This window comes from Capra hircus, chromosome 1 (assembly GCF_001704415.2).
Source record: "Capra hircus breed San Clemente chromosome 1, ASM170441v1, whole genome shotgun sequence".
Lineage (NCBI taxonomy): Eukaryota > Metazoa > Chordata > Mammalia > Artiodactyla > Bovidae > Capra > Capra hircus.
In genome coordinates, this window is record NC_030808.1 from 125,675,424 (window position 1) to 125,787,025 (window position 111,602).

The 111,602-nt window shown below is 41.8% G+C and overlaps 1 protein-coding gene and 1 non-coding gene across 2 annotated transcripts; both read left to right on the forward strand.

Annotated features, from left to right (window-relative positions):
* PCOLCE2 (procollagen C-endopeptidase enhancer 2) lies at positions 13,838–98,640 on the forward strand. Its single transcript, XM_018049534.1, has 9 exons — positions 13,838–14,188; positions 15,188–15,296; positions 66,799–67,054; positions 73,062–73,186; positions 76,496–76,632; positions 84,891–85,045; positions 90,631–90,714; positions 94,960–95,127; positions 98,062–98,640. The coding sequence occupies exons 1-9, from the start codon at positions 14,106–14,108 to the stop codon at positions 98,190–98,192; spliced, it is 1,248 nt and encodes a 415-aa protein (XP_017905023.1). The 5' UTR covers positions 13,838–14,105; the 3' UTR covers positions 98,193–98,640.
* Positions 21,906–21,978, forward strand: TRNAG-CCC. The gene has a single exon. It is a non-coding gene; the product is annotated as a tRNA-Gly (tRNA).

Genomic DNA, 111,602 nt, shown 5'->3' on the forward strand with positions numbered 1-111,602 from the left:
TAGCGAGAATCTCCTAACCACCTTCTCATTGTGTCTAATGTTCTCATGTTTCCCTTTTTGGAAACCAAGACGCAAGTTTCTCCTGTTTCTTTAGTGCTTTTAGCAGAGATTAAAAAAAAAAAAAGTCCAACCACCATGTCTTCATCTGAAATACTACCCATCTGGACACTTAGTATTCAGTTATTTGTTCTTGCCCTGAAGAATTCAGTTAACTGCTGGTATTCAATTTTTTCTTGGTGATAATCATTTTGGAGATGGAGAGTTGTTGGCTTGCTATACTATCAGTTAAAATCCTTTGGGCTGCCTATGTTTTCAGACCCACTAGAACTACCTGATGAGAGGGCAAGCTGGAGGAGGGTCCAATGGAAATGCATTAGAGTACAATTATTCTGGAGATAATCACATGGTTTTATAGTTTTCATTTTTTAATCCATTTTTAAACTTTGTCTTTCTTTTCGTCAACTACAAGTCTTTTGGTGGTGATGGCGGCATGGGATGGTGTGGTTTTGGCTTTATTTTCTTCAAGAGAAGAGGAAAGGCAATCCAAGATGTCCTAGAACTGCAGGGCTGGACGTCCTAGACTTGTAGGTAACACAAGCAGTCTAGAAGAGACAGGCAATATAGGATGCCTGCTGTGTGCCTAATTTTATACCTTCCTGCTGGTAAGTGTCTATTGTGCAAGAGTGAAAAAAGGATTTGGAGCCTCAGACATCCAAAGAAATGCATCATTACAAATAGTCCTATATTGATGCTTTTGAACTGTGGTATTGGAGAAGACTCTTGAGAGTCCCTTGGACTGCAAGGAGATCCAGCCAATCCATTCTGAAGATAGCCCTGGGATTCCTTTGGAAGGACTGATGCTAAAGTTGAAACTCCAGTACTTTGGCCACCTCATGCGAAGAGTTGACTCATTGGAAAAGACTCTGATACTGGGAGGGATTGGGGGCAGGAGGAGAAGGGGATGACCGAGGATGAGATGGCTAGATAGCATCACTGACTCAATGGACGTGAATCTGAGTGAACTCCAGGAGTTGGTGATGGACAGGGAGGCCTGGCGTGCTGCGATTCATGGGGTCGCAGAGTCGGACACGACTGAGCGACTGAACTGAACTGAACTGAACACTTTCAGTGGAGTTGGACCATGGAGGGCGCTAGACCTCTCTCCTAAAACGGAAGAACACAGTAAAGTTTGGGTGTTACAAAATTAATTTTTTTTCACACAAAATTATTTTTGTTAAATTTGACCTTTCAAATTTTGTACCATCACTGTGAATTCATAGTATAAATTTTTATTCATATTATTTATTCTTTTTTAAAAATTTATTGACTATAGTTGATTTACAATATTGTGTTAATCTCTGCTGTGCAGAAAAGTGACTCAGTTATACATATATATATAGATACATAATCTTTTTCATATACTTTTCTATTATGGTTTAATCACAGGATATTGAATATAGTTCCCTGTGCTTGCTTGTGTCCCTTGTTGCCAGACAGTTAAATTCTTGATATAGCAGTCCTTACATGGGGGCAGCAGTGAAATATTTCTTCCACTCTCACTGTCCTCCTATGCCTTCCAAAAACTTGAAAATAAAGTTGCCTCTGAAGATCATCTCCCAGGTGGCGCAGTGGTGAAGAATCTGCCTGCCAACACAGGAGACACAGGTGACTCGGTTTTGATCCCTGGGTCAGGGAGATTCCCCCTGGAGAAGGAAATGGCAATCCACCCCATTATTCTTGCCTGGAAAATTCCATGGACAGAAGAGCCTGGAAAGCTACAGTCCATGGAGTCGCAAAGAGTTGGACACAACTGAGCATGCAGATATTGCACAATCTGTGGATAAAATCCTAAAACCTATCTACCTGGCAGTCATGGAGTATACCATGCAGATGTCCCTCAGGAGACAACCTGAGTTAAGAACTGTCATTAGCTGGTAGCCTCCAGGTGCCATGCTGCTACTGCTACTGCTGCTAAGTCACTTCAGTCGTGTCTGACTCTGTGCGACCCCATAGACGGCAGCCCACCAGGCTCCCCCGTCCCTGGGATTCTCCAGGCAAGAACACTGGAGTGGGTTGCCATTGCCTTCTCCAATGCATGACAGTGAAAAGTGAAAGGGAAGTCGCTCAGTCGTGTCCGATTTAGGAATCTACTAAGATGCATGCCAAGGCCACCAGGCTATTCCCAGTCAATGGCAGAAATACTAGAGCCAGGCCCTTCCCACCGAACCCAGGTCTCCTCTAACAGGCTCCTTGCGAGAGCTTCTTGATGCTGAGGCCCAGCTTTTACTCAGGACTGCACTGTTACCCAAAGTTCTTCCAACCCAACCCCACTTCTTTCTCTAACTCCTTTCACAGGTGCCAGTCTGCATTGCAGTCTGAGGCTCCCCATCTACTCTTGCCTTTATCTCCCACAGGCATTTCTTGGACACCTAAGTCTGTACTAGTGTTTGCCTCCCAGAGGACCAAACCAACACCATACAAAATGAAAGAGATTAGTTCCCTTGACTCACCAAGGAGAAGTAACCTTGAAGGGCATTCTCAATGGTGAGAATACAAGCTGGGTCTGCTCTATTCAACACTGTATATCCAGGACTTAGTATAGCAATTGATATAAAGGAGACTCTCAAAAACTTATGAAAGGAAGAGAGGGATGGAGGAAGGGAAGATTTTGGATTAGCTGAGATTTAAAATTCTAATTAAACTTTGTCGTTGTGTTGCTATTGGTCAGTCGCTAAGTCTTGTTTGACTCTGTGCAACTCCAGGGCGGCAGCACGCCAGGCTTCCCTGTCCTTCTCCATCTCCCAGAGTTTGCTCAAATTCATGCCCATTGAATCAGAACTGCAGCATTATAAGGAAAAACATGTAGTCAGAAGAGGCTGGTCAGTTTGGCATTTAGAAAAGGGAACTTCAAAGAGTAAAAATTTGTTATTGCATTCTCAGCACTGTCTAGGGACGATGTATATACACATTCAAAGCCGCATCCTTATCTACATATGCATAAACAGTACATGTGCAGAAAATGCTGGGCATATTATACATATATGTTCATATATTACTTTGTTCAGAATTCTCAATGTTTACCAAAAATAAAGCACAAAGTTCAAAGGAAAATGAAACAAATGAACAAAATCTCTCCACACTGCCAGTGGAAACATTACCAATTGAGAAAACAGACAATGCCAGCTCCAGACACAGACACAGCACTTCTGTTGGTACAACTTCTCATTTGGGCAATTAGCTCTATACAGAGAGCCAGGATACTCCTGTCATTAGCGTCTGGCAAACATCCCTCAGTTAGGATGTTGCAATTGCAGTGTCCCTGAGAAGAGGCTCTGGACTCTGTCAAGAGCTGTAATCCTATTAAATTCCATCAAACAAGTCTCATACAAATTTTTAAAATGAATAACCACTTAATATCCACAATAAATATATGTTGATGTGCAAACCTTTGGGGTTTATTTAAATTTATGCAAAGTGATATTTTCTTACATATATCTTCTTTTGCAATTATCTTAGTGGAAAAAAATATGTATTCAGAGTTCAACTCGTTTCTTAGGAAAAATGAAGTTTTCGTTGGGATTATTTCAAAAGCATTTACAAGACTATAAAATGTCTTTAGAACTCTGAAGTCAAAGGCCTTGGGACACATACTTGAAGCTAGTTTTATTAACAGCATGGATTTAGAACTGTGTTCATAGCCATAATTTATACATATTTATATATAAACATTCACGTACTATACTGCATATAAATTCTTACACATAATTTTATATTAATAAATTCTTTATATATAAAGTTTTCAGAGAAATTCTTCAATTTAATTTTGTTTAATTTTCATTCATTCTCAAATTGCAATATCTCTACAGAAATGCTTAAAAGAAAACAAACTGCATAATTCACAGCACTCTAAAAAATGTCTTAATGATTCAGTCTCATAGTTCTACAGTCTTTGTTTACATATAATATTTATTTAGATAATGGCTTTTAGCTAGTTACCTCACTTTTTCAAAAGCAATAACCCCTAAACAATCTTGCAACTCATAACAAACAAGGTTCAGATTGCAAACACAAATTCTTTTATTCCAGATGTTTAATGAGCAATGAATGTGAATCTTTTCCTTGAGGGACAAATAAAAGACAATTGAATGGACATAGATTTGCTAGTTCTGCCTGTGGTTAGAACTGGTTTCTCCCAACAGCAGTTTAGAAGAGCGATGAGTAAGCAGGAAGCGACTTGTGAATGGAGTTAAAACAGAAAAAGATAAGCCACCATTCCTCTTAGGAAGTCATGTTCAGCCTGTCATTGCAGTAATGTTGACACTCGAAATTTATCATTGATTTTCTCTATTAGTAACTTTCCCAAAATCAAAGAAGGACTTGGATTGAAAACACACTCTTCAAATCCCTGGATACAGTTTTATGATAGAAGAGGCACATCAGAAAGGACGGGGAACAAAATGGACACCAGTGTCATCTTCGGGTGGCAACATTAATGGGGATTTTTTTCTTTCTCTTTTTAAATGTGTTCCAGATTTTATATCATGAGCATGTATTTCCTTTTTACTCAGGAAAATTTTGACTTAAAAAATAAAAAGAAGAAGACATGGTGAGCGAAGATGAAAACCCACATAGCTTAAGAGATAGTTTCAGTTTTTGCTCCTTGGTGCTGGTTAGGATTGGGTCTGACACCCAACTCTTGAGCTTTGAGAATCAGTGAGGAGGGCATAGGACCTCAGGATGGTCTAGGGCAAAGGGATCTGAGCTAATACTCTGTGGTACTCTGGTATTTCTTGTTCCAGACTCCTGGTTCCTTGTTAGTGGGCCATCATGGTGGCATTCCTCTAATCTTTGGGGTCCCATCACTTTCCCCCAAGTGACTCCACTGCACTGCCTTCTTGAAGACAGCCGCCATCTTGGCATGACTTATGAGTAAAGTTGAGTCCTGGTGAGATAGCTGGATGAGTTAGCTACAAAAAGCATCCAAATGACTTTTTTTTACTTAATTATGGGATGTATATCTAATGAATAAAAAGAAACCTCTTACCTACAGTTAATAATAATCATTCTTTTAGGCAAACGTTTATCCCCAAAAGTCAACCTAATAAAATCATTCGGAGGTGTTTTGGTTTGATTTGGTCCTGTGGATAATTATACTCTTTACTTCATGGCCCTCAGTATCATTAATGTTCCACTCACTGAGGACTTTTTAGGATCGAGTTCGTTTTTTGATTAACACTGGTGCTTATATCTTTTCTCATGACCAAGTCTCCTTATTCTGTGGTAGAATCTTGGGTTTCCAACAGAATCTTTTCCAAATTCTTGGAGGTTCATCTTCATGTGGAAATCGAATATCTTGTTTCTCTGAAGCATTTACCTCAGGCTCACTCCTCTTTCCTATAACATCTGCTTACATGCTGCTTCCAGAGGGTAGAAGAAGCTTTTCGCAAGTACCTCCAGTAGAAGAGATGCAGGTTCGATCCCTGGGTCAGGAAGATCCCTTGGAGAAGGAAGTGGCATTCCACTCCACTATTCTTGGAGAACCCTGTGGACAGGGGAGCCTGGCGGGCTACAGTCTGCGGGGTTGCAAATAGTCTGAGGCAACTTAGCACTAAACAACAACAGAAGAGTCCTGGGAGAGCTGTCTGATTGGACAGTCCTTGGTCACACGCCCCAAGGCGGGCAGGTGAGGCAGAGGCTGGAGAAACACTGAAAATGGAATCAGTGTTCCTAGGCGCATATATACAGTGTATATCCATCAACTCCAGGCACCATCTCCATATACACTGAACTTAGAATCCCCTGCAAGGCTCTGTTGAATTGATGTGCAGTGTTGATCAAGAGCTTGGACTTTCTAGTTAACGTGAGTTCAAATTCTAGCACTTCTTTTATATATGGCAGGTTTTGGTTTATTGGTTAACCTCTATAAATCTCAGAATCTTCACCTGTAAAAATAGTGATAATCATTTTTACTATATAGGGTTTTTGAGATAATTAAACAAAATATTGTTGTAAAGCATTTATATCACAGTTTCTGGTGTATAATATTGAAAGTGAAAGTGAAAGTCACTCAGTCCAGTCGTGTATAGTCATGGACTATACAGTCCATGGAATTCTCCAGGCCAGAATACTGGAGTGGGTAGCCTTTCCCTTCTCCAGGGGATCTTCCCAACCCAGGGATCAAACCCAGGTCTCCCACATTGCAGGCGGATTCTTTACCAGCTGAGCCACAAGAGAAGGCCATAATATTAGTGCTCAGTAAAAGTTAGAGATGGTGACGATGATGATGGTGATGATGCCGATGGTGATGATTTATCATGGAGTGCTTCCACTGGACAGAGTTTCATTCCAAACCAGGAAAATGTTGCTGACCTCTTTGTCCAATATGGGCAGATGAGTGGAGTTGTTTTCATTCAACACACATTAGGTTTCTTCAGGACCTGATTACATAAAGACCACCTGGAAGCCAATTTCCTCAGTCAGTTCAGTTGCTCAGTCATGTCTGACTCTTTGCAACCCCACAGACTGTGGCATGCCAGGCTTCCCTGTCTATCACCAGCTCCCGGAGCTTGCTCAAACTCATGTCCATCGAGTCGGTGATGCCATCCAACCATTTCGTCCTCTGTTATCTCCTTCTCCTCCCACCTTCAATCTTTCCCAGCATCAGGGTCCTTTCCAATGAGTTTGTTCTCACATCAGCTTTCCTCCATAGAGACAGGTTAATGCAAATTGTATATTCTCCTGTCTTGGACATTAATCATATTTGTGCTAGTCATTATTTTTTGAGTTGCTTTTTAATATTGAGGGAAACTGATACAACATGCAATTCTTATCACCCACAAAGAGTTGAGCTCCTAGCTCTTCTTGCAGCTGAGATGCAGGCACGTGACATGAACATTACCATATGCACTTGCAAGAGACTCATTCAAGGGATCCAAGCCAAGAGGGTCTGTGATGAACTTTCATTCTGTAGGTGGCAGCAGAGCTGTCTGGCCTTTGAGGTAGGAGTGTTGGAGACTGAATTTCACTGGGCAGAAATCCATGTGCTATACTCACAGAGGTGGCAGTGGCAACAAGTTGAAGCACTTGCATTTAGTGCTTAGCCTTGGTGGCAGCAATGTCAACAGATTTCTCATGGGGCCATTTCTGAAGCAAGGTTTTGCCTATTATTCTGGGGAAAATAGCCTTGAAATAAGTTTCTCCAGTTCTCTTAATGGTAATATAAACTACCTTCTATTTTAAAATACATTCCTTATACTGCTTGAGCCAGCCAGAATAAACTCAGTTGTTTGAAGCTAAGAAGACTAACCAGTACAATTCCCTTCCAATGTTCTGTTCTTTAGGAGGAATAGTACGGCTACTATTCATTAAAAAGAAAAATAGAACTTTTAATTTCCAAAAGCCTTGGTCACAAGAACAGAGTATCTGTGCACAAGAATTCAAAGATTACAGACTGTTCCTAAATGTTGATAGTATCTACAAATCTGAATTCAGGAAAGGCATTTCATCACTTAAGTATTAATATCATAACTCTACACTATTATATTTTCCTAGATAAAAGAACACAGGGAGATTCCAGTGTGATAGTTTTGAAGAATGACACACGTTATGGAAACAAACATCCTGAACATTTTATTGTCATTAACTTGGGCTGCATAAAAAAACTTACACATTGCTTTCCATATACTTTTCATTTCTTTTATACATTTGGAGCACTTATAAATCCTGAGACTCGTGTGCTGCAGTTGGAGCAGTGTCGAGTTCAAGGGAGCACAGAGCACACCTGAGTTCCAGATATGGCTCGTCCTCTAAGAGAACAAATGGGAGGGATGTGAGGATAGAACCCAGCTCCCTATTATGTCCTCTCTCTGCCTCTCCTCCTCAATCTGATGCAGAGCCCTGGATTGTGGTTCAGGTGCCTTTCAGGGTAATTAGAGATGGTCATATCTGAGATTAAAAGGCCACTTAAAATGTACTGAAAACAAGCTCCAAATTTTCACAGCAGATAATGAAATAGTGCTTAGAATTTTACCTTCAAAAACAAAACTAAAAATTTTTAAATTAAATTTTGTATTTAACAAATTCCATCTATATTTGCAGCTATGTTCCAGTTCTCAAAATACTGAATCAAATGTGGGTTTTTCAGAATAATTTTCCCTATGAAAATGCATTTGAGCAAGATACAAACATTCTTCCCTCCACCTTTGACTTTCACAAAATCATAAAGTAGATTACTTTTGAAAAAAATAGCTTAGGGAGTTGTTTTTTTTGTTTGTTTGTTTTTTTATTTTATTTTTTATTTTTTTTAAATTTTAAAATCTTTAATTCTTACATGCGTTCCCAAACATGAAGCCCCCTCCCACCTCCCTCCCCACAACATCTCTCTGGGTCATCCCCATGCACCAGCCCTAAGCAAGCTGCACCCTACGTCAGACATGGACTGGCGATTCAATTCTTACATGACAGTATACATGTTAGAATTCCCATTCTCCCAAATCATCCCACCCTCTCCCTCTCCCTCTGAGTCCAAAAGTCCGTTATACACATCTGTGTCTTTTTTCCTAGCTTAGGGAGTTTTAATTGTTCACATGGTCATCTCTAATATTTTTGGCATTAAAAATCTTTTTTTTTTTTTTTCGGTCAGAGACCTTTAGCTTTTTTCCTTCAGTTGTTCACTGGAGTGATTCTTCTAGGTTTTCATTTGTCAAAGAAAGTCCATCATCCCTCTACTTCTTTCAGCCTCACTTGTTTCTATCTTGTGGATTCTGGACCTTTTACAAGATCAGTACTGCACCATGGATTAAATGTGCGATGTATTTATGTTGCATTTTCAGATGTTTGCAAGGTTGATGAACTGACCAGGCACTAACTAACTGATGTTGACATATTGGGCCTAGCTAAGGAGTTTCCCTGGAGGAGGCAATGGCACCCCATTCCAGTACTCTTGCCTGGAAAATCCCATGGATGGAGGAGCCTGGTAGGCTGCAGTCCATGGGGTCTCAAAGAGTCAGACACGACTGAGTGACTTCACTTTGACTTTTCACTTTCATGCACTGGAGAAGGAAATGGCAACCCACTCCAGTATTCTTGCCTAGAGAATCCCAGGGATGGGGGAGCCTGGTGGGCTTCCGTCTGTGGGGTCGCACAGAGTCAGACACGACTGAAGCGACTTAGCAGTAGCAGTAGCAGCAAGGAGTTTCCCAGGTGGCTCACTGGTAAAGATTCCACCAGTTATGCAGGAGACATAGGAGAAGTGTGTTTGATCCCCTGCTCCAGTATTCTTGCCTGGAAAATGCCATGGACAGAGGAAGGCTAAAGTCCACGGGGTTGCAAAGGGTCGGACACAACTGAGCGACTGAGTACAGACAGTTCAGTTCAGTTCAGTCACTCAGTTGTGTCCGACTCTTTGCAACCCCATGAACTGCAACACGTCAGGCCTCCCTATCCATCACCAACTCCCAGAGTGTACCCAAACCCATGTCCATCGAGTCAATGATGCCATCCAACCATCTCATCCTCTGTCGTCCCCTTCTCCTTCTGCCTTCAATCTTTCCCAGCATCAGGGTCTTTTCAAATTAGTCAGCTCTTTGCATCAGGTGGCCAAAAGATTGGAGTTTCAGCTTCAGCATCAGTCCTTCCAATGAACATTCAGGACTGATCTCCTTTAGGATGGACTGGTTGGATCTCCTTGCAGTCCAAGGGACTCTCAAGAATCTTCTCCAACACCACAGTTCAAAAGCATCAATTCTTCGGCACTCAGCTTTCTTTATAGTCCAACTCTCACATCCATATATAACCACTGGAAAAACCATAGCCTTGACTAGACGGACCTTTATTGGCAAAGTAATGTCTCTGCTTTTTCATATGCTGTCTAGGTTGGTCATAACTTTCCTTCCAAGGAGTAAGTGTCTTTTAATTTCATGGCTGCAGTCACCATCTGCAGTGATTTTGGAGCCCCCCAAAATAAAGTCAGCCCCTGTTTCCACTGTTTCCCCATCTATTTGCCATGAAGTGATGGGACTGGATGCCATGATCTTCATTTTCTGAATGTTGAGCTTTAAGTCAACTTTTTCACTCTCCTCCTTCACTTTCATCAGGAGGCTTTTTAGTTCTTCACTTTCTACCATAAGGGTGGTGTCATCTGCGTATCTGAGGTTATTGATATTTCTCCTAGCAATCTTGATTCCAGCTTGTGCTTCATCCAGCTCAGCATTTCTCATGATGTACTCTGCATAGAAGTTAAATAAGTAGGGTGACAATATACAGCCTTGACGTACTCCTTTCCCTATTTGGAACCATGGAACCAGTTGTTCCATGTCCAGTTCTAACTGTTGCTTCCTGACCTGCATACAGATTTCTCAAGAGGCAGGTCAAGTGGTCTGGTATTCCCATCTCTTGAAGAATTTTCCACAGTTTATTGTGATCCACACAGTCAAAGGCTTTGGCATAGTCAATAAAGCAGAAATAAATGTTTTTCTGGAACTCTCTGGCTTTTTTGATGATCCAGCGGATGTTGGCAATTTGGTCTCTGGTTCCTCTGCCTTTTCTAAAACCAGCTTGAACATCAGGAAATTCACGGTTCACGTACTGCTGAAGCCTGGCTTGGAGAATTTTGAGCATTACTTTACTAGCGTGTGAGATGAGTGCAATTGTGTGGTAGTTTGAGCATTCTTTGGCATTGCCTTTCTTTGGGATTGGAATGAAAACTGACCTTATCCAGTCCTGTGGCCACTGCTGAGCTTTCCAAATTTGTTCAAAGTGTATATTACCCAGCCTTTGCAGCACTTTCACAGCGTCATCCTTTGGGATTTGAAATAGCTCAACTGGAATTCCATCACCTCCCCTAGCTTTGTTTGTAGTGATGCTTCCTAAGGCCCACTTGACTTCACATTCCAGGATGTCTGGCTCTAGGTGAGTGATCACACCATCGTGATTATCTTGGTTGTGAAGATCCTTTTTGTACAGTTCTTCTGTATATTCTTGCCACCTCTTCTTAATATCTTCTGCTTCTGTTAGGTCCATACCATTTGTGTCCTTTATCGAGCCCATCTTTGCATGAAATGTTCCCTTGGTATCTCTAATTTTCTTGAAGAGATCTGTAGTCTTTCCCATTCTATTGTTTTCCTCTATTTCTTTGCATTGATTACTGAGGAAGGCTTTCTTATCTCTCCTTGCTGTTCTTTGGAACTCTGCATTCAAATGGGTTGTCTTTCCTTTTCTCCTTTATTTTTCGCTTCCCTTCTTTTTTTTTTTTTTTTTTTTTTCTTTTTTTTTTTCTTTTTTTTTTTTTTTTTTTTTTTTTTTCTTTTTTTTTTTTTTCGCTTCCCTTCTTTTCACAGCTATTTGTAAGGCCTCCTCAGATAGCCATTTTGCTTTTTAGCATTTCTTTTTCTTGGGGTGGTCTTGATTCGTGTCTCCTGTACGATGTCACGAACCTCCATCCATAGTTCTTCAGGCATTCTGTCTATCAGATCTAGTCCCTTAAATCTATTTCTCACTTCTACTGTATAGTCATAAGGGATTTGATTTAGGTCATACCTGAATGGTCTAGTGGTTTTCTCCACTTTCTTCAAAATGTACACACAGGTGTTGATATTATGTCCACACAGGTGCTGATATTATGCAGCAAAATACATTTGAGTGTGGTCTGATTTTGTTAGTGGTTAGTCCACTGGTGAATATCCTCATACTCTTACGACTTTGAGTCTGTGCAATTTGGTTTACTGCAAAGGCTGGGTAATATACACTTTGAACAACAAGCATCACCTCACCTACCACTCTGCATCCACAGGGTTTGGTCCCTTCCACCTTTCCCCTTTCCTAGTGCCTGGAATTCTGTGGCTACTTACCATTATACCAACACTGCATCTCTGAAGTCCAAAAATTGGTCTCACTGAAGGTTCTTACATGAACCTTCAGAGTCCACTCGGGTCTGTCTCAATTTTAACACATTAAACTTCTCGGGACATTAAAGGTTTATAATTTTGGTCAGAATTGTAGCTCCAAGTTAAATATGCATTTCTAACAGCAAATAATGAGGTCTTAGTAAATTTCTAAAATCATATGGTAACATCCATGTCTTTTTACATATCTCAACAATAATGGAACTATCAGTGCTGAAACTCTAACTTTTTTAGTGAGGATATAAACACAGTAATAAACACAGTCATTGTATAAACACATAAATTAAGAAAAGAGTTGTTGAGTACTTATGTTCAAACAGTTATCTATCCACTTAGTCATGTTTAATACTTTGTTTTTTAATTCAAAATTTTGAAAACTTAGCTTAGTCCTAAGAATGAAGTATTTTCTGGCTATGATCACTTCAAATCATTACCAGAAAGTGAGTTGAGCAATATTTTCACTCTATAATTTAAAACTCTGACTTTTCAATAAAATATCATCTAAAACACATATGCTATTGGGTAGCGTGCTCTTGAAAAATATGCAAAATAAACAATCATTTATTTTCCTATTTGCTGTTTTAAAACAATTTTATTGGGTTGACGGTGTCGGTTTCAGGATGCAATGTTGTTTTCCAAATTCTGTAATCCTTTTTTTTTTTAATGTCTCACAGGGTGTGGTGCCTTTAGAAAATTTTTTAAAAGTTGTAGTTCTTGGTGTATTTTTCCTTCACTTTTTCAAAAATAGTAAGAAAATCTAAACCCCACAGGGAAATTCTGGTTCCTACTATTGAATCCTGGAATCCACTTTTCTAAAAATAAGATTATTCTATGTAGCCAACTTGTTTATTTCCTTGCCAGGAGTAATTATGTTCTTAACACTGTAGGTTCATTATTAGGAATGAAGTCTTGGTAAGTACTATCTTAATGCTTATTATTATTATTTTGCTTAGAATGGTGAAAATAATGCAGGAGGAACATCTAAAAGGAGGCATCTAAATTCAGCTATATCCCTTTTGTGGGGACCTGGTCATTGAAAAACCTCGGTGAATCCATTCCATTCTTGTTTTTCTTTTACTAATCCATGGTTATTGAGAAGCACTTAGCAAAATAAATATTTAAAATTATTTTTAATTAAAACTAATTAAAAGAAATAAAGTCTTGACTCCATAAGACTGCAATTGTTCTTAGAAAAACAAATTCTCTATAAATCTTCAGTAATTAATACTACAGAAAAAGACATTGTTGGAAAATATCTTTTTAAAAAGAGAGAGATGCCAGCAAAGAAATACTATTTTCAAAACATAACAGGGGATAGTGAGAACTGATGATCCGGATTTTGTCTTATATTTGGCACAATAATGATAATTCAGTCACAAATCGCATGGCTGAAAACTCCTTTCTAACTTCTAATCCCCCTCCCAAATAGAAACTCTCTCCCTATTCTCACACACCAGTAAATACATAAAAGAATCTACTGACACTGTACGTGTGTATGGAGGGGTGTGTGTGTGTGTAGGTCCGTGTTTGCTTAAAGTAAGAGAATTAGGGTAGGAGTTAAAATATGATAGAATCCCTCTTTTATTTTCCCCTTTCTGTCCTTGGAGCTGGGTGTTTGAAGGAGGAACCCTACGTTTTCCAGCAACCAGCAAGCGTCAATACTTTTTATTTAAAAGCAACTAGAGAAAAACACCCCCTAAAGCAAACCAAGGCCACCCCACCCCCCATCATCTGTGGATCAAGGCACCAAGTTCCATTTGGGTACCACTTGGCAAGGGGTTCTCTTTCATCCTTCTCCTCACCGCCCCTGCCGGCGGGATGTGACCGGGACTGCGGGTCTCGGGGTGCCAGCGAGGAGCCGCCCGCCCGCCCCAAGAGAGGAGGAGGCTCCGGCCTGGGAGCCGCCCCCTCTCTCTGCTGGAGAACAAACGGGATATTCAGCAGTGGCCTGTGGCTGCCAGAGCAACTCCTCAGGGGACATCCAGCGGCGAAGCAGACTGCACCGTAATCGCCTCTAGAAAAGCGCCCCGGCCCCGCCTGCCGCGCACACCCAGCTACCTGGGCTGCCCTGCGGCGGCGCGTGCGAGCGAGCGGGAGAAGCCGCGGTGCGGGGCGCGCCGGGGCGGGAGCCCGGGCGGGTGCGGAGCGCGCAGTGCTCCGGTGTGCGCGCCGGGGTGGGGCGAGCCCCGAGCGTCTTCACCAGCCATGAGGGGCGCGGGCGCCTGGGCCCGGCTCTGCCTGCTGCTGGCCGCTGCCGCCCAGCACTCGCGGCCGCAGCTCTCGGAGAGGTAACGCGACCCCCATCCGCACCCCTCCCCTCCTCCCTTCCTTCCCCTCGCCCGCTGCTTTGCTTTACCCAGTCCACTTAGGGGCGCCGGGGGACCCACGCGCCACCGGGACGCGGGATGGCGCCCGTCGTCGGGGCTCCCTCCTGCGCCCCTAGTTTCGCCCGCTGGACGGCCCTGCAGCTGGCCAGCCACCACGTGGTAGGGGCTTAACCTGCCCTGGGTCTCCTCTGCCCGCAGCTTTATATGGGTGCAAAGAAGCACTGGGGCCCAAATATGTGAACTTTGGTTTACTTCTGTTTTCTTCCCTGGAGACGCTTTGCCCAGAGGCTTAAGCCTACGGAAAAGCCCGAGTTGCCCGGCGCCCGGGAGCAGCTCTCGGAAAGTTAACTCTTCGCCAACCTCTGAGCTGCTGGATGGCTCCGGGACCTGGGCTGGAGGACTCGTCCTATGGTCAACTTTGGCATCTCCTTTTCCACCTCCATCACCATCAACCTCCCTTTTCAGTGGGAGGCTCTGCCAATGGCCAACTATTTTCCAAAACGGGGAAATTAGGCATCTCTCTTAATCTAGGAAATTAAAACTTTTCCACATTAACTAATTAGTTGTCTATCTTTAAAACCATGCACTTCACAGAGCCTAGCTCTCACCCTTTCTCTCTCACTCCCCCGAGTTACATTTTCTATTTACCGTTTTCCAGTGACATCTTATCACTTGATAAGGACTTGATTGCATATTGATGGTGGATGGATGGATGGATAGATCAGTAAATTGATCTTGTTATTATAGTGTTACTATGGTGGAGATCATTGTAGCTGGACTGAATGTTTTATTAGGCATAATTTAAATATTCTAAGCGCTAATAAGTATTTCAAATTCCCTATATGATGCAGGCACTTAATAGTATTCATTTTATCCCTATTAATAAACTACATCTTTCTGAAACTGACAGTGAATTGTTAGGCTCTGTTTCAGATTTCTTTTCCTCTCTTATTTTCCCAGACCTGTTTTCACATGTGGCGGCATTCTTACCGGAGAGTCTGGGTTTATTGGCAGTGAAGGTTTTCCTGGAGTGTACCCTCCCAATAGCAAATGTACCTGGAAAATCACAGTAAGCAGTTTTTAAAAGATTATTCTCCAAAAATGAATACTGAAAACTTTAAAAGCTGCTGCTCTTTTTCTCTGGTGACAGAATTTGGGTTGGGGGTAAATGTCTGAAATAGTGAAATGTTGGCTTTGCCTCAACTATTTGGGAGATTTTTAATAGAACTGGTGGTGTCCTGTGTTAACAATTAGAAAGGGCTCGAGATAATGCTTGGAGGGATAAATTCTTAAAGCAGATGTGTTTTCTGAAAACCCAGTTGGACTCAGCTGAATTTTATGGATTCAGAATGAAGGCTATTTTCAGGCAAAGGCCTCTTGTAAAGACTTTTAGGAGCTATTTATTGCTTGTGCCTTTCATAAATGTCTCCAGTGGTGGATAGAAAATCAAAGGTAGTACTCACCTCTGACTACTTTATTTCCATTGGAGGGCAGTTAGGCAAAAGAAAAAGAAAAAAAAATCCTATTAATGTCTCTGACTTAAAACCACCCTAAAGGGACTTCCCTGGTGGTCTAGTGGCTAAGACTCTGAGCTTCCAATGCAGAGGGCAAGGGTTTGAGCCCTGGTGGGGGAAGTCCCACATGCTGCAACTAAAAGCATGTTGCAGCTAAAAAGGATCCCACAACACAAGATCCTGCATGCTGCAGCTAAGACCTAGCATAGACAAATAAATATTAAAAAAATTAAATGATTGTTCTCACAAATGCATTTGGGGGGGAAGGATATTTTTAAAAAACCACCACTAAAGGCAATCTAAAAATAGAGAATAATAATAACTTAGTGGGGAAAAGGGCTTCCCTTGTGGCTCAGCTGGTAAAGAATCTGCCTGCAATGTGGGAAGCCATGGTTCGATGCCGGGGTTGGGAAGATTCCCTGGAGAAGGGAACGGCACCCACTCCAGTATTCTGGCATGAAGGATTCCATAGTCCATGGGGTCGAAAAAAGTCAGACAGGACTGAGCAACTTTTACTTTCACTTTCAGAGGGAGAAATGCCTAAATATCAAACAAAAACTAACAGAATGCCCAGGCTGGTTAGTAATAGCACAGATTAAGTTAAGTCAAGATACGAAGTCAGATTTAGAGACAGCTAGCTTAAAAAAAATAAGTCTGGATTTAGTCAACTAGACTGAGTCATCTCTCCAGTTAGCACAGTAGTGACTGTTATCTTCTGTAATTTTTCATTTTAGGGAAGTTGTTTAATAATTGAACACATTAGTTCACTGAAAGCTTCATTCAATGTCAGCCATGAATTATGATTTTTTTAAGTAGATACCTCTTGTTGAGCACTTACTGTGTGCCAGAAGTTAACAGGCATAATTTTACCGAATCTTTGAGATCCTGTGAGAAAGTACTATTATTCCCATATTATAGATGAGGAAACTGAGGCCCAGAGCAGCGGTATAAATGTTCATGCTCAGTTGCTTAAGTTGTGTCCGACTCAGTTGTAGCCCTGCCAGGCTCCTCTGTCCATGGGGATTCTCCAGCAAGAATACTGGAGTGGATTGCCATGCCCTCCTCCAGGGGATCTTCCTGACCGAGGGATGAAACTCGGGTCTCTTGCATTGCAGGTAGATTCTTTACTGCTGAGCCACCAGGGAAGCCCCTCGAAATATTGATATTAGCATAAATGTAAAATAAGGCTCTGAAACAAACATGTAACTTGGTTTTCACATTATAGTTGTTTTTCAGTTGTAAGTAAATGGCTACGAGTTAAAAATGATCCAAGGAAATTAGGGACTGAGAGGCATCTTGTGCCTGACAAGTAGACTCCATGGTTAGCCCAGTGTTTTGGGTGTTAGGGGCATTGTTAGTGTTGGTGGGACAGAGGAGGGTGTCCAGTGAAAGTTCTCCTTGACAAACTAGAGTGCTCTAGAGAGCCCTGACTACCCATTCTTATGTATGGGGGAGGGAAGTATTAATGGATGCTGCCTATGGATACAATGCAAAGGTGAGGTAGGTGGGCCCACATTTCTTCACTCATAAGCTGTGTGATGGATTTATCTTCTTTAAACCTCAAGATTGTTGTAAAGACAACATGAGATGGTACATATAAAGCTCTTGGGCTGAGTGCCTGGGATATAATGAGTGCTCACTAAGTATTAGCCAACACTGTTACCCTTCTTTGCTGGTACTGACTCATCTTTCCTTCTGACCCACAGGCAACGTGGCAGATCACTGCCACCCACTTAGTATATTTGGCTGAGCTGGGCTTGGCATCAGCTATAAGCAGCTCATCTTTGATGTAACAATCAATGTTGTCATGTACCTTTAGGAAATTTTTGTACTTCAGTTCTCCTATAATCTTGTTGGGGAGATTCTATGTGAGTTAGGACTAGGTCAGCTCCCAGTTGAAGGGATCCAAAGTAACAGTAGCTCAACCAGAAGGTTGGGTTTCCCTGGTGGCTCAATGGTAAAGAATCCACCTGTCAATGCAGGAGACGCAGGTTCAATCCTTGGGTTGGGAAGATCCCCTGGAGAAGGGAATGGCGACTCATGCCAGTATTCTTGTCTGGGAAATCCTGTGGACAGGGGAGCCTGGCATGCCACAGTCCATGGGGTTGCAAAGAGTCGGACACAACTTAGCAACTAGAGCAACAAAAAACCAGAAGCTTGGTTCTCCCTTACGTGAAGGGGTCTGGAGGTAGACAATCCAGAATTGGTGTGGCTGCTTCAAATCATTAGGAACTCAGTATCCTGTCAGATGTGTGCTCAAGTTCTAGCCATCAGTTAGGTACATGGTCTAGCCAGCAAAAAGGAAGAGAAGAAGGGCACAGATCCTCCCTTTAAGGACATTGTGCAGAATTACATGCACCTCACTGTTCACATCACATTTGCCAGTTATTAATTACGTGGCCCCTACTAGCTGCAAGGAAACCCTGAAATGAAGGCTTCTTGTCAGGAATCTGTGAGCTCCGCTAAAATCCAGAAGTCTTCTTTTGAATAAACGTCTTCTATCAACTGTGGAAAGAAGGGAAAACAAGCAGACGACAGGCAGTCTCTGTGACATATTTATTTGTGGTTTGCCTAGGCTGCCCGAACTAATGTTCAAAAGTTGAGTAACAAATGCCAGCCTTTTTAGAAAAAAATATATTTTTAGAAAGCATAGGTAATGTACAAGAAAGGACGGCACAATTTGTTTTTCTAGTGAAAAGTTTTATAGTTTTCACTCTTAGCTGGTTGATTCTATTTCAAGCGGCTGCCACTTGTATGTTTGCATGTGAGTAGCACGAAGAGCTTCCAGAGGAGCCCAGAACATTCTCCTGGTTATAATTGTATCCTCAGCAGAATATTCACAAAGGCCGTGGATGCTCTCAAGGTTATAGTCTGGCGGTATATTCTTTTCTTCATATTTCACAAGGAAAAGAACTACATCATTGGTAAAAATCTTTACAGTTCTTCCTCATGGTCCTCTGGTGTGTCAGAGTAGCTAAAAGGAGTTCCCTAGCTTCTGTGTCAGAGAAGGCGATGGCACTCCACTCCAGTACTCTTGCCTGGAAAATCCCATGGACGGAGGAGCCTGGTAGGCTGCAGTCCACGGGGTCGCAAAGAGTCGGAGATGACTGAGCGACTTCACTTTCACTTTTCACTTTCATGCATTGGAGAAGGAAATGGTAACCCACTCCAGTATTCTTGCCTGGAGGATCCCAGGGACGGGGGAGCCTGGTGGGCTGCCGTCTATGGGGTCGCACAGAGTCGGACACGACTGAAGCAACTTAGCAGCTTCTGTGTATCCCTGGGTTGATAAAAGAAGGAGAAGGGTGGTTGGGCTACAGTCTGTAGAAGCTTGTAGCCCTAAGGTCTATTATTCATTCAACAAATGTATGTTGGGTCTTGGATACCACTGGAGTTATGGTGAACAAGCTCCTTGCCCTCATGCAGCTAGCATCCTAGTTTGGAGAGATGAGGCAATTAATGTTTAAACAAACAAGTAAATAAGAAAATATTCAAATATTTCTTATTTAAATAAGTAAATAAGTAGTGATGAATGAATTATAAAAATAAAGTGGATACTACTTCACACCCATTAGGATGGCTACTATAAAAAATAGAAAATAACAAGTGTTGATAAAGAAGTGGAGACACTGGAACCCTTGTGCATTGCTGATAGGAATGTAAAATTATGCAGCTGCTGTGGAAAACAATGGGACACTTTCTCAAGAAATTAAGCATAGAATTATATTATCCAGATATTCCACATCAGGGTGTATACCGAAAAGAAGTGAAAGCTGGAATTTGAACAGATATTTATATGTCCATGTTCTTGGCCACAATAGCCAAAAGGTAGAAGCAATCCAGGTATCTATCTACAGATTAATGGACAAACAAAATGTGGTATACAGAGGAATATTATTCAGCTTTAACTATTAAAGAAATTCTGACACGTGCTATAACATCGATAAACCTCAAAGACATTATGCTAAGTGAAATAAACCAGTCACAAAAGGACAAATATTGTATGATTCTTTTAACATGGGGGCACCAAGAGTAGTCAGAATCAGAGACAGGAAGTAGAATGGTAGTCTTCTCAGGCTGGGGAGTAGAGGAAAGGAGTTAGTATTTAATGGATATAGAGGTTCAGTTGGGAGGGATGAGAAGGTTCTGGAGATGGATGTTGGTGATGGGTGCACCACAATGTGAGTGTACTTTATGCTCCTGACCTATACACTTACAACAATGGTGAAAACGGGTGCATTTTATGTTACGTATATTTTACCAAGATAAAAAATATTTTCAAAATAAAACAAGGGAATTTCCTCATGGCTCAATGGTTAGAATGCTATACTTCCATTGCTGAGGGTGCAGGTTCAGTCCCTGGTCAGGGAAGTAAGATTCTGCAAGCTGCACGGCACAGTTAAAAAATAATAATAATAATAATTAAATAAAACAGAGCAGTGGAGTATTAGATGATAATTGTATGATTCACTTACATGAAATATTCAGAAAAGGCAAATCCGTAGAGACAGAGTATTATCGATTAGTGCTTGCCTGTGGCAGGGGACAGGTAGGTATGGGGATTAACAGTTAATGGTCATGAGGGATCTCAAGAAGGTGGAAATAGTCTAAAACTGACCTATGGTGGTGGTTGTACAACTTGGTATTTTCACTAAAAGTGCATTTAAAATGGGTGAGTTTTATAATATGTTAATATTCCTCAAGAAATTTGTGAAACAACTAAACAGACATAACCTAGTGGTGGAATAGCAGGAGCAATGAATGAGGTGATCAGGAAAGGCCACTCTGAGGAGGTGACATTTGAACTGAGGCCTGAATGATAAGGAGCCAGCCATGTGAAGGTCTGGGGAAGAGCATTTTAGGCAGAGGGAACAGCAAGCATTGGTACAAAGGCCCTGAGATTCAAAGAAGCTTGACTTGTCTGAAGAACAGCCAGGAGATCAGTGTGGCTGGGAACAGAATGAGCAAAGGGGGTGACTAGAGAAGAAGTCAAAAAGGTGAGCAGGGCCTTGCAGGCCATGGTGAAGAGGTTGAATTTTTTGAGTAGGAAGCTACTGGAGAATCTTGCAGAGGAGTGAGATGATCTGATTTTTTTTTTTTTAAGATTTTTTTTTCTTTGATGTGGACCATTTTTAAAGTCTTTATTGAATTTGTTATAATATCGTTTCTGTTTTATGTTTTGGTCTTTTACTCTCCCGGCATGTGGGATCTCAGCTCCCTAACCAGGGATTGAACTCGCACACTTGAATTGGAAGGCAAAATCTTAACCCCTGGACTGTCAGGGAAGTCCAGAGATGATTTGATTTGAAAAGATGATTCTGGCTGCTGTGTGGAAAATGAGTTGAAGGGAGCTAAGAGTAGAAGCCAAGAGACCAATTAGGAAGCTCTGTGGTCTCCAGGAGAGAGAAGGTGGTAGAATGGACAAGGGTAGTTACCAAGGAGATGAAGAAACATGGAGCCTTCTGCCTAATGCAGTTGTCTTAGAGGTTCTGAATGCAGCAAGGGCGGAGTGGTACCAGCCAAGAGGCCCGATGCTCCAGGCTCTCTCTGGACCCTTCCTTGTCACCTGCTCCAGACAGGGCTGTGTTCTGGTATAGCCTCAATCAAGGCAGTCTATTAAAGGCTTTCTGAAAGCCAGTGGATCCAGTTTACCTTCTAGCTCCTGCAGTCAGTAAATCCCACTAGAGATTCAATATCATAGAGACCTCTCAAGATGGAAGAGTCTCAGAGTAGCCCTCAAACTCAAGTTCCCATAGCTAGAAATATCCCGCCTCTCACCCCGCATCTGCCTCCCAGTCCATTCTTCTAGACTGAAGATGTGTCCCAGCAAGGTGGCTTTCGCCATCAAATCCTTGTCATCAAACTGTGTCTTATCAGTGGGGGGTTGGGGAAAGTCTGATGTTAATGTCTATATACTCTGAGAAAGGTGAAGGCTAGATAGTGGTCCCAAGCAAACTTTCTAGCCATTTGTATTGGACTTTCTGATATGGAAGTTCAATTTGCAGAGTGGAAATTTAGATTTATCTTTCAATTATAGTACTTAAAAGAATTCAGTGCTATTCTGTGGACAGCTGCACTGTCTAAATGCACAATCAACACTGGCTATTTAAATTTAAACTTAATTAAATTTAAGTTACAAATTTTAAATCCAGTTCCTTGGAACTTCTCTGGTGGTCCAGTGGCTAAGACTCTGCACTCCCAATGCAGGGGATCCAGGTTCGATACCTGGTCAGGGAACTAGGTTCCAGATGCCACAACTAAAGATTTGCATGCCACAACTAAGACCCAGCATGGCCAAATAAAACTTTTAAAAAATCCAGTTCCTCAGTCATATTTCAAATGCTCAGTGGCCACATGTAGATGGCAGTCACCATATTAGACAGTATTTAATATGAATATGTCCATCATCACAAAAAGTTCTTTTGGACGGTGCTGTTGTAGATAATGTTCAAGGTTGCTTTTTTTTTTTAATTGGAATATAGTTCCTTTACAACATTGTGTTCGTTTCTGCTGTATAGCAAGTGAATTAGCTATATCCCCACCCTCTTAGACCTCCCTTCCAGCTGCCCCGCACCGACTTTCCACCCCTCTAGGTCATCACAGAGCGCCAAGCTATGCTCCCTGTTCTGCACGGCAGCTCCTGCTAGATCCCTGTGTTACGCAGGGTAGCATATACATATCAGTGCTACTCTCTCAGTTTTCCCACTGTCTCCCTCCCTGCTGTGTTCACATGTCCGTTGTCTAAGTGGGCGTCTGCACTCCTGCCCTGCAGACAGGTTCATCCGTTCTGTTTTTCTAGATTTCATATATATGCAGTATGACCCTCATAACTCAAAACGACACGTGTGCTCTAATGTTCATTGCAGCACTACTTACAATATCCAGGACATGGAAGCAACCTAGGTGTCCACTGATGAATGGATAAAGAAGATGTAGTGTGTGTGTGTATATATATATATATACTGGAATATTACTCAGCCTTAAAAACGAAAGAAATTGAGTCAGTCGTAGTGTTGTGGATGAACCTAGAGCCTGGCGTATAGAGTGAAGTTAGTATTCAGTTCAGTTCAGTCACTCAGTCATGTCCGACTCTTCGTGACCCCATGAACTGCAGCATGCCAGGCCTCCCTATCCATCACCAACCCCTGGAGTCACCCAAACCCATGTCCATTGAGTCGGTGATGCCATCCAACCATCTTATCCTCTGTCGTCCACTTCTCCCCCTGCCCTCAATCTTTCCCAGCATCAGGGTCTTTTCAAATGAGTCAGCTCTTTGCATCAGGTGGCCAAAAGATTGGAGTTTCAGCTTCAACATCAGTCCTTCCAATGACCCCTCAGGACTGATTCCCTTTAGGATGGACTGGTTGGATCTCCTTGCAGTCCAAGGGACTCTCAAGAGTCTTCTCCAACACCACAGTCAAAAGCATCAATTCTTCGGCACTCAGCTTTCTTTATAGTCCAACTCTCACATCCATATATAACCACTGGAAAAACCATAGCCTTGACTAGACAAACCTTTGTTGACAAAGTAATGTCTCTGCTTTTTAATATGCTATCTAGGTTGGTCATAACTTTCCTTCCAGGGAGTAAGTGTCTTTTAATTTCATGGCTGCAATCACCATCTGCAGTGATTTTGGAGCCCCCCAAAATAAAGTCAGCCACTGTTTCCACTGTTTCCCCATCTATTTGCCATGAAGTGATAGGACCAGATGCAATGATCTTCGTTTTCTGAATGTTGAGCTTTAAGCCAACTTTTTCTCTCTCCTCTTTCACTTTCACCAAGAGGTTCTTTACTTTCTGCCATAAGGGTGGTGTCATCTGCATATCTGAGATTATGGATATTTCTCCCGGCAGTCTTGATTCCAGCTTGTGCTTCATCCAGCCCAAGCGTTTCTCATGATGTGCTCTGCATATAAGTTAAATAAGCAGGGTGACAATATACAGCCTTGACGTACTCCTTTTCCTATTTAGAACCAGTCTGTTGTTCTAGTTCTAACTGTTGCTTCCTGACCTGCATACAGGTTTCTCAAGAGACAGGTCAGATGGTCTCATATGCCCATCTCTTGAAGAATTTTCCGCAGTTTCTTGTGATCCACACAGTCAAAGGCTTTGGCATAGTCAATAAAGCAGAAATAGATGTTTTTCTGGAACTCTCTTGCTTTTTCCACGATCCAGCGCATGTTGGCAATTTAATCTCTGGTTGCTCTGCCTTTTCTAAAACCAGCTTGAACATCTGGAAGTTCACGGTTCACGTATTGCTGAACCCTGGCTTGGAGAGTTTTAAGCATCACTTTACTAGTGTGTGAGATGAGTTGGTATTAGGTTTTACTAATTAATTTTGCTGAGTGTGTTCTAAAAAATGTTCAAATCAATTTTCCTGAGTGTGTTCTAAAAAATGATCAAATCAGAGAATTTGAGGATTAATAAATTTTAAAATATTTTGTTATCAGTGATGGGGTTAAGGTTTTCTTAGTTTCCTTTATGAGATGATGTTCACTCCTGTGACCTAAGGAGCGTCTGCATAAAATACTAAGCCTGCATATATAGGGTGGTCAGGAGTTAAGTATGATTTGACAGCTGAAGGATGTCTGATTTTTAGAAAATGGTGGCTGGTCTTCTAAACAGGCTTGGAAGGACATGATTGGGTTGAGGCAAAAGTCATCCAAAGTGATTGAAGGATAAGAACTGTTAATAGTAACTGCACCTGTATCAAGCCTGGCAACACGAAGTGAAGCTCCACTTATTGACATATCACCACCTGGACCTCTCTATTACAGTGGTCCTTGTGGTGGGCACATATGCCCAGAGGGGCAGGACTGTGCTGGAGAACGTCCTGCCAGAGATCCCCCCCACCCCTGCCTAAAAGTCAGAAAGAGTAGACCATTGTCAACAAGAGCACAGCCAGTGGGATACAGCTTACTGCTACATTGGCAAGGCACATTTACAAAGACCCCCCCTAGCATGGTTCTAGGTGCTGGAGACACACAGATGAATATGTGGGATATGCGAGCATGGCGGGCTGGGCAGCCTGGGATGACGTGTTTCCCAGGCTCTGAGTGGGAAGGGAGGTAAAGCCCAACAGGCACCTTGACTTCTTGATCCCAGAGACACAAAGATCACCATTCTATTAGTGGTTTCCTGATAAATTCGTTGCTAACTTGGCACATCAGCAGTTCTTCTGAACCGTGATAGCCTCATCCATAACTTGTTCATTTTTCAATCTCATAGTAGAACTAGAAATTCATAGTGATTATTTGAAACAATTTTTTAAAATAAGAAGAGCATACATAGGTAGCAAAATCACACCTTGCGAAAGCAATTCTGTTCAGAGTCTGACTTGGGCTGCATGTGGCATGGCCAGCTAAGTGGAACCAGCTGAACCTTTGTTTATAGCCGCTATGCAAATTAGAGGAAACTTGAAGCCTAGAACCTTCTGGGAACTCTCCTCTACTAGGTATGTAGAAATCTTTATTTTAAATTGGTTCCTGACGTTAAAACTAAATATTGCATCTGAATTGCTGTTATTATCTAAAGAAATAGCAATTGGCAGGCAGATGTCAGTGAAAATTATTCTGTCCTTACATTTAAAAGTGGGCATCATTAACAGAAACAGTTTTTAAAAATGAGATAATTCATGTACGTGGTCCTATTGTTATAAATCATCATTGAAATTGCAAGGCATTTATTTATGATTTATGTCTCATCTTTATTTCCAGTTTTTTTAAAGGCACTGAAATTAGAGAGCAGATTATTGAAGGTTTCAGTTATTATTTTTGGCAGAAATCTGGCTTGGGAAAAAAACCAGCTAACATTTGAGCAGTTTAAAATTTGGTACTGGAGGTTCCTTTAGCTCTGAAGTAAGTAATGTGGAACGATCAAAAAGTCACAGACCTATGCCAGAAATGGGAGGAGAATTACAGCAATGAATAGAGTCAGTCCCATTTAAGCTGAAAGTATGTGGCAAAATTTTCCTTGTTTAGCTAATTCACACAAGAAAAAAGGCGTCAATTGTCATATGTAGATCTTCAGGTTCCCCAAGTAATATACGTACTGTCACTTTGATAACTACCTTTTTTCTTCTGTTCAACAGCAATTAAATATACTAGTTATTATGTAGGTCATGGATCTAAAATAATAACATGTAGTTATTTCATCTGCATCCTATTCCATGATGTCAGTGGATACATGTTATTATGTCCATTTCACAAATGGTGAAACTGAGGTCTAAAGCATTTGTATCTTTACAAATATCCCTGAAAATGGCATGAAAAGACTAGCACAATTCTAACTTGGCAATACAAATGCACTCTTATGCCCTTCTGTAATAAATAAACAGACATTCATTCAGTGCTTGTTGAGCATCTACTGTGTACTGAGCATTGGGTGGGGTCCTGGGAGTAAAAAGGGAATTTATATCCTTAGGGAGTTTATAATCTGGTAGGGAGTAGTTAGGGTTCCCTGGTGGCTCAGTGGTAAAGAATCCACCTGCCAATGCAGGAGACCTGGGTTCGATCCCTGGGTTGGGAAGATCTGGAGAAGGAAATGGCAACCCACTCCATTATTCTTCCCTGGGAAATCCCATGGGCAGAGGAGCCTGGTGGGCTGCAGTCCATGGAATTGCCAAAGAGTCAAACACGACTTAGCAACTAAACAACAACAAGGAGGAGTTAGATAGGAAAATCAAGAACTTCCCTGATGGTTCACTGGTCCACTTGCCAATGCAGGGAACACCAGTTCAATCCTTGATCCGGGAAGATCCCACATGCTGAGGGGCAACCAAGTCCATGCACCACCACAACTGAGCCCGAGCCCTAGAGCCTGTGAACTGCAACGACTGAAGCCCATGAGCCCTGGAACCGGTGCTTCACAACAAGAGGAGTCACCACAATGAGTAGCCTCTGCTTGCTGCAACTAGAGAAAGCCTCCGTGCAGCAACAAAGACCCAGTGCAGCCAAAAATAAATAAATGTATAACATTTTTTAAAAATAAACACCTTAAAAATAGAAAATCAATAGCAATTCTGTTGTGTAAATAATTATGCTGCTCACTGTAAGTATAGTTTTAAGTATTGATAATGTGGAATAAGGCTTATGAGATTTTAAAAATTATTGAAGGTTTTAGATGATTTAAATGAAAATAGTTCTTACCTCACGCAAAGTGTAAAAGATGCCATGACTCATTTTACCTCTATGCTGCTCTGAGACTTGAGAAATTGTTATATGCCCTTTGTTTGATAGCACAGGGCTATTTCACAATACATGCCTTGATATTTCTAAGTATGCCTGACAAACAATGATGTATAGGCATTCCTGTACCATGGGGGGATTTTGTTACTAATGTGTGTTAAAGTCATCATACGGAATACATCCTCCAAAAGCCTGATTAAATTTAAATGGCATTCACATTTAGTTTAAAGAAATGATAGACTGAAAATTTGATTGGGATGTACATCCTCCCAATAACCTTCGTATGGCTTCATGAAAGTAAAGCAGGGGTGGGACATGGAATATCATGAAAATTGATACATATAGTGATTATTTATTAAGATTAGCACTAGGTATATAATTTGAGAAAACAAATAGGGAATTTAGACAGGAACTCAACATTTAAGTCCCTTAATTATACTGAAGGCTATAGCAAGGAGTTCTAAAATTACTGTAATTATTATTTGCCTGGCATAACCACAGCAGGACAGATAGGGGAATGGAATTTTGGCCTTCAACAAATATTTCCTGGCTTTAAACTCCATGTAGGATTTAGAGTTAAATAGAGATTTAAATTCCAGTCTTAACTGTGGGGTTTGTCTTAATGTACATATACATTGGTTGGACTAGGCTTCATTATTTCAGCTGCCTGAGTAGTAATTTAACGCAGTGCTTGACTTAATATTATTTATATCAAATTCCTTAGTAAAGATGAGTACAGTTAACAGAAATGTCTCATACCCAAACTTGATTATATGAACAAGAGCGCCATAGCTGCTTGTTTCTTAGTTAGGAGAGTGTCATTCAGAAGCTTTGTGATTCTTACAACCCTTATGTGTGTGTGTGTGTGTGTGTGTGTGTGTGTGTGTGTGTGTGTGCGTGCGCGTGCTCAGTTGCTCAGTCGTGTCCAACTCAGTCGTGTCTTGGACTGTAACCTGCCAGGCTCCTCTGTCCATAAGATTTCCCAGGGAAGAATGCTGGAGTGGGTTCCCATGGCCTTCTCCAGGGGATCTTCCCAACCCAGGGATTGAACCTGCATCTCCTGCATTGCAGACGAATTCTTTACCCACTGAGCCATTTGGGAAGCCCCTTTATGACCCTTAAATTGTCCCAGTGAGGTTTCAGTTGATAAACACTGGAAGAATTAAAACGTTTTCCTTGCTGCCTTCCATCCTTGTGAGAAGGAGGGAAGAATACAGATCCTAAATAAATAAGCCAAGTAGATGACGTTTTCCCACTGAGGCCTCAGTCCAATTTTTCTGAATGTGTTTATTTTGCTGTTTGCTCTTAAGGGCTTCTGTTGCTTGTTTTTGTTTTGTTTTTCTTTGCTGTCTCACATGGAAATCAAATATGTTTTTGTTGATTGACAACATGATGTTTTATTAATGTGCTTGTTTGTACTGCCTGTATTTTTAGTGCTTGGTGAAGGCAGATATCTTAGAAAGGGCTTAATGAGCAGAGAAGGAAATGAGAGACCATGAAAATGAACTCTTCTTTGGGTATTTTTTCTAAAAAAGATTCTCTTTAATAATATATTAATGACAAAAGTCATTTTTTTCTGAAATATTGCTATAATAGAGCATAAATATAGCAGTCTAAAACTCTCTATTAAAAAGCTGTCTAATGAGAAAGCATTTAACAGAGGTAAAACACTCAGAAGTGATTCTAAATATTTTATTATTAAAAAGACTGGTGGAGTTACTTTCCAGAGTTCCCTTTCTCAGAGTTCAATTTATGATATGGAATTACAGGCAAATTTGAATTGTTCCAAGAATTTTGTGGATTCCTTGCAATTGGAATGGGTTGCCATGGAGTGGTGTTTCTCCTAGAGTGAGTTGTCTTGTCCTCCTCCAAGGGATCTTCCCGACCCAGAGACCGAACCTGAGTCTCCTGCACTGCAGGCGGATTCTTTACTGACTGAGCCCCCGGGGAAGCCCTTGAACTTACACACCCACCCCTTATAATTTAGCAATTTTATCAGCAGTGGCAATGGCAGTTTGGGGGTACTCTTGAATTTCTTATTCTAGGAACTTGGGAGAATAGAAGGGTTTTCTTCATTTACATTATTTCTTAGATCATAAGAGTCAGTGTGGCAGGTCTCTGCAAAACCAGTATGCTGCTGCTGCTGCTAAGTCACTTCAGTCGTGTCCGACTCTGTGCGACCCCATAGACGGCAGCCCACCAGGCTCCCCTGCCCCTGGGATTCTCCAGGCAAGAACACTGGAGTGGGTTGCCATTTCCTTCTCCAGTGCATGAAAGTGAAGAGTGAAAGTGAAGTCGCTCAGTCGTGTCTGACTCTTAGCAACCCCATGGACTGCAGCCCACCAGGCTCCTCCATCCATGGGATTTTCCAGGCAAGAGTACTGGAGTAAGGTGCCATTGCCTTCTGTGGGAAAACCAGTATAAATATCTGAAAATAAATGGGACACCCATAGAAATGTGGGGAGTTGCAGTTAAAGCAGGACAAGTCCTGCCCCTAAGTGTCGTCTCTCTCTCACCACCTCTCCAACACACTGCTGAGCATGACAAATAATAAAATAGTGTTTGCCAAAGTGTGAAGGGAGGGGAAGACCTTTTAGTCACAGACTGACTGTTCCGTAGACCAGGCTGAGAAGAAGCACGGGGAAGCCAATGGAGATTGGATTGCTGTTTACTGCTCCCAGAAAGGAGTTGATATTGTTACTGACCAGGGTTCTTGGCCCTTCTTAATCGATGGAGACTGATGAGAGGCCAGACAAGAAATTCAGGCAAGGCTTCACTGGGGCCCCTGCAGCAGCAGAGGGGAGTGAAAACAAGTAACACGCTCCCTTGCTCATTCCCTGCAGAGGGGTGAGCTGGTTCCTCATACGGGGTGAAGGTAGGGGTGTGTCCTGGGGTTGAGCCAGGGGGGTGGCTGAGGTGGCTGGCCCACCCCTGAGGTGGTGTTGAGTGCAGGGGCCATTCACAGTACCCTGTTTTTGCTCCTGGCTCTTCAGAAGTAGCAGTTGCATATTTGGTCTCTTTGTATCTTGTCCAGAATTTGCCCCAACTGCACATGCGCACGGCTCAACTGCACATGCGCACAGTTATTTTTAGTCCCTTAAAATTTCTTTGTATTTTGTTGATGGAGGTGATGTTTTTCCAGGTACAGGCACTGCAGCAAAAGGTCTGAAGTCTTGGCCTGTGTCAGTGGGGGTCTGATGGAGGTCTGATCCAGACTTCCTAAAAGCCTGGGCTGTGACTGATCTTATGTGAATAAATCATACTTCATGACAATTTAAAGTACCTACCAGAGATCAGATGCTGGGTTGGGCACAGAGACTGTAATGATTGGAAAAGCATGTCCCAGAACAGAGCTTGGGATAATAAGGAAGAGTCAGTCGTCTGGGAGATGTCCGGGAAATGAATCATGGTAGCACATTGTGACAGGGTTCATGGTGGAACTTTTTGGCTATGGCATTATCCAGTAACTAGAAGAAAGGGCATTGGCAAGTCATACTGAAATATCGTTCAGCCATTTGCTAGGAATGTGATGCAGTTTCCAGAACTTTCCAAAGTTGGTTATCATGGCCAGACCTGCCTCATAAGGGTAGTGTGAGGATTGAAGGAGGTAGTAGATGAAAGGCCCTTGGCACAGGGCTTGATGCAAGAAAGTACTCAATAAATGTGTTTTTTTTCAACCTCTCTTCCAGGGTTGTAATAAGGCATAAAAGTGTGGTGTTTGTGTAGAATTTGTCTGCAAGCCAATGCATTTCAAACTGGATGGTAATCCCTTTGGGGCATGGCTAGCTCCCACTGGAAATATCCATTCCTACTTACTATGTCCTTTCTTCACTTAAAATATGGTCTTTCATAAGACTTTGTCAACAGAAGCGCTTCCAAACCTTCCCTGGTTCTCCTCAAGCCATGGGCCCTCAACCAACCACCCCCATCCCACTCTACCTGAGAATGCCCTTTAACTTTTTTTTTTTAATTGAAGGATAATTACTTTACAGAATTTTGTTGTTTTCTGTCAAACATCAGCATGAATCCTCCATAGATATACATATATCCCCTCCCTCTTGAATCTTCCTCCCATCTCCCTTCCTATCCCACCCCTCTAGGTTGGTACAGAGCTGCTGTTTGGGTTTCCTGAGCCATAGAGCAAATTCCCATTGGCTATCTATTTTACACATGGTAATGTAGGTTTCGTGTTACTGTTTCCATACATCTCACTCTCTCCACGCCTCTCCTCAATGTCCATAAGTCTGTTTTCTATGTCTGTTTCTCCATTGCTGCCCTGCAAATAAATTCATCAGTACCATCTTTCTAGATTCCATATATATGCGTTAGTATATGATATTTATCTTTCTCTTTCTGACTTACTTCACTCTATATAGTAGGCTCTAGGGTCTTCCACCTCATTAGGACTGACTCAAATGTGTCCCTTTTATGGCTGAGTAATATTCCACTGGTTATGTGTACCAAAACTTCTTTATCCATCTGTCAATGGACAGGTTGCTTCCATGTTCTAGCTGTTGTAAATAGTGCTGCAGTGAACATTGGGGTACATGTGTCTTTTTCAATTTTGGTTTCCTCAGGGTACCTGCCTGGGAGTGGGATTTCTGGGTCATATGGAGGTTTTATTCCTAGTTTTTAAAGGAATCTCCATCCCATCTTCCATATGAAAATACCCTCTAACTTTTAAAACTAAGATGTTAGAGGCAGAGAAGTAATTGCCAGCTAAAAATTAGAAGTAATTTTCTGTCTTTAGAGATGGAGATTTTAATTCACTTTTGGAGCCTCAAATCATCAGAATAGTCCCCATTATTACAAATTAAGTAATGAATTTATTCATTATTCCTAATAGAGACACTTCCATGGGTATAGTTTCTGGAGCCAGACTGCATGGGTTCAAACACCAGCTCTACAGTTGTGATGGTGACTCTCCAATGATGACCTTTAAATAACCTTGCCTTCTGGTATTCACGCCTTTTCCTAGTCCCTCCAAATGTTGAATCTTGACTGACCTGATGAAAAAATAGAATGAGGCAAAAGTGACACTACATGACTTCTGGAGTTAGGGCATAAGAAATCTTAAAGCTTTTGTCTTAGTCTCTTAAAATATGAACTCTGGGGGAAAGCTAGTTGCCTAGTAAGGATGACCATGCTGTGAGGAAGCCCAAGCTAGCCCTGTAGCGAGGCTTCATGGAGAGAAAGAGAAACACGATCAGATAACTGCCAGCTGTTCCAGTATTCTGAGCTAGGGTGTCAGACATGTGAGTGGAAAAGCCATCTTGGAGGATCAGCCCACTTAAGCCTTCAGATGACTTAAGCCCTAACGCAGAACTGATAGTAATTGCATGAGATAATTCAAGCGAGAACCACCCAGCTGAGACCAGTGAATTCACAAAACCATAAGAATTGAGAGTACATGAAAGCATCCACCTGCCAATGCAGGAGATTCAGGTTTGATCCCTGGATTTGGAAAAACTTCTGGAGGAGGAAATGGCCACCCACTGCAGTATTCTTGCCTGGGAAATCCTATGGACAGAGGAGCCTGGAGGGCTATAGTCCATGTGGTTGCAAAGAGTCAGACACGACTTAGCAACTAAATGATAACAACACACTGGTTATATTTAAAATAGATAACCAACAAGGATCTACATTGTTGTTTCAAGTCATCAAATTTTAGGGTTGTAACTTACTAGCTGTATGAGGTTGAGTTTGGAATTTGTTAGTTTCCTCCATGCCCCAGTTTCCTTATCTATAAACTATGGCTACTAATATTCCCTACCTCGTAGGATCGCTTTGAACATTAAGTTAGCTATTGCACGTACAGTGTTAAGAACAGTGGTAAATACTGAAATACTGTTACCATGTGGTAAATACTAAAACAAAGATAATATTCAGTCAGGAAATAATTACTGAATGCTTAGTATGTGTCAAGCCTTGTTTTATATTCTGAAGATACAGTACTGAAGGTTCTTGCATTGATGGTGTTTCCTTTCTGGGGGGAAAGAGAGACAATAAAACAGATCACTGATTGTAGGATGGGAGTGGGTACCATGAAGACAGTAAAAGAATAGAGATTGATATCACTGATGACGTGACATTTGAACTGAAAACCTGAATGATGCAAAGCATTTCCCCACTGATGTTCCCTGAAGAAATGGTGAGGTCATCACTGTTCTGAATGCAGATGACTTGGCATGTGGCATTCAGCAACTTCTGAGGTTTCTTGTCCTTTGTGAATATGAAATATCTTCCAGATGATTATGAGTATAAAGGCCTTACTCACGAATTAAGGTTAGCTCCTATGGAGAGAGTAGTGGATTTGGTTTGCTTCTTTGTCTATTTATGTTTAAGTTGTTTGGTGTTTACTTTAGAAAGCTGCTTTAGAAGGTAGGGAGGGTGGAGCTTAAGGGTCGGTTTTTGTGAGTAGTGTTGCCTTGGGTCCCAGGTGACTCAGTGGGATGCAGAACGGGAGGTAGGTGTTCTCATCATCCCAGCTCACAAGTTTCTGCAACCTTTGGAGGTTGGGGGAGTGCAGAATCTTAGGAGCATCAGGAGATAGCACCCTTGAAATAGATAGAGGTTTCCTCTTTATCGGCCTGTTCAGGGAACTTGGATGGCACATCAGTCACCAGGAACGTTCTGTTTATCCATTTGTCTGTGAAGGGACACTTGGGTTACTTCCACCTTTTGGCAATTTTGAATAATGCTGCAGCGAAGATGGATGTACAAGTGCCTGTTTGAGTCCCTGCTTTTAATCCCTTTGGGCATACTCCTAGGAGTGGAATTGCAGGATCATGTGGTAATTCTCGGCTTTTTTAGGAGCCATCAGTTTTTTTTCCTGGAGAAGGAAATAGAAACTCACTTCAGTATTCTTGCCTGGAAAATCCTGCAGACAGAGGAGCCTGGCAGGCTACAGTTCATGGGATTATAGAGTCGGACACACTTGGTTACTGAGCACGCATGCACATACGCAACTTACTCTCCAGCAGTAAGAGAAGAAAGACCTGTGAATACTATCACTAGGGAGCCAGACTGCTTTGTGGGCCTGTGTAGATATCCCTTTGGGATACTCCAAAACAACTGAGATTTCGGGATTCTGGCACAGTCATCACATTAATATGAACCTGCACCATTGTTTTTAGGGATTACAGCTAAGCATGTATTGTTTGGGGAATGCATATATGTAGCTGAAAAAAAATTTTTAGAGCAAGAGGTTTATCAGAAGTCAGGCAGCTACCCTAAGAGCTGTCTGACATACTTGTTTTTATTATTATAATTGTGAGTTACAGTTTTAATGAACTTGCTTTATTATTCTCCATAAGTCTTATATGTATTTATCCATATAAATCTTAGCAATACATATATTATTTCATTACTTGCATCATTGTATTTAGGAATTACAGTGGTGTAGAGACAATTTATAGAGACAAATCTTAGCTATTTATATATCTGAAAATAATGAAGCTGTATTTCTTATTAGAGAAATGAATCATAGAATTACTAAGTCAGAAAGGAGTTCCCGGTTAACATTCCTGGCTGTCTCTCTATCCCGCAATGAAGACTGGAATCTACTTCCTCTGTGACCCCATAGCATCTGGGGAATATCTGTATTACAGAAGTGATCACTGATCATCTGTTTACTAATCTGTCTTCTGTACTAAACTGCAAAGCTCTTGAGGACGAGATCCTTGTTTTAGTTTCCTGCTCTCCTAGTAGTTACCATAGTGCTTGACACATGTAGCAGCAGCTGAGTGAAAGATTGAATGTATAAATGAGTGAATGAATGAGTGAACAGATTCAATGACCAAACCTGATTTTAGGCAGAACGGCACAGAAGCTACAGATCCCTGCCGAAGAGTATCTGTTTATTGCCAAAGATCTCCGGGGAAGGAGACAGTCTGAAGATGTTCATAATCTGCAGAATGCTGCTGCTGAACGAAATGTTCCCTTCCTCCAGCCTCCCTTGTGTCTAGTTGTGTTACACATGTGTGCTGTTTGCACTTCCCCTGGGGTTCGTGCATTATAAGTCACTGTATGATTGTACTGGGTGACTGCCAGTCAGTTTGCGTTATCAGTGACATGAGCGAACAATACACCCTGTGGATTGAATGTTGATTTCTGAATGTTTACTTTCCTTGCCAGCATGGGTGAACAGTCTTAGATGCATCATGGAGTGAAGCTCTTCTTTGCCTTCTGTTCCACTGCGCAGTGTTAGTATACGTGTACTCATGTACGTGTTCATTTTGTATAGGCGACAGTACAAAGTATAGGCTGCACTATTCGTGGTGACTTTCAAAGCTGCAGCTTTACACATGCAACCATTTGGGATTGGAATCTGTAAATAGTAAAACAGAGAAGTCGATGAACAGCTAATATAAGTTAAGAGTGTATTCTACTAGCTAGTTCACTTTGGGAAAAATGTTGTTGACTTTTCAAGCCAGCCAGTCTTACAAAAACGTGAGTGATACAGAGCTGAATGAAATGGATTAGATTATAGTATCATTTTTAACATTTGTAGAATTGTTTGGTGAATGAGTGTTTATAACATCCAGTCACAACACCTTAAGTGTTATATTTAAATTTACATATTTCATTCTATTTACGCCATACATCTTTTGGGGAAAAAAAACAAGTCATTTAAGGGGAATTCTTCGCGTCTTGTGAGGATGAATTTGCAGTTAAATTGTCATCTTGTTGATGATGATACTTCTTTCTGGGTGAATAGTGATTTCACACTTTCCTAAGATATGTATTTAGTGATCCTGGGGACCTTTATGAGGGGAACAGACATGGTGGCTTCTGTTAAAAATCCAGGCAACAAGAGACAAGATTTTTCTTTCCACTTGGTGTTATTTTGTGAGCTGTGATAAAGACACAAGACGCAGCATCTGTTAGGGACACAATAGGGAACAAGGCTAGTATGGAGACTGATGAAATGATTTTATTTGATTTATGCAAAAAATATTTACTGAGCACTGTGTTCCAGAGGGGCTTCTCTGGTGACTCAGTGATAAGAATCCACCTGCCAATGCAGGAGATGCTGGTTGGATCCCTGGGTCGGAAAGATCTCCTAGAGAAGGAAATGGCAACCCACTTCAGTACTCTTGCCTGGAAAATTCCATGGGCAGAGGAGCCTGGCAGGCTACAGTCCTTGGGGTTGCAGAGTCATATACAACTGAGCAACTAAACAACAACAACTGTGTTCCAGGCACTGTTTGGGCACCAGGGATATGTCAAGGAACCTTACAGACAGAGCTTCTTGCCCTCAAGGAGCTTTGCATGCCTGGCATGTGCTGGGAGCAGTGAAGAGGCCTGTGGTGTGAACCAAACGAAGAGAAGCAGATCCTGAGTTCAGACAAGGAAGTGAAAGTGTGGAAGTTGCTCAGTCGTGTCTGACTCTTTGTGATCCCATGGACTGTAGCCTGCCAGGCTCCTCTGTCCATGGAATTCTCCAGGCAAGAATACTGGCATGGATAACCCTTCCCTTCTCCAGGGGATCTTCCCAACCCAGGTCTCCCACAATGCAGGTGGATTCTTTACTATCTGAGCCACCAGGAGATCATATAAGGCCTGGAGACCAGTGTGAGCAAGGTAGTCTTATCAGTCAGAGTCTCCATAGAAAACAGCACATTCAAAAGATGATGATGATGGAAGGTGGGTGTTGTTTACAAAGAAGATGTTTAGAAAGCTAAGGGAAGCCTGGAGGAGGGAGACATTATTAGAACACAGGCGTCAACCCACGATGCCCTCACAAAGAACCAGGGAAGTTAACATCCCCATCTCACTCTTCCTATTTTCAGTTTCCTGTTGGGGCTTCCCATGGCTCCAGCACCCTGAAGACAATGGTTGATACACGGATCCAGATCAACCATCCAGGAAGGGGAGTAGGGTGGAGATGGGAAGAGAATGGATCGAGAGGGGCCAATGGAAGGCATTGGACATGGGGAACCTGTGTCAGCGGTCTCCAGGGAAACAGGACCAGTAGGAGCTAGATAAACATATACACACATACAAACATATGCATATGTGCATATAAATATGCAACATGTGTATGTATATACAGGCTTCCCAGGTGGCCCAGTGGGTAAGGAATCTGCAATGCAGGAGACACAGGAGACGAGGGTTCTATCCTTGGGTTGGAAAGATCCTCTGGAGAATTAAATACCAACCCACTCCAGTATTCTTGCCAGGAAAATCCCATGGAAAGAGGAGCCTGGTGGGCTACAGTCCATAGGGTTGCAAAGAGTTGGACATGACTGAAGTGACTTAGCACGCACACATACATATATACATCCATGTATACTTGTGCTGTGCTGTGCTTGGTAGCTCATTCGTCCATGCAACCCCCTGGACCACACACAGCCCGCCAGGCTCCTCTGTCCATGGGGATCCTCCAGGCAAGAATACTGGAGTCAGTTGCCATGCCCTCTTCCAGGAGATCTTCTCAACATTGCAGGTCTCCCACATTGCAGGCGGATTTTTTATCATCTGAGCCACCAGGGAAGCCCAAGAACACTGGAGTGGGTAGCCTGTCCCTTCTCCAGGGGACCTTCCCGACTCAGGAATCGAACTGGGATCTCCTGCATTGCAGGTGGATTCTTCACCAGCTGAGCTACCAGGGGAAGCCCTCATATATACATATGCACATATAAATATATACGCACATATACATACACACATATACCGACACATGCGTGTGCCTGCTCAGTCGCTCAGTCATGTCCAACTCTGCGATGTTATGGACTGTAGCCCGCCAGACTCCCTGTCCATGGAATTTTCCAGGCAAGAATCCTGAAATGGGTTGCCATTTCCTCCTTCAGGGGATCTCCCCATCCAGGGATCAAACCCGAGTCTCCTGCATTGGCAGGTGCCACAGAAGTACATATGTAAAGAGATTTGTTTCAAGGAATCAACTTATGCGATTGTGGAGGCTGGCCAATCTGAAATTTGTAATGCAGGTCAGCAGGTTAGCATTTGTCAGTTGAGGTCGAAGATGTTGCAGTCCTGAAGCAGAGTTCTCTCGTTACCTCAGGAAAACCTCAGTTTTGCTCTTAAGGCTCTTCAGCTGATTAGATGAGGCCCTTTCACATTATCAAGATAATCTTTATTTAAAATGAAGTGATTGTAGGAACTTCAGTGGTAAAGAATCCACTTTGCAGGGGACTCAAGTTCAATCCCTGGACTGGGAATTAAGATCTCACATGCTGCAAGGCAGCTCAGCCCTCATGCCACCACTACGGAACCTGAGCACCACAACTAGAGAATCTATTAGCTGCATGGAAAGATCCAGCATGCCACAACTAAGACCCAACACAGTCAGATAAATAAATAAAGAGATTAATTTTAAAAAATAAAACAAGGTGATTGTAGATGTGAACACATCTGTGAAATACCTTCACGGCAACACCTAGATTAATTGAATCTAATTAATTAGATTCAGTTAGAATCTAATTGTGTGAGATTGAATCACTGGGTGCTACAGGCCAGCCAAGCTGAAACTAACCATCCAGAGCCAGTGCCGAGCTCTGGGTGAGCAGTGACACAATATGACTGGTGTTTGTAATAGATCCCTGGATGCTGTGTTAAGAGCAGAGCATGTGGGGTGTGGCAGGGATGGAAGAGGGGAGGTTGGTTAGGTGGCTCTTTCTACAATTTAGGCAAGAAGTCATGATGCTTGGACCAGCATGAAAGCCACAGAGGGGTAGGGGAGAGCTGATTAGTTTCTGGATATACTTTAAAGTAGAGCCAATAAGAATTGTTGATGGACAGAATGTGGGGTGGAAGAGACAGGGAGGAGCCGAGGATGGCTTCAAAGTTGCTGGTCTGAGCGTACCAGAAGGGTGAGACCAAGTGTGGCAGGGAAGGTGGGATGGAGCAGATTTGCCGGGGTGATCAGGGGTGGTGTTTCAACATGTTAAGCTGGAGTGTACATCAGACCCCACACCAAAGTGTCCTTCCAATTACTGCTTAATTCGGAAAGAGAACAGGTGGCAGTTAACAGTTGGCTTCCTACTGAATCAGTGCTTTAGGAAAATAAGGAAAATACAAAAATTATCACATGACATCAGCGAGCCCCTGTCTTTAAAACTTGCAATTCAAGGGACTGGCTGCAGAAAAGAATATGCTTAGGTGTCTGGCAGCTGAAGCTAAGTGTGCTCATGCAAGTTTTTGAAATGAAGTGGCATATAGAGTTTAAAAAAATAGCTTTGCTTCACTGATAATGTTGATAAAGACATTCCTTTTACTTCAGATGACTTGCTCTGGTGTATGACTGCAATAAATCTTATTTCTTGCCTAGAGTAAACCTATTATTCAGATCCATAATGTCAGTATTTTACATTAAAAATTAGGAATTAGAACCTTTTGAGATTGAATTGGGGTACATAGGGTTTAGTTGCTGAGAATTTGGCATATTCCCAACACTGGATGTTTTTCTTCACTTTTCAGAGAAATAAATCAATAACTTAATAATAGACATATTTTCTAACCACACCCAAATGCTGCAGCAGAACATGAAAAAATACTTTCTAGAGCTAAATGTTATCATAGACAGAATCAGGAAACCATTCACTGCTCCTGCCCAAACTGAAACAGCTTTCTAGGCCTTGAGTGTGATAAACCCATCAATCTGACATTTTACAGAACGCTGTCATTTATAATGAGAAGTCACTCTGTTATTCTGGATCCTGATTTGATTTGACTCACCAGAACTTTCTGACAGAGCCAGGAAACACTCACTGCCTTTCTTGACATCCTATGATTCTTAGTATTTTCTAACTTTTAGAGACAAGAATAAAAAATAAAACTGACTGCCTCTGGGACTATTATAAAATGTATTGGTACACTTTTTTTGTGAAAGTGTAATTGATTTATAATGTTGTGTTAATTTTTGCTATACAGCAAAGTGAGTCATATATATATATATATATATATTATTTTTTTACATTCTTTTCCATTATGGCTTAATCACAGGATACTAAATATAGTTCCCTGTGCTATACAGTAGAACCTTGTTTTTATCATTGGCACAGTTTGTAATCACACCTCTTGTTTATGTGAAAATACTATTAATTATAAGATAGTTCAGTTCAGCTCAGTTGCTCAGTCGTGTCCGACTCTTTGAGACCCCATGAATCGCAGCACGCCAGGCCTCCCTGTCCATCACCAACTCCCGGAGTTCACTCAGACCCATGTCCATCAAGTCAGTGATGCCATCCAGCCATCTCATCCTCTGTCGTCCCCTTCTCCTCCTGCCCCTAATCCTTCCCAGCATCAGAGTCTTTTCCAATGAGTCAACTCTTCGCATGAGGTGGCCAAAGTATTGGAGTTTCAGCTTTAGCATCATTCCTTCCAAAGAAATCCCAGGGTTGATCTCCTTCAGAATGGACTGGTTGGATCTCCTTGTAGTCCAAGGGACTCTCAAGAGTCTTCTCCAACACCACAGTTCAAAAGCATCAATTCTTTGGTGCTCAGCCTTCTTCACAGTCCAACTCTCACATCCATGCATGACCACAGGGAAAACCATAGCCTTGACTAGACGGACCTTTGTTGGCAAAGTAATGTCTCTGCTCTTCAATATGCTGTCTAGGTTGGTCATAACTTTTCTTCCAAGGAGTAAGCGTCTTTTAATTTCATGGCTGCAGTCACCATCTGCAGTGATTTTGGAGCCCCAAAAAATAAAGTCTGACACTGTTTCCACTGTTTCCCCATCTATTTCCTATGGTAGGAGTTCCTTATTTATTCTGGATATAAGTTCTTTGTTAGATACATGTATTGCAAATATTTTCTTAGCATCTGTGGCTTATCTACTCATTTTATGACCAAAAACTGAAGATTTTTTGAAGTCCAGTTTATCAGTTTTTACTCTTATAGTTAGTGCTTTCTTGCTACCCAGAGTTGTAAAGATATTCTTCTATATTTTCTTTTAGAAGTATTATAGATTTAGCTCTCACGTTTATGTCTACGATCCATCTCAAATTAATTTTGTGAGATTGTGAGGTGGGAGTCAAGATTCGTATTTTTCTGTGTGGATTTCCAGTTCAGTTTTTCAACATGTTTTGTAGAAACTGTTGATGATTGAGAAATTAAAATGAGAATCCAGTGTTCCTAACAAACACATTCTTTAAAAGGTACTGTTGTCAACTCACTGTAATTTTCTGTGTGGTAACTTCATCAACCAAACTTGTTAGGGGTGCCTTGCACGTTCCTCTTATCATTAAATCGATGTGTGAAATCAGGTTTTGCAGTGTGACTCAGATGCTCATCTTTATTACACATTAAGTTTTGATGCTTTCTGTTTGAAATTTGAAACTATTTTAGAGTTAACAATTTAGAAAAACAGGCAAAACATTTGAATACACATTTCACCAAAGAAGATATATGAATGGTCAATAAATACATGAAGATATGTTCAGCATCATTAGTCACTAGGGAAATACAACCCTAAACCACAGTGAGCTATCACTTCACTTCCACTAGGATAACTATCATCAAAAAACAGATGATTTTAACAAATGTTGTTGAGGATGTGGAAGAATTGTAACTCTTATATACAGATGGTAGGAATGGAAAATACTACAGCCACTTTGCAAAACAGATTCTTTTAAAGTTAAACATTTACTTAATGACCCAGCAGTTGCACTCTTAGGTGTACACATCTACATAAACTTTGCACAAAGATGTTTATGAAAGCACTATGAACAATAGCCAAGAAGTAAATACCTCTCAAATATCCACCATCTGATGAATGGATAAATAATACATGCTATGTCACACAATGAAATATTACTTGCCCATAAAAGGGAATGAAGTGCTAATGAAGTTCATGCTACAACATGCATGCACTTCAAAGACACTATGCTAAGTGAAAGAAGCCAGATGCAAAAGACCACGTGTTATATAATTCCATTGATATGAAATATCCAAAAAAGCAAATTTATAGAGATAGGAAGTAGTTTAGTGGTTGTCCGAGGCTGGGCACGGGAATGAGGAATGACTGAACGGGCTTGAGGGATCTTTTTGAAGGGATGACAATGTTAGAAAATTGGATCAAGAGGGAGTTCCTGGGGTCTGGTGGTTAGCGTTCAGTGCTTTCACTGCCATGGCCTGTGTTCAGTGCCTGGTCTAGGAATTAAGATCCTGCACCAAGATGCATGGTGCAGCCAAAAAAATTTAATTTACAAGTAAAAATAAATTCACATATAAAAAATTGCATTGTGATGATGACTGCCCAACTCTAAATATTTCCTAAAAATCATTGACATGAATCAGTTGTATGGTTTGCAAGTTTTACCTCATGTATCCTTAAGAGGAATCAGTTGTATGGTTTGTAGGTTTTACCTCAGTGAAGTTTCTTGTTTTGTTTTTTTTTAAGTTTTCAGAATTGGAATGGGGTCTGAGATACTAAAGAAACACTAAAACCCTACCTGACACCTGTGTCCGAGTGGGGGCTAATAAAAGCAGAACTGCTGTCTGGCACTACAGGGCTCTAGTTTCAAGAATCATTTTCTTGAATTAAAAACCCGCACGATAACACCTCGCCTCGATATCAGCCATCCCTCTAGGCAGCCAAGAGCTTTGAGGAAAGGGTGAAATTTTTCTTTTTTCCATTTTATGAATAAGACCAAGGTTTGCAGTTGCAGAAACAAGGACAGACAGGGGACAGAGCAGAGGCGGGGCAGGACACCATGCCAGGCCGTGTTTGATGACCTCCGCCCTGCCGTGACTTTTCAAACCATCTGTGCCAATTACACGCCGTCTGGACTACTGAGTTCCTTCTCAGCTTCTCTCCAATTTTCTTCTTCCCATCCACGAGTGCCTTCTTTTTGTGATTTTCCCTAAATGTGCTGTTGTCACAGAACATTTAATTTAAATGTCACACCATCTGAGCAAAAGGATTCAGTGTCTTTTCTCCTGCTGACTAAACTCTCCTCTGAGAGTCCTGAGGTTTTTCTTAAAAAGCATGTTCGTCTATCCACTTGTGTTTGTAATTTCATTTATGTTTTTTGAAAAGCTTCCTTGGGGAGTGGGGCTCAGAGGGGAGGAGAATTTATGAGCAGAGTTAGCGAGGTTGTTGGTCTTGGGAAGACAGTAGTGGAAATAATGGAGAAGCTGCCTCTGTTTACGCTCCTAACCGCGTACCAAGGACATGGCCTTTGGGTTGTGGCTCCTGGCATCTGTCAGCCCCGCACACACCCTCCTCTCTTACCCTCGCCTTGTGGCTTCACATTTGGGAGACATGTGGCTAGAGTAAGAGTCATCTCTGGCCTCAGTCTGTGTTTTCTCTTGTAAAAAAGTTTTCCATGTCCTCTTTCCTGAGAGAACGACACCTTTAAAAATCATTCCCCTCCCTCCAACCATCATTCCAACTGCCTTTTGATACTGAAATTATACCTCTGATATATTATACTTGTCATGTTCAAAAGCAAACTTGTGACACCCTCTCTCCGTCCATCCTGCTTTCCTCTAAAACAAAACAAAAGCTTCCTCTCTTTCTCACTGTTCCAATGCGGATGGTACCTGTGGGCTTGAAACCTCGAGGTCATCTTTAGAGAAGTTTCTTTTCCCTGCCAGCCATTCTCCCTTTCATTTCTACCACCTTAAGTGAACCTAGGTGTCCCCTGCAGATGCCCATTGTAAAATTAATCAACAGTGGAGTGTCATTTTTTGCCTACCAGATTGGTATGTCTTGATTGCATCAGTGTAGCTGAGGGTGTGAAATATGAGACTATGCATTTTTGTTGGGTATATTTTGTAATCATCTAAAATGCCCATACTCCTTAACTTGACCGAGTCATTTCTAGGAATTCATCCTACAGAAATATTCCCTTAAACACAAGAAGACTTACATAGTTGTGATCATATAGTAATGAAAAATTAGAAACATATTGGCATGTGTTAATCACACAGTTGTGTCCGACCCTTTTCAACCCAGACTGTAGCCCTCCAGGCTCCTCTGTCCCTGGGATTCTCCAGGCAAGAATACTGGAGTGGGTTGCCATTTCCTTCTCCAGAGGATCTTCCTGACCCAGGGATCAAACCTGGGTCTCTTGCACTACAGGCAGATACTTTACTGCCTGAGCCACCAGGGAAGCCCCGTGAAACATACTAAAGGAAGAAAAAGATGTGATTGTTTCTATAAACTGTAGTATAGGCATACACTAGAATAAAGCCATTAAAAATGATAACATAGCTGTCTTTTAGTTCTTTTGAGTCCTCCATAGCATTTAGCATTGTTCTTGGTATTTAAGAATAATGCTTAACAGAATAGAAGAAGCATTATTCCAAGTGCTTAATAGAATCTGGCTTTTGTTTTTAAGCATATTCTTATACATAATTTTATAATGTTATACATAGCATAGTCTTACAAATAACCTAGAATACAGTGTCATCATTCTTATTATATTCTATCGAACATGCTTGAAACTTATCTTTATCTATGATACAGAGAAAGAAAGGAAGAAAGAAAGAAAAAGGAATGAGGGAAGGAAGGAGGAAGAGAGATATTTATCAGTAAGGAAAAGTGACAAAGTTAAAGTCGCTCAGTTGTATCCGACTCTTTGTGAACCCTTGGTCTATACAGTTCATGGAATTCTCCAGGCCAGAATACTGGAGTGGGTAGCCTTCCCCTTCTCCAGGGGATCTTCCTAACGCAGGGATCGAACCCAGGTCTCACGCATTGCAGGCAGATTTTTTACCAGCTGAGCCACCAGGGAAGCACTCAAAAAAGGAAAGGGATAAGATAAATGTTAGTCTTGATAAAAATCACCTTAGTGACTTTTGGTTAAGCATGATAGATTAAATGCTTGTGTTTATTTCTGACTTCTCTCAAGATCCCACAAAAATTACGGTAAGGAAATTTAAAAATTTAAACCCACAAGGGCAAAGGGCACTGGAATGGAACTAACAGTAGATGAGAGATACTGACAAAATTTTGGAGGGTAAGAAAGCAGATGATCAGTGGTAACTGAATTAGCAAAGGAGAGAGAATGAAAATTGTGTATCTGCCAGAGGGGAGGGGGACGGAGCCACAGCAGAGCAAGCTGATTTGTGCCACAGAATCCCTGAAAGGAACTGGAGGTGCCAGATTTCTTGGAAGGCAGCAGAGGAGGGGAGGTTAAAAACTGGAGTTATAGTTGAAAGCTTTTTAAAAGCGACTGGGCTTCTTGCCTGAAGAATCCCAGGGACAGGGGAGCCTGGGGGGCTGCCATCTATGGGGTTGCACAGTCAGACACGACTGAAGCGACTCAGCAGCAGCAGCAGTAGGTGGTGCTAATGGTACAGAACCCGCCTGCCAATGCAGGAGACATTAGAGACGCAGGTTCGATCCCTGGATTGGGAAGATCCCCTGGAGGTGGGCATGGCAACCCACTCCTGTATTCTTGTCTGGAGAATTCCATGGACAAAGGGGCCTGGGGGCTACAGTCCATGGGGTCACACAGAGTTGGACACGACTGAAGAAACTTAGCATGCACATGTAAGAGCAATTAACCACCTCAGTTCCCTCGCCACTCCCTGCAGATGGTCCGCCTCCCCTGCCTGTTGCCTCCATCATGGTAGGGCTGCTTCTTCAGGAAGCAGAGGGACTCTGGACCTGGGAACTGCAGGCCCAGCAGAAGGGGTCAGGCTGAGGTGTGGCACTGAAAACTGGGTAATTAAAGTCTGCGTATGGAAAGGGGGGGCCCTCCTGATCCCCTTACTCTCTGCTCTTTTCATGAAAGCTACAAGCAAGGTCCTTACCCTTTGGGCAAGGCATTGAAGAATCTCAGAGAAAATGAATGGCCCCAAAGGAAGGCCCTCCGGACACTGACTTTTGGGAGACTCAAGGAAAAAGCCAGTCTGTCCTCAGCCACACTGTAGTGATCTGTCCTGCCACAGGGCTTTCTGTCAGCCTGGCCCCAGTTCTGAATATGAATAGACAGCTGAAGCTCCCTAGATATTTGAGGAAAACCTCTTACCTGAAAGAGTGGAGCCCCAAACAGACAAAAACCAGAAACTCCAAAGAAACAGACAGAACAGAGGGCAGAAGAAAATTTCAAAATGAATATTGTTATCTCAGAGAGGTCAAAAAGATTATTGTAGAATAAGAATAGGATACTTAGAAAAAGAAACAAGAAGATAAGCAAAATGCTCTTGAAAATTAATAACTTGGTAGAAATGAAAAAAATCAATAGAGGAGCTGGAAGATAAACCTGAACACACTCAAAAAGTAGAACAAAAGGAGAAGAGGTAGGATATTGCAGAGAAAAGAAAATTAGGGAACCCCTGTATGACCAAGATGAGTTCTAGAAAAAAAAAAAAAAGGAATATGAAGCGGAGGAAACTATCAAAGAAATAATACTCAGCACAATGAATGGAAAAAGATAAACACCAAGGCATATCTTTGTTAAACACAGATGAGAAAATCCTTTCTGGAGGATGGGGAATCACGTAGAAAGAAAAAGGAACGTTAACTTATCAGAAACTAGAAGACAGTGGTGAACAGTGCCTTTAAAATTCTGATGAGAAGTATTTTAAGCTACAATTCTATACCCTGCCAAGCTGGCAGACAAATGTGAGCACAGAATTAAGGTGTTTTTAGAAATGCAAGATCTGAAACTTTTCATCTCTATGTACCCTTTGTAAGAGAAATAGGAGGGTGAGCTCCAGCACAATGAGGGAATAAGGTAAAAAAGAAAGGAGACATAGGAGCCCAGTGGGGATTTCCCGAGTTGATGATAAAAGGAAATCCCAGCCTCGCTGCTGTTCAGCAGCCAGTCCAGACTGGAAAGAGAGAGAGGACAGGAGGGTGGAAGCTTCCAGAATCATTGTTTCCAAGAGGAAAATGGAATTGATAGGACACCAGTGAAGTGAAGTGAAGTCACTCAGTCGTGTCTGACTCTTTGCGACCCCATGGACAGTAGCCTGCACCAGGCTCCTCTGTCCATGGGATTTTCTAGGCAAGAGTACTGGAGTGGGTTGCCATTTCCTTCTCCAGGGAATCTTCCTGACCCAGGGATCGAACCCAGGTCTCCCACATTGTAAACAGACGCTTTACCGTCTGAGCCACCAGGGAAGTGCCTGCCCATTATTGTGCGGGGTTTGAGTGACAGGCATGAGGCAAACAAAGGACGCTTAAGGAGCAAGGCAACTTATTAACCTAAGAAAAACAAAAAATTATACAAGAACTGTAACAACTTAGTTCAGCAGTGAGTAATATGTATGTGGTCATAATACTGAAAATTCTAAATATTGATTTAACCAGAATTTTGATGATTGGATTCTCTGGTGGCTCAGATGGTAAAGAATCTGCCTGCAGTGAGGGAAACCTGGGTTCATTCCCTGGGTTGGGAAGATCCCCTGGAGGAGGGAATGGCGACAGACTCCAGTATTCTGGCCTGGAGAATCCCGCGCACAGAGGAGCCTGGTGGGCTACAGTCCATGGGGTCACACAGAGTCAGACACAACTGATCTACTAACACTTTCACTTCCTGATGAAGGAATGGGGGCAAAGTAATGAGTAAAGAGATGAAGTTTTAAAAGGATAAGTCAAGAAATAGCAGCACAAGCATTTTGTTAAAAAGCAGGAGGTAAAGGCCAGATAAAACAGACAAAGAGTTAATTTGGTTGTCCCTGAGTAGTGGACATCAGGGATCGGAAGAGAGTCAGGGCTGTTATTTTCCATTAAAGTCTTGTTGTGCTATTTTAAATTATAAAAGAGCATGAATTTTTTTTGGATAAAGGAATCAGGTTTATTACTTTTTTATTTTTATTTTAAACTTTATTCATTTTTGGCTGCACTGGGTCTTCAGAAAGCTGCATGGGCTTTCTCCAGTAGTGGCGAGTAGGGGCTCCTCTCCAGCTGGGGTGTGGTGGCTTCTCTTGTTGTGGAGCGCGGGGCTCTAGAACTTGGTTGGGCTTGGTAGTTGTGGCTCATGGGCTTAGATGCCCTGAGGCATGTGGAATCTTCTGGGACCAGAGATCAAACTCATGTCCCCTGCATTGGCAGGTAGATTCTTAACCACTGGACCACTAGGGAAGTCCAGGAATTAGTTTTAAAAACAACTTGAGTTCTTTCTTGTAACAACCGAATGCGGCCACGTGAACCCTGTTTCTTACTCCTTGAGAACATTGGATGCTCACATTTGCATCTGTTCTGCTTGAAATGTGTTTATTACCTTCCTGTGACTTCTCTCATCCCAGAAGGGAAGGGCTTTCTGTTTCACTCCTAGTAAAATAGTAGAATTTTGTATTCCTGGGCCGTTACAGATTTCTCAGATGAAATCACAGATTACAAAATTATTTTCCTGAAAATATTTCAGATTTTTTTCCTTAGGTCACTGCATAAAAATCAATGCTGTCCTATAAAAGCGTTCAAAAAAATTTACACCCACATGTTCTTAAGGAGAAAACCCCAGGTACTGTATGACAGAAAGGCCCCTCACTAGCAAAGAACAACCCTGGCTTTTGTATCCTTCACCATTAAGCTTCGCTGTCAGAAAACATGAAACAGTGGCTTAGGGTAGAAACGATTTTCTCCAAGAATCTCCACCAATCATGTTTTTCCCATTCTGGATTAACTTGTGTTGACAGCTTCTAGAGAATTGAAAACATATCCTAAAATGACTTAAGTACCTTGTTCCATATTTTGAAGGCATGAAAAAATTGGCTAGCTTTAATCTCTGTGACCTACCTGCAGTCTGCTGAAACACAGCTAAGAAGAAGCAATGAATATCCTTACTGTAAAGAGTCATAATCCATTATATTCAGATTGAGACTGCGTGTGTGCTAAGGCATGTCCAACCCTTTGCGATCCCATGGACTGTAGATGAGGAAACTGAGGCCCAGAGCAGCAGTATAAATGTTTATGCTCAGTTGCTTCAATTGTGTCCGACTCTGCGATTGTAGCCGGGCCAGGGTCCTCTGTCCATGGGATTCTCCAGGCAAGAATACTGGAGTGATTGCTATGCCCTCCTCCAGGGGATCTTCCTGACCCCGGGATCGAACCCAAGTCTCTTGCATCTCTGGCACTGGCAGGCGGATTCTTCACTACTAGTGCCACCTGGGAATCCCATGCAGATTGAGAAAGTATAGCAAAACAGACAGCTTGGGATGGGTGCTCTTACAAATCAACTTCTCTCTCCTGAGGTCAAGGAAAACTTCTCTCACATGTCTTAGTGAAGCCCTAACTTACCCCAAGCAACTTCCCTGGTGGCTCAGACAGTAACAAACCCTGTGGACAGAGTAGCCTGGCAGGCGATAGTCCATGGGGTGGCAAAAAGTCTGACACGACTGAAGCGACTTAGCGTGCACAGCTTGCTCCAGGGAGGCACTCTCGGGTCACAGGGAACCTCGGAGTCTGTTTTCTCCAGCCTGATGTATGATGCTGTGCCAGCAACTGGTATTTAACAAATACTTGTTGATTTGCAGAACAAATAATCAAATGGCAAAGAAATTCCCCAAACTGTTCACAGATCTGAGACTGAAGTGAAGATTGGAAACTGTTCCCCATCTCCGTTCTAATGATCTTTGGAGAGAGCAGTGAGCTGTCCTGAAGAGAGATCATAGTTCTCTGCCCATGATTGAACCTGGGTGGCCTGGATGAAAACCAGGAGTTCTAACCACTAGATCACCCCGGGCTAGAGGCTAGAAGCAAAGGGGTCCTCCCTTTGAAAGCAGGAAATGTTTCAAGGAGGCAAAAGTTGTAAAAACAGGGTCAAAGTATATTATTGGAGACATAGTACAAGGTATGGGAGAGCACACAGAGAAGCAGTTTATTATTTAAGACAGAAGCTAGGCAGAAATACACACCCAGAGAGGTGTGTGTGTGCCCTGAAAGAGGAGCGCAGAAAAGAGGTGATTTAAATCACTTATATAGTTCTTCCAGGTCTTTGTTTGAAAGTGAAAGTCGCTCAGCTGTGTTAACTCTTTGAGACCCCCCGGACTATTCAGTCCATGGAATTCTCCAGGCCAGAATACTGGAGTGGATAGCTGTTCCCTTCTCCAGGGGTTCTTCCCAACCCAGGGATTGAACCCAGGTCTCCTGCTTTGCTGGCGGATTCTTTACCAGCTGAGCCACTAGGGAAGCCCAAGAATATTGGAGTGGGGTCTCCTATCCCTTCTCCAGCACATCTTCCCAACCCAGGAATCGAACCAGGGTCTCCTGCATTGCAGGCAGATTTTCTTTACCAACTGATCTATCAGGGAAGCCCGGGTCTTTGTTTACCTTGGCCAATTGTCTCATTTCTTTTCCCACACCTGACCTGTTCTAGGACCCTCCCCAACATGCACATGCAACATTTTGCTAAGATGGAGTCCATTATTGCAGAGGCCTGTGGGTGCAAGCCCACGCTTCTTACGGGGTGGTGCCCCCTCCCTTTTGACCCCCAAGGAACCTTCCTGCACGTGTGCAGACGGGGAAGTTTTCCTTGAGCCCAGGAGTGGTCATCTTATCTCTCTACTTCTGCAGAGCTCAGTTTCTGCCACTAGCTTTGTCCTTGGAGTGTCTGGGTGAAAACAAAGCTTCGGTTTTAATCCACTTGACAAACACCAGCTGTCCAACCCAGGAGCCATCTATCTCCTACCTAACTAACTTTCACTGCACTTTTTTTGATACCTGGCCTCCAGCTGCCTGTGGGTTCAGACTCAGACACAGATGAATCAAAATGAAACAGTCTTGTCTGTGGAAGGTTCGCAGTCCTTCTGGAGGCAGAGAACACCCCACACCCTGTGGGCCCCGTAGATGCTGAGGGATCTACCAAGAGAGCAGGGAGAACAGTAGATGAGTGGGCTCCTGGAGCAGAAAGAGGGAAGATAACGTCCCCCTGAGTGTGGGCATTGGTGGAGGACTGGGAGGCTGCTGCGTTCCTAGAAAGGTGCCGCTTGGCCCAGAATTTGGGATCAGGGTGGCAGTGGATAGTCTGAGACAGGAAGAAAGGATTCCGGGCAGGGGATGCACACATGGTTTCATAGAGGTGGAAGCGGAAAGGGGCTGGGTATGTTCGAGGATGGGTAGTGTCAGAAGGGTGGGCCTCACACACTATTATTCTAAGGAGTTTGGACTCCATTCTCCAGGTATCAGGAAGCCATTCTTTCACCCTTTTATCCATTCAGCAGCTCTTCATTTAGTCAACCTATGGTTTTTATTTTACTTATGTATTTTTTTATGTATGTATGTATTTATTTATGTGTGTTGGTATAAATCTATTTATGTAAGTACATAAATAAATAAAAACATACACACATAAATAAATACATAAATAAATAAATACATACATACATAAGTAAAATAAAAACCATAGGTTGACTAAATCAAGAGCTGCTGAATGGATAAAAGGGTGAAAGAATGGCTTCCTGATACCTATGGTGTTGGAGAAGACTCTTGAGAGTCCCTTGGACTGCAAGGAGATCGGCCCTGGGGTTTCTTTGGAAGGAATGATGCTAAAGCTGGAACTCCAGTACTCTGGCCACCTCATGCGAAGAGTTGACTCATTGGAAAAGACTCTGATGCTGGGAGGGATTGGGGGCAGGAGGAGAAGGGGACGACAAAGGATGAGATGGCAGGATGGCATCACGGACTCGATGGACGTGAGTCTGAGTGAACTCCGGGAGTTGGTGATGGACAGGGGGGCCTGGTGTGCTGCGATTCATGGGGTCGCAAAGAGTTGGACACGACTGAGCAACTGAACTGAACTTATACCATGGTGGCCTGTAGAACTTCCCCAACCAGGGGTCGAACCTGTGCTCCCTGCAATGTGGGAGTATGGAGTCTTAACCACTGGACCATCAGGGAAATCCTTTTTCTAAATTTTTAAATTTTTATTTTTATTTTGGCCATGCCATTTGGCCTGCAGGATCTTAGGTCCCCAAGCAGGAATTGAACCCAGGCCCCTATAGTGGAACTGTAGCATCCTAGCCACCAGATCATGAGGGGAGTCTCTCAACCTGTGGTTTTTAATGAGACGGCTTCAAACTTTAGAGGAAGGACCCAGGTGCCCTGAGGCCAGGGTAGCCAGATGTCCTCATTTGTCCTAGACCATTCTGATGTGTACCTGTCATTCAGGGCATCTCATGTAGTTTACTATTTGTTGTGGATTTTTCATTGTTTTAAAAGGCATATTACTCCTAAGAGTTGCTATAGTAATCCAAGATGGATTTGGTAGAGCTTCCCTTGGTGGTTCCATCTTCTGCCGAGATCTTGTCTAGAAGTACATATTATGCATATGTAGTGTGCAGAATTCTCTCTTAAACTTGTGGTTAGATGAGAAAGACAAATAGTGAGAACTTGTCTATTTTTTCCAACACAGCTAAGACCTCTCAAGGGCAGTATTCAGGATGTACAGTGATCACATCAGATAGCTTGGACTTCAGCCACTGTGTTCAGTCTTAGGTGGTGGAAGGATGAGTATTTTATGCTTCTGCTCCCTGCAGCAACATGGCACCAGTGACACATGAGGCCACCAGGCTTCCAGTGGGCTGGTCCCATGGACAACATGGGACGTATAGATTCATTGTCCATGAAATGTATGCTGGGAAACAAAGGCTGAGCTGTTCTGTTTAAAATAGTCTGAGTGCTCTTGCTAGAATGGTTTTCTTATTTATTGCTTGGTATAAATCTACAGCTCTTTGTTTTATAAATCTTTATTTTATTGTATGGTAGTGATTTTTTATTTTACTGTTGGGTAATGATTTTTTTTTTTTTTTTTTTGCAGTAAATCCTTTCAGGAACAAATAGCCAAAAAGGCAGCTTGTATTTAGTGAAAAATTAAGTAATGAATTTCCAGTTCTCAAGAAAGGTGATGATGAATCGCCTAACTTGCTCAGATTTGTCATCACTTACATCCACAGTAGGGTACTAGTGATGCCGTGAGCCACAGGAAAAGCAGACAAGGCCCCAGTGTGAAAAGATGTAAGCAGTAGGGAGTTTCCTTAAAAAACTGAAAATAGAGCTACCATGCTGCTGCTGCTGCCGCTAAGTCGCTTCAGTCGTGTCCGACTCTGTGCAACCCCATAGACAGCAGCCCACCAGGCTTCCCCGTCCCTGGGATTCTCCAGGCAAGAACACTGGAGTGGGTTGCCATTTCCTTCTCCAATGCATGAATGTGAAAAGTGAAAGTGAAGTCACTCAGTCGTGTCCGAGTCTTCACGACCCCATGGACTGCAGCCCACCAGGCTCCTCTGTCCATGGGATTTTCCAGGCAAGAGTGCTGGAGTGGGGTGCCATTCCTGGGTATATATTGGGAGAAACTGTAATTCGAAATGATACATGCACCCCAGTGTTCATTGCAGCGTTATTTACAACCACCAAGGTATGGAAGCAACCTCAGTGTCCATCGACAGATGAATCGATAAAGGACATGTGGTAGATATATAGTGAGATACTAGTGGAAGTGAAGTCGCTCAGTCATGTCTGACTCTTTGCAACCCCATGGACTGCAGCCTACCAGGCTCCTCCGTCCATGGGATTTTCCAGGCAAGAGTACTGGAGTGGATACTACTCAGACATAAAAAAGGGAGGAAATAGTGCCATTTGCAGCAACATGAATAGACCTTCAGATTATCACACTAAGTGAAGTAAATCAGACAAAATGTGGAATCTTAAAAAAAGAGATACAAATGAACTGACATGCAAAACAGAAATAGATCCACAGAGGTAGAAAACAAATTCTTTGTTATCAAAGGGGAAGGGGGAGAGGACTATAGGAATTTGGGATTAACATATACACTCTACTATATAGAGAGTAAACAATAAGAACCTACTGTATAGCACAGAGAACTACAGTCCATATTTTATAATAACCTATAATGGAAAAGAATCTGAAAGAGGATATGTATATATATGTCTCCCTGGAGGATGGAATGGCAAAACACTCTAGTATTCTTGCCTGGAGAATTCCATGGACAGAGGAGCCTGATGAGCTACAGTCTATAGCGTTGTAAAGAGTCAGACATGACTGAACGACTAACACACACACACAAACACACACACACACACGTGCACACATGCACACATATATATACCAGTTCAGTTCAGTTTGGTTGCTCAGTCATGTCCGGTTCTTTGTGACCCCATGGACTGCAGCACATCAGGCTTCCCTGTCCATCACCAACTCCCAGATACATATACACACACACATATATGTATATAAATAACTGTTTTATTTATATATATTTATATATAGTTATATTATATATATATACATATATATATATATATAACTGGATCACATTGCTGTATACCAGAAACTAACACAACTTTGTAAATCAATCATAATTCAATAAAAAAATAAAATAAAATAACTTCATTCAGAATTTTTAAAAAAGGAATACTCTACATTTATACCTGACTTTTTCTTCTATCCCAAGCAAAACCTAAACCAGCAGCTCGTTGCCCAGTTGCCTGTCTCCCCATCCTGACTGGAATTTCCTCAGATCCTGTGGCCCTGGGTTCTGCCTTATTGTTTCTTCAAGTTTTTCCCACCAGAATTTTCCCTTGCGGACTAAGCCAAGTCTTCAGTCATAAGATCCATTTCTTTTCCCAGCTGGAGCAGTCCCACTGGCTGCTGACCCTCTTCTCGCCTTCACTGCCCAGCCACAGGTAAAGGCATCGTGGGGTCACGATGGTGGTGCCAGTTAGACTTTGCAGGAGCCGTTGAATTTACAGCACATACCTACCTCAGTGACGCCTACTGAATTCTCTCACTTTCCTGATTGCTCCAAATTGTCTGTCACCTCTCTCACCAGTCATACAACCTGAGACTGTGCCCACTTTTTCGCTGGCCATGTTATAATGTTGATTTGTATAGAACTTCAGTTCAGGTCAGTCACTCAGTCATGTCTGACTCTTTGCGACCCCATGAATCACAGCATGCCAGGCCTCCCTGTCCATCATCAACTCCCGGAGTTCACTCAGACTCACGTCCATCGAGTCGGTGATGCCATCCAGCCATCTCATCCTCTGTTGTTCCCTTCTCCTCCTGCCCCCAATCCCTCCCAGCATCAGAGTCTTTTCCAATGAGTCAACTCTTCGCATGAGGTGGCCAGAGTACTGGAGTTCCAGCTTTAGCATCATTCCTTCCAAAGAAATCCCAGGGCTGATCTCCTTAAAGATGGACTGGTTGGATCTCCTTGCAGTCCAAGGGACTCTCAAGAGTCTTCTCCAACACCACAGTTCAAAAGCATCAATTCTTCGGTGCTCAGCTTTCTCTATAGTCCAACTCTCACATCCATACATGACTACTGGAAAAACCATAGCCTTGACTAGACGGACCTTTGTTGGCCAAGTAATGTCTCCACTTTTGAATATGCTATCTAGGTTGGTCATAACTTTCCTTCCAAGGAGTAAGCGTCTTTTAATTTCATGGCTGCAGTCACCATCTGCAGTGATTTTGGAGCCCCCAAAAATAAAGTCTCTCACTGTTTCCACTGTTTCGCCATCTATTTGCCATGAAGTGATAGGACCAGATGCCATGATCTTAGTTTTCTGAATGTTGAGCTTTAAGCCAGCTTTTTCACTCTCCTCTTTCACTTTCATCAAGAGCCTTTTTAGTTCCTCTTCACTTTCTGCCATAAGGGTGGTGTCATCTGCATATCTGAGGTTATTGATATTTCTCCCAGCAATCTTGATACCAGCTGTGCTTCATCCAGCCTAGCGTTGCTCATGATGTACTCTGCATATAAGTTAAATAAGCAGGGTGACAATATATACCCTTGACGTACTTCTTTCCCTATTTGGAACCAGTCTGTTGTTCCGTGTCCAGTTCTAATTGTTGCTTCCTGAACTGCATACAGATTTCTCAAGAGGCAGGTCAGGTGGTCTGGTATTCCCATCTCTTAAAGAATTTTCCACAGTTTATTGTGATCCGCATAGTCAAAGGCTTTGGCATAGTCAATAAAGTAGAAATAGATGTTTTTCTGGAACTCTCTTGCTTTTTCCATGATCCAGCAGATGTTGGCAATTTGATCTCTGGTTCCTCTGCCTTTTCTAAATCCAGCTTGAACATCTGGAAGTTCATGGTTCATGTATTCCTGAAGCCTGGCTTGGAGAATTTTGAGCATTACTTTACTAGTGTGTGAGATGACGGCAATTGTGTGGTAGTTTGAGAACTTTTTGGCATTGCCTGTCTTTGGGATTGGAATGAAAACTGAACTTTTCTAGTCTCGTGGCCACTGCTGAGTTTTCCAAATTTGCTGGCATATTGAGTGCAGCACTTTTACAGCATCATCTTTAGGATTTGAAATATATGGAATTCCATCACCTCCACTAGCTTTGTTCGTAGTGATGCTTCCTAAGGCCCACTTGACTTCACATTCCAGGATGTCTGGCTCTAGGTGAGTGATCACACCATCATGATTATCTGAGGTGTGACGACTCACTCACTCCTGTGAGTGTCCAGGAGTTTCCAGCGGAGGCGTGGGTTGGTGGTGGCCTGCTGCAGGGTTGGGGGCACTGAGGGTAGCAGTGCATGCATGGGACCTTTTGAGGGAGGTCACCATTATCTTCATTACCTCCACCATAGTTTGGCCCAGGTAAATAACAGGTATGCAATACAGTAGGACCATGTTATTTATCCATTCTATTTGGAAGAGTTTGCATCTGCTAGCCCCTAACTCCCAATCCTTCCTTCCCGCTGGCAGCCTCCTCTGGGTCTGTGTGTGCACGCTAAGTCACTTCAATCATGTCCGACTCTGTGTGACCATATGGACTGCAGGGCGCCAGGCTCCTCCATCCATGGGACTTCCAGGCAAGAATACTGGAGTGGGTTGCCATTTCCTCCTCCAGGGGATTTTCCTGACCCAGTGATCGAACCTGCATCTTTTGCATCTCCTGCATTGGCAGGTGGATTCTTTATCACCAGCGCCGTCGTGAAGCACTGTGTGTCTGTGAGTCTGAACAGATGGTGATTTCTCGCTTATGACACAGTCCAGTGCTGTTGGATGACTGTCCTGGACAGCTCTTTTGAGCATTAACTCCTGTGTGACTCTGCCTTCTCCTAGAACCTTCCTGTTTCCTCTGTTGAGTTTCCTCCTTAGAGCCAAAAGAGAACTCTGAAAGGATTGGGCAGAGACATTTATGGCTAGGCCTCGACGTGGGTACCTGACTTCCCTCACTACATCCCACTGATCAGGACCCAGGCATCTGGCCTTACCTAACCGCAGTGCAGGCTGGGACATGTCAGCTTCCTGTGGGGCTGGGGAGAGGACTTGAGATCGTAAGCACCTCCTCAGCCTCTACCTGTATCAGGCCACGGGAAACATAGTCGGGAAGGAGTCAGGAGACCTGGCCTCTGCTGCTGACTTGCTGGGTGCCTCTAAGTCATTACAACCACTCCAAGCAGTTTCTTCCTTTTCAGAAGCGTGCCACTGCCGCTTGCCTTGTACCTGTTTGTTGTTGATTTTTAGTCACCAAGTTGTGTCCAACTCTGTGCCACCCCGTGGACTGTAGCCTGCCAGACTCCTCTGTCCATGGGATTTCCCAGGCAAGAAGACTGGAGTGAGTTGCCATTTCCTCTTCCAGGGCATGTTCCTGACCCAGGGATTGAACTCACGTCTCCTGCGTTGGTAGATTCTTTACCACTGAGCCACCAAGGAAGCCCATTAGTTAATGCACATTGTTACATAAATTTAATGTCTAGTTATAGGAGCTGTGGTCTGCGCTGTTTTTTTAAAATTAAGATTAGGAGTGTTTGCGGACTTCCCTGGTAGCCCTGTGACTAAGACTCCACGCTTCTGATACAGGAGGCCTGACTTTGATCCCTGGTCAGGGAACTAGATCCCGCGTGTCCCAACTATGATCCAGCACAGCAAAATAAATAAATTAAATTTCTTTAAAAAAAGATTATAAGGATCTCAGTCATTTATTCAACAGTTACTTTTTGAACTCCTGTAATAGCCAGGTATTGGACTAGCTGTGGACAAGCTCTGGTCTCTTGATTGTACATTCTGGTGGAGAGACAGATGAAAATCTATAAAGAAATAGCATGGTTATGTGGATGACATGATCTAAAGCAACTGAAGGGCTCAGGAGAGGCCCCTCTGGAAAGATGACACTTGAGCTGTGTGTTAAATGACGAGGTAGGTAGAGGCAGATGTGTGAATATCAGGGAGGAGAGTGTGCTGAGCAGAGGGGCCTGACTGTGCAAAGGCCCTGAGGTGGAGAACCAGCTTGGGGGGTTCCTTGAACAGCCAGATTGTTGCATGACAGAGAAAGATGAGGCCGGAGAGTCAGGGATATTATACGTGGCCTTTCCCTCTCTGTGCCTCAGTTTCCTTACCTGTAAACTGTAAAATAGGGCCAACATCACCTTCATAGGTTTGCTGTTATGGAATAATATGGAATAATAAATAAATGGAATAATATGAGTAAAGTGCTTAGAAAAATACCTGGCACCTAATACACACTACCCAGGTGTGTGACCGTAGGTACAGTGAGGATTCTATTCCTACCTCGATGGGAAAGCTTTTGGACAGTTTTCAGAAAAGGCATATCATTCCATTTTGACTGATTCTCATGGCCTGGGCTTGAGGTAGTTGGGGGTTTCCACCATCCTTTTAAACATGCAGGTAAATAGAGTTTTTTTTTTTCAATCCCCAGCCAAAAAAATTTCTTTTCTAAACATCACATGTTGTTTCCATGAATCAAAATGTGTGTTCTGGTTTCCAAATGCTTATACAGTTCAATCTTTCAAAAGAGTATTTACATAGACACAGAATATACATGAATAAGATCTTGAAGCTTTGGATTTATCCCCTTCTTGAGGCATCGCCAAATATTTGTACATAATTTGTATGTACATTGCCCTGGATTACATTTGGGGATATAAATGAGTTGACAACAGAGCTGCTATGCCTCTTGAACTTTCCATAAATAAAATGTGGTCAGTGTTTTAGAACACACTTTCCCCAAGGTCTGTTTGTGGAACAGGAGAATCTTAGATTAAAACAAGGGCTTTTCTTTTTTTTTTTAATTAGAGTATGATTGCTTTACAATGTTTGGTTAGTTTCTGCTGTACAACGAAGTGAATCAGCTATATGTATACATATATCCCCTCCCACTTCAGCCTCCCTCCCACCCCTTCTAGGTCATCACAGAGCACCGAGCTAAGCAACCTATGCAAACCTTAATTCAGAAAGACACGTGTACCCCAGTGTTCTCACAGTTTGTTCGGTTCATTCAGTTACTAAGTTGTATCTGACTCTGCAACCCCATGGAGTATAGCCTGCCAGCACATGGAGCCAGGACGTTTGCGTGTGCTAGTCACTCAGTGACTAGAGTCCACCCATGGACTCTAGCCCTCCAGACTCCTCTGTCCATGGGATTCTCCAGGCAAGAACACTGGAGTGGGTTGCCAGTTCCTGCTCCAGGAGCTTGGACAGAGAGGCAACCTAATGTCCATGGAGAGATGAATGGATAAAGATAGATAGTACATATGTGCGTACATGCTCAGTCGTGTCTGACTCTTTGTCACCCTGTGGACTGTAGCCCACCAGGCTCCTCTGTCCTTCGAATTCCAGTACTGGAGTGGGTTGCCAGGGGTTCTTCCTGACCCAGGGATCAAACCCATGTCTCCTGCAGCTCCTGCATCAGCAGGCAGATTCTTTACCACTGAGCCACCTGGGAAGCTTGGTATTAGTTATAAAAAGGAATGAAAAACAAGGGCTTTTTAAAATCTCAGGCTTTAGAAACAGATTTTTTTTTTTTTTTTGCTTAAATTAGTAAATGGTGTTTTGGGGAAAGAAAAGCTGTAGATACAAAGGAGCGTTCCCATTTCTGCAGAAATCTACTCTTCCACACAAAAGAAGCTGACTTCTATTTGCACTTGCTTATAGTTTCCTGAAAATACAAACAACCAGCCTAGAATGCAATTCCCAGTTCATTTTTTGGCAGCAGCCCTGGCATTGGCATTGAGCGACTTGGCACTCTTGCCTGTGACCGTGAGGACATCCCAGGCGCTGCGGGGTGAGCTGAGGTCATTATTGCAGCGCCGGGCTTTGGCCGATGAAGGATTCAGCTGCTGATAGGGAAAAACATGAATACAGATTTATTTTTCTACAGGCAGATAATTTATCCCCTGGTCAATTTGATCTCACAAATCAGTGGCCTTGTCTAGTATGTTACCCCAAGAAAGTGTCTTAATTGAGTTTCTGCATTATGTTAGCATTTACAGGAGATTTGAAAGATAGTTTCCCCAAGGATATGTCGTCTTCTTTTTGTTTTTTTTAAGAATGACCTAGAAAAGAGAGAGGCCTTCTAGATTTTTGCTGCTGGATGGGGTATGAGGTGTTAAAACTCAAAGAGGCAGAGCCACCCAGGAGGTACCTTGTCCAGGATTTGTGCAAAGAACTTAATGTCCATTTAGCTCTTGATGGCTTCATTCATTAAGTAAATCTTTATGATACAACTGCTTGGGGCCATGGATTGTCCAGAAGCTGGGAATGCAACAGTGAACAAGGCAAGGGGATCCTTACCTTCTAGAACTCCATCTTTCAGGGAAAACAGACAGGGGCCAAGTAAGTGGGTTGAGCCTTCCAGGGCTCAGAGACCTGAGGGCCAGGCTGTTAACTGGGCAGAGCCCATCTTGAGAGGAGGACGTGGGAGGGGTCTGGATGTACCTCCAGGAAGAGGTGACCTTGAAACTGAGACCCTGAGCCTGAGTAAGAGAAGGGCAGAAGTGAAAAAGTGCTCTAGGCAGAAGAAATAGCTTACCAAGTCCCTGTTGTTTTAATTTCTCCTGCTTCTCTTCTTCCTCACCCTTGAGAAAATTCAAGGACTCCCAGGTTGGAAAGTGATATGTACAGCATTATCCCAGTTTCATTCATTTTTAAAACAGACATAAAAACACAATTATGGATTTTGCATGGATACATAACAGGTATATTAACTTAGCTTTTTGAATAGCATGGAAGGAAACTCACTAAATTTGTGAGTGTTTGCTTCTGAGAAAGGCAGAGGAATAAGGCTGTACATGAGGACAAAGAAAGCTATTTCATCTGAAATTATTTATTTACTTTATTGGAAGAGACTTTAAAGAATGTTAACAATAATCAATTCTGGCTTGTTGGTATCCAGGTGTATATTACTTTATGTATCTTTCAATATTTTTTTATACTCCTAACAAAGAAAAACCAAGGGTACAGACTATAGATTCTTGAAGTGGAAGGTCATCTTCAGAGAAGATGCTTTCCAAAATCCTTTCGAATGATAATCCAGGAACTCTTAGCAGAGTTCACATCACAGGGCATCAATCTTGGTTCCTCATATAAAGATGAACAGTGTTGTGCTATAGTGAGGGGCTCACTGCGGCGTGCATCTCACTTGCAACAGAATTTCTCTTGGCCTTCAGTGCAAGATGGCATTTATCTAGTTCCAGGAGACCCACAGTGAATACCAGTCTCCCCTGAAATCTTCCCTCCAAAGAATTTTTGTTAGGGTTGTTGGATTTTGTGTTCAGAGTTACACAATGTAGCCCATTTTCTATTACCAATATATTTGTGTCTCATTCTCAGAGAAGCTTCAACTTTTCATTGCATCCAGACCAAATAAAGAACGTTGGAGAAGAAATGATTTATCCCATAGGGAATTAATTTCCAAAGCTTGGGTTCCATTTCAACAGCCTCACTGCAGTCACAGTATTTTCTCAGTGACAGAGAACTGAGAAATCACCAGTGAAACAAGACTGAGGTGTCCCGGGTCCCTCCATGTTGCAGTCATTGGAAGACTTCAGGACAGCCTTCCTCATTTCTTATAAACTTTAGGCCCTGGCTTATGGTCACTGTTTTCAGCACCAGACTTGACATTATTGACAGTCATTTCAACATCTGTGTGGATGATCCCTTTGGGTCTTTTAGCTTCCCTCCTCCATCGCTTCTTAGTCACCCACATCCATTGTCATTATCCTTGCCTCCACCACAATCTACAGACTTTATTTTCTTGGGCTCCAAAATTACTGCAGATGGTGACTGCAGCTATGATATTAAAAGATGCTTGCTCCTAGGAAGAAAAGGTGTGACGACTTAGACAGCATATTAAAAAGCAGAGACATTACTTTGGCAACAAAGATCTGTCTAGTCAAAGCTATGGTTTTCCCAGTAGTCATGTATGGATGTGAGAGTTGGACCATAAAGAAGGCTGAGCACCAAAGAATTGATGCTTTTGAACTGTGGTGTTGGAGAAGACTCTTGAGAGTCCCTTGAACAGCAAGGTAATCAAACCAGTCAGTCCTAAAGGAAATCAGTCCTGAATATTCATTGGAAGGACTGATGCTGAAGCTGAAGTTCCAATACTTTGGCCAACTGATACAAAGAGCCAACTCATTAGAAAGACCCTGATGCTGGGAAAGATTGAAGGCAGGGGGAGAAGGGGACAACAGAGGATGAGATGGCTGGATGGCATCACTGACTCCATGGACATGAGTCTGAGCAAGCTCTGGGAGATGGTAAAGGACAGGGAAGCCTGGCGTGCTGCAGTCCATGGGGTCGCCAAGAGTTTGACATGACTGAGCCACTGAAAGAGCCACAACAAGAACAACTGTCCTCACCCCACTGAGTCCTGACTTGTGTCCTTATAACCCAGCGTGGATTCCGTAGCCCACCACTGTGGTCATTCCCCCGCCTATGTCCTCTCTCCCTTCATCGTCCTAACTTGGCAAATATCCCTCCACCTCCCCAACCTCCACCCACAACACTGCTTTACTTCAACTCTGCCTACTCTGGACCTCCACCTAGGGAGCTAAACATGGCTGGGGAGAAAGAGAATACAACCATGCAGAGGACTCACTTGTTTCCTTTTAAACGAGATATAGTTTATGTACAAGATTATGTAAGTTATTGGGATGCAACATAGTGATGCACAACTTTTAAAGGCTACACTCCATTTATAGTTATTAACATTATAAATTATTGACTATATCCCCTGTGTCGTACACTATATCCTTGTAGCTTATTTTGTGAAAGTGAAAGTCACTTAGTCGTGTCCAACTCTTTGCGACTCCATGGACTATGATGTTCATGGAATTCCCCAGGACAGAATAGTGGAGTGGGTAGCCTTTCCCTCCTCCAGGGGATCTTCCCAATCCAGGGATCTAACCCAGGTCTTGTTGATTTTGTACATAATAGTTTTTACCTTCCTACTCTGCTCCCTTTCCTCCCTGCCCTCTCCCTACTGACTCATTCTCTGTATCTGTTAACTGCTTCTTTTTTTATATTCACTAGTTTGTTGTACTTTACAGATTCCACACTTAAGTGATATCATACAGTATTTGTCTTTCTCTGTCTAAATTATTTCACTTAGCCTAATACTCTCCAACAAAGGTCCGTCTAGTCAAGGCTATGGTTTTTCCAGTGGTCATGTATGGCTGTGAGAGTTGGACTGTGAAGAAAGCTGAGTGCCGAAGAATTGATGCTTTTGAACTGTGGTGTTGGAGAAGACTCTTGAGAGCCCCTTGGACTGCAAGGAGATCCAACCAGTCCATCCTGAAGGAGATCAGTCCTGGGTGTTCATTGGAAGGACTGATGTTAAAGCTGAAACTCCAATACTTTGGCCACCTGATGCGAAGAGCTGACTCATTGGAAAAGACCCTGATGCTGGGAGGGATTGGGGGCAGGAGGAGAAGGAGGTGACAGAGGATGAGATGGCTGGATAACATTACCGACTTGATGGACATGAGTTTGAGTGAACTCCGGGAGTTGGTGATGGACAGGGAGGCCTGGCGAGCTGAGATTCATGGGGTCGCAAAGAGTCAGACACGACTGAGCCACTGAACTGACCTGAATACTCTTCAAGTCCATCCTGTGCTGTGCTTAGTCGCTCAGTCATGTCTGACTCTTTGTGACCCCATGGACTGTAGCCTGCCAGGCCTCTGTCCATGGGGATTCTCCAGGCAAGAATAGTGGAATGGGTTGCCGTGCCCTCCTCCAGGGGATCTTCCCCACGCAGGGATTGAACTGAGGTCTCCTACGTTGCAGGAGGATTCTTTACTGTCTGAGCCACCAGGGAATCCGAGTCCAAGTCCATCCATGTTGTTGCAAATGGCAAAATTGCATTCTTTTATGACTGAGTAATATTTCATTGTATATATGTACCACATCTTTATCCATTCATCTGTTGATGAACATGTAGGCTGCTTCAGTATCTTAACTTTTGTAAATAATGGTGTTATGAACACTGGGGTGCAGGTGTCTTTGAATTACTGTTTTTGTTTTTCTCAAATATGTACCCAGGAGTGGAACTGCTGGATCATACGGTAGAGAGGACTCACTTTTAATTCATTTATTTCCAATGGACCCTCAGCACTCATGACAGCCCTGTTACACTTCCCTAATCTGTTACACACCTATTCATCTGTTCTCAAACTCCCAGTAGCTCCTCCCATATCCACTCTTTTGCTGCTGATGACCTCATTCTCTATTTTACTGAGAAAAGCAAAGTGATCAGAAGAAAAGTTTCACATGCCACCACAACCTCGTGTACCAACCTCCCTGCATCTGCCTGCCTTCCTCTCACTGGGCAGACCATCCGTGCTCCACGGTATCTTAGATCAGCTCTCCCCGGCCTGCTAATGGCATTGCTCAATCAATTCTCCCTCTCTTTTAGTTCATCAGTTTTGCCCTCTCTACGGGATTATTCCCACTGGCAAGCAAGCATGCCTTAATTCAGCCTATTTAATATCCTGTCTTGACTGCACATCCCCTTCTAGTTACAGCCTTTTTACTCTGTTCATCTTTCCAGCTAAACTCCTTGAAAGACTTGTCTGTATTCATTTGCACCAATTTCTCTCACTCCATTTTCTCTTGATCCTTCTCTTCTCAGGCTTCATCCCTAATGCTCCAGCAAAACAGCCATGTCAGAGTCTCCAGTGACCTCTGGTTGCTAAACCTAGTGGTCTTATCTCAGTCATCATCTTACTGACTAAACAGCAGCGCCTGATTCAGCCAATCAGCCTTTCCTGCTAGACGACTCTCTTCGTCTGGCTTCTGGGCACCACATCCTCCTTCTGGTTGCCTCCTACTTACTGACTCAGTCCCTTTGGTGGTTTGGCTTCATCTTGGAGACACGATGACATTGGAATGCCCCAGGACTCCATCCTTAGACCTCTTTCCTTTTTAATCTACACTCACTCTGTGGGTGGATGAGTATCATAGCTTTGAATTGCCCTCCATAGGGTTTATACATTTACGCAAATAGTCATTATTCACTCAAGGACAATCCAAATTAATTTAGTTCCAAATGTTTTTCTTAACCGGGAATTTTTCCGTGATTCATGGAGAGCTTGCCTATAGTCAAGGTAGCAGATGTGGCATCACATTGTGATAATTTTCTGATCATGGGATAAAGAGAGATTGTATGCAACAAAACAAAACAAAACCAAGGACATTCTGCAACAAATATCTCAGTGAGAATGTATAAAAATTAAATTGTGTTTTCTGCTGTCAGCTTCTTAGACTGTGGCTTTAGAGCTTCTGATGTTCATACTTAAGATAAGCCTCCAGCAATTAGAATGCAACGATGATAAAGCTAAAATATCCCCCTTCTTGTGATTACTGGGTTATAGTTTCTCCATTGGGTGTTATGTGTTTGATTAAAAAAGGCAAGTGGCACTGACACACTTCTTATTATAGGAAAAAAAAATTCATGTCACTTACCAGTATGGGGAGCTTAGCAACATGGGGAAGCCACATTTATGTGATGGCGTCCTTTGATCCTTAAGTCTGAGATGGTTAATTAAGATGAAGCGAACAGTGTTGCTTGTGTATCTTTGCTGTTTTTAAATCACTGATCTTTGTCATCTGTAGGTTTTTACAGAATGAAATTCTTATGCTATCGAGTGTGAAACAAATCTTATCAAGACTTTATGACTAAACAGCTTGTATGAAGAAATTAAAAGATAGTGTGAAATAAATGGGGCTTTTGTAAGAATCCTGCCAAATGCTTTTGTAGCCATGTTTCTCTACTTAGTCAGGGAACAAGGAGGGAGGAGGAAATTATGGTGAAAAAGTCTTGTGAGAAAGTGGAGAAAGTAAAAACGCATCTTTTTCATCAGAGTATTATGTTTCAAGGCTGCCTAGTATATCGTTTTCACCTGGAAAACAAAAACTTAGTGACTTTGAGAAGAGCTGATTCAACAATTAATCAACATAATCAGTGTAGATAATTGATCTGGCCTCTTGAGGACCCAAAGTTAATTATCTATAAATTACCTACACAGTTGCCAAATCACCCTTTGAGTTTGAATTTCACAGAAACATTCTATGTCTTGAGATTGTCCTATTGTATTATTTGTAAGAATTGACATTTCAAATGTATCTTTGCTGAGCACTATGTGCCATGGTGCTTTAGAATGTGCAGATGTGAGATGTGTGCTAAGATCCAGTTGGGCCTGGTATTCTTTGTAAGCTATGATTTATAAATTAATAAGACTGATCCTGGAACTTCCCTCATGGTCTAGGGCTAAGACTCTGTGCTACCAATGCAGGGGGCCCAGGTTTGATCCCTGGGCAGGCAACTAGATCGCACATGCCTCAACTAAGAGTTTGCATGCTGCAACTAAAAAAAAAACCCCAAAACGCATGCTGCTACTAAGACCTAGTGCAGCCAAACAAATTAATAATTAATTTTCAAAAGTAAGACTGATCCAATAGTTTGCTACTTTGAGACAGACTCCCTAAGAATAAGCTCATGTACCCTAGAGAATTGTGGAATTTGTGAAAAGATAATAAATGCTCGTCTTTTATGGGGAACGCATTATGGTAGAATGCCTTTTGTGGCCTCATTTAGAGTTGAAGGGAAGAAGCATGATCTGGGGTATTAAACTTGTCTCTGCTCATTTCAGTAATTGGCTTAGACGTGAAGGCTTCAGACGCCACTTCCATGACACAGTTTTCCCCTTGGCCGTTTTCTTGGCAGGTTCCGGAGGGAAAAGTGGTAGTTCTCAATTTCCGATTCATAGACCTGGAGAGTGACAACCTGTGTCGTTATGACTTTGTGGATGTGTACAATGGCCACGCCAACGGCCAGCGCATCGGGCGCTTCTGCGGCACGTTCCGGCCTGGAGCCCTTGTGTCCAGCAGCAACAAGATGATGGTGCAGATGATTTCCGACGCCAACACAGCTGGGAATGGCTTCATGGCCATGTTCTCTGCTGCGGAACCAAATGAAAGAGGTATTGTTCCCACATTACAGCAATAATAAGGGCCCATAGTTACTGAATGCCTCCTTTATGTCAGGCACTGTTCTAGGCACTTAATCCAAAGTTTAAGAGCAATTCTTCTCAAACAGAGAGCTAATAAATACCACCAAATCATCAAAGTGTTAGTTACTCAGTCATATTCGACTCCTTGCGACCCCATGGACTATAGCCCACCATGCTTCTCTGTCCATGGAATTCCCCAGGCAAGAATACTGGAGTGGGTTGCCATTCCCTTCTCCAAAGGATCTTCCCTACCCAGGGATTGAACCTGGTCTCTGGCATTGCAGGCAGATTTTTTACCGCTGAGCCCACCAAACCATCAAGAGACCATTAAAAAAAATCAGTCTTGCCAATGGGCAGGGATGGACTGGGCGTTTGCGGTTAGCAGATGCAGACTGTTATATATAGAACGGTTAAACAACAAGTCCTACTGTATGGCACAGGGAATTATATTCATGTATTCTGAGATAAACCATATACAAAAATCAGTATTTGTTTAAAGCCCATATATATTCTTATAAAATTCAAATGTAGAAATTCATGGAGTAAAAAATGTGAAACCTTGCATACATATAGAGACTTTTCGCCCCATGGTAGTCCCCTCTTAGAAACAGCCATGCATGGCTGGTGGGTCCCATACATGGTTTGTGCACTTACTTATTAGTTTGTACTTTTGCAGTAACTTTTAAAATGTATAAGTGGGATCATGCTTTCATATTGTTTCACAGCTTTTTCTTTTTGCTTCGCCCTACAAGTTGGAGTAGTTTCACATCAGTACATGTGATCTCCCAAGGGTAGAAACCTCCGTCCTTGGAAGACAGCTGCAATGGCCAAGATCTGCAGCCTTCTGCCTAAAGGCACTGCCTAATCTTTTCTTGCCTTGGACTGTAGCTCAGTCTTGAGATATTAGAGTACAGAATCTGGGGCTGACAGAGCAGCCAGAACACTTGGAAGGAAATCCTGGCTGGGAGCTTCTGAAGAACTGAGGCACAAAATATACATATAAAATCCACCCAAATCTTTGGCTAACAGCTAAACTCTACATATATGGGGGAGAGCCCAGGTGGCCTGGCACAAAAGCATCATCTGGAATATGAAGAAACCGATCTAAGATACAGCTGCTGCCCATTAGCAGGGTGACAGACTTCGAGCTTGGATCTAGCCAAGTTGAATGCCTCCCAGAACAAAAATCACTTTTCATTGGAACACAGTAGAATCTAGAGACTTTATAGTGTATCATAATGTATACACATATACATAATGTATGCACATATACATATACACATGTATATACTTTATATTGTATTCATAATGTCCAGTATCTAATCATATGATGAAACCAGGAAAGTGTGTGTATAGAGATACAACAAAAAAAGCAGTCAATAAAAATTGACCCCCAGGGCTTCCCTGGTGGCTCAGTGATAAAGAATCAGCTTGCCAACGCAGGAGATACAGATTTAATCCCTGATCCGGGGAGATCCCACATGCTATAAAGCAACTAAGCCTGTGCACCACAACTGTTGAGCCTACGCTCTAGAGCCCAGGAGTTACAGTTACTGAGCCCACGTGCCATAACTACTGAAGCCCATGCACCCTACAGCCTGTGCTCAGCAACGAGAGAAGTTACCATAGTGAGAAGCCGGCACACTGCAACTAGAGAGTAGCCCCCGCTCATCACAACCCTGCTCACCACAACAAGAGCAAAGCCAGTGCAGCGACAAAGACCAGCACGGCCAAAGATAAGTAAATAAACTGACCTGCAGCTAGCCCAGGGGTTACCATTAGCAGACAGGCATTTTAAAGCGGCTATTATACATTTGTTTAAAGACTTAAAGGAAAATATATGTGTAAAAAAACAAACTGAGAGTCTCAGAAAAGAATACAATGGTAATGCTAGAGCTGAAAGATAGAGACTATGGAATTCTGAAATTTATCTGAGGGACTTACAAGTAGATTGGAAATGGTAGAAGAAAAATGCAGTGGTTTTGATTAGAACTGATTCAATCTGAAGACCCAGTAGGAAAAAGAGGAAAAAATGACAGCCTTGGAGACTAGTGAGACAATCTCAGGTGGTCTAACATATGTGTAATTTGTGTCCCAGAGGAAAAAGAGAGTGATAAAAGTGCAGAAAAAAGGAATCTCAAGAAATAATGGCTTGGAGCCACCCAAATTTAGTGAAGAATATCAATTTACAGAGCTAGGAAGGTCAACAAACCCCAAATGAGATGTGTAGAAAATGAAGCCACACCTGGCCACATCATGATTAAAGAAATCAGAAGATAAAGAGAAAATCTTAAAATCAATCAGATAAAACCCAAATTGCATATAGAAAAACAATGGTATGAAGGATGGCTTTCTTTTAATCAGAAACAGTGGAGGCCAGAAGGCAGTGGAACAGCATCAACCCAGAATTCTATAACCAGACTTCAAAAATGAAAGTGAAATAAAGACATTTTCAGATAAACAACCATGTCACAAGAAATATTGAAGGAAGTTTCTTAAATTGAAGGGAAGTGGCCCCACAGGGTAACTGAAAGGTAATACAAGGACTGAAGGCCACTGGAAATGGTAAACATAGCAGACTATGTATTATTTTATTTTTTTTCTCTTCATTTCTTTACCATCTGTCTGTTCAAAACAAAACAAAAAGCTTACGTGCGTATTGTGGCAAGTATAATATATGATATAATATATATGACAACAATGGAACAAAGGATGGAGAAGCAAGTGGAAATATACAACACATGAAGAAACATTCTGTCAACCCTAAAAGGCTGTGATAAGTTAGAGATGCATATTGCAGTCCCTAGAGAATCCATTAAAAATGCCTTTTTTGTTTTAACTAAAAGCCAAAAGATTAAAATAAATACCAGAATTATTTAACTGCCACAAAGAGGGCAGGAAAGGAAGAAGAGATGGAACAAGAGAAAGGTGTGACAAATAGAACAAAATAGTAATTGGCACACTCAATCCAAGCATATCAATAAATACATTAAATATAGAGGATTAAGTACTCCAATTAGAAGACAGTAAGTATTAGAATGGGTTAAAAAGCAAAGCCCAACCATAATTGTCTACAAAAAAGCACTTGAAATATGAAGACAAAACAGGCTAAACATAAAAGGATGGAAAAATATGTACCATGCAAACTTCATTAAAGTGAAAACTAATGCTTATAAAAAGATAATTTTACATAGATAGCCTAAAGAATAGGAAAAACATTTGCAAAAATACCTCATAACAGACTAGTATTCAGAATATATAAAGAACTTATATAACTCAACAGTAAAAAGATAAAGATCCCAATAAATATAAAAATGGGCAAACAGTTGAACTTTTACTTTCCAGAAGAAGATACACAAATGATTCATAAGTGCATGAAAAATTGTTCAGTGTCATTAGTTAACAGGGAAATGCAAATTAAAAACACAATGAGATACCGTTACATACCCACCAGGTTGGGTTAAAAAAAAACAAACTGACAACACTTAATGGTGGCAAAGATGTGATGCAGCCAAAGTTCTCATCCCTTGAGAGGCATAAAATAGTAAAACCACTTGGGGAAATATTTTGGTAGTTTCTTAAGAAGTTAAACATCTACATCTACTCTTGGCCCAGCAATTGCATTCCTGGGTATTTATATAAGAGAAATGAAAATACAAGTCCACCAAGAGATTTGTACAAAAATGTTCATAACATCTTCATTCACAGTAGCCCAGACTGGAAGCAACCCAAATGGATATCAACGGGAGAATGGGTGAACAAATTGTTGTTTCCACACCCCAGAATACTACTCAGCAATGTCAAGGCACAAGCTACCGATACACACAGCAATGCGTCTCAGACATTGTGCCAGGCAAGAGAAGTCAAACACAGAAAAGGAACACCATACGATTCCATTTATATGAAGCTCTAGAATAGAACTAATCTACAGTGGAATCTTTCAGAAAGGTGATGTGGAGATCCAGCAAATTGACTAGTGAAGGATACAGAAATTTTGGATACTTACATCGTAGGAGTGTGGCTCACACAGGTGTAACCATTTTTCAATTTTTTACAGCTAAGACTTGTGCATTTCAAAGTATCGAATTTACCTCCCTCAAACCTATAAAGTAATAATAATAATCATAGTGCAAGTGGTGGGCATTGGCTAGCTATATTGATAGAATAGTAGAATGATGGGATTTCCCTGGTGGTCCAGTGGTTAAGACTCCACACACTCCCAGTGCAGGGGCCTGGATTCAATCCCCGGTTGGGGAACCAAGGGTCCCCATGCCATACAGCATGGCCAAAAAGGATAAATAAAAATAAAAGGACATTAAAAAAAAGAATAGTAGAATGATGATACTTGTTGAAACTGGACGAATACATAGAGATTCATTATATTGTCTTTTGCTTTGCATATGCTTGAAGTTTTCCATAAACAAAAAGTTGTAGAAGTTACTCCAAACTCAATTTTTATAATACATTGTCTTCAATTTAAAGAATCTTTCTAAGAATGATTAGCTTCTGTGTCAAATATTTTGTTAAAGTATATGAATTAGTTTCAGTTTTTCTTTGTTGGTTAAATCCAAGTAAAATTAAATTAAAACTTGTATTGAAATATCTTTCTAAAATTATTTCAATTAACCCTTTGGTTCATATGCATAGAGATATCTGAAATGTGTTTGTCACATACTTATTGTGGTTAGTTTTAAGTGGTGGGATTTGAGGGAATCTTACCCCAAATTCAATACCTCCCCACCCCCCACAGGGAATAAGCAGCTTTGCTAAGAGTCTAGATGTGTCCAGGAAACCCAGTTCAGTCCCAGGGAAGTGAGGCTAATATTTGCACAGGCCAGGAAGCTAGCATTGCAGAATATTCTCTTGAAAACCAAGTTTGAAACCAAACCTTCATCCTTAGTATCCTCACTATCAGAACTACTGCTGAGTCTGGCTCTGGTGAAACTTCCGGAACCTCCTAGTGAAATAATGAGATTTGTGCCTAAAGGGAGACCCTTCAGCACGGCTGAGTCTGGGCTCTACGTTAGGTTAGGCTCTGGGGTGGGAGAGACAGAGGAATGGGTGGGGGATGGTCTCATCCCCCAACACAAGGCCATCTCAGTGTGCAGGCGAGGGAGGAACCGAGGGTTGGGGACAGAGGGCAGCAGAGGGACGCAGGGTGAAGAAGCACAGCCCCTGCCGAACCATGCAGGCCTGTGCTATGTGGTGTGAGGGCGCCGCCAACAGCCCCTTCTGAGGCTCCTGGGGGCTATCCATCCTGGTTCTGTTCTGACGTCATTCAGAGCAGAAGTGCGCATGCCCGGCACCAAGTACAGAGGCATGGTTAGCTGTGAGGCGCGAAGCCACCCCACGCGACACCTGTACCTGTTAATCCGGCAGACTTTTCTGAAGCAGTCACTTTTCTCAGACCAGGAGAGAGCTTGCCCGATATCAGGCCCATCTAGAAATCAATCCTACCTTTAATGCTCTTCTGTATCGCTGACAGTGTTATAAACATATATTGTTTTGACAAAATTATTCTTGAAAATTGTGAAAGATTTATAAACAGTTTACTCGTAATAAGAGTTGTCTATAATAACTCATTCAGACTTTGTCCATGGACCTGAATTTTAGCCTTATTAATAAATACCTCTGCCTTGAGTTCTTAAATGTATAGATTTGGTTGAGCCTTCATGGTGTTTGAATGAGTAACAGCCCAAATGTTTTGTCTCATCCAAAAAATGGGGAAAAGAAAAGAGTCTAAGCCCTCATTTCTCTCCTTCACTGTCTTATGCTGGTGTGATCTGTCAGGTAACCTCGAGATCATTCTGTGTGTGCGTATGTGTGTGTGTTTAAAGGAGACTGTACAACCATTTTTAAGGGAAGAACTAAGAGCATCTGCTACTGCCTTTGTTATACTATCAATATTCCAAGTTCCTATTTCCATATGGTTGCATTGCCATACATGTGGACTTTTTTTCATTTTTAATAACTTCAGGTGATCAGTATTGTGGAGGCCTCCTTGAAAGACCTTCCGGCTCTTTCAAAACCCCCAACTGGCCAGACCGTGATTACCCTGCAGGAGTCACTTGTGTGTGGCACATTGTAGCCCCGAAGAATCAGGTGAGGTTCCCTGAAAACATGAAGAAAGTATGCATGTGTGAATTGCCCAGTGTGGACTGTTAAAGATAACAGGCGAGGAAGGCCCTGCTGGACACAGCATTTCTTCACGCAGAGACCCAGGTTAAAGCTGCCTTTGTGCTCTTTGACTTGCAAAGTCATGGATTTAACTTCCCATTAGAGAATTACAATTTTCAACAGGTTTAAAATACAAACAGCCTGCAAATCCCACATGAGGTTGTTTAAACACTGTGGAAGGTGTTATAAGCACGGGTTTATGAGCAGCAGTGACCAACTGCGGGAGGACAACAAATCCCCAAGTTTACATACACCTCAGGTTACCATCTGCTCACAGAGCATCATGTCCTGGTAACAGCCCTCCAAATCGCCAAATCCAGAACAGCCAGAATGCTTCACTTCAGCCAAGCCAGTGCAAGCACATCACATCATCTTTTCTAAGAGCAAGGTCTCTGACATGAAAACTGCTGTGCTCCATGATGCTTTTTCTTTTTCTCCTTTTGGTTGTTGTTTAAAATTTGTACAGGTTCCCCACAAATAACTATTCATTGCTCTAAAACAATCAACAGAGATCTAGTTTTCCAGTGTTTACTACTTTGTGGTTATATAAATTTTTACTCTTTCTGGGGACCACTTTCAGATATTAATTTCAGGATAGAACTTAGCATGAGAATAAACCAACTCTTTGCTATAGAATTTTGAAAATAACTTTAAAAAATTATTATTATGGGAAATATTATAGACTTTAATCCAAACACGGTATGGTGAATATTACGATATTGTTAAAAAAATTTTTTTCTAACTTGATCTTTTGTTTACACAAATACTATTTGCCATATATTCATTTCCTTAGTGGAAATTATTCAGGCAAATATACTATGCAAGTCAGTGATTTGAGTGCACACACACACACACATACTTTGATCATAATCCTAAAACTCAGTTTTATGTTTAAATGAAAAATTTACTCATTTATTTGATAATAAAGGATTCTGTAAATCTATTGAACATTTTATAGTTTAATATAACATTTAAAAATTAAATTTATCCAACATTTAAGCTATTATGTAATTCTTGAGATTGTATTGATCATTTTTCCTCTTTGTGTCATTTGTAAATATGTTAGATTAAGTGACTTCCATTTAATTATACTTGCAGATTACAATTTAGCATCTTTCCCCCAAGTTTTTCTCTTTATTTAAATTACATTTAGATTTAATTTATTTAATTTTTGGCTGTAGCCAATTGAGTCTCTAGTCATAGTTGTAGTGTCTGAAATCAGTGGAAACTGTCCAAATGAGAAAAATAATATGAGAAAATTGAGTCAAGTAATTTCTATGTAAATCTTTGGGCATTTTCTTCTATTAAAAGACATCTTTTAAAAAAATCATAGCTTTCCACTTTAGCCTCCTTATTTTTATTTTCTCTCCCAAAATTTGTAACCAATTTCTAAGTAGAAAAAGTTCAGCCAATTTTTTAGTAACCTGGAATGCATTTTATTTCTGACCAATGAAAAGTTACAGGACCCAAAGGAGAAATATTTTAATGTAACTTAAAGCAGTGTTGAGTATGAATAAGCTATTATTCACCCTTTCCCGGTGCTTTTGAAAAGTGGATAAATATGTGGATATGTAGCAATCATGTTCAAAGCCAAACTTTCCTTTTATGTCTCTTTGTGATGTCACTGGTGTTACAACTTCACCCACATTACTGTCCAAGTCTTAGCTAGCTAACGGCTAATAGCATCGTGACTGTCCTAACATGAGTTAACACCTATTATCTTCCGTAAGCATTAGGGAGGGTTGCCTGCCCACCCTGGAAGAATAGGGACCAGTCTCTGGGTGCCATGGGTATTTATGAACCCAGTGAGATTTCCTTTGATTCATACGGTAGAGGTACTCTCGAAAGATCTGCTTTTATAAGGGGAATGATTGCTTTTAAATCAAAACTTCCTATTGACTTGAGTATTTTAGGACACTATTGTTGGTACCAGTGCCAAAAAAAGAAAAAAACTTCAGAAATCTAACACTGACTTTGTGCATTCATGCTTCTATGCAGCCTCTTCAGAAATCAACCAGATCACCAAGCACACTGTGCTTGGCAGACACAGTCTTAAAAACATACTTCCAGAAGACATCAGAGTCAATTCCCACCTCCCTGAACCTCTGGTCCTGAAGAATTTGAGTTCTTTGCATGACATGGGAATATTAGTCTCCTTCCCTTGAGGTAGAACTGCTGTGTCCACCCATCTCAGACAACCAAACATGAACACAAGCACCACATCCCAACATACACTACTTCGGGGGACATTGTAGGTAATACTTTTTATTTCTATTAGTTTTCCTCTAGAGAAGAATGAAGCTGGTATATAGTCCCAATTTCCACTCCAATACAAACCCAATTTAAGTCTTAATATAGATTGCTAGGATTATGTAGTGTTTCTGTACTTTCTTAGCTGTAAGTGAACAGAGTTCCCATGTTTAAGATCCTAAATCGGTAACCTTAAAAATGCATTCTAATATACAGTTGTTGTTTAATCACTGAGTCGTGTCTGGCTGTTTGCGACCCTGTGGTCTATAGCCCGCCAGGCTCTTCTGTCCATGGGATTCTATAAGTGCAGACAAATACTGTTTGACTCCACTTATACGAGGTACCTAGAATAATCAAATTATAGAGTCAGGAAGTATATTGGTAGATGCCAGGGGCTGGCGGTGGGGGAGGAAGAATGGGGACTTGGAGTTTAATGGGGACAGAGTTTCAATTTAGGAAGGTGAAATATTCAGGAGATGGATGACGGTGAGAGTTGAACAACAACGTGAATGTAAGTGCCACTATATCGTCCATGGAATTCTCCAGGCCAGAATACTGGAGTGGGTAGCCTTTCCCTTCTCCAGCAGATCGTCCCGAACCAGGAATCAAACCAGGGTCTCCTGCATTGCAGGTGGGTTCTTTACCAACTGAGCTATCAGGGAAGCGTGATTAAAATTGTACATTTTATATTATGTGACTTTTACCACAATTTAAAAAAAACAGTAAAAAAAAAAAGATCCTAACTAGGGTTGATCTGGGCTTAAAGTGATCTTTTGAAATAATTAAAAATGAAAGCAAGAGAATATGTTGTTAACTAAAGAAGAAGTTTGAAAACGATAAGAAAAAATTTAAACAAGGTAAATACATTTATTTTTTAGGAAGGAAAAACACAGTACCCTTACAAACCTGAGGAGAGGAAGAATTCTGTTTGAGGTTATTCTGCACTACCCCTTTGACCCTTCTAATGTTGTGCTTTCACTAAAGCTTATAGAATTAAAGTTTGAGAAATTTGATGTTGAGCGTGATAACTACTGCCGGTACGATTACGTGGCTGTGTTTAACGGTGGGGAGATCAACGACGCTGAAAGAATTGGAAAGTATTGTGGCGACAGTCCCCCTGCGTAAGTAGCACCTGTTTTAATTTAGGGGCTCTAAACTTGTTTCTTATAAAATTTCCTGATTATTTTTTAATGTATTTGTTAAGCATCTCTTTCTTTATCTGGCTACGTCAGGTCTTCGCTGCAGCACGCGGGATCTTTGTTATGTTGTGCACACGGACTCTCTAGTTGTGGCGTGTGCGCTTCAGTAGTTGTGGCACACAGACTCAGTAGTTGTGGCGTATGGGGTTAGTTGCTCTGCGGCTTGTGGGATCTTAGTCTCCCAACCAGAGATCGAACCCAAGTCCCCTGCATTGCAAGGGGGAGTCTTAATCATGGGACCGCCGGGGACGTACCCTAAAATTGCCCAATTATATTGTATTTTCTGGAAGATGTTGTGTTGTTTTGTTCACAGATTCTTGGGTTCCTTCCCAGTGGAGTCCCATACAGCAACAACACAAAGAATAGCCAACCCAGAGAGCAAGGCAGCGTTAACAAGAGAGAGGCTGCCATCTATGGGGTCGCATAGAGTCAGACACAACTGAAGCGACTTAGCAGCAGCAGCAGAGAGCCCTGGGCAGCTGAATAGATACACAGAAGCAGAGTTGGTGATGCCCCAGGCGCAGATGCTGAGCCAGAGACCTGGAAACCTCACTGCCCTGCGAGGGGAGCTCCAGTGTCATAGCAGAATGAGGAAAATTCGAAGGAAAAATTTGAGGGCTGTTTATTGAGAATCCAGATGAGGAAACCTGGAAGCTTAGGCTAGCTAGATGCAGATGATTTTACCTGATCAGAGGCCTGTCCTGGACCTTTGGGGGCTTTATGCTTCCTCACATGGTTGCCCAAATTCTCACTGAATAAGCCCTAGTAGCTCAGACTGTAAAAAATTCACATGCAATCCGGGAGACCTGGGTTTGATCCCTGGGTTGGGAAGATCCCCTGGAGGAGGGCATGGCAACCAACTCCAGTATTCTTACCTGGAGAATCCCATGGACAGAGGAGCCTGGTGGGCTGTAGTCCATGGGGTCACAAGAGTCGGACACGACTTAGCGACTAAACTACATGTCACGCCTTCGCATACAGTGCTGGTAAAGGTGGCAGTTTAAATGACTACTGCTTGCCTGCAAATCACCATTGTGCTAATTTAAATAGTCTTTCTAAAAAAAAAGTCTTTCTTAAAAAAAAGTCTTTCTTACCCTGTTCTTCAACCCAATGAGAGTATCTGCATCACTTGATCTTAGTGAATTTCTGTGATTTCCCGTAGGCACATTAGAATTAAAGCACAGCATTTTCTTTCTTTTTTTAAAATTTATCTTTATTTATTTCTTTGGCTGTGCCGGGTCTCAGTTGTGGCATTTGAACTCCTAGTTGCAGCCTGTGGAATCTAGTTCTCTGGCCATGGATCAAACCCGCCCCCTCTCCCTCGACCCCCCAGGTATTGGGAACATGGTGTCTTAGCCAGTGGACCACTAGGAAAGTCCCAAGTTACTTTCCAGTTTAGATTCATTTATATTTATTAAGTTTCGTAATATTAAGAATTTGAATACGTACAAGTTAGTAGTAATTTAAACGTGTATGTAATCAGTCACTCAGTCATGTCTGACTCTTTGTGACCCCATGGACTGTAGCACCCGCCAGGCTCCTCTGTCCATGGGATTTTCCAGGGAAGAATACTGCAGTGGGTTGCCATTACTTTCAAAATTACTATACACAGATTTGGCTTTGGAGATGGCTATGTGACACCAATGTGGTTGAATTAATTTTCTTTACCCCACCCCCCAAGGGAGATAATAAGGAAAATTGGCTGGTTTTGGCCTTGGCTTCTGGTGAAAGGAAGGAAAAATAGTCTCTGATGGGAATTCTTAACCAAAAACCAGTCCACATGTGGATTTGAGGTTATAATTTACACTACCTGACTATTCCCCAAAAAATGCAGTCAGAAACTTAAAGAATTTCCAAGTTGTGAGTGCCCACATGGTATGACAGAGGAAAACACAAATCCTCGCTGAAAGAATGCATCTTAACATAGGCTTTAAGAATTCCTATAAATAAAGTTTCAAGAAATACAAGTACTAATCAAAAAAATCATGAAACATGAAGAAAAAGCCAACATAAACCATCAGCAGCAGAAACAAGCTATAATCAGACCCACAGAGGCCTGATTATAGTAATCAGTAAAAATATAGTAAAATTAAAACATACATATTTTAGTTTTATATTAAATATAAATTAAATATATTAATTAAATATTAACTACATAATTACTATATATAGTAAAATATAGTAAAATTATGAGATACAGAATGTAAAATAAGTATGTGCAAAGAAATTCATGTAAAATATATTACTTAGAGCCTTTAAGGTACAGACTGTTGAAAATGAGTAAGAACCAAGAGACTTTTAGAAATGATCAAATAGATTTAACAAAGAGTCTAACAGAATTTCCAGAACTGAGATATATAATAATTTAAACAAGAACGTTAATACATATGTTAAATAGTTGATATGACATAGTTCCAGAAAGGATTTAAGGAACTGAGAAATAGGCATGAAGTGATTACCTGGAACATGGCTCAAAGAGACAGATGGAAAATATGAAAAAGAGGTTAAGATTTATAGAAGCTAGAGTGAAGGAACCTAATATACATTAATCAAGGTTCCATAAGAAAAAATACAGAACGTAGGAAATTTAATGTTTGAAGAAATACTAGCTGAGCAATTTCCAAAATGGAGGAGAGATATCAATGATCAAATATGAGAAGTCAATAAAGCCTAAGCAATATATATTTTAATAGGTCCATGCCTACATGTATTATAGTAAAACCACAAAAAAGCAAAGAAGAATGTTAAAAACATCCAGGAAGAAAAGACAGATTATCACAAAGAGCCTAACAACTGACTTCTCCGTAGCAACAATGAAAGTTAGATCTTAGAAAAATATTTTCAAAATGCTAACACAAAATAACTGTCACTCTAGAATTAGTCCAGTTCAGTCGCTCAGTCGTGTCTGACTCTTTGCGACCCCATGAATCGCAGCACGCCAGGCCTCCCTGTCCATCACCATCTCCCAGAGCTCACTCAGACTCACGTCCATCCAGTCCCTGATGCCATCCAGCCATCTCATCCTCGGTCGTCCCTTTCTCCTCCTGCCCCCAATCTCTCCCAGCAGCAGAGTCTTTTCCAATGAGTCAGCTCTTCGCATGAGGTGGCCAAAGTACTGGAGTTTTTCAGCTTCAGCATCATTCCTTCCAAAGAAATCTCAGAGCTGATCTCCTTCAGAATGGACTGGTTGGATCTCCTTGCAGTCCAAGGGACTCTCAAGGGTCTTCTCCAACACCACAGTTCAAAAGCATCAATTCTTCGGTGCTCAGCCTTCTTCACAGTCCAACTCTCACATTCATACATGACCACAGGAAAAACCATAGCCTGGCCTAGACGGACCTTAGTCGGCAAAGTAATGTCTCTGCTTTTGAATATACTATCTAAGTTGGTCATAACTTTTCTTCCAAGGAGTAAGCGTCTTTTAATTTCATGGCTGCAGTCACCATCTGCAGTGATTTTGGAGCCCCCCAAAATAAAGTCTGACACTCTAGAATTAATTACCCAGAAAACCTTCTCTTTTGTGAATGTGGGTGAAATACAGACATTTTTAGTTGAATAAGAGCTGAGACAGTTTACTACCAACAAATCCAAACTGAAGAAACTGCATTATGACTTTAAATCAGGCAGAATGGTAATGACCACAGAATAAAAGACTGAAATGCAGGAACCAGCACTGAGCAAAGATATTGGATATAGAGTTGAAGGATTCTCAGGTCTCTGTATTGTTTGAGAATCGGGTGAAGATACTGTGAAACTTTATAATATGCCAAAGTAAGTATGGATGGTAAATTGAGGTAACCTCTTAAAAAAAGTAGAAATGAAGGTTGTAAACCAACAGGCTTGGTCTAATGGATAAATAGAGAACACTTCAGGACTTCGCTGGTGGTCCAGTTGTTAAGACTCCACGGTCCCAATGCAGGCACCACAGCAGTTTGATCCCTGATCAGGGAACAGTTCTGAAGGAGAAGAACTGGCAGGAAGATTTAACCTACCACGATGGAACAAGGTCAGAAAGCTGTTGTAATTAAGCCAGTGTGGTTTTAACAGAGAGGTAGAAAAATTGACTAATGAAAACACCAGAGAAGCCAGAAACACACCCGCGTGTCTCTGCAGAGTGGGCACATTCCAGAGTCCCACAGGTCAGCAGCCAGAGGTTGGTCCTGTTGAGAATGGAGGCAGGGACCATTTTTGTTTCCATGGGGAAATGAATTGTGTTCATATCTACGTCACACAAAAGCCAATTACAGACGGGTTACAGGTGGAACTTAAATGAGAAGTTTAAATGAGAATTTCTGCTCATCAAAACACACCTTAAAGGGAGAGAAAGAGAAGGCACAAAACCGAAACAGATGTTTGTAAAATATTTGATATACTTGACAAAGACCTAGGTCTCGGTTCCAGAACATATCAAGAAATTCTTAAAAGTGAATAAGGAAAAAGTAACAACTCAATAGGAAAAATGGGCAAAGGACATGAAAAGGCATTCCCAGAAGAAGAAAGCTGCACTGTGAATACATCTTTGAGAAGAATGTAAATTGGTACAGTCACTTTGGAAATCAGTTTGGCAAGATCTACTAAAATTGAACACGAGCTTGTATCCTTTAACCTGGTGTAGAGTGTATACCCTAACCTTCTGGTGTGTCCACTAAGGACGCTTTTGTCCTCGTGCGTCACAGGACATAAAAGTGTTCTCTTTAATGTTGTTTGTTCCGGAGGGAGAGTAAACAGTTTATCAACAAGAGAATAGTCAGATTCTGTTGCAGTTCACACGCTATAGCTATGAACATAGTGGATAAATCTCACAGTTGTAATGTTGAGGGTGAGAAGAAAAAAAAACAGAAAAAGACACACTATACGCTTTCATTTGTATGAAGTTTAAAAGCATGCAAACCTGTAGGTTATATGGATTCATGATACAGACCATTGTTGTTCAGCCACTCAATCGTGTCCGACTCTGCAACCCCATGAACTGCAGCACACCAGGCTTCCATGTCCCTCACTATCATCCAGAGTTTTCTCAAACTCACATCCATTGAGTCAGTGATGCCATCCAACCATCTCCTCCTCTGTCACCCCCTTCTCCTCCTGCCCTCAGACTTTTCCAGCATCAGAGTCTGTTGCAACAAGTCGGCTCTTCACATCAGGGGGCCAAAGTATTGGAGCTTCAGCATCAGTCCTTCCAATGAATATCCAGGGTTGATTTCCTTTAGGATTGACTAGTTTGATCTCCTTGCTGTCCAAGGGACTCTCAAGAGTCTTCTCCAACATTGCAGTTCAAAAGCATCAATTCTTTGACACAGCCTTCTTTATGGTCCAGCTCTCACATCCATACATAACTACTGGACAAACCATAGCTTATATAAGTAAATCTGTAGATAAAGGAAGGGAAAGAAGGAGCACAAACTCAGGGTAGTGGTTGCCTCCACTGAGGGTGGGTGGAGGCGATGGGGGCGCTGTTGAGCATCCCTGGCCTCCTGAGAAGTTTGCCTGGAAGAGCTGGACTGCCTGCCCACCAACTAGCACGTGGACCAGAGGACTGTCTCCCCACAGTCAGAGTACTTCCGGGGTGGGGCAGTACAGAAAGTGAGAAAACCTATTTGGGGAACTTTTCCCCTGTTAGATGTGTGACTAGGAGGAGGGGTGTTGTGACTGGCAGGACATCACCAGCATCCCTGTGCCTGATTCAACACAGTATCAGTACCATTGGATTCAGTTCAGTTCAGATGGTACTATATATACCCCAGCCATGTGGTGGGCATGATGTTAGGGACCTGGAACTCCAAGATTAATAAAAGATACGGAGGTGAGTAGCAGGAGGGGTGGAAACAAGGCAGACAGGTAAATTGGCAATGAAAAGTCTTGGGTGGATTTCTGACAAGGAGTCCTTTGGTCCAGTAGGGACAAGTGGTGGGGAGATTGGGGGAAATTATGCTTCTTAAAGCTGAGTCTTGAAGGAAGAGTGGAAGTTAGATACAGAAAAGAGGATTCGTTCCAAGCAGAGTTTGGTTGTAAAGATACACAGAGGAGATGGGTGCTGTTCTGGAGCCTACACCTTGAGTGGGAGAGAGAGAGGAGGCTGAGAGTGGAGTTGGACTCCACATCGTGCAGACATGGGGGCCCTCCCCATGCGGGTGGGGAAAATGACCGGACTGGTGCCCCTAGAACCCCCTCCTAGACAAGAGCAAGGGGGAGGCTGTGGCAGTGGTCCAGGTCAAGACAAGGAGGTAGGGAAGGGTGGCAGAGATGAAGACGAGGAGGTGGGTCAAGAAATACGGTGGTTGGTTGGCTGCAGACAGTTCTCATAGCCAGTTCTGTAAGACAGCAGTCAGCATCCTTCATCCAGTCCTGGGATTTGCTAGTGGGGAGTGGGCACACATGAGATATCCCCTTGCCTTTCGAGTGATTCGCAACATTAATTTGCAAATGCAACGCTTGGCCCTCAGTACATTTATGGCACTGCAGTTCTGTCACATTCATACTAAAGCTCAGTAGCAGCATAGCTGAAATATGTCTTGGTGACAAAAATACTCTTCCTTGAGAAAATTCAGCTTCCAGTATAGTGCTTCCAAGATTAGTTCATACAAGAGGCAGTGAATGATCACTATAATTATAACATCGTGCCCATAAGGCTGGCTTGGTTGGATCTTCAGGTTTTCTTTGCTGCTTACAAGAAGTGTTTTTTGTAATTTTATCATCTAAACAAGGTTAGCATGTCTTATTTGTAATTGTAGTTGAGAACTGTGTTTCATGCACGCTGTGTTTATTTCATGGAATATTTTCAGAAGCAGGATTAAATATTCGCGTTTGTGGCTTGATGCTCAGAAGCATTATTTAAATGACCTTGGTCCCATTTTTGTGACTGGAAGGCAAAAGGGAGGTGTCAGAGCTCGTTCTTAGGTTTGGTTCTTCCCTTGGCCCGGAAGGCAATAACCTTCAGGACAGAGAAGACCCTGCACTGTTTCTCCCTGGTGGTCAAACCCAGACCTACCTTCCCCTCCACGCTTCCAACTCAAAGTAGCTGATAGGTGAAGGAAAACAAGAGTTGCCTCATTTATTTATTGTCCGAGATGCCTAAGAAGTGGTTCGGCTGAGAAGATGCCTCAAAAAAGGAGTTTAGACAAACCACCAATTAATTTGGTTAAATAACTTTAATTTTTTCCACTTCTGAATTAGTTTTAAAATGAAATTAGCCAAACAGCATTTTTAAACCATTGTTTAAATAACAATAGCAAAAGATCAGATGAAACTACCGGCTTTTATAACATAGTTATCCCCTAAGATTTAAGTAAGGGAGCTTCTGAGCCTCAATAATTATCGCCACTAAATCTTTAGTCCCAACTAACCAGCACGCCCCTAAGATTGCTTTAAAATTAGATTCTTAATGAGGTTGTTCATGACCACCAAAACAATCACTTTCTCTTTCTCCTTAAGAGCATTTTGCTACCCAGATTATAAACAGAAAGGTTTCCATTTCAGGCACACATGAGAACTCTTACTAACAATGAAATGAACGTCCCATTAAATTCTGTGTGGCTTTCTTATCCCTAGGTGACCACCTTGCTAAGATGATCCCTTTCATTGTGTCTTCACAAGGTGTGGAAATTTGTTCACCAGGTTTCTCCATCTGATTCCCCATGGCCAGCAATCCCTAGCTCCCCAGGCCAGCCGGAACTGAGTCTTAGTTCAAAGAGGCTGTGCGGTTGCTGAGTCAGACCAGACCCTAAAGCGCTTATGAAGCACCAGCTGCAGCTTCAGTGTTTACATTGTCCCCAGTGGCACCTGGTCCTGGGTTCAAATCCTGACTCTCCTACACACAAGCGGAGGGCCTTGGGCAAATCACTTGAACTCGCTGATCTTCAGTCACCTGTTCCATAAAAAGGGGATAATACATGGTTGTTGTGAAAGCACAATTCAACAGTTTGCAAAAAGCACAGTGCCTACCTGAGCAAACGTTCAGTAAATGTTAGCTATTTGCATGAATATTGAGCAGGTTAAGAATGTCATCTTTTTAAGTCTTTTAACTTTTCGGTTTAAACAGACAGTAATCTATTGTTGGAAATTAAAGGAAAGTTAGTTTTACATTTCAGAGGTGTCCCTTACACTTTTGAATCTATCTATCTATCTATCTATCTATATATATATATATATGCATTTTTAAAACATTTTTTTTTTCCTTTTAGGCCAATTGTATCTGAGAGAAACGAACTTCTCATTCAGTTTTTATCAGATTTAAGTTTGACTGCAGATGGATTTATCGGTCACTACAAATTCAGGCCCAAAAAATTGCCGACAACAACTGCACTGCCTGTAACCACCACCTTTCCAGCGACTACAAGTAAGCCTGCTTTGAAATTTCTACTCAGACTTGAGGAGTATAAGAAAAATTCTTCTGAAGTGGGGGAAAAAAAAACCTGATTAAGAGGAAAATAATTGAAACTAAAATAAGTTAAATAAGACAAAAACTTACATAAGAGAATAATATGATTCCATGAATGAAAGAAAAGTATAAGAATGCTTATAAGATAATAATTTTAAGATATTATCCAAGAAAATTATGGTCACTTAAAAATACTAGGAACAAAGTAGAGATCATAACAAGCCTAATTTTTCTTTCTTGGCATTTATAAAATCATATTTTTCTTTTTATTACATAGAACTGTAGTATTTTGGGTTAAAATTTCAGGGCTCTGATTCCTGCCTGTTTTCATTTCTGCCAGTATTTGGACTTTGTTGTAGGGAGGGGTATGATCCAAAATGTGCCATACAAAATATATTATTTTTTTCAAACTGGAGTAAATCAAACAAAAAATATTCTATGTATTGTAGACACCAGTTGGGGACCTCCAGTCTGGGTATGACCTCAGAAGTGCAAGGGCAACAGAGCGTTCCTGTTTCTTGTCTCTACACCCTGTCAGCACAGCCCTCCAGGATTTCAGGCCTCAGATCTCAAAAATCTAAAAGGGAGGAGAAAAAAGTGGGAAGGGGGAATTTAAGGTTAAGACATGAATTGGGCTGAAATTAGCCCAGCTTTATTGCCCACCATTTTCTGCCAGTTCGCAGAGAGGGCTGTCCTGAGTACAGGCACTTCCAGAAGGGCTGATTTTTCTGAGCACTCCACAAGTGTGCCACCGTGTGGCCCGGAAGTGTACTGCTGCACATCGCAGAAATATTTCTCCAGTTCTCTCAGCGGACCTTGGTGTCCTTATTCTTTCCAGTGAATCATCTGTCTACACCCATGTGGTTCTCCAATTTTATATCCAGTCCTAAACTTTCTCTGAAGTTGCAAACATGAATTTTTAATTATCTCCTACAGGTTTGCAACTGCTAGACATTGAAATGAAAATATATCAGATTTAACTCATTTCTGTCACAGTATATTCTGTCTCATTTCTGCTTCTCCACCTTTTTTCTCAAGCCTGGGCCACAGCATCTGTAGCCACACTCCTAGGGTTCCCTTGACTTCCTCTATCTTAACTCCCCACAGCATGCCCTGCCCCTTCCCCTGACCCCCAACATCGCAGACTGTGTCTTTCCCCCACAAAATTTGTTGTCTACGCCTATGCCTTCCAATACGGTGGCCACTTTTAGATGCTTGAAATGTGATTAGTGCAACTAAAGATCTGAATTTTTAACTTCATTAAATTTAAAAAGCCTCCTGTGGCCAGCGGCCAGACCAGAGGACAGCGCAGGGGCTAATCTTCACACTTTGTCCCTGGGGCCTCTCCTTCTAGCTTCATCTTTGGGCTCTACCACCTTGCTCCTTATGCTCTAAGTATTTGGGATTTTATCTTAAGTGTGGAGGAAGCTGTTGGTGGATTTAAGCAAAGTTCAGGATTAGATTCTCACTTAATGTTGAGAATTCACCTCACTCAGATGCTGATGAGACTTTAAACAAGAGCAGGGATAGAATGGTACCATCTGATTTCGTGATGTGGAGGCTGCCAGACACCCTGGCAGGGGTTGTGTGAGCCGAGTGGTTCAGGTAGAAGCTGGACAAGGGCGAGGGGGCGTGTGGAGCATGGCAAGGAAATGAGCACCACTTCCAGCAACTCAGTCTGAGGGTTCAGCCCTGAGGAAGGGAGGTAGAGAGCCTGAGTGTTTGAACGTGGTAAAAGCTAAGGGGAAGAAGCTTGCAAAGAGGGAAAACAGAAGGGCGGAGCAAGGGGATAAGTGAGGAGGAAATTTCCACAAAGATGGCAGGGGCTGGCCTCCAGAGGGCGTGCAGAAGGACAGACCTTAGGCCAGGGGTAGGCAGCCTCCTCTCTTAGGAGAGGAAGGAAGTGAGGGAACAGATGGAGACAGCTCGGAGGTCTGGTGGAGGACATTTTGTTCCGTGATTTTCGTTCTCACCAGAAAATAGGCAAGGTCCCCCGCTGAGAACAAGAAGGGAGGTGGGCGCCCTGGGGGTTGTGGGGCAGTTTGTCACTTGGATGAGGGTCTGTCTGTGTTCTCAGCTGTCTGTGAGCAGACACAGAAAGAGAAAAGAGTCTCCTACCGGACTCCTAAAGGGCCGAGGGCAGAGCGGAACAGGAGTGTAAGTATTGTTAAGAAAGTGATTGAACTAATGGACCATGAAAACTACATGGAGAAGCTAAGGAATTAAGATGGGCCAGGGCGATGGAGTGGGAAATAGGAGAGGGGTCAGTGTATTGAACCTCTAAAGACAGAAAGACTGAGCGACTGAACTGAACTGAAAGGAGAGGAGGTTCTGTTGGATGAAGGATGAGAGATTGGTGATGAGACTTCAGCAGAAGGACACGTGAGCTTGGGGCTGAGGGGCGAAGATGGACCAGAGGGAACATCTGAGAGGCAGGGGGTGTTGAGGCTACAGCCAGAGAGCGATCATCCCCAAGGAGGGAGGACCCACCACGATGCTTGAGGGAGCACGTGAAGAGGAAAGCTGAAAACCCCGTGCCACGCTTGAGTGTGCAGGGCAGCAGAGAGCAGATAGGAAGATGAAGAGTGTCCGGGTGGGCCACCCACCCAACCTCCAGACTAATGTCCTGAGGCCGAGAAGGAGCTGGTTCCAAGTGGTCCACATAAGAAGATGCTCTAAGGAGATCCCCTAAGGCACTTAGCTTTGGACTCGGTGAATTAGATACATTTAGGTCCCCAACTTTTAGAGCAATATTCCCTCTAAATGCTTTCTGAGCTCTTTCTCTATAATATACATATATATATGCTATCATGTATATTTTAACATTAAACTGTGTATATTTTAATATTGTAATACACTTTAGATCCTTTTGGAGATAACTAGGGATACAAATTAAGAGTAAATTCACAGAAGGGTTAGCAGAACATATTAGAAGGGCAAATTCTTACCCAATATATACAGCTCTATGACAGTGGTTCTGTTTAGTTCTTCCTAACATGTTGCCACATATAAGGGAATCATTACCAAATGTTTTTCAGTTCAGTTCAGTTCAGTTGCTCAGTCGTGTCCAACTCTTTGCAACCCCATGAATCACAGCACGCCAGGCCTCCCTGTCCATCACCATCTCCCGGAGCTCACTCAGACTCACATCCATCGAGTCCGTGATGCCATCCAGCCACTTCATCCTCTGTTGTCCCCTTCTCCTCCTGCCCCCAATCCCTCCCAGCATCAGAGTCTTTTCCAATGAGTCAACTCTTCACATGAGGTGTCCAAAGTACTGGAGCTTCAGCTTTAGCATACTCCTTCCAAAGAAATCCCAGGGTTGATCTCCTTCAGAATGGACTGGTTGAATCTCCTTGCAGTCCAAGGGACTCTCAAGAGTCTTCTCCAACACCACAGTTCAAACATATCAATTCTTCGGCGCTCAGCCTTCTTCACAGTCCAACTCTCACATCCATACATGACCACAGGAAAAATGATAGCCTTGACTAGACGGACCTTAGTTGGCAAAGTAATGTCTCTGCTTTTGAATATGCTATCTAGGTTGGTCATAACTTTTCTTCCAAGGAGTAAGCGTCTTTTAATTTCATGGCTGCAGTCATCATCTGCAGTGATTTTGGAGCCCCCGAAAATAAAGTCTGACACTGTTTCTACTGAAGTGATGGGACCAGATGCCATGATCTTCGTTTTCTGAATGTTGAGCTTTAAGCCAACATTTTCACTCTCCTCTTTCACTTTCATCAAGAGGCTTTTGAGCTCCTCTTCACTTTCTGCCATAAGGGTGGTATCATCTGCATATCTGAGGTTATTGATATTTCTCCCAGCAGTCTTGATTCCAGCATGTGTTTCTTCCAGTCCAACGTTTCTCATGATGTACTCTGCATAGAAGTTAAATACGCAGGGTGACAATATACAGCCTTGACGTACTCCTTTTTCCTATTTGGAACCAGTCTGTTGTTCCATGTCCAGTTCTAACTGTTGCTCCTGACCTGCATACAGATTTCTCAAGAGGAAGGTGAGGTGTTCTGGTATTCCCATCTCTTTCAGAATTTTCCACAGTTTATTGTGATCCACACAGTCAAAGGCTTTGGCATAGTCAATAAAGCAGAAATAGATGTTTTTCTGGAACTCTCTTGCTTTTTCCATGATCCAGCGGATGTTGGCAATTTGATCTCTGGTTCCTCTGCCTTTTCTAAAACCAGCTTGAACATCAGGGAGTTCACGGTTCACGTATTGCTGAAGTCTGGCTTGGAGAATTTTGAGCATTACTTTACTAGCATGTGAGATGAGTGCAATTGTGCGGTAGTTTGAGCATTCTTTGGCATTGCCTTTCTTTGGAATTGGAATGAAAATTGACCTTTTCCAGTCCTGTGGCCACTGCTGAGTTTTCCAAATTTGCTGGCATATTGAGTGCAGCACTTTCACAGCATCATCTTTCAGGATTTGAAACAGCTCAACTGGAATTCCATCACCTCCTCTAGCTTTGTTCATAGTGATGCTTCCTAAGGCCCACTTGACTTCACATTCCAAGATGTCTGGCTCTAGATTAGTGATCACACCATCATGATTGTCTGGGTCGTGAAGATCTTTTTTGCACAGTTCTTCCGTGTATTCTTGCCACCTCTTTTGGAAACATTTTTAATAATGAAAATGAGGATTAAATATTTTCATTTCATTTCATAAGGATTAAATATTATCATCATATCACAGCTTTCCAACCTTGGCACTATTTACATTTTTGGCCAGATAATTCTTTGCTGTTGGGGGCTGTCCTGTTCACTGTGAAATGTTGAGCAGCATCGCTGGTTATCTACCTACTAGATGCTGGTATCATCCCCTAGTTGTGACTGCCAACAATATTTCCAGAGTTTACCAAATGTCACCTAGTGGGAGAAATCACCCCCAATTGAGAACTGCTGTGTTTATCTATTTAGCTGTACTTTTAAATTTGCCTACTTCTCAGTTCTTAAGATCCTTACAGGCAATGACAGGCTCAAAATGTTTTAGTGATGAGTTGCATCTAAGTACAGATACAGCACACTTCATCACATGAGCATTGTTCCCCAAAACCTGTGATGCTAACATTTGGATAATTGTGAATTTCAAATGCACCAAGAAAACTCCCTCCACTCTCAGGGGAGCCCCATAAGATTCCTTTGGTGAAGTGAAGAGTTAACCTATATCTCCTGTGTTCTTATTTGTTGTTCTGGGTTTTTGGTAAGCAGGGCACTTGAGACTGGATCTATTTTTGGATACAGCATTAGTTATATATAAAGGAAGAAGAGAATAAGGCTAAATTCGGGTTATCTTTGATCTCAGGTTTAAAGCTCAGTAGAGGGCATTGAGTTACCCTGAGGAAATTAAGAGTAGAAGTTGGTAACATGAGGAATATCCTTTGCAGGTTCTTTAATTATTTCATTGCAGTGACAGATTGGGGGCTCGGAGAAATAAATGAGAATTTTAAATTGACTGATTCAGATCTAAACACCAATTATATATGCATTGATTTTCCTGAATCTTATGTATTTCTTCTTGGAATGAAGGTTTAAAGCCCACCGTGGCCCTGTGTCAGCAGAAGTGTAGACGATCGGGGACTCTGGAGAGCAATTATTGCTCAAGCAACTTCGGTAAGAAAGAAAACCGTCTTTCCTCTTTAGTCAGAAACCCGAAACTGCATGCTTAATCTCAAAGGAACTGCCATGAATGGGATGGTAGAGGGTCAGTTACACTCTGCATCTACCCAGGAAAGTATTTTCCTCCACACTAAGGTGTGTTGCACCGTTCGAAGTGTTAGAGTTCACAACTGAGAAAAATGTGTGCAGAAATACATGTTTTTCACGTAAACGTAAAACTTACTAATTTGACCTCTGGTACATGACACTGCTGTTCTGTATATTCTGTGTAGCCCAGTGTTTCCCCCACCCCAGGAAAAAAAAACCCTGCATCCTGTTTTTTTCTCACAGTTTTCATGTAGTGAGTATTTTTTCACACATCTGTAATTCAACTTAAATAAATCAGAAACATATCCAAGCTGGCCTCTCTCAGAAGAAATTCAAGTATTTCCTCTGCAGTGTCCCTCCAGAGGATGAAATTAAAACTTGGAAATCTGAAATCCATTTGGAAACTCTTATAAACTGGAAGATATCAGGCAGATATTAGCTAATGAATCAGAATTCCTAAAGAGTTTTTTTCCAATTAAAAAAAATCTTGCACCAGCCCCAAGCATCCTGCACCCTGCATCAAGTAAATAAAATTTTAAAAAAAATCTTGTACATTCTGTGAAAACTGCTCAAGAGCAAATGATCCCAAGTTGAATTATGTTGGTTATGTTTGAAAGGAATATGGAAGAAAAGTCTTATCAGGAAAAGAAAGTTGCTACGGCCTAAATAGGTTACCTAACACAGAGGGCCTCCCAGAAGAAGCTTTGCTTGCTTTTCCTTATGCCTTCAAATGATAACGGCAGCCCAGATTGACCATATTGTGGTAAAGATGTGAGGACAGTAAAGAATCTAGGGCCCTCTAGACGGAGGGAATATATGTATACATATAGCTAATTTGGGGCTTCCCAGGTGGTGCATTTGGTAACGAATTTGCCTACCAGTGCAGGAGATGTAAGAGACGTGGGTTCAATCCCTGAGTCGGTAAGATGCCCTGAAGGAGGAAATGGCAACCCTCTCTAGTATTCATGCCTGGAACATTCCATGAACAGAGGAGCCTAGTGGGCTACAGTCCATGGAGTCGCAAAGAGTCAGACATGATTGAGTGTACATACACACACACACAAACACATAGCTAATTCAGTTTGTTGTAGCCCATTATAAAGTAACTATGCATGCTCAGCAGCTCAGTCGTGTCCACAGAGTGGAGCCCGTCAGGTTCCTCTGTCCGTGGGATTTCCCAGACAAGTATACTGGAGTGGGTTGCCATTTCCTACTCCAGGGGATCTTCCCGACCCAGGAATTGAACCTGAGTTTCCTGTGTCCCCTGCATTGGCAGGCACATTGTTCAGCACTGAGCCACCTGGGATGCCCCCAAAGCAACCATACCCCAGTAAAAAAAAACTAGGGCCCTAAATGTATCTGGAGTTTGCATGCCAAAATGCAAATAACCGGCATGAAAATGAAGACTAGTAGCACCAGGTGTCATTGTTCCCACATCCAGCGTGATCTCCTGTAACAGGTGCTTAAGGAAATCTCCCTCCCAGTCCTTCAGAGCTATCCGATACCACTCCACTACCGACTGACATTTTGCAGAGAATCGCTCATCACTGGGAATCAAAGTAAGGCATAATAAGAATTCTGATGTGATGAGCTTTGCACACCACATAAGCAGTCAGTTTTCACTTTATCCTGAAAGGGTAATATTATTAAGTCCAAAACTCCATCCATTCCATTGTGACTTACACGGCAAAATGACCCAATACTATCACTGGAGGCCTGTTGGTTCCTAACCAGCCTTGGTAACACTCTTTTCGGGGCAGGGTTTTGTTTTTGTTTTTAATTGGCCACATCATGCAGCATGCAGTACCTTAGTTCCCTGACCAGGGATCGAACCTATGCCCCCTGCAGTGGAAGCATGGAGTCTTAACCGCTGGACCACCAAGGAAATCCCTTCAGGGGCAAGTTTTGATTTCACAATGACTGGGGGCTTGCCGGGGTCCAGCCCCGGTGGATCCAGGGAATTCGAAGGGTGGACGGCGTTGGCATGGAAAGACTTGTTTATTGATTGATATAAGATTAGATTAAGAAACTATAGCGTAGTAGGAAGATTAAGTGGAGGAAGAGGGCTGAATAGCTTGGTTTACGCGGAAGGCCAATAAAATTCCAGACAAGGAATTTGCACCATCTACGTTGGGCCACCGGCGCCCACTTGAATATCTAAGGGTGCCTCGCCTTAAGCTCCCTTTCGTGCAGGTCTTAACAGTCAGGGCAAGTAAGTAGACCTGGTGAGCCTCCGCGCCCCGGGTGGAGATTCAGCCTGAAGTTAAAGTAAAGAGCAGAGAGAGGGAAAGGGAGAGAAGAAGAAAGAGAGAGAAAGACATGGGGGGAGCCAGAGTCCCAAGAAACCAGGCCGAGAAACTAGTTCGAGAAACTGGTCCGAGAAACTGGTCCCCCTCCTTTATTGTTCAGAAGGCCTTTTATACTTTTGATAAAACACGGAGATCAATGGGTAACACAAAATTATGTAGCGTTCGTAGCCCAGACTCTTTCTATACATCATTTTGTATACAAAAGGTCTCAGGTGATTTACATTATCTTCTGGCCAAGAGGCTTGTTAACACTTTTTGGCTCTCTTTCTTAATGAATGTTAATTTTGTTTCCCCTGAAGTGTTTTTCTTTAATCTGCATCTCCTTAAAGCATTAAAGTTACATCTCTATAGAACAAAGGTGCAGTGGGATATAACAAAGAAGGTACTTAACTCAAAGATCTAATGTTGCTAATACCAGGTCTACTACTTGTTTTTTAATATACCAACTATATCTAAAAATAAAGGATATGAAAATTTGGCAGCAAGCATTGACTCAACAAATGAAACCTTTAATCAGTCCTATTCTAAAGATTTTGACTCCTCAGAAGCCCCTACATTCCTAGGATGTTTTAAGCTTCCTGTGCCTCCTGCGGTCAGGAGGCCTCAAACAATCACAAGCGCAGCTGTACGAGTCCTGCAGGCAGGCTAGAAAGCCATCAGAGGGGTATTTGGATTGAAACACTTTCAAATGCAGAAGACTAAAGCCCTGAATTGACTTTTTCCAGAAAATGTCAGAAGAGTGGAAAAGCAGAGCACAAAAGCCGGCAGATTTTTGTTGGGGTACATGCTTAGGAATTTCCAGAGGGGCCCCTGAAGTCTGAGCACGCCTTGCGTATGTCAGCTTCCTTCCTCATGACCTTGTCACGGGTGGGATTCCTCACACTGGCTCCCGGCAGGGGCTGCAGTTGGTTTTATGGGTAAGGACAGGATTATCAAAAAGTCATTCAATCCAAGTCCTGCATCACATGAAATACGCCCTCTTAAAAAAATGCCCGAAGCATGCCTTTGTGAAACACTGCGTCTTTCTTTACGTGGCTCAGAAGTAAGACTCTTCTCTGAGTGTTACATGGTAAGAAGAGAGAGTTACATAATGAAAAGCAATGGAATTTTGCTAATTTTTTCTAACCAAGGAAATGTTTAAAGTTATACCTCAGTTCTATACTTTGACTTGTTCATTGAGATAAAAAGGATGGATAAGAAAGAGAATATGAGAGACCCAGAAGGACTTCCCCAGAAGTCCAGTGGCTAAGACTCCAAGCTCCCCATGTAGGGGGCTTGGGTTCGATCCCTAGTCGGGGAACTAAGATCCTGCATGCGGCAACTAAGACCCAGCTTCGGCCAAATAAATAAATAAAAAGAGAGGAACCGGGGGAGATACAGAAGGTAAGTGCTCACCCACACAGACACAAGGACTCAGATTTTTATGGCTCAAACCTCCATCATGCAACTTCTTATTATGGCACTGCCTTAAAGATACATGGTCCTGTTGAGTATTAACAAGCAGAGGTGCAATTACCACGTTTGGTAATTGATCCACAAGTTGGATAAAACATTGAAACAAGTCTGTCTCAGCAACTGACTGCAGTTTGGTAGTTATTTTGGTTTTTTTCAATGCCTAACAGCTAGGGTAATATACAGTGGTACCCCATGACTCCTGTTTTTCAACCTGTATTTTGATGACAGATATACAGAATTAAATTTAATGACTCTTATTAAGCCCTTCTTTCTAACATTAAAATGTTTCCCATCTGAAAGTTAGTGGAATGTATCAATACAACTATTTTCAGTTCTGCTTACATTGGTCTCCACTGTCCTATGATTTAAAAAATGTTTTCTTTTGCAGTCTTGGCCGGCACTGTCATCACCACCATCCCTCGAGGTGGGAGTCTGCATGCCACGGTCTCGATCATCAACATTTATAAAGAGGGCAATCTGGCAATTCAGCAGGCCGGCAAGAACATGAGCGCCAAGGTCATCGTGGTCTGCAAGCAGTGCCCACTCCTCAGAAGAGGTGAGCAGCAAGAAAACTCCCGGCTTTCTTCCAGGGGAGCTCAAGGGTAGAGAAGGGGAAAGGAGAGCCTCTCTGAGCAAGTCATGGGTCTTTCCATGCTATGGCTGGTCTAGAGAAGTCAAGTCGTGGCTCATGTATTGCCCACTTCTGATGGAGAAGGAGGGCCTTTGGAGTCAGGCAGAATTGGGCTCCAGTCTCAGTTCCTGTAACCTGTGGAAGAAGACAGGATAATGGAAATGGTCAGTGAGTTCAAGAGGCATTTGAAGTTGGATCAATAGGGAACAGACAAAGAAAGAGGTTCAGGAGAAAGAGATTTTCAGTTACTGCACTTAAAGTACCACTACTGTGTGTAGAGGAAAATATCTATCAAGGAATAGGAAATTCAAGGACTTCCCTGGCGGTCCAGTGGCTAATAAGACTCTACGCTCCCAATGCAAGGGGCCCGAGTTCAATTCCTGGTTCAGGGAACTAGAACCCACATGCTGTAGTTAAGAGTTCACATACCTCAGTGACGATTGAAGATCCCATGAGCAGCAACTAAGACCCAGTATAGCCAAATAAAAACATTTTTTTAAAAAAGGAACAGGAAATTCAGAGCTGGTGTTCAGAAGAGAGAGGTATCTATGGGCTAGAATAAAAGATCTGGGGCTCATCTGTAGATATGAGATTATTAAATTCATGGGTGAGAGTGAGTTTATTAAGATAAATTTTAGGAAAAGGAAAGTTACCCTAGAGCCAGAGGCACGTAATTTTTTAAAACAGGTATATAAAAGTAATGTCTGTTCTATGGTTTTTGAAAAAGTTAAAGAAGTAGTGCACGCTTAGTCGCTTTAGTTGTGTCTGACTCTCTGTGACCCTGTGGACTACATAGCCCACCAGGCTCCTCTGTCCCTGGAGATTCTCTAGGCAAGAATACTGGAGTGGGTTGCCATGCCCTCCTCCAGGGGATCTTCCTAACCCAGGGGTCAAACCCACATCTCTAATGTCTCCTACATCGGCAGGCGGTCTTTGCCACTAGTGCCAACTAAGTAGAGAAGGATTTAAAATAAAAAGGGAAGCCCTTTCCCTTTCCCCAGAGGCACAGTGAAAAGCTCCTTCCAGAAGGTTCTGTCCGTGTAAAAATGTACATACACATGTAGACAAATGGGATATTTCTACACATATTCTGCTCAACCTTCCCTCCACATGATGTGTGTGTGGACAGCTTTCCATCAACAGCATATATACAGCTCTCTTTCTTTGGAATGGCAGTAATGCCTGGCACTCCGCTGTGTGATGAACTGTGACTTCCCATCCGACATCAGCTTGTTCCTTTTCTCAGTCTTATTACAAACTTCTTCCACAACCAAAAGAAGCCAAACCTTTACCACACATACAGAAATACAGATATCCACATTAAGAAAGCTTTACTATGAATTCAGATTGTTCAGAAAAGTCAAGAGGCCAGCAGCCTCACATCGACTGTATTTTTGAAAAAATTTATATATTGTGAGAAAATCTTTCTACAATAAAATGCAAAATGCCAGAAAGGAAAATTTTCATCAGTTTTATCATAACAGATTTGATCTTCAGAGCTTCATATAACTTTATAAACTAGATTAAAATGCAAACAAACATGATAAATAAAATGGTAGAGTAATTTTTGAAAACACAATGGATAAGAGGTTGATAATATTTAAGTAGTTTAAGGACTTGATTTCTGAACAGAAGATAATTGGTAACTTCAAAGCAAAATGTAGAAAGGATATAATCAAGAATAAATAATGAATTAATACAGTAACATTGTACCTCACTACTAAGAAAAGTGAACATCAGAAAAATAAGACCAACATCACCTTATAGTTTGTTGAAAAAGCAACATAGTACAACTTTCATATGCTCACATACTGTTGCTCAGAAATTATGCTCTAAAACGTAGTTTCTTGAAGAAATAATCAGAGACGAGCACAAATATGCATGTAAACCACATAAATTCCAAATAATAATCCCATTGACTCTTAAGAAGGGATAGTAAAGGCTCTGTAAAAAGTAACGCTTCTTTCCAGAAGTATCCGGAACAGCAAATAATCCAGCTCTGGATACTGTCAAATCTCATCTCATCAGATCTCATACCTACTGTCATCTCTCTTGCAGTGGCATCTGCCCGCCCAGCCTGCCGAGCCTTCACAGGCTCAGGACCACTACGATTATAGTGGCGGACCAGAGAGGAAGGCTTATACAGGGGGAAAATGTCTCTTATGACACACGGGGGGAGAGGGAGAATAAAGGAGGTGGTAACACATACATTTTTCTGAAGCAATGTAAATCTTCAGAGTTGAACCCGACATACCTCAGTGTGGGCTCCAGTCTAGGCTTACTTACCTTAGCCAGACACACAGATATATAAAAAAAATAGTACAACGATAAAAGTACTTTTTAGTACATGTCTTTTTGGGACTAAAAGAATGTAAAGAAGTATTTGGTCCAACCATGCCCTCAAAAACGTACATAATATAAATGTTGGAGGGTTTAATAAAAAGTTCAAGACAACAATGGAGGATAATGGGTCAATAGTTTCCAAATGCCTGGGGAGATCCAGAAGCCTAGTGGGACCAGGAGGGGCCTTCTGAAGATAGCCCCTTGAGGAAGGAGAGCTTTTCATAGGAATAGTGTTTGTAGAGGACACTCAGTAAATACTAGACCTTATGCAGAGCTGGACCTGACTGGGTCTAATCATTCCATCCAGTTTCTTAATGTAACCAGAGCAGGAACATTCTATTCTGTCAAAGTTAGATTTGTTTTTTTTTTCAATGAGAGTCTTAAACAAGATTTTATGCTAGAAACAATATCTAATTATACCATTTGTAAAACATTTACCTGGAGGTAAGTTATAGTCTTAAGTTGTTTCAAACCAACACACACAGAGAAAAAAATTAATCTTACATTTTCTTTTAGGTTTAAATTACATAATTATGGGTCAAGTGGGTGAAGATGGGCGAGGCAAGATCATGCCTAACAGCTTTATCATGATGTTCAAGACCAAGAATCAGAAGCTCCTGGACGCCCTGAAGAACAAGCAATGTTAACACTGTGTCCATTTAAGCTGCGTTCTGTCACTGCCTTTGAAAGATCTTTTTTTTTCTCAGTAGGAAAAGAAAATTTATAACCTGAAATATTGAGCTTTCAGAGAGATTTACTCTTCACAGGATGTAGGTAGGAGAGCTCAGGTGTTGCTGATGGAAGTTCTGTTGCTTGCACGTAAGAGGAGCAGATATCTGATTGGAAGCCTGCAGACTCAGTGGGGTGATGAGACTAAATGTATCAAGCGTTGACAGTTTGGAAGCAGTTTATTTATGTATCTCTGTAAAAGGATATTTTAGAAATGAGTTGTGTGAAGATGTAAAAAAGAGATTTTTATACGTGCAATATTTATAGTGATATTTGTTTTACCTTCAAGCATTTGCTCTGAGGTGTTATATTCTTCTCTCGCATTTTTAAAACCAGTGCTTAATAAAATATTTTTAAATGATTATATAACTGCCATTAAACTTTTCCATTAAAAAGTGTAACAATATTCTCTGGTATTTACCTGTAAAGTTGTACTTGTATCAAGGGGCATCCCTCATAGCTCGGTTGGTAAATCATCAGCCTGCAATGCAGGAGACCCGGGTTCAATTCCTGGATCAGGAAGATCCCGTGGAGAAGGGAATGGTAACCCACTCCAGTATTCTTGCCTGGAGAATCCCATGGACAGAGGAGCCTGACAGGCTAACAGTCCATGGGATCACAAGAGTCGGACACGACTTAACGACTAAACCACCACCACCAAAAGAGAAGTCCAAGGACGACAGGAACCAGTTGGATGCAGTCCTGTAAACAGACTATAATTCTTTTCTACAGAACCAGAGAATTGAGAGCTGGAATGGTGTCCCTCAGGAATCGCATTCAGGTCCTTCACTTTGTAATAGAAATGGAAGCTCGGTTATATTTAGTAACTTGTCCAGAGCACACACCTCCCAAAAGACAGAACAGGCAATCAAGCTTAGAAGTCCTAAGTCCAAACCCAGTGCCCTTCCTGCCACTAGAAGAGGTCTTCTCTGCCCCAGAGGAAAACTCTCATCTTGCAGAGTTCAGCCTTTGTTTCCCTAGCCTAAATCATAATTAGTCATTTTGTAGGACCTGAATTAGCAGCACAGAAATTAGAAGAGCTCCTCCCACCGCTATTTTGTTCATCCCTAGTGAACTGGGTCAGGGTTTATCTATTGGGATGCATTCTGCCACTGCCTTTAAAAAATCTATACTCACCCAGGAGAGGAAGAACTATAAAAGGGCTCCCATCATGTGCAGAGCTACTTAAAACGCAGCCGTACCTGCCAGGGGTGTGGCAACCAGCCTCAGGAGGTGGTTGGCCGGGAACTGCAGAAGAGGAAATAACTGTACTTATCCGAAGAAGGTAAAAAGCATACCAGGGATAAACACCAACTTGGGTCATAAGGTCCCCCATAGCTGAAGCAATGTTTTAGAAGTAAGGGAAAATACTCCTTTGGGTAAAAATAATAACTCCCAGCCCTAGACGTGACCAGACACTCCAAGAGCAGAAAATGGAAATTCAAAAGGAAGAATCCTGCTTGGGCAGCTAGGGGAGCACAAGAAAACAATGAATGTGGGCTAGTTTGAGGGTCAGGGATCATTCCTAAACTCTCCCGGTGGGATGACCATCAGTACCAGGGAATTCAGGGCGTTGTCCCTGGTGGCTCAGATGTAAAGAATCCGCCTGCCAATGCAGGAGATGTGGGTCGACACAGGTTTGATCCCTGGGTGGGGAAGATCACTGGAGGAGGAAATGGCAACCCACTCCAGTATTCTTGCTGGAATTTCCACGGGCCAAAGAGCCTGGAGGGCTCTAGTTCAAGGGATTGCAGAGTCGGACTTAACTTAACAACTAGACAACACCAACCAGGGAGTTCACAAGCTGCGGAAGTGGGTGAACTAGAAGAGCTGGTGGTGGCCTCCCGAGCCAGTGCCACCTTCTAGAAGAGCCCTCTCAACCCACAGAGGGCACAGGGCAGCTGTGAGCAGCCAGGATTTAACTGTGGAATCCTGATTGATTCCATCCTTCTCTAGACAGCTCACTACCTTTCAAGAATGCATGCTGTGGGACCTTGGGAGCAATTACTAAACATTTTAGCATTTCTTACAGAAATTTCTTATTGGTGTACCACAGGTAGCAGGCTTACAGCCATTAGCTTCCTTCACAACCAGTGGAAATATCTCCATAGGTTTCTGAGAGCAGGTTTGAGTCACAGTGAGGTAAAAAGAAATCCAGACTACTTATACCACTGACATCTCTGACAGAAGGCTTAGAACCATTGATGGGATTTGTGGTTAATAATAGATGGCAATGATTTGTCTTTTTTTTTAAACAATTAAAAAAATTTTTTTATTGAAGGATAATTGCTTTACAGAATTTTGTTGTTTTCTGTCAAACCTCAACATGAATCAGCCATAAGTACACATATACCCCCTCCCTTTTGAACCTCCCTCCCCATTCCACCCTCTAGGTTGATACAGAGCCCCTGTTTGAGTTTCCTGAGCCATACAGCAAATTCTTGTTGGCTATCTATTTTACATATGGAAACATAAGTTTCCATGTTACTCTTTCCATACATCTCACCCTCTCCTCCCCTCTCCCCATGTCCATAAGTCTATTCTCTATGTCGGTTTCTCTATTGCTGCCCTGTAAATAAGTTCTTCAGTACCATTCTTCTAGATTCCAAATATATGTGTTCAGTTCAGTTCAGTTCATTTCAGTCGCTCAGTCGTGTCCGACTCTTTGCAACCCCATGAATCGCAGCACGCCAGGCCTCCCTGTCCATCACCATCTCCCGGAGCTCACTCAGACTCACGTCCATCGAATCAGTGATGCTATCCAGCCATCTCATCCTCTGTCGTTCCCTTCTCCTCCTGCCTCCAGTCCCTCCCAGCATCAGAGTCTTTTCCAATGAGTCAACTCTTCACATGAGGTGGCCAAAGTACTGAGTTTCAGCTTTAGCATCACTCCTTCCAAAGAAATCCCAGGGCTGATCTCCTTCAGAATGGACTGGTTGGATCTCCTTGTAGTCCAAGGGACTCTCAAGAGTCTTCTCCAACACCACAGTTCAAAAGCATCAATTCTTTGGCGCTCAGCTTTCTTCACAGTCCAACTCTCACATCCATACATGACCACTGGAAAAACCATAGCCTTGACTAGACGGGCCTTTGTTGGAAAAGTAATGTCTCTGCTTTTGAATATGCTGCCTAGGTTGGTCATAACTTTTCTTCCAAGGAGTAAGCATCTTTTAATTTCATGGCTGCAGTCATCATCTGCAGTGATTTTGGAGCCCCCCAAAATAAAGTCTGACACTGTTTCCACTGTTTCCCCATCTATTTGCCATGAAGTGATGGGACCAGATGCCATGATCTCTGTTTTCTGAATGCTGAGCTTTAAGCCAAACTTTTCACTCTCCTCTTTCACTTTCATCAAGAGGCTTTTTAGTTCCTCTTCACTTTCTGCCATAAGAGTGGTATCATCTGCATATCTGAGGTTATTGATATTTCTCCCAGCAATCTTGATTCCAGCTTGTGCTTCTTCCAGTCCAGCGTTTCTCATGATGTACTCTGCATAGAAGTTAAATAAGCTGGGTGACAATATACAGCCTTGACGTACTCCTTTTCCTATTTGGAACCAGTCTGTTGTTCCATGTCTGGTTCTAACTGTTGCTTCCTGACCTGCATATAGGTTTCTCAAGAGGCAGGTCAGGTGCTCTGGGATTCCCATCACTTTCAGAATTTTCCACAGTTTATTGTGATCCACACAGTCAAAGGCTTTGGCATAGTCAATAAAGCAGAAATAGATGTTTTTCTGTAACTGTCTTCCTTTTTCCATGATCCAGCAGATGTTGGCAATTTGATCTCTGGTTCCTCTGCCTTTTCTAAAACCAGCTTGAACATCTGGAAGTTCACGGTTCACGTATTGCTGAAGCCTGGCTTGGAGAATTTGGGGCGTTACTTTACTAGCATGTGAGATGAGTGCAACTGTGTGGTAGTTTGAGGATTCTTTGGCATTGCCTTTCTTTGGGATTGGAATGAAAATTGACCTTTTCCAGTCCTGTGGCCACTGCTGAGTTTTCCAAATTTGCTGGCATATTGAGTGCAGCGCTTTCACGGCATCATGTTTTAGGATTTGAAATAGCTCAACTGGGATTCCATCACCTCCACTAGCTTTGTTCGTAGTGATGCTTCCTAAGGCCCACTTGACTTCACATTCCACGATGTCTGGCTCTAGGTGCATGATCACACCATTGTGATTATCTTGGTCGTGAAGATCTTTTTCGTACAGTTCTTCTGTGTATTCTTGCCACCTCTTCTTAATATCTTCTGCTTCTGTTAGGACCATATATGTGTTAGAATATAATACTTATCTTTCTCTTTCTGACTCACTTCACTGTTCACCCACCTCATCAGAACCTACTAAAATGTGTTCCTTTTTATGGCTGAGTAATATTACATTGTGTATATGTACCACAACTTCTTTATCCATTCATCTGTCAGTGAACATCTAGGTTGCTTCCATGTTCTAGCTATTGTACATACTGCTGCAATGAACAATGGGATATGTGTGTCTCTTTCAATTTTGGTTTCCTGAGGGTATATGCCTAGGAGTAGGATTGCTGGGTCGTATGGTGGTTTTATTCCTAGTTTTTTAAGGAATCTCCATACCGTCTTCCATAGTGGCTGTATCAATTTACATTCCCACTGACAGTGCAAGAGTGTTCCCTTTTCTCCACACCCTTTCCAGCATTTATTGTTTGTAGACTTTTTGATGAGGGCCATTCTGACTGGTGTGATGTAATATTTCATTGTATTTTTGATTTGCATTTTTCTAATAATGAGCAATGTTGAGCATCTTTTCATGTGTTTGTTAGCCCTCTGTATGTCTTCTTTGGAGAAATTTCTGTTTAGATCTTTTCCCCACCTTTTGATTGAGTTGTTTTTCCAGTATTGAGTTTATGAGCTGCTTGTTTATTTTGGAAATTAGTCCTTTGTCAGTTGTTTCATTTGCTATTATTTTCTCTCATTCTGAAGGTTGTCTTTTCACCTTACTTATCATTTCCTGTGCTGTGCAAAAAGCTTTTAAGTTTAATCAGGTCCCACTTGTTTACTTTTGTTTTTATTTCCATTACTCTAGGAGGTGGGCCATAGAGAACCTTGCTTTATGTCATTGAGTGTTCTGCCTATGTTTTCCTCTAAGAGTTTTATAGTTTCTGGTCTTACATTTAGGTCTTTAATCCATTTTGAGTTTATCTCTGTGTATGGTGTTAGGAAGTGTTCTCATTTCATTCTTTTACATGTAGCTGTCCAATTTTCCCAGCACCGTTATTAAAGAGGCTGTCTTTGCACCATTGTATATTCTTGTCTCCTTTTCAAAAATAAGATATCCATAGGTGCATGGGTTTATTTCTGGGCTTTCTATCTTGTTCCATTGGTCTATATTTCTGTTTTTGTGCCAGTACCATGCTGTCTTGATGACTGTAGCTTTATGGTATAATCTGAAGTCAGGAAGGTTGATTCCTCCAGCTCCATTCTTCTTTCTCAAGACTGTTTTGGCTATTCGGGGTCTTTTGTGTTTCCATATGAATTGTGAAATTTTTTGTTCTAGTTCTGTGAAAATTGCCATTGGTAATTTGATAGGGATCACATTCAATCTGTCAATTGTATTTGGTAGTATAGTCATTTTCACAATATTGATTCTTCCTACTCAGGAACATGGACTATCTCTCCATCTGTTTATGTCATCTTTGATTTCTTTCATCAGTGTCTTATAATTTTCTGTATACAGTTCTTTTGTCTCCTTAGTTAAGTTTATTCCTAGATATTTAATTATCTTTGTTGCAATGGTGAATGGGGTTGATTCCTTAATTTCTATTTTGGATTTTTCATTGTTAGTATATAGAAATGCAAGTGATATCTGTGTATTGATTTTCTATCCTAAAACTTTGTTAAATTCACTGATTAGCTCTAGTAATTTTCTCATAGTATCTTTAGGGTTTTCCCCTGCTTATTTAACTTATATGCAGAGTACATCATGAGAAATGCTGGACTGGAAGAAGCACAAGCTGGAATCGAGATTGCCGGTAGAAATATCAATCACCTCAGATATGCAGATGACACCACCCTTATGGCAGAAAGTGAAGAGGAGCTAAAAAACTTCTTGATGAAAGTGAAAGAGGAGAGTGAAAAAGTTGGCTTAAAGCTCAACATTCAGAAAACGAAGTTCATGGCATCTGGTCCCATCACTTCATGGGAAATAGATGGGGAAACAGTGTCAGACTTTATTTTTTGGGGCTCCAAAATCACTGCAGATGGTGATTGCAGCCATGAAATTAAAAGACACTTACTCCTTGGAAGAAAAGTTATGACCAACCTAGATAGTATATTCAAAAGCAGAGACATTCCTTTGCCAACTAAGGTCTGTCTAGTCAAGGCTATGGTTTTTAGAGTGGTCATATATGGATGTGAGAGTTGGACTGTGAAGAAAGCTGAGCGCCAAAGAATTGATGCTTTTGAACTGTGGTGTTGGAGAAGATTCTTGAAGAGTCCCTTGGACTACAAGGAGATCCAACCAGTCCATTCTGAAGGAGATGAACCCTGGGATTTCTTTGGGAGAAATGATGCTAAAGCTGGAACTCCAGTACTTTGGCCACCTCATGTGAAGAGTTGACTCATTGGAAAAGACTCTGATGCTGGGAGGGATTGGGGGCAGGAGGAGAAGGGGACGACAGAGGATGAGATGGCTAGATGGCATCACTGACTCGATGGCCGTGAGTCTGAGTGAACTCTAGGAGTTGGTGATGGACAGGGAAGCCTGGCGTGCTGCGGTTCATGGGGTCACAAAGAGTCGGACACAACTGAGCGACTGAACTGAACTGAACTGAGAGTATTTTTAATTTCTGTAAATGTGTTGTTTGTCTCTATATGTTTATTCTTTAATTCTTCTAGGTCTTTGTTAATTGATTCCTGCGTTTTCTCCAATTTGTTTCAAGGTTTTTGATCATCTTTACTATCATTATTCTGGATTCTTTTTCAGGTAGTTTGCCTGTTTCCTCTTCATTTATTTTGACTTCTGTGTTTCTAGTTTGTTCCTTTGTTTGTGTACTGTTTCTCTGCCTTTTCATTATTTAACTTATTGTGTTTGAAGTCTCCTTTTCCCAGGCTTCAAGGTTGAATGCTTTCTTCCTTTTGGTTTCTGCCCTCCTAAGGTTGATCCAGTGGTCTGTGTAAGCTTCTTATAGGGTGAGATTTGTGCTGAGTTTTTGTTTGTTTGCTTTTCCTCTGATGGGCAGGCTGGATGAGGTGGTAATCTTGTGTGCTAATGATTGGGTTTGTGTTTTTCTTCTGTTTGTTGTTTAGTTGAGTCGTCCTGCACAGGGTGCTACTGCTGGTTGGGTGATGCCAGGTCTTGTATTCAAGTGGTTTCCTTTGTGAGAGTTCTCACTGTTTTATATTCCCTGGGATTAGTATTCTGGTAGTCTAGGGTCTTGGAGTCAGTGCTCCCACTCCAAAGGCTCAGGGCTTGATCTCTGGTCAGGAAAGAAGTTTCCACAAGTAGTTTGTTATGGCATTAAATGAGATTAACACAAATATCCAAAAACGAAAAGCCAGAAATGGCAGTTACAAAATCAGGCAAATAATAATTAAAATAATGGAATATACACACACATATATATATATACACCCAGGAGCAAACTCAAAACAGTCCAACAAAAATAAAGTACAGTCAATTGACAAAGGTGAACAAAGGAAATAAAAAATTATGTTTACCAGTTAAGAACAAAACTAACTAAAGCACAAACTGGAAAACAAAACTAAAGCAAGGTGCCAAGTGGTGACTAAAGCAATGGAAACAAAAGACTAGCAAATCTGTTGAGAGGAAAGGAAAGAGAGAATAGATATGCAAAATTAAATAGAGGTAGATGAAGATTTATATATATTAAAGATTAACAGCAAGGGGAAAAGTTCAGTAGGAAAGGCAAACAAAGGAATAAATGTAGAAAAATACAATAGTTTTTTTTAAATAAAAATTATAAAAAAGAGAGAGGGGGGAAGGAAAACTCCACAGAACTGCAAAAGCCCAATGTAGAGGCAGAGGTTTATAACAACAATAAAAAAAATATGACTGAGAAAGAATAAAGCTCAAAAGCCTAATTAGATTTCATAGTGCCAATAAAATCGACAACTACAACAGAGAGGGGAAAAAAGGAATTTACAGAACAAGTCAAAACATAAGAATAATAAATGTTTTTCTTGAGTCAGTGCTGTCAGGGTCCTTCCCCTCGCTGTGAGTCACATCCACCTCACCTCTCCAACACTGTGCTGATCTCTGGACCTGCTGTGGGGCCAGCTCAGATTCTAATCTGGTCCTCCTCCCAGGTGTTCTTGCCTCCAATGTCCACAGCTATCAGAACTAATGCATTTCTTTTGTGGGAGCTCTCAATGACCTTTTATATATTCCATAGACACAGAGTCTGCCTAGTTGATCATGTGGATTTAATCTGCCGCCTGTACAGCTGGTGGGAAGCTCTTGGGTCTTCTTCCTTAGCCACATTGCCTCTGGGTTTCAATTGTGGTTTTATTTCCACCTCTGCATGTGGGTTGTCCACTGGGGTTTGCTCCTGAGACTGTCCTGGAGGACTTGGGTTTGCCCCTGTGAGGACCAGGTCAGGAAGTGGTGCAGCTGCTTGGGTTACAGGGGTTCTGGTAGCACCAGGTACTCAGGGGAGTTGGTGGCTAGGGCAGCAGGAAATATATGCTCTAGAAAGGTGTGACCACCAGTTTTGGCCAATATGCTCCAGTATTCTTGCCTGGAGAACCCGCCTCCCTGACAGAGAAGCCTTGAAGGCCATAGACTACAGGGTCACAAAGAGTCGGACACTACTGAAGCAACCCTGAGTGCATAGAGGCAAGACATTTTTGCCTGTGGCAGCTCTGCCCCAGTGAGAGTTGCATGAAGGTGGCGCAGCTGCTTGGCTTAAGGTGACCCTGGCAGCACCAAATGTGCAGGGACATGGATTGCCTCCTCCACAGGAGTTAAGGCCCTATCAGAGTCTTTCTCTGAGCCTCTTGTAGCTGGTGATCAGAAGCCCTCTCTGGCCAGCCTTTCTCTGTAGCTCTGCCTGTACAGGCACTTAGAGGGCTCCCTTGCCTGGGGTCCTTCTCTGTTGTTGGGTGCATCCAGCACATAGAGGGGCCCCTCTGGCTGGAGTCCTACTCTATAGATCAATGTGTCAGGCACTTAAAGGGGCACCTGGGTGGTCCTACTCTGTAGTTTGGTGCATCAGTCACTTAGAGAAGCACCCTGGGGGAGGGGGTGGGGTCCTACTCTATAGTTCAGTGTGTCAAGCGTTTGATGGGCCAGCCTTTCTTGTTCAGCTACTGATGCTGGCGTGCGGGGAGAGAGAGGCTATGGTGATGGCTCCACCCTCTATGCATGACTCAGCAGTATCGCCCTGCTTCCATGGCTGCTTGGCTTTCCTCCACAGGCATTTCCCACCACAGTCTCCTCCCTCACATCCTCAATCTGCCTCTCCCGGTCAACAGCAGCCCTCACCCTGGGGTTGCTGCACAATCCCTAAATTCCAGCTCCCAGCTGCTGTGCCTTGCAGGTCCCAACTAATGCCATAACAGTTCGGAGGCCAACCTTAAAAAAGGCCCAAAGTGGAAAGTGGCCCAATTTCTAGAAATCTCCACCCCTTCCACAGAACAGTTGAAATAATCCTCCCACTCATTAGCTATGAAATTATGCAGCCCATTTAAACAAACAAACAGAAATAAGCTGAATAGTGACATTATTCTTTCTGGTTCAAAAAACATCCCTTAATTTCTTGTTTGTTACATCATTTATTCTAACTGAACTTCAGCTTCCCTAGTTATAGATTGAAGGAGTTAGACCAGATGACTTCTGGGGTCCCATATTACTTTCTCTTTTAAGAATCATTTCCTTTAAAAGTTTTGTTTCTTTTTAAAAAATAGTTGATAAGGTTTTGTTTTTGTTTTTAGGTATTTGTACTTGGGGAATGAACTACATGTAACTAACAAATGGGTGAGCATATTAAACCATCACAAAACACATTTTGAAATGATAAACCAGACTCTGTGATGTGTTTCAGAGGGTCCTGCTGGCCTAACTTTCATCCTTTGAATTCAATTCAATTACTATAATAAAAACATAAGAATCTGCAAAGTTCCCAAATCTTAAATGTTGTCATAAATGTAGATGGAAGAAGTTTACCTTCTTTTTTTCCCTTCCTATAGGAAAGGACAGCCAGGCTCCCATTAGACTTTCTGGACTATCAAGTGAAAGAAACCAAAGACAAAATCTTCTTTAAAGAAAAGTCCTATAATAAAACAGCTGCTAATCAGGAAGTGATTCTGATTCTAGTGTGAGCTAGTATTAACCAAAATGTTCTTTTGCTTATATTCACAGATTTATTTATATACATGCAAACAAATTTGCAAAAATAGTATGTTCATTTAAAACATTTTAAAAAACAAGTCTTGGTTTAAGTGTCCTAAGGCTTTTCTACTGAGAAAGAGAAGGATAAATATATTGATTAATTTGATAACTTAAGTATTTACATTAAAATATCTAGGGTAACCATAAAAGAGTATTTTTTGAAAAATTTTAAAGGAGAAAGAAGAGAAAAAGGTAAGAAATCAAAGAAAGTGAAAGAAAAGAAAAGAGAATAACATATGATGGCAAAAATGCAAATATATCAATAATTTCAGTTTATATACTAGACTAAAAATTAAAAACTAAGATTATCAGACTGGATTGGGAAAAAAAAAAACAACTATATGTTATTTGAAAGAGACATCTAAAACAGAAGGACACAGAAAAGTTGAAAAGGAAAGGATATAAAAACATAAACATACCAGGCAAAGGTTAACCAAAACAAAATTGATGTGGCTTTAGTCATACGAGGAGAAAAACTTACTTTAAGGCATTTCTCAAGATACAGACAGTTACAAGGAGATACAACAATTCTAAAAATTGTATGCAGCTAATAATATCTTTCAAAATATATAACTAAATCTGGCATAGCATAAATGGAAATTGACAAGTTCACCATCATAGTGAGAGATTTTAACATACTTCTCTCAGAAACTGGCAGGTGTAAAGGGGGAAAAAAGATATAGATTTGAATGACACAGTTAACTAATTTATCTGATGGACATAGAACAGAACCAAAATTCACTTTTAATCTCAGTACGGAACAACTTCAAAACTTGACCACTTACTATAACACAAAACAAATTCCATCAAATTTCGAAGAACTAGTATCACAGAGACATCCTTCTCCAGTAACAATGAATAATTAGAAGTTAATAACACAAAATACACAATAGTTTTAAAAAAATATGGGGAAAAACCCCTGATGTTGGAAATTGAGAAATGTACTTTTAAATAATTCATGATCAAAAGAAAACTGTAATGAAAAATAGAAAATATTAAAAACTGAACAATAATACAAACACTGAATTTTAAAATGTGTGAAATGCAATATATAACCTTATGTTTACATTCTAAAGGAAAAGGTTAAAAATATTTTATGAATGATACAAATTAGAAAGTTAGTAAAATAACAGAATACATTTCTAAAAAGGAGGAAATAAGCCTAAAAGCAGAAATTGGGTAAAATAGAATCATAAAATTAATGAAGAATTGGTTCTCTTAAAATGACTAATACAATTGATAAAAGTGACAAGATTAAGCAAGAAAATAAGTTTTAAAAAATTGACAAGAAAACAATTTAGGCATGAAAGGGACCTTACAACAGATGTTACAAACTCATAAAGGGCAGTAAGAAACCACCTACATCACTTATATCAATAGATTTGACCACTTATACCAATAGATTTGAGAATTTAGATGAAATGGAAGAATCCCTGGCCGGGGGAGAGGACTTATCACTCAGACTCAAATAGAATACCTAAATAGTCTTATAGCCATTAGTGAAATTCAATCCTAATTTAAAAACTGTCTTTAAAAAAAATCCAAAGCCCAGACATTTTACTTAGAAGGTCTACAAAACATCTGAGGGGCAAATACTGCCAATCTAATATATACTATTCTAGAATATAAGTAAAGCAGTAACACTCAGTAATTCTTTTTATGAGATTAATGCAACTTCAACATCAAAACTTTCACAGACATTAGGATTTAGGAAAATCACTAGTCTGATTTTATATATGAATGTAAGTGCAAAAACCTTAAAATATTATCCAAAAAAACTCTGGATAAAAATAGGTCATGATAAGTTGGGTTTATCCCAGAAATGTTTTGATTGATTTAACATCGGAAAAATCAATGATCAGAACTTCCCTGGAGGCCCAGTGGCTAAAACCCCATGCTCCCATTGCAGGGGGACCCAGATTCAATCCTTGGTCAGGGAACTAGAACCCACATGCCACAACTAAGACCTGGGGCAGCCAAATAAATAAATAAATCTTTAGAAAAGAATGGATCAGACAATAAATGTTTCTGAAGCATGGGGAAATAAATGTTATTTAAAAAAAAGAAAAGAAAGTCAGTGATCATATTTCACTGCATTAATAGATCTGTAATACCCAACTAGGGAGTCTGAGGGACAATTGCTCAGACTCGGCAATGCCACAAGCTTCCACTGGTACCAAATCCTCAGAAAGATTTAGCTCAGGGACCAAAGCTTAACAAGACACTGTTACACTTTCTTCTATGGGAGTCTTTGCAAACCATCTGGCAGCAGTTCACATCAGCTGTCCACGAGCTGTTCTCCTTCCCTCCTTAAATGATGTCTCAGATGCGAGGAGACGAGATTCATGCCAGGTGGATGCAGACACTCCGTTGAAGGTCCTATCTCCACAGAAGCCAGTATTTCTTAGAACAACTCCATTGGCCGAGCTCCCAGACTCCTCAAAGATGACACACCTGGTCACAAGAGTTACACACTCAGGAAAGCCCAAAGCTCTGGCTCCTCCTCAGGTATTTATAGTTTATTTATATTGGATTGGATTCCTCTCAATCCAATGCAATTTACCAAACAGGGAGCAACACAGTTGACACATTGTATTATCAGATTACCAGGTAAACTAAGCTAGAGCTAAGCAAAGACCATCTCTTACTGGGGAAAGGTCCTGTTAAGCCCTATTCACAATGGATTAAAGTGGGAAGAAGCACTGGATATAATTCAACATTTACTCACGACAAAAATAAATTCTCAGCAAGCTATAAACAGACAGGAATTTCCTTAAGTTGAGAAGAAAACCTGCAGCAAATCTAGTATTTATAGGTGAAATATTGAAAATATTTCATGTAAGAGCAGTGATAAAGCAAGAATGCTTGACATCACCATTTCTATTAAAAATTGTACTGAAGAGTCTGGTCAGTGTGGTAAGGCAAGAAAAAGAAATTATATTAG

Bases quoted from the DNA above. Each gene is read 5' to 3' on its own strand.
- PCOLCE2 (XM_018049534.1), top strand. From the start codon at position 14,106: ATGAGGGGCGCGGGCGCCTGGGCCCGGCTCTGCCTGCTGCTGGCCGCT. The intron at 73,187-76,495 runs GTGAGGTTCCCT...CTTTCACTAAAG, and splicing joins TTGTAGCCCCGAAGAATCAG to CTTATAGAATTAAAGTTTGA. The intron at 95,128-98,061 runs GTGAGCAGCAAG...ATTTTCTTTTAG, and splicing joins GTGCCCACTCCTCAGAAGAG to GTTTAAATTACATAATTATG.